At 37.9% G+C, this 106,242-nt stretch overlaps 3 protein-coding genes and 5 non-coding genes across 8 annotated transcripts; 4 read left to right on the top strand and 4 right to left on the bottom strand.

Annotated features, from left to right (window-relative positions):
* Positions 1 to 3,160: 3,160 nt before the first annotated feature.
* On the top strand, positions 3,161 to 5,284 carry LOC119776405 (DNA damage-inducible transcript 4-like protein). Its single transcript, XM_038274798.1, has 3 exons — positions 3,161 to 3,280; positions 3,409 to 3,536; positions 3,872 to 5,284. Exons 2-3 carry the CDS (start codon positions 3,431 to 3,433, stop codon positions 4,360 to 4,362), a joined length of 597 nt encoding a protein of 198 aa, XP_038130726.1. The 5' UTR covers positions 3,161 to 3,280; positions 3,409 to 3,430; the 3' UTR covers positions 4,363 to 5,284.
* Positions 5,285 to 21,617: 16,333 nt separating this feature from the next.
* trnam-cau lies at positions 21,618 to 21,689 on the bottom strand. The gene has a single exon. It is a non-coding gene; the product is annotated as a tRNA-Met (tRNA).
* Positions 21,690 to 23,779: 2,090 nt separating this feature from the next.
* Positions 23,780 to 23,850, top strand: trnag-gcc. The gene has a single exon. It is a non-coding gene; the product is annotated as a tRNA-Gly (tRNA).
* Positions 23,851 to 25,127: 1,277 nt separating this feature from the next.
* trnag-gcc lies at positions 25,128 to 25,198 on the top strand. The gene has a single exon. It is a non-coding gene; the product is annotated as a tRNA-Gly (tRNA).
* Positions 25,199 to 38,918: 13,720 nt separating this feature from the next.
* LOC119776376 (transmembrane protein 151A) lies at positions 38,919 to 63,836 on the bottom strand. The gene is made up of 6 exons (XM_038274760.1): positions 63,349 to 63,836; positions 44,030 to 44,371; positions 43,555 to 43,689; positions 41,383 to 41,522; positions 41,219 to 41,258; positions 38,919 to 40,219 (listed from the first exon to the last, which is right to left on the bottom strand). Exons 1-6 carry the CDS (start codon positions 63,415 to 63,417, stop codon positions 39,014 to 39,016), a joined length of 1,932 nt encoding a protein of 643 aa, XP_038130688.1. The 5' UTR covers positions 63,418 to 63,836; the 3' UTR covers positions 38,919 to 39,013.
* A 2,566-nt stretch (positions 63,837 to 66,402) lies between these two features.
* Positions 66,403 to 105,983, bottom strand: spag17 (sperm associated antigen 17). Its single transcript, XM_038274765.1, has 48 exons — positions 105,845 to 105,983; positions 102,042 to 102,185; positions 99,928 to 99,987; positions 99,675 to 99,803; positions 97,590 to 97,752; positions 96,851 to 97,047; positions 96,612 to 96,773; positions 96,335 to 96,481; positions 93,792 to 93,843; positions 93,580 to 93,698; positions 93,247 to 93,447; positions 92,046 to 92,150; positions 91,752 to 91,902; positions 91,431 to 91,628; positions 91,319 to 91,356; positions 91,071 to 91,187; positions 89,674 to 89,828; positions 89,279 to 89,388; positions 88,112 to 88,182; positions 87,347 to 87,604; positions 87,137 to 87,251; positions 86,841 to 86,981; positions 86,101 to 86,205; positions 85,858 to 85,949; positions 85,661 to 85,763; positions 83,420 to 83,580; positions 82,913 to 83,000; positions 82,665 to 82,813; positions 81,576 to 81,687; positions 81,144 to 81,469; positions 80,811 to 80,984; positions 79,456 to 79,583; positions 79,148 to 79,278; positions 76,603 to 76,736; positions 76,336 to 76,524; positions 76,099 to 76,185; positions 75,894 to 75,945; positions 75,674 to 75,761; positions 71,543 to 71,636; positions 71,366 to 71,453; positions 71,226 to 71,265; positions 71,082 to 71,143; positions 70,635 to 70,777; positions 69,608 to 69,786; positions 69,445 to 69,505; positions 69,151 to 69,286; positions 68,702 to 68,802; positions 66,403 to 68,617 (listed from the first exon to the last, which is right to left on the bottom strand). Exons 1-47 carry the CDS (start codon positions 105,929 to 105,931, stop codon positions 68,723 to 68,725), a joined length of 5,922 nt encoding a protein of 1,973 aa, XP_038130693.1. The 5' UTR covers positions 105,932 to 105,983; the 3' UTR covers positions 66,403 to 68,617; positions 68,702 to 68,722.
* On the bottom strand, positions 93,095 to 93,165 carry trnag-gcc. The gene has a single exon. It is a non-coding gene; the product is annotated as a tRNA-Gly (tRNA).
* On the top strand, positions 95,440 to 95,511 carry trnam-cau. Its single transcript has one exon. It is a non-coding gene; the product is annotated as a tRNA-Met (tRNA).
* Positions 105,984 to 106,242: the final 259 nt, after the last annotated feature.

The following is a 106,242-nucleotide window of genomic DNA, read 5'->3' as shown; positions in this document are numbered from 1 at the left end:
GTGCAAAAGAAAAAAATGTATTTACAACAAACATTAACCCCCTTTCTGTAGGGACATTATAGTGTATTTGGAGACGAAGAAACAACACATGAACAGAATATCATTCATGTAGATCCAGATGTTCCTCTCTGCCTGCCAACATAGTTTCATCTACATCAGGACTCCCAAAATTAGGGGTCTGGTCCTACCAGCAGGGGGGCACAAATACCAATTGGGGTTTTCCATTCATTGTTTTGGTCTCCCCCAGGTATATGAAGGGCCAAAATATATCATAAAATACTTAAATGTACAATAAAATAAGTAGATGTCACATTTATTTATTTATCTTATATGTGATTAAAATATCAAGCATACCATTAAATGGTGATATGCACCATTAGATCAATAATATAAATTTAAAATTGTGAAATGAATAGATAAGTGTCATTTAAAAACTATTTGTGTTCCAACTGTTTCATTATCATGTTTCAATCTTAATTTACCTTTTACTCTGCTTTTACATCTCTTCTATTTTACTGTTTAATAAAATTGTCCTTGTATTGAATTGTGCTATGCAAATAAACTTGCCTTGCAATTTGAAATTTGGTGGAAGAAGCAGAAGTGATAACTGGTTACATTTACTCCATTAAATTTATTTATGTACATTTTTTTTTTTTTTTATTCACTCTCAGGAGTGGTTTTCCTGCATTTTATTTTTACTTGAGCAGATATATGATGAGCTATTGCTACTCTTATTTGTGTAAAATGTCTGGCCTATTTTATACAAATATGCATGAGAGAAACACACCTTCAGTTAATGTCTGAGACCTTTTTTTGGCTCCAGTTTCTTTATTTTAATGTTATTTTCTATTTGCTGATCCTGTCTTGTCATTTGAAGGTCAAGAGGGAAAATATAAGTTATGTAACCCTTTTCTAACCTATATACACTCACCGGCCACTTTATTAGGTACCCCATGCTAGTAACGGGTTGGACCCCCTTTTGCCTTCAGAACTGCCTCAATTCTTCGTGGCATACATTCAACAAGGTGCTGGAAGCATTCCTCAGGGAGTTTAGTCCATATTGACATGATGGCATCACACAGTTGCCGCAGATTTGTCGGCTGCACATCCATGATGCAAATCTCCCGTTCCACCACATCCCAAAGATGCTCTATTGGATTGAGATCTGGTGACTGTGGAGGCCATTTAAGTACAGTGAACTCATTGTCATGTTCAAGAAACCAGTCTGAGATGATTCCAGCTTTATGACATGGCGCATTATCCTGCTGAAAGTAGCCATCAGAAGTTGGGTACATTGTGGTCATAAAGGGATGGACATGGTCAGCAACAATACTCAGGTAGGCTGTGGTGTTGCAACGATGCTCAATTGGTACCAAGGGGCCCAAAGAGTGCCAAGAAAATATTCCCCACACCATGACACCACCACCACCAGCCTGAACCGTTGATACAAGGCAGGATGGATCCATGCTTTCATGTTGTAGACGCCAAATTCTGACCCTACCATCCGAATGTCGCAGCAGAAATCGAGACTCATCAGACCAGGCAACGTTTTTCCAATCTTCTATTGTCCAATTTCGATGAGCTTGTGCAAATTGTAGCCTCAGTTTCCTGTTCTTAGCTGAAAGGAGTGGCACCCGGTGTGGTCTTCTGCTGCTGTAGCCCATCTGCCTCAAAGTTCGACGTACTGTGCGTTCTGAGATGCTCTTCTGCCCACCTTGGTTGTAACGGGTGGTTATTTGAGTCACTGTTGCTCCTCTGACCTCTAGCATCAACAAGGCATTTCCGCCCACAGAACTGCCGCTCACTGGATGTTTTTTCTTTTTCGGACCATTCTCTGTAAACCCTAGAGATGGTTGTGCGTGAAAATCCCAGTAGATCAGCAGTTTCTGAAATACTCAGACCAGCCCTTCTGGCATCAACAATCATGCATCGTTAAAGTCACTCGAATCACCTTTCTTCCCCATGCTGGTGCTCGGTTTGAACTGCAGGAGATTGTCTTGACCATGTCTACATGCCTAAATGCACTGAGTTGCCGCCATGTGATTGGCTGCTTAGAAATTAAGTGTTAACGAGCAGTTGGACAGATGTACCTAATAAAGTGGCCGGTGAGTGTATACAATACTATCAGTAATGAATTCAGATTTTATAGCAAAAGTTGTTAGAATTTTTTTTCTAACAATTTCTTCCACCCAAAATAGTTGTCTAATTACTAAATGTTATTTACATTTATTTTTTTTATCTGATTAAAAAAATGCAGATAACTGTATGTAGTTTGTAAATTCACATAATCTTTGAAACATTAAATTAGATGTTATGATCAGTTACTTAATCACCTTTTCACCAAAATTAACTTTTATTTCAGTCATTATTTAGATTAATACTTTTTATTTTTACTTGAGTAAAAATATGAGAAAGTAGTTGTGCTGCTTTTACTTGAGTATAACTTTGGGAATTATCTCCCCAACCTCTGGGAAGGGGTGAGAATCTGTCACTATCATGCGCAACTGACTGAAAGCTGCGCAAAATTATTAAAAAGAATAATAAAAAAAAAAAAATGAAAAAACTGTAAATAAACAGTATTATAATACAAAGCAACACATAGCAACAATATGTTTTGTTTTGTAGAGTTTGTCTACGATTTCTTCTTCTTTTTCTTTCATAAGGTTTTAAAAACATTTCATGTACTGTGTCAGATGATGGAGAACTTTGTAATGATTTTAACTGACACTTGTTTTATGTCAATTGTTTATATGTTTGAATTGTGTAAATAAAGTGCTGTTAAAAGTCGAAAAGTCTTCTTCTTCTTCTTCTGAGGTTTTATAGCGGTTAGCAAACTACATGTAGTTAAAGGTGCATTACCGCCACCAACTAATAAGGACTAAAACAGGAAACAAGACACCCCCAGAAAAAAAATAAAATAAAATAATTATAATAATAATTTCCGAACTGTTTAACTTAACCACAAATAATAAATACTTAATAACATTTGCCCTCATAATTTCTAAGTTATCTTTAAGTCATCGTTACTCTGCCAGTTTCTGATGGCGCTTGGGAGATGATGTTTTTAGCCAATCAGGAATGATTTAGGATTGGATTTGTAAGCCGCGTCGTGATTGGTTAAACCCTCTGAGCAGCTGACTTGATGAAGGTATAAATAAGACTGCGAACCGGTGCTGGTTTAACGTGTTTGAATGGGAGGGTACGTATGCTGAATGAAAGAGAGCGTGGGGTGTGATTATTTATGAAACTTAACTTATTTTTCGCACTATACGTGTCTAAGGTGAGTAGTTTATTATTACTACTAATTTTGTCAAAGCAGTAATACGTTTTAATGTAATAATTTCGTCAGTTTGAAACGTTTTACCTCTTTATAAAGCGGCTAATTGAAATATTTTTACATTTTTGTAGGTTTATTAACACCACTGGATGAATGAAAACTGTCACAATGGTCGCTACCAGTAAATTAAAGGCAAAAAACGGTGAGTGTATTTCGGAGCTGGTTGAAAGGCGCTACGACCACGTGTGCATCGAGAAAGGTAAACCTGCAGGGGGGGGGTCTCTGTGTGCTTATTGCTGGAGAAGGGGTTGATTATTTCCAACTGCTTGTTTGTCTCTGTGTGGTGCATGGATGCAGCAGTGGAGGAGGGGGGATGAAGTCATCCCCTTTCTGCAAAACAAGCTGCAGCTGATGCTTCAAGTGAACATTTCTGTAATCTGTTTTCTTGATTATTCTATGCCTTTTTTATTTATTTGACACATCTTTGAGATGCAGCATGCAATGTTATGTTACACAGCTGCATGCATATGTTTTAACTGGCTAACTGTGATGCATTAAATATGATTTAATTTTTACAATATTTGGGTTTTGCAGAGCTGGATTTCTGGGATCGCTGCATGGCTGAGCCCCAAGTGTCTGCTGATGTCACAGAGGACAGAAGCTGCCATCAGTTGGCTAAGATGTTTGAAAACTGCCTGTCCCGAGCCAAAAAAACGACATTGCACTGCTCCTCTGTGCTGGTCCCAGAGACGCTGACTAGGAAGATAGCTCGTGAGGTCCTTTGGCTGGCGTCCTCTGAGCCCTGTGGCCTGAGAGGCTGCATCCTGTACATCTACCTGGAGCTGGAGAAGGGCTGCAAACAGCTGGAGCGCATTGCCTATGACGCCTCTGTAGTGCCCACATTCGAGCTGACTCTAGTGTTCAAGCAGGATGGTTCGGTGTGGCCCAGCCTGCGGGACTTTCTCTTTATGGGTTCTTGCTTTGGCCCAACCTTCAGGCACGTCCTTAAACTGAGTCCAGGCTTCCGACTGGTGAAGAAAAAACTGTACTCTTCCTCGGCTGGCACCGTGATAGAGGGGTGTTGAACTATGTTGGAAGTGAGGAAAAGGGAAATGCACTTGAACTCTTTTTGTTCAGCAGTTTGTCGCTCCCAACTTTCAGCCAGTCAGCTTGGGATGTAATAAGATTTTAAACTCAAAACAAGCCAGACATTTTCTGACTCTGGTTTCAGAGTCCGGAAAAGTTTTTTTTCTTTTTCTTTTTTTTTTCTTGGAGCAGTTCTTTGCTCATGCACAGTTTTAAAACTTGCCTGTCCAAATGAATGTAAAAGTGTTCGCACAAACATGTTTGCAAGGATCATACTGTTCTGTTCAAGGCACTAGCCACTTTGTAGATGCATCTGGGTTTTCAGATGCAATAAATGTAAGCTACAGTAACATGGTGGGATATTTTTTTTGTCTTAAAAGAATGCAATGCAAGCATAAGTTTGGGGTTAAGAAGCAAGTGTGTTCTTTTCATGCTCTATAGCAGTTTTCTCGCTTTAAACTCTGCGCTTATGACCCGTTAGGCTTGCATCCATACATGTATGTTTTGCTTGCTTTGCTCTGTAGTGTGTTTTTAAAGGCTTAAATTAATATTTCTTGCACATTGAGCTTAAATCTTCGATCTAAAGTCCTTTACTCTGCTCACGAGTCTATAGAACGATGGTAATTCTGCCTGATTCTAACCTGAAATATTACATTTGTAAATGAGACATTAAAACGCTGTTTAGGGCATTCTTGTTGCTCCTTGACTCAAAATGACCAGGCAGAGCCGACGGAGCTGAGAGTTCAGGTTTGAACTTGTCATAGACCGCTTGAACTGGAATAGAAATGTATGTTCTGCACTTTGATCACAGCATCAGACTGTTCTGTGTAAATGTTTTAATACATTTTTATTTTTATACTGAGAGATTCACCTTTTCAAAGCAAGAGCCTTTATATACCATTAAACGTTTGGTTAACCTGGTGTTCATGTGGCTTTTTTTTTTTTGTGGACTTCCAAAAAACATTTTCCATTTATTTTCAAAAGAAAAAAACTAAATTTTGTTTTTGATCGGCTAGCTTAATGAGTGTCTAATATACTCTTTGACAGACATTAAAATTAAAATACAAGACAATAATTGGACTTTGCACCAAGTTTGACCTTGTTAAATTGAGCTTCGTCATATTTTCCATTAGAGCTGGGCGATATGGCGATATATATCGTGAGGACGAGAGAAACATGTCTATCGTGACCTTTCTCCTCTATTTTTTCTATCGTGATAAACTTCTTTATTATTATTACTGCTAATATACATTTTAATATAATCTGTTAATATAACATTTTGCGTTTTTGCTATGCAAACTCTAAGTGTATATAACGAAAAAAAAAAGAGAATAAAAAGATAATGTGTAGAGAACGTGGTTTTGCGACACTACACCGCTTTACGTCACGCGGCTTTGCACCATACGTTTGCGACATTACTGATGGAGAGAGCCCGTGAAATTTCTTTCTGGCTTGAAAAAAAATTAATGATGGACACCCAAGAAGATTTTACCGTTAAAGCGGAGCTGCCTGGCTTATATGCTAGTTGTCGGGCTGAAGTGGAGAGAGAGGTACGCAGTGGTGCGACGCATTATGCGTTGACTACGGACATGTGGATGAGTAGAGCAACACAGCCTTATATGAGTCTCACCATCCTTATCACGGACTGGACCCTCCGCGCTCGGTGTCTACAGACCGTGTACTTTCCTGAGGACCACACCGGAGTGATGCTCGCCCAAGGTATGAGCCTGACATTGCTATGCACTTTTGTACGTTCGCTAGTTTTACTATTATTGGTTTTACTAATATGCTTACACCAATGAACTGTGTGCTTTTACAGCATACGCATCCATTACTGGACCTCACTGATATAATTTATTCTGAAGGGGGGAAAAGTGAAGGCTACTGCACCTGTGAGTGTTGTGTTTACACACAAAGGTGCTGTAGCCTTCACTTTTTCCCCTTTAGAGTAAATCATACTGTGTGTATTAGTGTGTACTGTTTGTTATAGTTTGTTGTATAGTACTGTTGTGTTCCATGTTTTTAAACTGTGCAGCACGTTTCTCTTGTGACTGCTGAAAAATAAAGAGAACAACTGAAACACCCATAATTGTGGTACAGGTCGTATGATGGATCACATTTTTAACTACACTGACACTCCTATCCAGTAGAACATGTGGGCATTTTAATTAATGTATTACCAGTGCAGACACATTTCTTCTTAAATAGGCGAGGCGCCTCCTAGTGGAAAACAAGGTAAGTGAAAGACAAGAGAAAAAACTGGCCTTGGAATTTTATAAAATGTCAATAACAAATGAATATTAAATGATTAATTACTGCAGCGCAATAGCCAAGATTCTATACTGTTCACTGTCATGGCCGCAAATTGCATAACTGGTGTTCTTGGTTTGGGGTTGGGATTCTCATATTAGGAAACAAGATGATGGGTAAAAAATAGGCGATGAAAGATTTTTTTCAACCCTGTCCATCTGACGGACTATGAAAACATAAAATGCAACATCAGTTGTGGTATATCGTGATATATATCGTTATCGTGATATAAAATAATCCATATCGTGATATAGTATTTTTTCCATATCGCCCAGCCCTATTTTCCATAAATGACAAGGTGAACAATTTTTGGTATAAAATCCTAATATTTTTCTAAAATGCTTTTCTTAAACTATACATTTTTATTGATACATTGGTGTTAGTGGGTCAAGGGTAGTATGAAATTTCAAATGTGCTGCCTAAGAAAAGGCCATTTTTGATGCAGATTTAACTCTAACGGTTTTGTTTAGATGATTCACTGTTAATTTTACAGATTCAACGTTTAGTTCTGTGTATAAAAAAAAAATTTTGGGTTCAAAACACTTGAAGTTGAAGCATTTTTCTATGCAAGAGAAAGTGTGGCCAGGTTAGATTGTTTTGCAGTTAAATTTGGTTCCAGGTTTGCATGTTTTTTTTTTTTTTATTAACGTTCAACTTGCAGAAACACTCAAACTTTCTACAAAATGCATATTGCCAAGTTAATAGGTAATGGATGCTGTTTTTCTAAGGCAGTCTACTTGTACAAAATGGTGTTTTAGAGGCAGAAATTGGTTCATTTTTGGGGTGACTTATTTTCAAACCATCCTTTAGTAAAAGCATTTTAGGCTGAAGAAGGGCTACCCTGGTCCTATAGTTTGGCCCCTGTGTAAAACCTCACCAATAAAGCAGTGATGTAACTGATGCACAAGCCCCTGAACAGACTGACACTGTTATTGCAGTTAATGAAAAGCTCACATGATGTGATGTAAGCAGCACTGTCATCTCGAGGCACACAGCAGCCTCTGATCCCATTGCCCCGCTGCATTAATGTGGGTCAGCAGCACAACTGTGTATTTATTGTGTGAATGTCTGAGGCAGCAGATTCCATCAAACGTATGATGTAAACTTAAAATAAACATGCAGTGTTAAACCTTTATTTAAAATAAAATGTTCATTGTAAAGTGATGTTTTTCCATTATAACCAACTTCAAAGGTGTTAGGCTAACTATTTCTGTCTCTATGTCAAGATGAGCCAGCTGTTACCTGGCTAGGCTCTCATGTTTTAGTTCACATTTCTGAAATGTATAAATTTCTACATATGAGACCAAAAAGGAAAAAATGCTTGAAGATTTCTTGCCTCCTTGCTGTAATGACTAAGCTTTATGTCTTGCCCGATCACTGTGCCTTTTTGTCTGCCTTCTAATTTGAGAGAGTTTCCCTTTAGCATCAAAATGTAAATGTGATCAAAATATATTGAGTTATATATTATATTAAAATACTGGATAAATAAACAAATAGTAAGATAAAACGTGGGTTATAAAAGTTTTGTCCAAGCCAGGCTGTTGGCTTAATTCGCTCTGATAAGATTTCTTTTCTTTTTTTGCTCTTTGTAAAGTTGCTATCCTTTATTTTCAGATGTGATGTCTACCCTCATATTGTAAAGATTTAAATTATCTTTTGAATTTCTGAATTAAAGACTTTGTGTAGGTAAGTTATTTTTCATATACCTTATCTGATAATTGTTGGAATCAGTGGCTGGAATGAAAAGTTCTCTGTTTAACAATGTTTGGTTAATTAGATTTTTTTCTGTATTTTTAATAATAGTTTAACTTTATTGATCTAACATCAATGGGTCAAAATGTACCTCTGCATTTAACCCATCCCCTTGGGGAGCAGTGGGATGCCATTGTGCGGCCCCCGGGGAGCAGTGTGGGGTGAAGGGTCTTGCTCAGGAACCCAGAGTGGAGGCTGTGGGGATCAAACCCGATACTTGCAATCTTCTCAGAGCACAAGCGCACTGCTCTAATCACTAGACCAACACTCCCCTAGTGATGGAAACGATTAGAAATGAATGGGAACTGTGTTTTTCAATGTTTGACACTTTAGGCTAATAAGTTATCAGTTTATCTTCCTATGTTAAGTTGAGCCTTAAGGTTAATCTTCTTGGCTCCAGTTTCACATTTTAAGTTGAATATTAAAAGTGTTATATTAGCCTTCTCATTTAACATCTTTCTCTTATGGTTGGAGGAACAGCTAAGTCACACTGTTTCCCTGCATCTTCCTGCTTTGTAATATTTTTGACTTTTTTCTGTACTTTTAGCAGCAAAGCTTGGCTTGGCGAGGGTAACTAAAGATTTTTCTGTCTGCAGTTTGATCGATTTTGCTTTTCTCTGATCTTTTTATTTTTATTTTACAAACATTTTTAGAGAGGTAAATTAGGCCAATCCTCTGATTTATATTAATCTCTAAAAATAATATAGAAAATGAATAAGCCTATCATTAAAGCAAGTGAGTTTTATGTTTTTTTATGTTGTTTTGCAAGTGCAGGGTGATGTTTTTATGTTTTCCTTTGTTAAGCTGAAGTGTTTTTAATCTATAATTTCATACTTCAACCAATAACTATGGTAACATGAATAAGTGAGTTTAAATTAGAAATCGACTGATACACTCTTCTTTAACAATGATACCAATTTATTCAATATCAGTCCAACCGATCCCTGGTATGTGCTGCTGATTTTTGAGGGTGAGTCTTTAGGCTGATATTGGTTTCATCTTCTTGATTTACATGATAAAAATGACAATGATAAGAAATGATTAGACAACCTATTCACAAGTCTTAATTTGAACAAAGTAAACATTAACAAATCAAACAAAACATTAACGATGGATAGCAAACAAACGGAGCAGCAATGCAGGCACTTCATGTGATCTTAGAGCTTGGCTGCTGAATGCACTAATGAATCAGTCGAAGCGTGCAGGTATCGGCCGATATCCTTAGCAAAAAATGGTTATATATATGCCATAAATATCAGCCAGCCGTTTGTCATGTGCAGAGTTTGTTCCTTGTAGGATAACTGGTGTTTGCTTCTCTATGCTAAAAACTTTCCTTGGTTCCATTTGGATGTTTTTTCTACTTGATTTAAAAGATTTATAATAAAGTGAAATGTAATAAGTTAGGTCTTATTGTATATCTTTGCCCTGGCTAGAAAAAAGTTTTTTCAGTGTCTCCTGTCTGCATTTTAGGTTAAGCATCCTTTCTGTTAAGACTTATATTCTTTGTATAAGAAAAAGGAAATCTAACTTAATACTAACGACCTCCCTTTCAGAGGCATAGACCAGTATCAGGTATTGCAGGCCAACAAGGAACCCAAAACGACACCCCATTCCTAAAGGTTCCATTTGCATGTCTTCTCCGGCAAAACAAGTTTTTGTGCTACTATATAAAGCTTTGAACTCTATGCTAATTTTGAAATTTTTTATTGAAAAAGCTTCCTGGATGGGAAGCAAAACATTTTCAAACTTGTAAACAAAGTCCAGTGGATCGTTTTTTAACAATTTTGGAATGACTATGACCTGGATGGCTGAGAATCTTCACCAGCAACTTAATACTTTCATCTAAACTGGCAAATGTAATGAACTTGAGGAACAAAGAGTATATGTATAAAATGGAACTATTTGATTCTGTATATTAGCATGTTTTGCCATATTAGGTCAACTTTTATTCCCCCTCTCTAATGTGAGCTAACCTCACTTTCAAATGTTTTACGTTTTTGAAAGATTTGACATCTATGAAGTCTTAAGTATCTGATTTTTGTAAAGTAAACAAAACAAAGTGTTTATCTGTTTAACATCTTTATCAACTCCTTAGGAAAAGAAACTCTTAGTAGTTAAATTTAATTTTCCTTTGGGATCAATAAAGTATTTTTGAATTGAATCAAATCCTGTCTGGGTGATGATCTCTTCTCATTCTTCACTTCCTTTACTCTTCAACATTTTATTACCTTTATGAGTTTGGAAGTGATAAATCTAGTTCTCATCTAATATCTGCAGAAAACTGTATCAACATTTTTGCATAATGAGTTTAATTCATTGTCTACTGCATTCTGCATGTGCGTTTTACTGTTCTCTTGAAGAAAAAAAGTCTAATGTATATAAGTTTAATAAGTGGTCACTCAAACATAGTAATGTAAGATGGAAAAGTACTAAAAATGTTTTCATGCAGCTGAAACTGATATCTCAGCTCCACTATGCTGGCCTGACAGCTCATTTGCCAAAGCTTGTGAATCTAATGGTGGCACTTGAGATCCTTGGTGTCAGCATGATTCATCTAAGCTTGGACAGAGAGGGACGAAGTTTTGTTGTGCTGCCAAGACCTATCAGAGTCAATCTTACAGAGGAGCTGATCTGCCTACAGATTTTTAGGCGCTTTGAGCCACCTCTCTATCCCTCAGGGGGCTGACAGGGAGGCTCAGAGTCACAGGATCAGCCTGTTTGTTGTGCAGCTCTAGGAGATATGCCAGGCGAGTGTCTCCATGTTTCCTGCTGACCTGTTTAACAACCTCTTTTTTAGAAGATGGAAATCTGATCAACTTGGCTGTAGAGCACTGTAACTGCTGGTGTGTTTATCTCCCTGCTATGTTTGTGTATATTTTATGTTAACAGTGATTTTTTTTCTTCTTTTTTGTGTTTTATCTTTTCTGTATGCTAAAGTTGACACTATTTTAGTGGGTCTTGTGTTGCATTATATCAGCAAAACGTGTCATTTTCAGCCTTCAGTATCTTGTCATCAAACTTTTATATAAAAACAGTGGTATGTTGGTTATTACAACAAAATGTAATTTATTTAAGACTAAAGTTTCCTTTTTGAGTTACTCATAGTTTGAAAATGAATTTGGATATCCAACAAATGTAAACATAAGACAATCAGTGTTAAAGATGACCTGAGTTATTTACTACTGGAGGATTAAGGGATTGGGTGAAATAAGATCTTCCCCGCATCTAAAAATCATGTCAGCCTTGTATATTGATCTTTTGCTTTGAACAAACATGTAGTGTCTCTCTAACATACTGATCCTACTCTTGTCCATTTTTCTTGTCCCAACAAATACCTCAAACTCACCTTTCACCCTCTTAATCTCCTCTGCACACTCATCTCAATCTACTCCATCTTATTTGTCCTCTCTTCTTGGTCTCTCTCCTGCTAGGCTCATGCTGACTACTGGTAAACAAACTCATCCACATTCCATCCTATACTTCTCAGATCTTTACCTGTTCGTCTTTTCCTCTCATTCCCACTTGTTTGTTCCCTCTGGCAGATTTGTACATGGGCAATATGGCACACTGCCCAGGGTGGCATGGCTAAGGGGGTGCAACTCTCACACTAAATAAATTATAGATGCACATCAGTCATATAGGTTTTCCATTGCACAAATCAAACATCCATCCATACATCCTTCTATCCACACATCCTAACAGATGGTAATACATGCTATACTAATTTACGATAACACAAAGGAAGTATTTCAATGCCTTTGAGCAGTTAGACCGACGATAAGTTAAGACAGGAGGGAAAGCAAAATAAATAGGCTGGTCAAAGCTGGACTGATTTACTGCACATTCATTACAAATTCCTTGAAACATCATTTGTAATTTCATAAAAGCAGCAAACAATTAAAGACAACACATTCTGTCTTTCTATATTCAACTTCAAAAACAGTTTTTAAAGCCACGGGTGGATAGTAACTTGTTACACTTACCCAGCATTTGCTTAGTAAATTTTAGAAAATATTTTACTTTTTGGATTAGCAGTGTTTGCAGTGCTTTACTGTACTTTTTCTGAAAAGTTTAGATAACCTGTCATTAAAGACAATCAGCTGCCAGTAAAATACATTGAAATTGACAAAAATAAATATAAAATAAATGGAAATCATGACATTGTTTACTTTATGTCATGATGGGTTCTTTGAGTTAAGCCCAAAATGCAGAACACACACGGAAACGGGGTAAAAGTTCAACAGAGTTTATTATGGTTCACAAGCGCACGATAAAGAATATGATCTGGAACAGGTTCAGGGCTGGTTCACTAAAGTCTTGACTGGGACTGGAGACTGTTGGTTAGCAGAGTTCATGGGAAGCTAAGCGTCTAGCTTCAGGCTTAGCATAGCAGACCTTGATCTGAGCTTCCAGCTCATTGCAGAGAACAACAGGGAATATCCACATAGGATTCTTCAGGGTGATTCCACATAGGAACCTTCAGGTTGGCTCACCAGGGCAGATTAGCAGGTTAAGCTCTCCTAGGGCTTCAGACCAGAGACTGGTTTCCTGTGATGCAGCTCCTCTTGAGCTTCAGACCAGAGACTGGTTTCCTGTGATGCAGCTCCTCTTGAGCTTCAGACCAGAGACTGGTTTCCAGTGAGGCAGCTCTTCCTGAGCTTCAGACCAGAGACAGGTTTCCAGTGAGGCAGCTCTTCCTGAGCTTCAGACCAGAGACAGGTTTCCAGTGAGGCACAGATAAAGGAGAGATTAGAATCAGATCTCACGCTAGAGACAACTAAGATTCAATCTGAAACAGAGGCTCTGGAAGCTAACCAACTAAGATCAACACTACGGCGTGGAAGCAAGGTCTGGCAGGGGCTTATAAAGGAGAGGTCTCCTGATGAGAGGATTAACAACAGGTGTGCAGGAAGACTCCAGCCCTAGGAGACCCACGGCGCACTCTGCTGGAGACAGAGGGTAATCTCCAGATCCCAGCAGTAACTCCAGTCCTAAAGGAAAGAAACACAGAACAGAAGAGGATCCTCGGCGCCCTCTGGTGGGCAAGCCTGAGGATCCCAACAATACACACACATATATATATATATATATATATATATATATATATATATATATATATATATATATATATATACATACATATATATATATATATATATATACATACATATATATATATACATACATATATGTGTATATATATATATGTGTATATATATATACATATATGTGTATATATACATATATATATATATATATATATATACATACATATATATATATATATATATATATATGTATGTATATATATATATATATATACATACATATATATATATATATATATATATACATACATATATATATATATATATATATATATATATACATACATATATATATATATATATATATATATATATATATATATATATATATGTATGTATATATATATATATATATATATACATACATATATATATGTATATACATATATATATGTATATATATATATATATATATATAAGTAAACAAGCCTGAGCCCTTAACCATAGTTAAATATAACATAAAATTATAACGACATTCGAGCAACACTTTGAGGCAGTCACTGAAATCATGTGTTTTCTGTAATAATTAGGAAACTTTCAATAAGATTTCAGCACCTGCCCACTGTTCAAAATCAATATTTATTTTGCCAAATTAAATGTTTAGTTATTAGTAATCAGTGAAAAAATTGTGATAACTTATTGCTATTTTTTTTCAGTTTTGTGTTATTTGAATAACCACTATGATATAAACTCCAGGTTCTGCTGGAGGTTTCTTCCTGTTAAAAGGGACTTTTTTTTCTCTCCACTGTCACTACAAGCATTCTTGGTGTGGGGGATTGCCTTTCAGTCAATGAGTCAATGCAATCAACTGGTTTTCCTTAGATAGAAAACTAGAAATCAATTTGACTGTATGATCTGGTTGAACTGTAAAGTGCCTTGAGATGACGTGTGTTGTGAATTGGTGCTATAGAAATAAACTGAATTGAACATTTTATTTAATGGGACAACTGTAGGTAATACTCCTGCGAGAGTGTCACTACTCTTACTTGAGTAAAATTTTCAAGTAGTTTATCCGCCAAGAGTCATTTGATCAGATGAATATACAGTAAACAGTATTGTGGCCGAAAGTTCTTTATCTTATACAGTGTGCATGCATAAACTACTGTTTGGATCGGTCTGTAATTACATGTTTAAAAGATTCATTTGAAAAAAAAAATTCTTCTGCCCAAATTAATTTAGGTATTGAATAGGTATTGATTGTTTATTGATTTTCTTCATTGTATGGTTTAATAATCAGAATTTAAACATAACTCTGTCCTTTTGTATCATTTTGAATATTAAATCAGATGCCAATTACTCAGTGATTGAGTAGCCATTTTACCAAGTACTATTTGACTCTTACTTTAGTAATTTGGATTACTACTTTCTACCTTTCAGTAAAAAAAAAAAAAGTTAAAGCAATGCTTTTCTCAATTGAGTCAGATTTTGGGTACTTTACCCAGCTAGCAGAATAAAACAGACTATCACCATTAGTTCATGCCATCAGTATTTCTTTATGCAGGTTGTCTTTATGCAAGGTTACTTTTTATGGACTTTGTCAAAGGAAGAGGTTTAAATTTGGTTTAGTGCTTTTTAGCAGGTAAAAATATGAGTCCAGACGATGGCGCTCATTCAGCTGTCCATTTAGGTAAGAGGAACAATCTCTTTGTTTTCTTACTTTTATCAATGTTCCTGTTCTCTCTGAAGCATATATTCATTCCTCCAAGATCCCGTTGTAATCTGTGAACATCTTACTTTTAATTCATGGTGTCTTGTCTTCTGTTTAGCTTCATCTGTGCACCTCTCCATCACCACAGCTAACAGGAAAGAGCTCAGAACTGGTCCCTGGAGGAATCCCCACTACCACCAAACATCTGGGACTCCACATATCTTCAAGAAATAATAGATTTTAATGCACATAATATCATGTTTTTTTGTTTTTTTTTTTTGTTTTTTTTTAGTGAACAGGATGTTAAAGACATAAAAAGACAATGTTTTTTTATCACTGCTGCTTAACTTATCAAGGCTGCACTTTAAGAAATTAAAGCTGTACTTAACGAAATTCCTTTTTGTTTACATTTGTCTGTACAAAATGACGTCTAAAAAAGTCTAAAAAAAAAAGTAAAATAAAATGAAAGCAACATAACAGATGCAGAAAAAGGTCCAATTTGATTATTACTTTTCATTCACATCTCCTATCTGTAATCTCTCAGACACCTTTAGTTTAACCTGACACTGCTCTCTGACCTTCCCAACCTTCAGTCTAATCAATTCTAGTGGTTCATAGAAACACTTGCTAAAGAGTTTATTTTAGTGATCTGGAAATTTCCATGTTTAGTCCAACTGAAGTCTTGACTTCAATTTGTCTTCAAGTACCTTTATGGTATATCAATCCAAAAGGAAAGCATTAAACACATTCAAAAACATCCTGTCTGACTGCTTTTATACTTTGGCATCAAAGGTTAACATAGTTCTTTGCATTAAAATGTGGTTTAGGTGAACACCTGTTGTTCTGTTCCAGCTTTGACAAAACAAAAACCCCCACAAGGGCCACAGATGCACCATGGGCAGGTAATTTATGCAAGCAAAAATAAATCGATTTTACAGCTAAACTCTTTTAGTTTGATGTATTATTTCACCTTAAGCAAGGACAAACATTGCCTCTATGTTTCTCTTGCGCTGGTAAAAAACCCATGAGCCCACCCAGATGCATGTTGGTCCTATTGACAACCTATTTATAAACCTAATTTATCCAAATTGCTCATAACTAAACTAATCATAAACAAAGAAACATAACTAAATAACCAAACAACATAATCTCAAAACACATATCAAACAATAAAGTAATATAAATAAAATTTATAAGATTATCCACAAAAAATAAAAATACTAAGTTAGTAATTAGGAAAAAATAGTTGGCTCCTACGCTTGTTATAATAGATTATTTTTCTTCATATAATGCTATCTGTGTGACACCTTCATATAACTGTTGAACTGATATTAATTTAAAGGGGAGGCTTTTTTATGGCTTTAAAAAGAGCAAGCATAAATTAGATAACTTTATGAAATTCATATAGAGATATAAAAATAATATGAAGAATAAAAGCACACAGGAAATCTGGACTTAATAACAGGTGATTTGCTCTATTACCTTAAACAAGCCATTCATGTTATAAACTGGTTATCCCAAATACTTGATAGTATTTAATAAACTCGTTAGTGGTTTTAAAGGAGACAGATTGTTTTTTTCATATTGTTAGTTTGGTTGGGGACTTTTTTTTTCCATTAGTACAAGAATTGTACTAATGGTATTTTACCTTAAGTCAGGTTAACTTAATCTGACAGTGGAAATAGTTTGAAGGGTCAGAATACTTAAAGGTATAGTGTAGGATTTTCCCTAATTTCTTGAAAAGACCCGGCCTCTACTTAAAAAAAGAGAACATGCACAACCCTGTACCCGCTCCTGAGAGGGAAAGCCTATTAAACATGTGGAAGAGCATGCATGAGCCCATTTCTCTTTGTGCACACTCTGTTTAAAAGTTGCTGTTTGCATCACTCATACAAGCTTACTTTCCTTTTTTTTTTTTACACAGTGTCCCGTCTGGCAATGTGGCAATAAGAATAATGTCTTGATGCCAAAAAGAGCCCAACAGATTTTACTATCACAAGTGGAGCAGTATGGGAATTGCCATATTGCTCCACTTGTATCATGCATATAAATTGCTTTATTATAATTATGCAGGGAGTTTTATAGTTTCTATGGACACTACAATGTAAATAGAACAGAAGAGAAAAAACAGAAGAAGAAAAAGAAAAAAAGAGAAAAGATGAAGGAAAGAGGAGATAGAAAGGAGACAATGACAAAACATTTTCAGTCTGCTTCATCATCTGCAACGAGATGCAAAAAGAACAGCACAACCGAAAGACGTGGTACGAGATATACAATAAAGTAACACCTAGATACTATCACTGAAGCAGTATTATTTAGTCTGACATGTACTCTATGTTACCTGAAGATAGATATACAAGCTTACTTTCCAACAGAAGATTTGCAATTTTTCCACTATGTCAGATTCACTACTGGTGAGTGCAAATGTACCTTTAAGTGTTGCTAAAAAGAAAAAGCAGAATAAATACGTTTTAGGTTCAATTTATGTACTTTTGGAATCTGACATATCATGTTTAAAATGGCCTGATGGTTAAACCTTGAAGTTAACAGAGACGTTACTTTCTTTTTATTGTGACTCTAAGCTGCAAAGCATGAATCATAATATGAACTTAGATTACCTTGTTGTTGTTTTAGTTTTGCGCATTGATAAAGAGCACATCTTGGTCTGATCTGGTTTTACTAACTCAAGTACGATGCAATGTTTTCGGTATCAGGTTGTTCTAGACCTTTAATAAACTATCATGAGGGCTGTAGAGTGAAATAAAATATCCCTAACAAGCACATGATGCACAGGTTTCACAGCAGTGTATCCCTAAAAGAACTTCAGATATTTTGAGATGTTGCCATGCTGCATGCATCCAGAACAGGGTTTCTCTCCAGTGTTTGTTAAGCTGCTGTTTGACCTTCGTAGGGCACCGCCCCCTGAAAGCTCTGGGAGCTGGCAGCACCTCTGTAACTATTGAGCTGCTGGCGGAGAAGGTGAATTTCTCTGGCATCTTACAGGTGGGTGTTGGCTAGCTTTTGTGGGCCTCTGTTGGTGGTGGGCTGTGAAATGAAACACCATGAGAGCAATGGCCCTTTAAAGCTGAGGAAACTGCCTGGACGGCATTGAGTGGAAACTTAAGGCACACAAGGAGTGTGGTGAAAAGAAATATTGTGATGGGCACCAATGACCAGAAAAAAGGCGACAAAGTGGAGTCTTTTAAGCCTTATTTTTAATGGTCTTCATTTTTTTTCTTTAAGGGTTTTAATAAAGGACTGTTTTTTAATCATGTGTTTGTAGAAAATTGACTAAAACACTGTTAGCAATTCTCTCTGCATTATCCTAATTTTAATCTTAGCAGTTAGTTGGATTATCATTCATAATGTTACCTCTCTTTAAAAGAAGAGGTGGAAGCAATATATTAAATTATTTTACTCTAATTAAACTATTTTCCTACATTCAGTAATTAAATGGAACAATGCCTTTTACCTTATTATTTAGATATAACTGTGTTTGTACCCTGAGTTGTTTAGTAATTGGTTATGGCACAGATATTAATAATGTTGTATTAATGCAGAAGTATTAAGGTTTTGCATACCAGATGCTGACAAAATACATGTAGCCTCCATGCACAAAATGCATGCAGGCTTATAACCTTAGGCCTGACTGAGCTGAACCTTATAAATAGAAAGTTAAGCTTACTAAAACATAATGATTGTGTTAAGCAAAAAAACAAAAAACAAAACAAAACAAAAAAACATTACTAAAACCTAGGTCTCCTACTTGGTTTTCATGACTTACTCTGGGACCCAGAGCCTAGCTGTAGAAACTATAGGCTCAGGAACAGACTGACTCCTTGTGAAAAAATCACATGCAGTCATTGCAAGATTAACTTTACTGCTACTGCCATCTAATGGACTTTTAATAAAAAAATTTTTTTAAACAAACTAAATATAGAGATAGCATTAGAATTATATATATGCGGATATAAACACATATCAGTGATTGTAAAGTTAGGCGAAAGAATGGGTAACATTTTCCCCCAAAAGTAATGTAATCATTTTTAAAGCGTATGTTTTTAAAGAACATATTTTAAGGTATATTATATTATATATATATATATATATATATATATATATATATATATATATATATATATATATATATATATATATATATATATATATATATATATATATATATATATATATATATATATATATATATATATATATATATATACATAAAAAGCATTATACACTGAATTATTATTCGAACGGTTTATTACCAATCAGTCTAATATCTTTTGTCAATTATAGAAAACTAAACAATCTACTTTGGAGAATGGAAATGGAATGTTAAGTGAAAGGAAAAAGTATAAAAAGGGTTGAGGTTCCAAAAATGTTGATTCTTTTATTTCATGCATGGAACTGTTGATTTTAGTTTAAATTTAGTTTACATTTAATTGGCCGATTCACTTTATGCACTGCACCTGTGTCAATATGTTGCACATATTAAAATTACTTTATTTCGAATCTTTCATTTTGGTGAACATTCTCAAAACCTATGAGTAATATTTTCCATTTTAAATCTGTGTTAAATTGAATTTTTTGGTTTTCTTGTTCTGTGTCACCTGTTGTAGCGGGGGGGACTTTAATTACTTGTACACAAAAACGTGATAGTGGCGTGGCTCTGTCTGCCAGGCTAAACTCTGGAAGCTTTTCACTGGTAAGGTGTCCTGCTGTGCTCTCTGACTGTTGGCTAAGCTAGCATATTTTACACTGTTTTAAACTGGATATAAACGTAACCATATCATTTCTAAAGCATTGCAGAATATATCTATGTTTGTTTTGGCTGGTAAAAATCACCGTTTTATTATTTAAGTTTGACGGGGATTTTCCCCTCATTTGCATATTTTACGATCTGCTGCAAGAGACTGAGAGAGCACCTAAAAGTTTTCTTCTGAGTTCTCTTAAGTATTTATTTTTCTTTTTACTGAAGCACTGCATAATTTATGTTAAGATAAGCCATATATTAAAAAGGGTAATATGTTTTTCTTGTCATGCACTTAGATTGTCTAATGTGGCCAAAGTACTTCAAAGATCCCCATGGTTAATGAGGCTTCATGTGAACATGTCACCACCTACTGGTGGAAAGCAGAACTACAGTTTTAAATAAAATCAGATTTTTTTTTTTCAACTGTTTTTCTTTTTTTCCCCCTTTTAAGTTCCCTTGGAATTATTAATGGTTGGTGTGTATAATAAAATCTTTTGTAAGTTTTTTAAGTGTAAACTTTCTTAAAACAATCATTTAAGGTGCACAGTTTTTCTGCCATTTTAGTGAAATAAACTAAAGCAGACAGTGAAAGTGTTTGTGCAAATTGGGCAATGATGAGCAAAATGAAAGGTGTTAGTCATTTTTATTCAAACATGATAGTTTTTCCATGTTTTTTGGTTTTAATCAGGTTGGAAGTTGTGTTCAACCAATCTTTTGGCTAAACCGACCTAATTTACCCAATCTATATTTTTACTCGGGCAAAACAATGCAAATTAGTTTCATCAGCCAAAATAATTCAATTTGATTGCAACTTTTAAAAGTCAAAGACAGGTCTTGAACTATCAACCTCTAGAGTGGGAGCCTTTCTCTTACAGATTATGCCACGTATGTAGATATCTTTTGTAAGGAGAAAATATTTGTAAATACTGACGTGTTAACACTGGCTTTGTCCAGTGGTTTGCTCAAATTTTGATCATTACATTGTTTATTCTAAACAAATTAGCTTTAAGCAACTAGATTGGTTGGAAAAAAAAAAACAATCTATTCTTAGAATCTATCCAAACTTTATCCAGCTGACAGCAACTCTCCTCCAAAGACCCACATCTTGACTGAACACTGAGGCTGTTTAGATGACTGTCAAAATTCTTGCGCTTTCTGAACCGCTTCCCGAAGCGGTCACGTGGTATCACGGTAGCGAGGCCTTGGATTTCACCAATTTTTATTTACAGAAATTTTTTGATTAGTTTTATTGTAAAAAAAGTGGTGTCTTCCATTTTAAAGCAACCAGATTAAATCTGCTACACACACCAGTATCATGAGCCGAGCATGCACCCATGGCATGATGCTGCCACCACCATGCTCGACTATTGGAGCTGTGCAGATAAATGTGGGCAGATGAAAATTGTAGTCGGGGTTGTAGGTATACAGCAGCAGCTTCTTTCTTGCCAGGGCTGTCCTGGTCCACATTGATCTTAAAATCACTTCTTTGTGGACAGACTTTGTTGTTCAGGAGAGTATCCCAGTTATTTTTGACCTGGTTGCTTTCTCTCTTTTTACTAAAAAAAACAATTGATCTAAGATAAATAAGAATGCCTCGCTGGTTCACTGTAATTTCAGTCTGATTTCTTAGAAATGTTGATTGTTTTAAGGTTTTAGGTGCATGTAGGAAAACACTGCTAGCAGAGGATGGTTTCGATCCATCGACCTCTGGGTTATGGGCCCAGCACGCTTCCGCTGCGCCACTCTGCTGCTGATGAAACAGTGGTTGATTATGCGATGAAAACATCTGTTCTGTTGACGATTTATTATTGATCTACCCCCGCGGGCCAGTTGCACATGGGTTTAATTCTCCGACAGCTATCACAAAGGTTTAAAGGTTAGAGTCCTGTTTTTTTCCCTGAGGATCCAGGTTCAACCTCCTGCCCAGTGTTACTTAATGTCGTTTGATATCAAGCTCTGATATTGTAACTTGTTTCTATTGTTGGAAATTGATTGAGGTCGCAGTGATAAGGATTGCAGAAACTTTAAATACTTTATTTTAGACCCAAACTGCTATAATGATTCTCTAATTACGAATCCATCCATCCATTTTCTGTCATGCTTTATCCCAAGCAGGGTCGTGAGCTGGTGCCTATCTCCAGCTGCTTAAGGGCGAGAGGCGGGGTACACCCTGGACAGGTCGCCAGTGTATCACATGGCAGTAATTAGGTATCACTCTGAATTATTTTGTTTACGTTTCATTATAATAGAATTTTGTAGGTGTGTCTTGAAAACAGGAGTTATTGCTATATTATGAAGCTTTACTAGAAAACATCACAATAGATTTGCTTTTACCTGAAGATTTTTTCTTCTACACCTAATAAAACCAAGCAAATTTGTTTTTTTTTTTAATTTTGTCCTTCAAAAAGAGAAACAAAACAATTAGGAGCAACAGCGCCACTTCCCGTAGTGGTCATATAGTGTATTACATCCGTAGTGGTTTAGGACTACCATAGGAAATGAATAGGAAACTGTTTAGGGAGGTTTAGCTAAACAAATCTCAGGGAAGGAGGTTCGAGTCCTGGTCTTGGCAGAAGTTTACAACATAATTTTTTTTCCCTGAGGGTCCAGGCTCAACCTCCAGCTCAGTGTTATTTAATGTCGTTCTACGGGCAGCTCTGATATTCTAACTTGTTTCTATTGTTGGAAATTGTTAGAGGTCTCAGTGATAAAAATTGCAGAAACTTTAATCACTTTATTTTATAACCAAACTGCTATAATGATTCTGTAATTAAGAATCACTCTGAAATATTTCGTTTACAATTCATTATGACGAATTTTCTTGGTGTGTCTTGAAAACAGGAGTTATTGCTATATTATGAAGGATTTGAATAAAAAACCAAGCAAATTTGTCTTTATTTTGTTCTTAAAGAGAAACAAAAGTTCAAATACACACAGATATATAAATGTTATCTGAGAATAAAATTGTAGTTATTTTTGATGGATAATTAAATATGTATATTTTAGGTATGTATGTATACTTAGGAGCTTAAACTTTTGGTTACTTTTATCAAAAAGCTTACTTTAAACTTTAAATGTATTGATCATAATCAGGGATCTAGAGCATTTACTTTTTTGTAGCATTAGCATCCAATACATTTACATTTAGCAAGGAAAAGAAAGATAAGTGACATCACATAACTAAATAACTTATAACTTAGAGGCAGGAACACAGGTTAAAAAGCAGGAACAATGTTTCCTCTTTGCTGGTAAATACAGAGCAACAGCGCCACTTCCCTTAGTGGTCATATGGTGTATTACATCCGTAGTGGTTTAGGACTACCATAGGAAATGAATGGGAAACAGTTTAGGGAGGTTTAGCTAAACTTTGCTGTGTTCATAAGATGTTGGCAGCATGTAAGAGTGAATGCTGTCAGAGGAGGATGTTTTTAAATGTATATCAAATATTTCTTTACACCATCTACTGAATCTAGTCATTAATATTTACCTTGTGTTTTTGCGGTTAAACGTTGTGTCTGCTGTTCTCCAGACCCGACTCAGGAAAAGGCGACCAGTCAGAGATCAGGACGCACCAGGCGCAGGTTAAACCTCTCTTTTACTAACAGCTCACATGTTGTTGTTTGCTTTTTCATCCAAAGCTATCGAATCTGTCTCCCTCTTCTAAAATCTTCAAGAGTCAAAGCTGGCTGCCTCTTCTGAAGACAGAAGAAAAACAACATTTGTTAAAGGAAACCCTCAACAATGCAGGAGGAAAAAGACACGGAAATAAGTAGTGATGTCAGACATGCGGCAGAGGGGCAGAGGTTTCCACGGATGGCAAAGGTTTGATAATATCTGCAGCATTGGTGGTTCAGTGGTAGAATTCTCGCCTGCCACGCGGGAGGCCCGGGTTCGATTCCCGGCCAATGCAGCAATACATTTTTATTTTGAGCAGGGTGTCTAATATTCCAGCAGGCGGGTCAGACTAGCAGTTTAAAGTCCATCAATCCAATCCATTCCTGCTGTTTTGGCACGACCATGGTCCCTCTTAAAGAAGCTTACACGCAGAGCTCTAGCTCTTACATCACCATCGGGGGAGGGTCGAGAACGCTGCTCTGTGGGCAGACTGCACACCAGGAAAGCTGTTACTTCCTTTGTTTTTATCTTTAAGCCTGAAACTGTTATAAACCTGATGAGAGGAGAGAAGTTTATGGGTTTTTTTGTTTTTAGTTGCTAGCAACAACCGTTAGACTGATTCCAGCAGATCACCAGCTAACCGTTTGCTTTAGAGCAGCTGTCTAAAAGAAAGAATGTGGGAGTTCCTCCTGAAGCTGAATCATGAGTTAGTAACAGTGGATGTCCACCAGGTGGAGCTAAAATAAAGTGAATAAGTGGAATTTGTTTACTATGTTGCTATATTTTGTTCAGATACAGTGCACAAAATATAGGTATTATTGGCCAATTTGAATTATTTAGTGATAATGAGTGGGAACTAAAATAATCAGCATTTGTCATTGATCAGGAGGTGAATGTGAAGCAATGTGATGCAGACAACCATTAGACATTTATCAACATATCTTGACATATTCATGGCTGGAAAAAGATCTTATACATATATATATATATATATATATATATATATATATATATATATATATATATATATATATATATATATATATATATATATATAGGAGCTTTTTAACCACCTCGGCGACCTCGCCCACGGAGATTGGAGAGCCCAGTCCAGAGTCCCCAGGCCCAGGTCTTCGAAGTATTCCGCCCACCGACCCACAACGTCCCGAGTCGAGGTCAGCAGCACACCATCCCCACTATAAACAGTGTTGGTGCTGCACCGCTTCCCCCTCCGCAGACATCGGATGGCGGACCAGAATCGCTTCAGAGCCGTACGGAAGTCTTTCTCCATGGCCTCTCCAAACGCCTCCCACACCCGAGTTTTTGCCTCAGCAACCACCCATGCCGCTTCGCCCACCGGTACCCATCAGCTGATTCCGGAGTCCTACAGGTCAAAAAGGCCCGATAGGCCTCCTTCTTCAACCTGAAGAAGAGAAACAACATTTGTTAAAGGAGGCTCTCAAATGTGTGCAGGAGGAAGAAGAGACAGAGGTGAGTACACAGCAGTGATGTCCAACGTTTGGCAGCGGGGCGGAGTTTTGATCGGATGGCACAAGATCACTGATATGTGCAGCATTGGTGGTTCAGTGGTAGAATTCTCGCCTGCCACGCGGGAGGCCCGGGTTCGATTCCCGGCCAATGCAGCTGCTTCTTTTTTTTTGATGGGTGGTCTTTTGAGCAGGGGGTCTCATGTTCCAGCAGACAGGACAGACAAGTTGTTAAAAATCCATCAATCCAATCTATTCCTGCTATTTTGGCATAACCATGCTGCCTCTAAAAGCAGCTTACACATAGAGCATCAGCTCTTAAGTCAGCGTCGGGGGAGGGTCGAGAACGCCGCTCTGTGGGCAGACTGCACGCCAGGGAAACTGTTACTTCCTTTGTTTTTATCTTTAAGCCTGAAACTGTTATATAACTGATGAGAGGAGAGACTTTTATGTTGTTTTAGTTGCTAGCAACAACCGTTAGACTGATTCCAGCAGATCACCAGCTAACGGTTTGCTTTAGAGCAGCTGTGCATGAGAAAGAATGTGGGAGTTTCTGCTAAAGCTGAATCATGAGTTAGTACCAGTGGATGTCCACCAGGTGGAGCTAAAATTAAGTGAATATGTGGAATTTGTTCCCTTTGTTGCTATATTTTGTTCAGATGAAGGGCACGTAATTGTTGGTCTTTTAGCTATTATTGGCTAGTTTCAATAGTTCTTTGACAATGAGTTGGAACTTAAAAATAATCAGGTTTTCCCGTTGACCATGAGGGGGATCTAAAACTTTATGGATGCAGCAGCCTACACTGTGATGCAGACAAATTCATGTGGTATTTCCTGTACTACTCATGCCAATTTATACAGTTTGGAACATGCATAAAAAAAGTGAAAGCAGATTGTTACCTACTGCTCCTCTAAGCAGCAATAGTCAAATAAGAGGAATGATGATGCATCCCTGAGTATCATGTTTTATGTATTTCCTAACAGCTCAATTGGATTTTCTTCCTGAGTCTTCTTTCAGCCAGCTGACTGGCAGTCGTTAGAAGTACTTAAAAAGTACTTAAACGTCTCTGTACTACATTAGAGGGTATTGGAGAAGTACAGACCAGGGCCTGCTCAGAAGAAGCCTAATAATCCTCTGGTCATCAGCTGCCATGATGAGAGGGTGCTGCGATTACGGGACGTTAGCGTGAGGATTTATGCTCAAAAAGTTCCAACACTTTTTTTTTTTCAACATGTATGACTGTCTGTGTCCAGAGAGAATAAGTTGATTTGAAATATTAACCTCTGCAGATTTCACTATAGTTGCTGAGTGCTCACCTACATCTGTGACCCATTCAGGTGGTTAAAGGTGATGGAGAGTTTTCCAGTCTGGCAGTGCATTCTGTCTGTAGTTAGACACTAGTTATCCCATGGGACAATCCTGTCCTATATGCCAAACAGAAGCTTCAAACTGTTCGGACTAAAGGTTTGTAAACAGGTGAATCAGTCGCAGAGAAACCCAGCTTCACCCACTTACCTCCTGATGTAAATGATCTATAGGTCCAGCATTTCTGACTGAAGACCCTGGAAACACAGAGGTATTGTTAATATTGTTTAAATTGTATTTCTTCTGCCAGCTCATTTTTAGTGTTTTATTTTAGATGAGAGAAGAACCTTTTAATTCAAAGGTTTTGCTGTGATGTAGTCATCATTGCGTTTCTTTCTCCAGCACCTGGATGGGGAAGTCATAACGCAGCTGGAATCGATTGAACTGCAGGATTGTAAACAAAGATCTCTGTTTGACTGGTACTACACAGAGCATCACAGTGCAGCTGTTCTTCCACAGGTCAATATTTTATTAATAGAACATAAATGGGATAAAATGATGCACTTTTTACAGAAACTCCAAACATTCTGCTTCCTTTAGGTTGTAGAAACCCTAACTCTGACTTGATGCATCAGCCAGTTTCTCCATTGATTTGTGTGGATTCCTGAATCTCTACTTACAAAGAAATGTTTATCAATCCGTGCACATCTAGGCTTAGAATAAATCCTCATTCAGCTCATGCTCAGTCAGATTGAATGAGTGGCACAGATACAGATTTAAGGATGGGCTTTGACTGGGATCTTCTCAGTTCATTTTATTGAAGCTTGCTGCAGCCAGTCTGGGCTCTGACACTCACCCACATTTATAACAGAGTTGTTTACCAGGTGTGCTTTCTGCTTTTCATGCTCTTCTCAATCATGAGGTAATGATGGGAGTAATCCATGATCCTGGGTATACTGTTTTCACAAATTCAGACCTACTTATCAAGTATCAATTTCATCATCTGCTTCTTTCCTGAACCCCAGTCGGCCTCAGCAGATGGCCGCTGACACTGCGCCTGGTTCTGCTGGAGGTTTCTTTCTGTTAAAAGGGACTTTTTCCTCTCCACTGTTACTACAAGCATTCTTGGTGTGGGGGATTGTTTAAGAGTCAATGAGTCGATGCAATCAACTGGTTTTCCTTAGATAGAAAACTCTGAACCAATCTGACAGTATGATCTGGTTGAATTGTCTGTAAAGTTCTTTGAGATCACATGTTGGAATTGGCGCTATATAAATAAACTGAAATGAATTAATTCATCTATCTGTTAACTGATAACAGTCACCCATCCATCTCTCATTTTCACATATATATCCTACTTAAAGGTTTCAGAACAAGTACCTCCCAGATCCATCCATTGATTTCCACAAAAGGCAAACATCTTTAGCCGTATTGTTCTTACTCTGCACTCAGATGCATTAGCCAGCTCACGGTGTCTTCATCTCTTTGTCTCAACTCCTTCCTTAGCCCATATAAGCCTATTTCTGGCTACATCCATTCCTCTGCATACAAGGCACCACCACAGCCTTAATTCATGACATCTCAGATCAAACCATTCATATTCTAGGTCGCTGGTCATCCCAAACGTACCGTTTATATGTCCGCAATAACATCTGTGATCTATACCACCAACACTTGCTTCACTTTTTAGATCAATCTTTTGGGGGTTCAGTGCAGGCTTGGAGAAATGAACAAGAACCAAATCCCCTACGGATTCATCCATTCCTCACTCATCCCTTCCATCCCTCAACACTTCATGCCCTTATCCCTACATCCCTAATTCTTTCACCCTGTCATCCTCTATTCAGTCAGTAAACCTTTAAACTCATATTCTGGGGAGTGGTGGCCTAGTCGGTTTGATCAGTGCCCTTGAGCTCTGACAAGGTTGCAAGTACCCCGGTTTTATCCCCATAGCCTGCACCCTGAGTTCCTGAGCAAAACCCTTAACCCCCACACTGCTACCCGCGTCCCGCACCCTGGCAGCCCACTGTTACCCAAGGTAGCAAAAACTGAAAACGTCTCACAGGTTTTCCTTCAATAGAGTGCATAAAATTACTAAAATCATTCAGGTTAAATATCTTCCAGACTTTTTTTTTGTACGATAATAGTGAAGTATAGCTAACACTTTTTTGCACTTAACATGCATGCAGCGAGAGAAAAAAAAACTTTTAACAGAAAGGATTTATACAACATAGACTTGTGTCTAATTACATGTAGGCTAATGGCTACCAGAATCAATTTAAAGCCATTACTGGTGTTTATAATTTGACTGCCAAGCCTTAATCTTGGTAGTTGAATGAAATTAAACACCTCTCTATCTGATTCTACCATTAGGCGGCCTCAGTTCATGTCATTTGATTTTCCTGTTTCATAACCAATTAAAGGAAATAAAATTGAATTTGGGCTGTGCTCTTGCTTAGGCCAATTTATACCTCTGACGCATAGCCTTTGCAACCGTCAAATCTGTCTCTGTGCTCTCTGTTGTCTCGCAACAAAAAAAAATCCTGCAAACCTGCACAGACCTCAAGCGGACAGTCGCAGACAAAAAGCAGCTGTGATTGGTCCTTGGTATGCCTTTCTTGCTGTCTGTGTGGTCGAAACTTCCCAGTCTCACCCCTGGTCTGATTCAAGGGGCGTACACACCACCTACGCGTCCTCCTTTGTCTTTTTGTTGACTCCATTAACAGAACCTGTTCCTCTTCGATGTCTAGCATCTCTAGATCCATCTCTGTTACCGTGATATCTTCCAGACGCACCATTGTTGTTCTGGAAAATAAACACTCCCGCCGGCGCTGCCGAAGAGGTTCTTGTGACCATCCGTCGAATTTGTTGCGAGTTCTCAATTAGGTTCCCCCTAGCACTTAGGCAGGAAACTCCTGTGTGTCCCTAGAAATTCCAGACCGACGTTGCAGAAGCATACCAGCAAAACTGGTTCGTGACCAGACACAAGCGAGATTTAATGTGTGCGGTTGCAGAAGTATAATCCGCCCTTTATCCTCAACAGACTGGGGGAGTGTCAGCATTACTACTGACTAGAACACAATCTGTCTCCTACTCATCTCTACCATCATTTGGAGACAAAACGACATCTCTAACCCTGTAGGAGTAGACCACCATTCTCTGGTTGAGAAGCAAGGCCTAAGACCTAAAGATACAGCAAACCGCTCCACTGCACACTGAGCTGTAGATGACAGATAAAAAGAGGTGCAAAAACAAACAAGAGAAGCTTAAATTCCTAAAATAGACAATCTCGAAATTGCTCCTTTTCCAGATCTTATCGATTAACACCACACACAGGATCACTCAGGAGAGGCAGGTCTAGTGGAGTCCAACCTGCACAGGAAACAACCTTAACTCTTTGGAACATGCAGAATCTGTTCTTATCAAATGTCCAGAAAGTCCCTTAGGCTTTTAAACATTTAACTAGTGGAGTAAACCTTGTATCCATTTTATGAAGCCTTACCTGTTTTACATTAGTCTTATTGGTGATTCTTAGTTATGATACTTTTGTTGATTTAACTTTTTTTCAAGTACTCAAATCATTATAATTTCTGCCAGTTAGGGGAACGTTCTTGTGAACTAACAAAGTCGTTCCTTATCTACTGGCATCTATGTGCTTCCTGTGTGATTTTGAAAGTTTCTTGAAACTTTGGCTTCTTTTTGGGCCCATTTAAAGCAGCTCTGTAACTTTTGCGTCCCAAATATTCGTTTTTTTTGTGTGTTAATTTTTAAGTTGAGCTAAAGAAACCAAAAGTAAGCAAAAACCAAGTTAGTATTAAAAGGAAGTGGGGAGAAGAGCTATGAGACAAATCGCCCCTTCACAAACTCACACCAGTATTTGCACTATTTTCCCCTGTTGATTGTGGTTCTGGAGATTTCTTGATCAACTCACATATATGTGCAACACCCAGGTTTTTCAGTTTAAAGTTGAAATATTTTTTACAAAAAAAGAAACCTGGGGTAAAAACACCAAAAATAGATATGATCAACATCTTACTTTTACTGGACTGAAAACATGTACAAAAAGCAGCCAAAGTAAAAGGGATAGCTCTTTAGAATAACTAATTGAAGCACTATAATTAAAAAAATGCTACAACAAGGCATACAACAACCCCACCTGTCTTCCACTCTATCACTTTATTTGTGTCATATAGATCAACACAGCCGGACAATGAGTGTGAACGCTGTGGGACATGGAGGCTCAGTCACAAAATGTAAACGGTCTTCATCTACCAATGCTGTCAGCTCAGTGACTGAAGCTCCCATTGCTTGTGATTATAAGTTCAGCAACATATACAAGTTCAGCAAGCAGCAGGGATATGAACTACATTGCTTTGAAAAAACATTCAGTCACAAGTGAAAAGAAAATGAGGTAGCACAACATAATGTCTGATTCCGTACTTCCCCTAACTTGATTTGTGACTTTTCAGAACCTACCTTACGAAAATACCATCTGAATAAAGTCCATGAAAGTACTTTGCAAGTTCTGAAAAATGAACTTTGGTCCTGAACTCAGAGGTTAACTAATTCATGGGAGTTCCAAGTTCTGTTTTGTAGCTTTCCAGGAGAGCATCTGCTAAATTTAAAGAGTACTTTCTACATATCAGAAACCTCTAGGCAGGTACTTGACAGAGTATGTAATTTCAAGAAATTTACAAAGTGTTTACATCAAATTGCATTTTTTGAAAATATTATGTAAGTTCCAGAAAGTAACGCTTCAAGCTCAGAAAGTAAGCTATAAATAAAAAAACATAAGTCCTCGGGAAGTGAAGTAGGTATCTGGCAAACTAGTTGAAAAACCTGATAAGTTGTGAAAAGAAAATTAATATCCAAATAAAACCTGATCAATTCAAAGAAAACCTCCAAATTCTGGAAAAATAAGAGCAGCATTATTTAGTGCTACAGAAATGATTAAGATCAGTAAAGGTTAAAATGGTAAATGCTACACAGACCACATAGTCAACCAGTGGTTTCTCAGCCACTGAACACTGATATTACTGACAGGTGAGTGTGCAGATGTTTGATATAATTTTATTCCTGGCCTGTTTTAATGTATGTGTGCTCTCTAAATACATTATAGCGTCTGTGATGACACAATATTTAAGGCTTTGCTGCCATCTCGTGGACAAAATCACAGTTTTTTTTAATTCAAGCACATTACAACGTGGTAAAAACATTCTGTTTGGATTTACATGCAAACTGCATGTTGTTCATATACACAACATAAATATTGACGATAAAACTGTTGATGTTAGAAACATTGGCTATAGTATAAGTGCTATCTGTACATAATGTATATCACAAACATGAATACCCCCCCTCACATTTATTATTACATCTTTTCATGGGCTTGGATTACTGATGAAAATTGTGCCAAATTCCCCATTTTCTCTCCAGTTTGCATGGGACTCGTGTTCCAAAGTTTCATTTGTGGTTAGTTTGATATCGCCACTCTCACAATGTTTGGGAACTAAGTTTATATAGCCACTAGTGGCAAAGAACTCTAAAGATTCTGAAATGTATTTTATTGTTGAAGTTGTTTCACCACATGATGATGACCTAGGCTATAACCGACACCCTGACACTAAGATGGAGCAAGGCAGCCCTCAAAACAGGACTTTCCATGGTAGACCAAAGACTTGAGTGCACATGATCAGTGTTATATGAAGAGGTTGTATTTTGAAAATAGACAAAAGTGCTGCCAGCATTACTGAAGAGCTTGAAAGAAATATCTTTTAAAGATGATGGCAGTGAAAGACAGCTTTTTCTTAAAGAATTAGAGTTAAAGTTGTTATTACACTGTCAGTACAAAGGAACAAAATTCACTCTCTGCATTTACAGTAACCCATTCCCTTGGGGAGCAGTGGGCTGGCAATGTGCAGCACCCAAGGAGCAGTGTGGGGTTAAGGGTCTTATTCAGAGACCAAGAGTGGCAGTCTGTGGGAGTGGCGCTTGAACTCAGAACCTCTGGGATCCAAGTGCAATGCAATGCTAACCACCACCACCGCCACTCTTCAAAGAAAGACAAGCAGTTTAAGGCACAGCCTTGTTAGAACCAAGACTTATGGTCTAAAGATGCCAGGATAAGCGTCTTTGGTTCAGATGATGTTAAGTGTATATGGTGACTACAAAATGAGGAGTGAAAATACAAGTGTCTTGCCGACAGTTAAGCCGTGTTTCACACAGCTACAGCTCACACTGTACGACAAAACCGCAGGGCTGCGTCGTACAGTGTGAGTTCACACCTTACAATGCATGTTCAGCCAGATCCTCTGATGTGATCTACCTACTCACACTGTACGTCCGTCTAAAATACACGTCGGATTCACCTCCGCTGTGAGATACAGCTAGTCTGACTTGACTATTTGGAAACCAAACAAGTAGAAGAGGAATATCAAGCTCACTATAGTGAACCACGCTGCCTTGGCAATTTTGTTCTGAAAGCCCTAAAAAGAAAAGGCGACGACGTATTTGGACAAAGACATGGCTTAGCAAACGTGGCTACTACGGTCTGTCAATTTTTCAGAAAGAACTCCATTTCACTCGCACCCCCGCCTTGCTTCTGTGTTTACATCTGAGAGGAAGAGGAAAAAGAAGAACCCTTGTTTGCGCATGCCCACTGAGCGATTTGCCCACGGCGGTCAGGAGCGACCTCACGATTCCTGATCGGGAGGTGGTCATGGGAGGCTGATCACCCCCCGTTACCCCCTGTACACTACACGACTCACGATCAGGCTGAAAGTCGGCCCGATCGAAAAAAATTCTCACATGACCGGAAAATCGCAAAAGGGCAAAAAAAATCGCAGTGTAAGCCCGGCTTTAGGCATGGTACTAGGAGCAGAATGGTTTGAGGACATCGATGTTCACAGTTCATTGATGTAATCATGAATGCCAACATTTACTATGACATTCTGAAGCATTATCTCCTGCTGTTAGAAACTGTCCAGTAACATATGGACTCCAAATACCCCTTCACTGCTTTGCGTTAGGAGCTGAGGGTAAAGATTCTGAACTAAGAATGTTCAAACCTTCAGCCATGACATCATTTGAAACAAATCCATTTATCTTGGTCTCATCTGACAACAGGACATGGGTCCAGCTATCCATGGACCCAGACTGCTCGTCTTAAAGAAGACAGCTGGCTTTCTTGTAAATCATCTTTAAAAGACGCTTCCCCATCTCTCCAGCAATGCTGGACATTTTTACTTTCTTTTTACTTCCAGCTGTTAAGACAATAATGGTTGTATGTTTTTATTGTCAGGTAAATTTACTCTTAAACAAGCTGTACACTGACTGCAGCATTATGTCAATGTCCTGTCTTTAGTATTGTCCCATGAAAAGATATAAATTATTCACAAAAATACAGAGGTGTACTCACCTTCGCAAGATACTAAAAATAATTTAGCTCTCTAAATGTGGTTTTATTTCTTCTTGTTAATGTTTGGACTCTGCAACGTGGGCCAGACTATTGAAAACCTGCGTATATGTGTTTGCACTTGCTGTGTAACTTTTGATTTTTTTTTTTTTCTGCTTTGGCGTGTTGATAATTTCATAGAAGAGCACGCAGAAATGCAGCATTAACTGAAAAACCTGAGCAAAACATTTTGGCAACCTAGGAAATAAAGGTAACCTCATCAGCACAATGCCATGCTTTACGGGTGTCTGTGGGGGCGATTACATGTTAAAGGCCATGAATCCATTCAATAAAAATAAAAGGCTGACACGTTAGCTATTTTACTGCAGTGATTAAGCATGCAAACAGGCAATGATGGTGCGTATGTTTCGTGTAAGACATCATGGGCTAAGAATTCTCTTGGCACATCTGGAGCAACACCACGATCAATTGTTCAGCAAGAAATGTTAGACACATGTCTAAACATACATAAATGAACAAATAATTATTAAGACATATCAGCAAGTAGAAGTGGATTGTAACAGTAATTTTTACAAAAAAAAATGTACAAAGGCATTTGTGTTTTACTTCAACGACCTGATATATCACCGAAATATGAGGATGATGCAGAGCAGCAATTTACAGATGGAAATGTTTTCCTGCATTAAGAGTACATTACATTTATAGGTTTCAGCTGCATGTGAACAAAAGCAGTGAAAGCAACATGATTGCCCAAACAAATTAATGCAGGAGGGTTGAGTGCTTTCATAGGGGTTCTTTCTCTTTATTATAGACTCAAAAGTCCAAAAAATGAAGTAGTGAATAATGTAAAAAATAACTTCCTTTAATGTCACATTTTCAGTCTTCTCCAGCTCTTTAGAGGCTTAGAAAAGTCTTGTCCTTGTTGCCATTAGATTTCAGTCACTCTCCTCAAGTTCAACATCCCTTCATTCGCTCACTTCAGTTTTTTTTTTTTTTTTTTTCAAAAAAGCTACAGAAGATCCATGAACCAGATTCAGCGGATGAGAAAGTGTGTCAGGATGTGTCCCCTACATCTAACCAGGCCAGTGGTCTCCGCTCCACTTTTCCAGAAAGTTGCACTAAGAGATAATTTCTCTCTAACTTTAGAGGTTAGATTTTATAATATCCTCCATTGTTTGTCCTCCTCACATGAAAGCACAGCTTGTTTTCAATGTGCTTTCCAGGAATGTGTAAAAAGTAAGCAGAGGCAGCAGGAATGGTGAGGAAAAGCTTACCTAACTAATTGTTGCTACTTTAGCAGGTTTAGTGTGCTTTATAAAATAAATACAAATAAAGCACAGATGGCAGAGGGGTATGTGCTGACGGCCTTTCCTAGGTTCATATTCCACGCTGGGAAAAAAAATCGAAATCTAGATAAGCCATTTTTTCTTAAAATAGATGCATTTGTTCTTGATTAAGGAGGTAAAAGAGACATTTAACCAATGGAACAAGACAATTAACACTTAAAATAAGAAAACACAATTGCATTGTCTTATTTCAAGTGCATATTATCTAATTATCTTATTTTAAGATTCAAAAACGCTCATTCTATTGGAAAACTATCTCATTTACCTACTAAGGTAAATACACTTTATTTAAGAAATGTTTTTGTTTTTATTTCTAGATCGTTTTTCCAGTGTAGGAAACAAACTCAGAAAATAGGACATATCACCGAATCCCTCAGGATTCCTGTCTGCGTCCTTGTATTGGTGCTGAATCCCACTGGAGTACTACTGCTGGATATCTTTGCTGATTTTTGCTATAATATGCTACCTTACTGGTAGTGTGTGTTTCCATGCATTTCTATGCCTGCAAAGTCTTTCCACATTTCACTATAAGGAAATAGTCAGAAAAGATGCTTCTCCAGAAGTAGGAGGAGGTAGCAGCTTGGTTTAATCTAACCAAAGCATTTTCCTACAGAGCTGAAAATGATCAGTATAAAACTTCAGGGGTTATTCTTTATTTATTTATTTTTTATCCATGTACTGTATTCTTTTTTTAAAAATTAAGAATGCAAGTTTAACCTCGGCTTCCCATGGAGTTCAGCATGTCGTAGGTAGAGAAATTGAAAGGCTAAATATACAACAAGCTAACAAGAGGGAAATTTCTCTGGATGTTTTTAGCATAATCACTTACTTTCATTTTTTTTAAACAATCCATAATTATTATTTTGTTAAATGTACAAAAGTAAAAAAAGGAGGAAATGTGAATTTCATTTAATATGAACATTTGGGAAATTGAACATGTGGAATAAGTGGAGATGACATCTAATCTCAGCAGCTCTGATCTATTTTTAAAAATATAAAAAAGGAGAAAAATAAAAGAAGGTATAACAACAGAGAGACCGAAAATATGTTTTTCTGCTTGAAGCACAAAGAGCCTTAAAAGCTGCATTTAATTAGTTTATGTGGAAATGGCTAATAATAAAATAAAGAAATTACAATCAGGTTTTCTATTGGTTTTTAAGGCAGGTGGGTGACTAAAACATACATTTCTGATAAAAATCAGCCCACTTTTTTTAAAAACAGTTATGTCGTGTTCATATCTGGGATATTAATATGCTGTCAGGAGCAAAAATAATGTGGCTGTCCACCGTGATACAGAGAGCAGACTGTTTGGATGGAATAAAAACCTTACTTTATGTAAGGAAGCGGATAATGAGAACCACACTGTTTGTCTTTGCTATAACAGATAGCTGTAAGGAAGTCAGCAGTCTGATCACCCAAGGTGATTGTGTGATAGCAGCATCAAGCAAGAAAACTCTATATAGTGTTCTTTTAAATTATTATTCATGTATCTTCTTTCAATATATGCAAACCAGGCTATGAAGATTAAACATCCCTCCTGCCTTACAATTTGATAATTACTGCAATTACTTGTTCTCTCCTCAGTGCCAAAAGGGTTAAAGACTGTTTTACAATTTACCCTCTTACTAAAACCTATGCAACGTTAGTTTAAAGTGGTATTTTATGGCAAGAACTACAAATTGTATTAATACAAACAGTAAAATAAGTCATGGCTTTTGAATGGTGCCAATGCAGTTTTGACTGATAGTGAAGTGCAACAATCACAGGTTTAAAGATTACAGATTCTTCCATTTACTGCCCCATATTTTAAACTGGGCAGAACTGGAGTAACACTTTTCAATAAGCTGATGAAGATTCTCGGTAATCCAGGTCATACCCATTAAAAGAAAAGTTTAAAAACAAACCAATAGACTTTGTTTCCCAAGTTTGACCGCACCGTAGTCAAAAGGGCGGTGTGAGAGGGGGTGTGCGGGAGTTGCGGTCTCCGTGGGCTCGGTAACTGCACCGGAGCCAGTGTGAGCAAGGGGTAAAACCCGATACAGGCCTATGCCTCTGAAAAGAGAGTCGTTAGGGTCTTTGTTTGTGATATTGGAGAAACCGAACCTCTCCACAGACGCATGGCTTAACACAGACAGGATACCTTCTCCGGACAGGACTCGGCTGTCCATCTACACCTTATGGACAAAGGACACTTTTGAGGAGCAGACTGTTCAAATTTTGGACAGAGAAAACGGGTGCTTTGAAAGGGGTGTGAAGAATGCCATTTATGTTAAGAAAGAAAAAAACATCCTTAAACAGAGGGGGTGGACTCAGCTGTTAAAAGGTTTCAGCTCTTAAAAGCCGCCAACGCAGCGATAGAGTTGATTTCTTTGTGCTATCATCTCAATCCTCATCGCCATGCAGGGGACCAAAACATCTCGCCTGGCAGCCATGCAAACCCTAACTAAGCCCTTTTCAAAGGCATAGGCCAGTATCGGGTTTTGCAGGCTAACAAAGACATCAACGACTCCCCATTACTAAAGGGTGGACCTGTCCGTTTGGTTAATTTTGCATGTTTTCTAAGCCATAACAAGGCTTTGTTGGGCTGCTCTATAAAGCTTGGAATTCTATGCTACTTCAGACCATTAGCTTCCTGGATGGAAAGCGAAACGTCTTCAAACTTGGAAACAAAGTCCAGTGGTTTGTTTTTTTTGACTTTTTTAACTTTTTGGGAACACTTTCCAATCTACCCGAATACTGCCAGAACAAAATAAAAACACAAACAATATATGGCCCATCTTTTCCATTATATAATTACAGTGATAAATGACGAGTAATTAGTGAGGCTGGAGTTTACCAGAAAGGGCTTTTAATTCCCTGGGTAGGGTTCCATTCTGCTAGGTATCCTAACGTGACATTATACGTGTTCAGAAACTTCCAGCTGCATTTAGCTACTAGCTTGAACACAACATAAAAATGGTGTAAAATTAGAAATGTAAATTTTGACATATTCCTTTTAAGTAAACTAAACTTATCTCTTAGCAGTTTTTGTTTTTTAGGGGTGAATGAGAGAGTAAAAGCATCACAGAAGTGTAAAAGGTGGCTAGAGGAAATAGGGGGTTGATTCAAATAGGCAACGACTGCTCCGCATTTTATGGATCTTTAAACCGCCCTCCTCCAAAGCAGTAATGCACTGAGTGGTCAGGAAGCTAATGGTCAAGTAAGACAGCATGCCGAGACATGAGGAAATTAATGTATATTGTCTTTCATTGGCATTCATTACTGTAAGAGGAGCTGGTCAGGTGCTGCTCATAGTCATAAAAAGGGATTTGACTGAACATTTGAACTGGAATATGCTGGTTTATAGCTTTAAAATAGTAAGAATTTATTAATTTGCCATGCATTTTTCTATCTACTCATTTTCCCAATGCATTTTGCTATCTAATTGTATCTAAATGATTGTTTAACCAATAGTTTCAGCCCCTCAGAGATACATTCCCAATTCTTCTAACAAAATCTTTCAAAAGAGATTATACTCTATTGTGTTTTAACTGCTCTTAAAGTGGCTATCTTTAGAGCGTTTAGCCCTCCCACTCCAGCTGCTGCATAGATATATCTGGAAACACACATTTCTAAGCTCTCTGTCACTATTACCTTCTTTCACTAAAGCATGCTATTTCAAGGATTTAGTTGCACTTGATTTTATCATGTGTCTGCACTCTGCATCGACTCTAATCCGAACTTATGGGTTTACTGATGGCTGACAGAATGCACTGTGTGTGTCCATTCCCCCTCTAATTTTTCGCCCTATCTTGTCTTTTTAACCTCACTCTTATTCTCAGTATCTGTCTTTGTTGTTGGATAATACTCCTTCCTGTGTGCTCAGTGTCTTCTTTCAGCTCCTGCTCGAACCGCTCATTTTCTTCTCAGTCTCGCATGTCATCTCCGGCGTGGCAGCTCTCCTCTCCATGTATTATAAGGACAGGAAAGAAGAAAGCGTCCTGGTAGGAAGGAGGTCGATCCCTGTCACCCTCCCTGCCCTCTCCTCCACCCCCTCCTCCCTGCTCTGCCTCCTCGTCTCTCTCTCTTCCCCCGCTTTCCCTTCTTCTCACCTCTTCTTCTTCCTCCTCCTCCTCTCCTTCGAGGACCCCCCTGGTCTCTTCATTGTTCTGTCTAGAGCCTATTCCTAAAAATCCCCCAGACCCTCCACCTCCAGCCCCACTGCCTCCTCCACCCCCACTCCCTCCTCCGTCTTCCCTGCTGCCTGCCAGTCCTCCTCCAATGCTTCTTGAGTGAAACAAGCTGTTCTGTCGCCCACCTCCCAGTCTGCCCAAAGAGAATCCGCTGCGGCTGAGCACCAGTCTTCCTCCTACCCCTCCACTTCCCGGCCCTGCTGCACGGATCCCAGCCACAGTAGCGTTCAGGAGGGCCGTGGTTCCCATTGGAGCCCTTAACCGGGAGGGAAGACTGGAGCTCGATGTGGTTCTCCTGCATCTGGGGCAGCTCTGCAGCAGGTAAGCAGAGTTGAACAGCACAGGCAGAGCCAGAGGTGGCTGATGAGGCCCCTGGGTGGGAGTGATCCCCGGAGGTCCAGAGATGGGCGTTGAGGCTGTGGGATTTGTGCTTCCACTGGAGTCCAAATCCATAAGAAGAGCCTCAGAGTAGCTTGGAACCATTTGTTGGTTACAACGGATGTGCCACTCCAGCTCTGTCATGTCCACTGTGTTGACACGAGAGATAGCTCGGTAGCTTGTCCCATTCAGTCCAATCCCAAGTCCTCCTGGATGGATTCCATTCTCAGTCGCTCCTTCCACTGTGTCCCCTCTTCCTCCTCCACCCTGCCCTCCACCAACAACTCCCCCACCTCCACCGCTGTCCTCATCCTCACCGAACAGTTTCTCCACATGGTAGTGCACATATGCTGTGCGGTATTCCGAAACGACGCGAAGTGGCCATGAGAGGAGGAAAGCTGAAGCCAGCCAGAACACCCGGTGCCTTGAAAACCAAGGCTGATGAGCAGGATCTGGGAAAGCTAGGATGTGCTCTCTGAAATCCACGTTTTTTAGATGCATCCCCTCCCGGGCCTCCATATAGTCATCGAGCCCCTCATTTTCACCGAAGAACCGTGCTCGCTTGGAATCAAAGGGAAATGAAAAAAAAAATAATGTTGGTTAGAAAATCTGAGTTTTTAATCACATAAATATCCTACACTGCTTTATGAATTACGATGACAGTCTCCAAAGTTTCATATAGTAACATAAAGTAGTTATAAGTTATCCTACTAAATTAAAAAACAAACTAAATCTTACAGTAATGGAGCAATATTTATAAACTCACATTTGTGATCCATATATGCACAGCACAATCAACACATGCATAAGGATTAAAACAAGCACATAACATTTACATATTCACAAGATTCACGAAAGTATTTGTGATGCATAGAAAATTATATCTTAATTTATAAACTACTATGTCTGGATCTAGTCCTGTGCATAAGTGGAGGTAGTCCTGTGCATGTGTGGATCTAGTCCTGTGCATAAGTGGACTTAGTCCTGTGCATGTGTGGATCTAGTCCTGTGCATGTGTGGATCCAGTCCTGTGCAAGTGTGGATCTAGTCCTGTGCATGTGTGGATCTAGTCCTGTGCATGTGTGGATCTAATCCTGTGCATGTGTGGATCCAGTCCTGTGCAAGTGTGGATCTCGTCATGTGCATGTGTGGATCTTGTCCTGTGAATGTGTGGATCTGGTCATGTGTATGTGTGGATTTTGTCCTGTGCATGTGTGGATCTAGTCATGTGCATTGTATGGATTTTGTCCTGTGTATGTGTGGATCTAGTCCTGTGCATGTGGGTATTTTGTCCTGTGCATGTGTGGATGTGCATGTGCATGTGTGGATCTTGTCCTGTGCATGTGTGGATGTGCATCTGTGGATCTTGTCCTGTGCATTTGTGGGTCACATATGTGATATCCAGTTGCGTAAGAAATAAATGCAGCGAGTTACAAGCGTTCAACGTTAACATGAATTTAAAAGCACAAAATATTTTAGGTTGAGATGTTATAGACCAACATAACTAAGTCAAAAGGAGAGTATTTTTTTTAACATGCATGCCAGTCTGGTTCTGCTTACCTGAGTGAGGTAAGCAGCTTCAGCGCGAGCACTGGAAAAGCTAAAGAACAGAAAGTTTATGCATTACAACAAAAATCAAGAGAAGCGCAGTTTAATTAAAGAACTAATTTCAAATTTGAACAACAACGGAGCTGATTTGTTAGTATCTAAAAATTCTGTGGTACCTGAAACATTTAGTGAAGCGGAGGCGAACCGCAGGGTGCTGCTCCAGGTCCAACAGCTCTTTTGACACATCTTTGACGCCATAGCGGGCGTAGTCAAACTCTGAACTGGAGGCGTGAGTGTTAACTCGCTCATGATAGACCTAAAAATGAGAGGTAAAAGTCAAAGTTAAGAAAGAACTGCTTTTCCATTGTGTTTTTCTTTATTCATTTTATCATTTAAAATTCAAAAAAAGAAAAAAAGGGGATCCCCTATTTGCTTCCTCAACTTCTTTCAGTAAAAGCAAATTGTATTTGAGCAGAATGAGCTAGAATTTTGTGCTAAATAGTGATTTCTATTAACCTTTTTATTTTTTTTAAAAGCAACACTATGTTAGCCTTGTTAACCAGACTAAATGGGAGATTAAATGTGTAATTTAGTTTGGCACCGATGAATTCATCGGAAGATTGTTGATGAGAACAACCCGTTGTTCTTCAAACCATGTTTGTGCCTATTGGCCAACGCTTTGACCAACAAGCGCAACTGACTGTGACATAGGAAGCACGACAGAAAGCTAATGGAGGAGTGTAAACAAACAGCCTGTCGGTAAAAAGGCAAATACGTCATTCTCAAAAATGAATGAGCGTAAAGCCTCTTCCTGCTCACGTTTCAACGAAAACCCTAAGTCTAATCCTTCCAAAACTGATTCCAAAGCTGAGTGAAAAATCCCCATTATAGCCAGCTGCGGTAAGCCCTGGCTGCCGTTAGCTTTGGAGCTCCACTGCTTGCCACGGTCCTCTCAACTTCGGAAATAGTTTCTTCTCTTTACGCATTAAATCGGTAAATGGACCATATAGTGACACCATCAAGTATAATATTCTGGCCTCAAATTATCTTAAAACTTACTTTTATTGAACAACAGCAACAGAAAAGAGAACTTTTAACTTTCAATGGAGTGCTCCATTGAAAGCTGCTGCTGCTGCTGTAGTGCATGCTACTGTGTTGTGCAGCTTTGTCGTCACAGCCTAAAAACCCCGCGCGCTTTGCATCCAGACATTCAAAACACAGCTCTGTGTTGTGATTGGCCCGCCAAATTTAGGGCCTGGGGCATTGATCGAGGCTAAACCAACTCGCAGGCAGAAAGGATTTTGAACGCTGGCGAATGGGGCTAGTTTACTAGGCTAACACTATGTCCGTTTTGACCAAAGCTTTATTTAAGATGCGTTAAATTATTTTTTAGGTCAATATACAGCACCTGGTGCTTATTGATGCTCTGATCGGCTAGGAGATTCTGCTAATAGAGCATCAGTGGTGGTAGCTGACCTGTAAGTCCTGTGTCCTAGATCTGTTCTTCACAACACTCAAAACCTTCTTTATTAGCTATTGACCTGTACAGAAAGTGGTTACCATGGAGACAGTAGAACCTGGCGAAGGGAGAAACACTACTTATCCGCCAAACACCAGACGTCATTTAGACATTGGTTTTTAGGCTAAATCTTGTCGGTCTGTCATAGTCTTGAAGTCCAGAAATAGCTGTTGAAAATATGGCCGTGTTAGGTCGGTCTGAATTTGTCCCACTTTAGTCCAACAACAATTTCTGGACCAGATTTAACCAAAAACCAACATCTAAATGACGACTGGTGTTTGGGGGTAGGATTTACGCAGATTGCCAGAGCAACTCTAGTGGCTGATTGTGCTTAATTAATGTGCCAAATGACAAATCTGTATGCTTTTTTTCTAATTAATCTGTCAGTAATCGGGTTGCAGAATCTGCTTTATAAACTTTTTAAAAGTTTGAGCCAAGTGAAACTAAAATCAATCTACTTTAGTTCTGGACAGAGCACATTTACAGGCATCTTCATTATCTTCATTAATGTTTCATTTTAATTACTGCTGATGACAGGTTTTAGAGTCTTTATACCCCAGTTAACGATGTTTTGCTAAATTAGTTGGAGATTACTTCAATAATCAATTAATCACTATTTATCAGATAAGTCATTTCAGCCCTAATGAGATGTGGCAGATACTGCTTCTCCCACTAAATGCTGTCTCACCTCCTGACAGCTGAGTGACACTATTTCATTGAAACATAATCAGAGGAGAAATGCAATTTAGATTTTTTGTGTGTGCATATTTTCAGATTTAAATTTGTCTTTTAGACAGAAGAGCAACGAGGAAAGAGAGAGTGCCCTCACCTGTGTGGTTGTGTATGCATCTCCATTGCGGTATCTGGTCACCTGTCTGGTCCTCCTGACGTAGTGATAGCTGATGGCCTTCCACCAGATGCATGGAGTGGCCTGCTGGAGTCTCTGCACCCGCTCGTACACTTCCTGACAGACCAAATCAGTTAATGCCATTGTTTAACAAAGGAAATCTAGTTTACAGTACTATCAGCAACAGGCATGGTAAAACTATGACAACTGCCTGAAAGAAATAAACAGACAAGCAGTAACAATAACTCTTTGAGGAAGTTTTTTTTGTTATGCCTTTAATTAATTGCCACTTTTGTTCACAATGATGCAGAAAAAAAAAAAAAAAAAATCAAATATTTTCCTGGGTATCGATAATGAGTTTGGAATATTAGTATCATGAAAACCCTTCCTTACCGAAACCCATAGAGTACTGACCAAGGGCAGAGCCATGAACAACACAGCAGAATATGAAAAATACCTGGAATTCAGCATGAGCCAACATGGCCGTCTTAGAGAAGCAGTGCCAGCACTCCACCAGATAAACCACATAAAGCATTGCCAGAAAGGCCAGGGGGATGTAGACATATCCGCTCGAGCATGGACTCTCCCAGTGAACCATATCATTGTAGTAGGCTGCAGATGTGGCGTCATCATCGGCACCGAGAGGTATGGAGGGGGCGGAGCCGAGGACGGGCACCCGACAGATAGCGCACCAGGCCAGCGTGGCGAAGCAACCATACATGAGGAGGGTCAGGAGGAGGCACTTCCAGTGGGACTCTCTGCACAGGGAGGAGGCCAGGGATTGCTGGGTGGGCTTTTGCTGTAAGAGCAAACAAACTTTTAAGATGCTGCAAAACTGTATGTTTCTTTAAGCAATAGTGCAAGCTTTTCTAGCAAACATGCCTACACACCGACATTCAAAATGGTAATAAATAATGCAATATGCCTCACTGTTAATATTTGATCATGTGAAAAATATTTCTTTTTTTTTTTTTTTTTTTAAGTCGAGGAAGGAACAAAGATGTGCCTAAGGCCTCTGGTTGGTAAAGTATTAATAACCTTCCTGTTTGGTAAACAGTGTCAGATTTCCAACCAAATGTGCAGGCTGAAGCCTCAGCCGAAGGAACACATTAATGCTCCATACCCATCGGAGGATAAGTGCTGCACATTAGACACATAGACAGTGTTTACTGCGCTCTCTAAGTGCACATAGTGAAGACATCACATTACAGTGCCCTCAATCACACGCACACACAGATACACAGTCATAACTGGCTGCTGTAACACGCTTCCCTCCTTCCTGCTCAATCCACATGCACCATCCCTGCATTGTAATGCAGCCAGAGGAGAATATGTGAATAATTTAGATGAGAACGATGCTTCCAGAAAGTTCCTCAGCCAACTGACTCGACTCCAACATCAGCAGCAAGTCGGTGCTGATGCGGTTTGTAAGTGTGCATGAATGGAGGAAGGAAAGGGGGGGGGGCTCATGTGTGTCACATAGACCAACAGTGAATATATTTGATTTTATACCAGACACAGACTGAGGCGTGTTTGTTACCTCTGTGGGGAATAATATCAGACAAAATAAATGGAGATGACGCATAGGAAAAGAAAAACAGATGGGATGACACCAGTGTCCTTCTCTCCTCTACGTAGAGTCTGCCAGTTCTGTCATCTATCTCCATCCATCTACCACATGAGCCCTCATTCCCTCAATCATTACCACTCAATCCTTCTCCTAGACACACATTTACTTTCAGCTAAGTTGAGTCACGTTGGGATATTGGCTTGAAAACAGAACACGTTTTTTTTTTTTTTCATCCTGTATCTCCTGATTGTCAAGGGCACAGAAGCTGTGAGGCAGAATCAATGGGATCTCTCAACCAGAATGAGCCCCCAGGATCACCTAATAACAGGAGCCACTAAAGTAAAGTATTTTTTCATCTATTCTCTCTCCGATGTAAAGTTAAAACATGTTATCGAGTCACAAACGTTTTTGTATTGTTTGGTTTTATGAGACAGACAAACACTAATTAGTGCTTCAATAATGAAACAGATTATAGTCTGAAACTTGGTGCTGGGATTTGATCTAAACACTTCAACTCTATGTTTCAGGTTGCGGTCCTGCTGGAAAATAAACCTCTGCTTTTGTTACAAGAGCTTTGCAGCCTCAAACAGTTGAGGACTACACTGCATGTAGCTTCATCTGTTTCCATAAAATCTGTCCGGATTCCTTTAAGCAAAGCCCCACAGCATGATGCCGGCGACCATGTTTTACCATAGGGTCGGTGTGTTTAGATAAAGTGCAGTGTCAGCATGTAAACCAAAATGTTTAGCCTAACATAAGGATGGCATGTTCTCCTACATATTTGTTTTGATCCCTAGATGGGTTGTGAAAAATTGCCAAGATAACTAATAATTTAATGTTCTGTTTTATGGTTTTCATTAACAGTTTCTCTGGGTAATCTTCATTTTGTGAAATGGCTTTGCCAAAAAAATAAATGGTCTTTTATTTTTGAACAAAAATTGCAATTGAGAATTTAGATTTTCCTCTGCTAACAACAATCATGTAAATATTTCCTTCCAGGGTTTCATGTTACCATTGCTGGAAAAGTGTTTGCTTTTGCTTACATGCATGGATCTGCATGGTAGCTGTGTAGTGGTGAACATAATTTAGGCTTATTAACTCCACCTAAAGGGCTAAAATGAGAAATTTTGTGTCTTACTCTCAGTGCCTCTATGATTTGAAAATTGTATTTTGTTATATTGTGATGATAGTCTTACTTTGTAAAGTACAGAATTAGTTGTTTCCTAATTCCTTGGAACAGAAGCTCCCACCTTAGTGTGGTCCTCCAGAGTTATCATAACGGCTTTTCTTGATGCTCTTTGCTCCTGAAGGTTTAGCTGGAGGACCAAATCTTGACAGGTTAAAATCTGTCCCTTCCTTTTTCCATTTTTAGGTAATGAATTGAACCCACCTGGGACATTGTTTAGTAACCTAACCCTGCTTTGAACTTGTCCCTGAACCTGTCTGCTGTGTTCCTTGGTCTTCCTGAAGTCTTCTCTCTCTTAATGTTCTTAAAAAACCTCTGACTTGTCATTTAACAGCTGCATGCTATTAAGAAAATTGGAAATACAGGAGGCACTACATTTATAAAGAATAAAAAAGTAAATGAGTGCTTTTGCATGACACTATATAACCTCTCTGACTCTCACTCCTCCTTTGTCTTATAACCCATAGATCTTTTCTCTCATTTCCTCTCTAAGGCAAGTCTCCAAGTGGATTGATCGGGGTGAAACTGCATTGCAGAGAGTGAGGTGGTAAGGATCATGTGAGAGATAGAGATAACCCAGAACTACATGAGTGAAGGACAGAAGAAAGGAAACCTCACATAAAAAACTCAAAGAGAAATTAAAGCCTATTAAAATATCCTGAAGTCTTCCTTCTCTGCATTATCCCTAACAGAATATCTTTTAAACACAAAAGTGCAAGAGAGAGAGAATATTTTGGCAATAACAAATAACCCCCGTTAGGGTCAAGCTATCCAACAATTTCATCTGAAGTCTGCAACAACGTCGCCAGCGCGGCAAAAATCGTCCCCAAGACAGGAGTCAAATTATTTGTGTTAGCAGCAGTTCCATTAATAAACCATTGATAAATAAAAAATATGATGTATATATACAGGTGCTGGTCATAAAATTAGAATATCATGAAAAAGTAGATTGATTTCAGTAATTCCATTTAAAAAGTGAAACTTGTATATTATATTCATACATTACATACAAACTCATATATTTCAGATGTTTATTTTGTTTAATTTTGATGATTACAAATGACAACAAATGAAAATCTCAAATTCATCATATCAGAAAATTAGAATATTGTGAAAAGGTTCAAAATTGATGGCCCCTGGTGCCACACTCTAATCAGCTAATTAACTCAAACCACCTGCAAAAGCCTTTAAATGGTCTTTCAGTCTAGTTCTATAGGCTACACAATCATGGGGAAGACTGCTGACTTGACAGTTGTCCAAAAGACGACCATCGACACCTTGCACAAGGAGGGCAAGACACAAAAGGTCATCGCTAAAGAGGCTGGCTGTTCACAGAGCTCAGTGTCCAAGCACATTAATAGAGAGGCGAAGGGAAGGAAAAGATGTGGTCGAAAAAAGTGTACAAGCAAGAGAGATAACCGCACCCTGGAGAGGATTGTGAAACAAAACCCATTCAAAAATGTGGGGGAGATTCACAAAGAGTGGACTGCAGCTGGAGTGAGTGCTTCAAGAACCACCACACACAGACGTATGAAAGACATGGGTTTCTGCTGTCGCATTCCTTGTGTCAAGCCACTCTTGAACCACAGACAGCGTCAGAAGCGTCTTGCCTGGGCTAAAGAGAAACAGGACTGGACTGCTGGTGAGTGGTCCAAAGTCATGTTCTCTGATGAAAGTAAATTTTGCATTTCCTTTGGAAATCAAGGTCCCAGAGTCTGGAGGAAAAGAAGAGAGGCACTTCATCCACGTTGCTTGAAGTCCAGTGTAAAGTTTCCACAGTCAGTGATGGTTTGGGGTGCCATGTCATCTGCTGGTGTTGGTCCATTGTGTTTTCTGAGGTCCAGGGTCAACGCAGCCACATACCAGGAAGTTTTAGAGCACTTCATGCTTCCTGCAGCTGACCAACTTTTTGGAGATGCAGATTTCATTTTCCAACAGGACTTGGCACCTGCACACAGTGCCAAACCTACCAGTACCTGGTTGAAGGACCATGGTATCCCTGTTCTTAATTGGCCAGCAAACTCTCCTGACCTTAACCCCATAGAAAATCTATGGGGTATTGTGAAGAAGAAGATGCAATACACCAGACCCAACAATTCAGAAGAGCTAAAAGCCACTATTAGAGCAACCTGGGCTATCATAACACCTGAGCAGTGCCACAGACTGATCGACTCCATGCCACGCCGCATTGCTGCAGTAATACAGGCCAAAGGAGGCCCAACTAAATACTGAGTGCTGTACATGCTCATACTTTTCATGTTCATACTTTTCAGTTGGCCAACATTTCTATAAATCCTTTGTTTTTATTGGTGTTCAGTAATATTCTAATTTTCTGATATGATGAATTTGAGATTTTCATTTGTTGTCATTTGTAATCATCAAAATTAAACAAAATAAACATCTGAAATATATGAGTTTGTATGTAATGTATGAATATAATATACAAGTTTCACTTTTTAAACGGAATTACTGAAATCAATCTACTTTTTTATGATATTCTAATTTTATGACCAGCACCTGTATGCTAATATAAACTCATGCTTCAGCATCAATCTGATGAGAAACAAAGCTAGCTATAACAAATTGTCATTCAGCTGTTATGTATGCTAATGAACGTGTAAAATCAAGAATAAATATGTTATTTCATTTATACCTTCAGGAATATAAGAGATAATGTCTGCAATGTTTAGTATAAAATGTTGCAGATATTTAGTAAAAGATTTATAGCTACTAGCTAGACAGACTTACTGGTCTGATACTAGGGCTGTAAATCACAATACAGTATGGTATTGATTTGTTTGAATGATGATACAATTTTCCTGATATCACAAAGATTTAAATTCAGTTAAAGGTTGGCGATCGATATGATGGATTATCATATGCCCATCTAACCTTAACAATGTGCATCTATATCAAAACTCAAATTGGATTCTTTTCAGTAAGAAGAAAATAGAAATACATCACCCGTTAGGGTTCTGTCACGGTAACACCAGAGTTAGCTTATCCTAGAAATGATGATTTGGATCGATTATTTATTTTGGCGCATCAATCATTTATGGTATATCAGTATGAATCGATTAATGGTCATGTCCACATCTAATACGCAAATTTGTTTAAGTCTCCATGATTCCAATTTTCTCTTGGAATAATCTGTTTATAAATTTCTGTTATTCTGTCAGAGTCACCTCAGTCAAGCTTTAAAGGAATCAATCGGCAAATAGTGTTTCTTGGTTTAAAGTTGTAGGGAAACGCCTGTTCCAAACATTACATTTCCGAATTCTCCCAAGTGGTGCCTGACTTTACAGTGAATAAAGTGAATGTGATTGGTCGTTTGTCAATAGGGCGGGGTTGTTGTGGCAGAAGCTTCGCAAGCATGTTTGATTGTGGCCGGTTTGTCGGAAGCATCTTGGTAACCAGTTAGCAACTTAGCGCTAGTAGGCAATGGCATAACGACACAACAATAGGACCGTAAGCAACATTATCTGGGTGGGCCCCATGTAAAGTACAACACTTATTGACAGATGACTGTTGATATATGATTGGCCGAATTTAGGTGTATAAGCTGACGTATATCTAACTGGCCTGCATAAAATAACGAGAAAAAAAACACAGATTTTAAAAGAGGATTTTTTTTTTTTTAATAGAAATTTTCTAAATTTTGGGAGAATATCGTCTGATAAAGAGTATATTTATATACATGTTTAAGTCAGCATGATTTCACATTTAAATATGGACTTCCCTACGACTTTAATGTAGGAGTGGGCATTTAACGTTATACATTTCTAGACAAGATTACAATTTTGATTTATCCTCTAAACAATAAATCAGAATAAGTGATAATAAAAAAAACTGGTGAATAGTCATTTTTATTTTTTAATTGTTTTCTTCTTTCATTTTTTTTTCCATTGGGGCATTGGTAAATTTGAAGAATATGATTGAAATAAATCACGGTTCTTTATGTAACTGGTTTCCTGAAGAAGCATATTTTCAATGTGTATATATTTTTTAAAGTTTAGTGTTAGCGATTGCTGGGCGGCTGTGTCATACATTGACAACTATGCAGTTACAGAAAAATTAATGATTATGTTTTTTTTTGTCGATTTTATCTTTATCACAATAGGAAATATTGTGAAAAGATCTTAAGGCCAGCAGGCCCAGCCCTAAGTTGAGTTGGTTCTTAATATCATTCTAAATTGCACCACAAGCAGCCACTATAGAACTATTAAAATTATTAACCCCGAATTTAGGAGAAAAAAAAATACAATACACAATGGACCTTTAAGCTCATTCTTCTTTTTTAAAGCTCTGGTAGTTTTTAACACATGCAGTGCAAACAGTAGATCAATCCTGTACTGCAAACAACAGGCTATTTTACCTACTAATTAAATTTACTTTATACTAATGAGCTTGCAGTGTTACTTTGTTCATTTTGAATTGAAAAAACTTCCAGGATGGGAAGCAAAACATCTTCAAACTTGGAAAACAAAGTCCAATGGTTTGTTTTTTAACTTTTTTGGAATACTAAGAGGACAGGAAATGTTCAATTAGCTTGCTGCTTCATAAATGACCACCAACTACAGATTAACTGTTATTCGGTAGCAGGCCTGGCAAGGTGTACTTAAAATCCTCTCTTTGCATATAGGTCTCCATCTGTGCACTGCACAGCCTATGTTCACACACCTTTTTCTTTATAAAGTGCTTAATAGAATGGCTCTCTCCCACATTGATTCAGTGCCCGCACTGATTCAGCTCGTTAGGTGTGACTAGAGCGGCTATAATTAGCTGCCCCAGTATGTGGGTGGCGAATGAGGGGAGGAAGAGAGGAAAATGTGCTTTTGATGCCTGCGGAGCTGAATTTAAATGTATTTCCTTTTATTGAGACTGTATTGAGCCGTTCTGGAGTGTCAGGCTGCAAACGGCAACAGATAAACAGCACTTACTGAAGTAGCCATGATAACAATCCAACATTGATACAAACATCCTTCTATTAACAGTATTCAATCAAAGCAATTTATTTGAGTTATTTCTGGTTATGAACAATCCATAAATGTAGTACACCCCTTGATTCCGATCTAAAGGTCTATATTTGTCCCTCTTTTCTCTATGGTTTGCTTTCAGGAGATAATAATTTTCCAGGTTTTAATAAATATAAATAATATAAATAAAAAGCGTGTCACAACTTATAAGTATTCCTTTATACTTAAGGCTAAGCTGTCAGAAATAAACTGTTAAGGATAAGATTTTTAGCTTTAATATAAATATTAACTGCAAATGTCTTCAGAAATTCACTAATGAGACAATCTTTATGTCCTCCAACATCTTGTTTGAAATCAAAAGAGAAGATTTTGGAACCAAATGTTTTACCTTTTACTTTTAAAATGTATATCTTGAGTTGTGTGACCTACTACAGTATAGATGGGTGTATTTTATCATATGTTTTCTCAGTCATAATCCCTTAAATCAATTAGAAAGCTGTTTAGTGTTGGTCAACCTTTTAGATTTCTTTTATTTTGTAAAAAAATATGACAAATTTAATAATTTAATAAATATGGAAATTATTTATGAAAATAGAACCGGTGTGAGGATATAAAGCAGGTTTAAAACATCACAAAAAGTAATACATCATGCATGGATCTAAACTAAAAAACAGGAGGGAAACAAAATAATTGACATACGTAAGCTGGAGAGGGTTACTAAAGCATTTCTGAGGCTTTGTTTCTCCAGTGAACCAAAATAAGAACCACTATCCAAACGTGGAGAAAACAGAGTAGTGCAAAAAGCTGCCTATTTATTTTAAGAGCACATTGCAGAATCATTTAAGAAGTCCCAAAGGAACCCTAACCTACAACTAAATCACTATTTTAGTCAAGATCAGTGTTTAAGATTCAGCACCAGTTTTACTTTGATCTTCACCTTCAACCATCAGTGATGGATCCCACCATCTCAGAAAAAAATATAATACTGTTTTGCAAATTATGAATGTGAAATATTACTGTGAGATGTTTACCACACCGTGCCAATTGATTCTTGATTATTACTGCGGTCACTGAGAACACTCCTGCTGTCTCACCACCAAACATGTTCATTATTGAAAATTAATACATTTGCATTTCAAAAGCATGAAGAGTTTGAAGAAAAGGCAAGAACAAAAATATTAGGGAATATGTAAATCCTGTCTTTCTCCAGGAGTAAAATGTGTGAAATAAGCAGGATGACCTCTAGTTTTATTAGACATTTACAGCAGAACTGTAAATAGATCCTATATTTGAAAAAAACAACACACGAATGACAGTGGAACACTTTAGCTAGCAACTTTTCAAATTAAAACTCAAAATCTTCATTTTCAATGGAATCAGAACTGGTTTCAGATATTGCATCAGAAACTGACGCTGTTTCTGATTCGTGGGCAGGAGCCCAAGGCGGCTCGTTGTCTAGGGTGGCATAAGATCCCTGGTGCTTGATTTATACCTAATATTCTGGCTGAGTCTAGGAGGACGTGTGCAATAAAGACCAGGCTTAACAGTATCACTGCTCAACATGCAAAACTCACTGACGCAGCAGGGAAAGAAGAAGAATGAGGCTCATTTCATGAAGCCTAAAACATAAATTCAGTCTTACCTTCGCTGTTTTAAGGTAATCTAATGTCCAATTATCATAGCTACCAGTGTGACTGTTTTTTTTTTTGGCTTCTTCCGTGTCCTATTGGCTATGTGATTTTTAGAAATTGGTTTGACAGACGTGTAAATCATTTATAGATGTTTTGAGAAAACAAACAAAAACAAACATCTCATTTGATCTAATTGGCAAATCTCATTAATAAATATCAATTTTAAAAAGTATTGATATGCAGTTTTAGGAGTAGTAACCTTTGGGTTTAATTATGAGAACAAAAAAAATACATAAGGTGGTAAAAATATTCCTTAATGTACTTTTTAAGATTTCTTGAACATTAAAAATCCCTCTATGGGCAGAAAAAAATTAGGATAAACAAGTAAGCACTTTTATAGCGGGCTCCAGGTCAGATATCATTTATCAGCAATAACTAGTTGTTTTACAGTTTTTGATCATGTAAAAAAATATAACTACTACTTCTTGCTTTTAAACTTTTATTTTTAAATAGATTTATTCCTCTTGCTGTTTTATAAAATTCATAATATAGCTATTGTACAAGGTAAACCGCTAAATGAAGTTTAGAGAATGTCTTTCTATATGTATCTATGACAATTATGAGTTTAATAGTGATACTGTAGTAATAGTGAGAAGTAATTTTGGTAGATTAATCAACAATTGTTCAATTTATTTTTGCATTTTGTGGTCTACAAAAAAATAATTTTAAATTTTCTTGGCCTCGGAAGAACAGGTCTTTACTCTGCCCTTGCTTTGGACCAAAATAAATCTCTAATATCTAAAATGAAAGCAATCTAGGTCCCAGTTTGGGAATACTTCCTTTTTTTCAGGAGCTCGGCGTATAACACTGCTATAAGAGCAAATTCCAGTTGTAGAGTAGTTTTTAATCAAGACAGTAAAATTAAGAAGTTTAAACAAAAATAAAATGTTAAATTATTGTTGGAAACTGACTGTCTTCCCAGTTTAAATAGGTGAATACACACTATATTATCTTTCAATGAATCCATAAATCTTTCCAACTCATTCTTAGAACACTGCTCTTTCAATATCCCCAAGTTTTGTTCTTAACTGCTCTGGATTTAGGTGGAAAAGCCCGACTAGTTACTCCTGTCAAGTTGTAGAAGCACCAAAAGGACCTTTTATGAGGTAGGATGCATAAATATGGATTAGTTCTACAGTTAATAGTTTATTATTGGCTTGAATGCTCTGCAGGTTTGCATAGATAATGTATCTGAGATCTGCTTATTATTCTAGAAAATCTACCTCTTTTGGATTCTACAAAACCCTGCTGTGAAAACAAGGTTCAGTGATGATGCAAACAGCTAGAAATGAGAGAAACTTCTCTAAGCATACATCAGTCTGCAGATCATTGCACATGAAAGAAGAGAAATATAGCTGCATCAGCCAAGATCGTCTGTTTCACAGAATGTCTTGAAGAGTCACAAACACCCAGGTTGCTGAGGGAGATCTAAATTAACTAGAATGGCAGAATATTTGTCGTGTCCGTAATGTAATTTTGCAAGCTTTGGACAAAAACACCCTGAACCAACTGGGTTGTTTAACTTTTTGTGGAGAAGGAAAAAGATAAAGCTTTGACAATCGAGCAGCATAACATAAGGAAAATGACATTATCAATGCTTTTGCTTATTGCAATGGCAATATTAATTTCATAAAGCAACTCATTCGGACCCTTTTCTGACTTTAAATCAAAATGTCCCACCACTCTGTAGATTTTAGGACCTAGGACTATAAATAAACCAGAAAAAAACTACTTCAAATAAACCTCCCATATGAGGCCAAAACTACAAATTACAGTTTGTTCCTGCATATGCACACTTGAAATATAATATCCTATCAAGCAATGCATCTACAATAAGCAGGCTTATGTTACTACGATATTGCACACACATTGTGATACTGTTGATTGTATAATTTGCAGTCTCACAATCCCTAAAATATTATACATTTTCTGCTTGCTTTGAAGACATTTCTGGTAAAGGTTTTCATTACTGCTGAAACCCAATCAATCCAGCTGATGCACAATTTCAAATTCAGTCAAACGCAGTCCAATAGTATGTGATTAAGCTTTCACACTAAATTACAACTGGCTGGTTTATTACAGCAGACCTTTTCTAAAAAGGAATCCTTTACATTACTTGGTTCAATGCAGGAATGCGCGACCCAAAAATTGCCGTTTTAATATCATTCATGCAGCTCTGCTTCATTGATATTTATGCCTATGTGAACTCGCATGCATAACCTCATGTCGATGTGAGAGCAAATAAAGCTAATGGAGATAACAGTGTGCAGAAAGCTTGAGAGCAAGAGAGACGGACAAGGCAGAATGACTCCACAAGGCGCATCTAAAACAGGAAGAAGATGAGAAGGGCAAGATGAGAGTAATGGAGGCAGAAAACAGATGGAGGCTGCATCATTGGATTATATCGCACACTGTCTGCAGAGAAGGCATGGATGCAGACAGAAGAAGTGGTGAAATAAAGTGAAAGGTAGCAATTACCACCATCTGAATGTTAACTCTTTACAATAAAGAGCTCTTCTCTTGAGCCCTAGTTCTTAGATTACAGAAAACAGGGTGCTAAAAATAACATCTAAGCTATAAAACTCTCATGATCTTTAGATCTGAATCAGACTGCTTAAAGTTAATTGGAGCTAAAACAAAAACTATCAATAAAACTATTTTTACTCAAATATAAATTAGGTACCAATAAAGGTTAGAAACATTCTAACATCTACTTGGGCTTTTTAACTACTTGTAAAAAAATTTTTTTTGCAGTTATCTTGTCAGACAAAGATTTCTCCTTTCGCCTTCTAAACAAACACACACACTCATCTTACTGTTCAGCTTTACTTTGCTCTTATTATTACACTGTCATATTAGTTTATAAGTCCAAGTCTGTTAATTTGGGTACAAAATTGACATCAATAAATATAAGTTCAGACTTAAGGGACAGTCTTAATGCTATATATTCAATTCAATTTAGTTTAATAATATAGCCCCAAATTCACATCATGTCAAAGCACTTTACAAAATATATATATATATATATATATAATAAATAACATATAATAGATAGTATTTCTTTCAATTTGTCCTCTTAAAGACAACAGTTTTTCTAAATGTAAGTCTGTACTGATTAAAAAACAAATAAACTTTGATAACAGGCAACAATAAATAATGGGTATAATTGAGTCAGCCACTCTGACACAAGCTGAACTTTATGTAAATAAATGCAACATTACATGTACATAATTTTCTCTGAAAGGTGCTACTATCTTCTACAAATATCAATTTTCATTGAAGAGTTACATGGTTAATTATTATCTAGTTTAATCTCCTGAGGCTTGATTAAACTGAATATTTATCTTATTTAGTCACCTTAACACAAAGCCTGGGGCCTAGTGCTCATAGTTAAACCTCTGCCTAACTTTTACATACAATGCTTACAAATAAAGCTAATCTATCCTTTATTGGAGCAGCTACGGACAAACACTGAATTATTAGTGCATAGTACATTGCCCCTTTTTAAAAGTAGACATCATCATTACTGTAAGAATATTACTAAGAAATGAATGAATGATAGAAAATTTTTTTGGAAAGTCTGTTGCTTAAAGCATCCAAGCCTGACCTATGATTCGTTTAGGCCCTAAAAAGGCATTATAAACAACCTGCTTACTATACAGTATATTGTCAGCATAAAGATATTGCAGCTCTAAGGTTCTGTTTGGATCTTCAACAGATTTTTATAAACTTTTGTTGATAATTTACCATCGAAAAAATAATAGGAAAAGGCCAATAACAATAAAATCATCAAAAACCAACAGTAGGGTTGTCTAAACTTGTTTCTTATTGTTGCATCAGTCAACATCAATAAAAGCTTAATCTGTTTCTAAATATGATTAGACTATTATTAATGTTGATTGTTTCTGTTTTACTGTCCAGAACTTATCTTGATAAAAGATAAGTTCTATATTTACTACAATCTTTATGTTTGTAAGAACATCTATCCTTAGTTTTTAAGGAGCAAAGTCTGTCTAATAAGCAGTGTACAGCCAGCTTATTGGCAGTGTACAGCAAAAAGTCATATACAGCAAAAGATAATTAAAGTGTATTCCTGCCACACATTAAATCAACTTTAAACTTTAGGAAAGGTATGAGATATTGCGATGGCATTTCAAGACCATCTTGCAAAGTATATAAAAAATGAAATTAGAGAGCTGTCAAATGTTTTGCCCTGAAGGTTTCAATCTAACACACATCTAACTGTGTGACTATAGTTCAGTGGGATTCTTGGCAGTTGGGTTCTTTTAATTCAGTTAAAAGGTTTTAAGGATTTTTTTTTTACTTATTTCTAGATCTTTTTTCCGGTGTACATTTTACATTTGTTCAACATTTGGCACACACTGCAAAAAACTATCTAGAAATGGGCAAAAATTTGTTAAATAAAGTGTATCTACCATTAATTTGAGGAGGTAAATTAGATGATCTGCCAATGGAATTAGTAGTTTTACTCTTAAAATAAGATAATTTGATAATACGCACTTGAAATAAGACAAGGCAATTGTGTTTTCTTATTTTAAATGTAAATTGGCAACATGTCTCACTCACCTCCTCAATTCAAGAAAAAAATGCAGAAAAAAAAGACTTAAGATATACATTTTTTGCAATGCAATTGTGCCAAATGAACCTTTTTACATACAGATTCATCCTTTCACAATGCTTGTCCACAAGATGAAGAACAAGTGTAGTAAGTGGGAGAGGTCCACTATAAATTATACAAAAGATATAACATAATAAAAATAGCTTTTTTTTATTTATTGGAGGGGTAAAAAAGTTTTTTTGGGACATCTTTGAAGCCACACAGCTCTGGTGGTGGAAAACCTACACAACCTGTACACATATTTCTAGAATCTAGAAGGTCTTACCTTTCAAATGAGATATATCTCAGGCATGTGGGATTTATAATATCATTTTATTGGTCAGTGGCATTTTTCATATGAAATACATTTGTGCACACAAGCTATAAAAGTGTGGGTGTTGAGGGGTTAAAAAAATCTACTGCCATTTACATCCATTTCCATATAGAGCTAAACCTCAACCAGGCATCATAAATGTCTGACCTGTAAAATCAGGGAAACATAAGTAGAACCTGTCCGACAGCTTCAAGCAGACTAAAGAATTTCAATAACAGGACAATACGCCGTGGTTAGAGCGCACGGCCAATGAACGGAGATCTTAGTCCTCGATGCGTCTCTACCCCTCTCTTCTGTCAGCCCACTGTACAAAAAAATGAGCCACTAGTGCCATAAAAACCTCAAAAAAAAAAAAAAAAGGTCTGAGTAGGTTTGACTACCGAGGAGTATCTTTATTTTTTAAGAAGCTTGCAATGGTTATTTCTTTTTGGGTGAAAAATTTTTCCAAGCATGCAGACGGTTTTGCGGTTTATATAACATCCGCAAAATCATAGAAAAGGAAGAACCACAAACTAAGCCTGGCTTAGAAACATCTACTGCTATAAACCATTGAAAATAGCAACTCATCTTCTCCAATCTCTTATATTCCAGTAAAAACATCAACCCTTTTGCTAAAGCTATGACAGACATGTACATCGATGTTATTTAATTTAATTGTTTGAATTATTGAATTGAACAGTTTTGCCATCCTTTTACAAAGATGTTAAGACACTGATTATTTGAGTCCATTGACTCTGTGAAGCTCCTCCATTGTGTAAGGGCTCTTCACTAAGTCATTTAGTGATTTATAGAAGGATAACAGAGGGAGTTTGCCTGCCGAAGTGTTCTGCTTATATGCTATATAAGTGTTGATCCCAACAGTAGCGATCTTCTGGATGTATCATTCTCTTACATCCTGGTCAAGAGTATCAATATACTTTTTTGTTTGTTTTACTTTTTGTTGAGCAAGAAAAACTTTAAAAATAGAAACTGGCTCCTCTTTTTAACGCAGAGCTGTGCACTTTGAAGCAAAATGCTAGGAAATTGGAGAGAATGCTACAGGAGTCCTACCTAGTCTGGAAAAGCAGTTTACTGCTGCATAAAATGACCCTTCGTAAAGCAAGAGCAGCATATTAGAGGAGAATAAGAATAATCGTAGATATCTTTTTCATCCAGTTTCCAAACTCACCCAGAGCCATAGCTCTGTTGAACCGCCCATCCCACCTGCTTTTAGCAGCAATGATTTTATGTGATTCTTTAAAAATAAGATTGATTCTACTAAAAATAACATCATCAGCACTCCTCTACCTGTGATTGGTTTATCTCTGGGAGGTGAGGCAGCATCTGAGGTAGCCCTAGAATCGAAACAGGGTTGAGACTGTTCTCATCCAGTTGAGCTTTCAGAGTTAGCAAAACTATTGTCTACATCTTAGCCTTCAATTTATGTTACCGGTAGATCCATTTCCATCCAGGTTATTTAAGGTTCAAAGTATTTCCTTTGATCTTGTCCTCCATTTTAGATGTGACTAATCTATCCCAGAATATGCATCTCAGTCTTTTAAGGTTGCTGTAATTAAACCTTTACTTAAACCATCTCTTGGCCCTGATGACTTGGTCAATTATAGACCTATATCTAGTCTTCTTTTCTTATGTAAAATTCTTGAGCAAATAGTTGCTAAACAAGTGTTTCACAATTTACATGATAATGAACCTTTCAAAGAGTTTCCGTCTGGCTTTAGAGCTCACTATAGCACTGAAACAGCTCTCTATGGGGTACACCCTGGACAGGTCGCCAGTCTGTCGCAGGGCAACACAGTGACACACAAAGAGAGAACATGCTAACTCCATGCAGAAAGACCTCAGGCCAGGAATCGAGCCCAGAACCTTCTTGCTGCAAGGCAACTCGTTAACAAAGTAATGTTGTGAAAGGAATATTTTGTAGGAAACTAAAATTAGAATATTGCAAAAATTAGAAATATCCTGACCAAGGATGATGCTGAGAAACTAGTCCATGCATTTGTTACTTCAAGGCTGGACTATTGTAATTCTTTACTATCAGGAAGTCCACAAGCTGTAGTTAAAAGCCTTCAGCTGATCCAAAATGCTGCAGCCACCATTTCACCTATCCTCGCTTCCCTTCATTGGTTTCCTGTTAAATCCAGAATAGGATTTAAAATCCTCCTTCTCACATATAAAGCCTTAAATGGCCAAGCTCCATGTTATATCAGAGGTCTGATTGTTCCTTATGTTCCTAACAGAGCACTTCACTCTCAATCTGCAGGTTTACTAGTGGTTCCTAGAATTTTTAAAAGTAGAATGGGAGGCAGATCTTTTAGTTATCAGGCTCCTCTCCTGTGGAACCAACTACCAGTTTTAGTCCATGAGGCAGACACCCTGTCTACTTTTAAGACTAGGCTTAAAATTTTCTTTTTTGATAAATCTTATAGTTAGAGTGGCTCAGGTTATCCTGAGCTATCTCTATAGTTATGCTGCCATAGGTTTAGACTGCAGGAGGACATAGGGGCCGCTTTTCATCATTCTGCTTCATTCTATCTCTATTCTCCCAGTCTGCAGAATCTGTTAGTTCAATCTCTAAGAAGACAGTAGCTTCACCTCCTATATTTGTGTTTGGCTGTGACTCCATCCTGGAGAGAAATATCACCTGTGCTGCTGCCATCAACACCTTTGTTTATAGATGCTGGAGATTTTTCAGTGTAGTCCTGTTTCTCTGACTGTGACTAACTTTGTGCTCTCTTTCATCCTCTTACATGAGAGCTGGCTCGGAGCTCGTCTGCCTGGCTGTGTTTTTCACTGGACGGGGCCGCCTGTGGAGTGGGTTGACAGTTGCCTTTTGTATCTCTACTTCTTTCTGTATGTCTGCTTCTGTCCCCCTCCACCCCAGTCAGCCTCTGCTGTAGGCCGCTAACACTGAGCTTGGTTCTGCTGGAGGTTTTTTCCTTTTATAAGGGAGTTTTCCTCTCCACTTTCGCTACATGCATGCTCAATGTGAGGGATTGACTTGATGCACACAAATATCTTGCAATCAACCGCTTCTCCTGATTAGAAACTTGAACCAGTATGACTGTTTTATGAGTTGGTGTTACATTGCTAAACTGAAAAATTCAACTGGATCCCAGATACTTTGTGGAAAACAATCTTTTGACTGATAAGACGAAAGCCAAATTTCTGAGAGGATTTATCCCCTTTACATGCTGACTAACATGGTGACGGTAGGGTGATTGCTTCACGTGTGACAAGATCCTCAATTAAAATAATTCTGAGTGTTGGTCAAATTCGTCCCCCTCGAAGACTCACTAGCCACTTGTGCAAACAAGGGTAGCACAACCAGATCATAGGTGAAGATTTAATTTTCACATACAGTCAGGTTAGTTTGGACTACTAGTTTAGGGATGCCACATATGTGACACACAGCAATATTGACAAATGCTGCAATATCAATAAAACCAGAAAATAAACAAATCTTTTTTTTTTTTTTTTAAATGGATGTGTTGAAAAGGCTGCTTCTAGTGAGCATCTGAGGTTTTAGCAGGGAAAACGTTTGTAATTTATCAACAACCACCTTTGCAAAACCTTTTCCTCTGCATCAAACAACAGCTGTTATCAAATGTTGCAGACTTGTAAAGGATTTTAAGTATTAAAAATATGATTTTAAGTTCACTAAATAGCTGTTTCTGAGGGGTGTTGTGATTATAAAACCATAGATACACTTTGTACTGATATTTGTAGAAAATTTTAAATGGGGTGGCCAGGCAAAAACCAATGTACACTGAGGGGTGGCCCAATGCAGATAGGCGCCAGATCCTCAGGGTCAGACCACAATTCAATTCTGTTCAGTTTATTTCTATGGTGCCAATTCACAACACATGTCATCTCAAGGCACTTTATAATTCACCACATCATACAGTCAGAGTGATTCAAAGTTTTCTATCAAAGGAAAACCAGTTGATTGCATTGAATCATTGACTCGAAAAGTAATCCCTCATACTAAGAATGCTTGTAGCGACAAGCATGAGAAGAAGGAACCTCCAGTAGAACCAGGCTCAGTGTGAGCGGCCATCTGCCGAGGCCGACTGGGGCGAAAGCAGATAGGCGCCAGAATCTCAGGGTCAGTCTTCACTGTTCCAACAGGAAGGAACACAACATCCATATTTTCTAAATAAAGACAAACTATGCTGTCCTACAGCCTTTGCTAACAAATGGACAATGGTATTTAAACATCCATGCTGTCTAAATAAAGTGGACAAAATTTCGAGGGTGAACATCTTGTCCATTGTCATTACTTACCTACTTTTATCAAAAATTGTTGTCCATAAAATTAATATTTACATGTACTAATATCTAGATTAAAAGGATTTTTAAGTTATTATTTAAGTAGTTATTTATCTATGATTTTATTGAAGACAGTGATGACTTGCAGAGACACAGAATTTTCTCTTTACTACATATTAATACAAAATCTAGTTCTGCAATGAGCATAAATTCCGTATTAATCAACTTTAATGTTAGTATTATGATGTGCATAATTAACCATGGCACTGTCAAGTAATTGTTAATATATGAAAAATTTAAATGTTTAATAAGTTTGAACATTCCCCTTGGGAGTATTACTGCTCCCACCATCTGTATTTGAGGGCGAAAAAAATGGTAGGGGTGGCCAACGATTGGCTAAGGAAGGCCATGGCCACCTCTGGCCCCCAATATAGCTCCACCCCTGTTTGTAGTCCCATTCCCCCCCTTAATTACCATTTAAAAACAGATTTTTTTTTTGCATATACTCATGTTTCTTTTTTTAACTTTTATGATTTCAAACACCTAAATGTGAAGAAAAAAGAAGAAAAGAAACAAGGGTGCAAATACATTTAGCAGTTGGAAGTGTGAGGTGGTGTTTAACACAAAACAACACTCAGTGGTGGGGCTCTGTCCTGAAATGCATTGCAAGGTGTCGTGTGATTACGCTCACATTACGTCTGATTGTGTAATTTACTGATATGATGTGGGTGTGTGGCTTCACTGTGATGTAATCCTCGTGTAGTTTGGAGCTGACACCTCATTTATTATATGTTTAAAGCATAAAGAATGCAATTTATGTTACACTGTACGTGATTTTAATGATCTAATCTATATAATTCAGTTTTCATTCCTCTATGTTAAAGTCAAGGTCCTCCTGTGTCCTTGTTTGTTTACATCGCAAAGAAAGGATGAAAAGAGAGCAGCAAAAATACATGTTTAGTCAGAGAGAATATGCTTATAATACAGAATGAGGAGGGTGTAGAAATGAGGGAACCACCGCGAATGACACAATGTTTTTATAGGAGGAGGAGGAGGGGAAATAATCGCCCTACTGTGTAAACAAACGTAACTCGAGAATAAAAGCGAAAAAACAGCGGATGTCCTTCCTCACCTGCTCTCGTCCTGACCCTTCCTCCAAAATGGGCTCTTCTGCGGCGGCCGTCTCCTCCTCCGTCTGCATTTTCCTCACCTTTCCCTGTCTCCGTCCTCCACCTTACAACCGGCCGCTGGCAGCAGCTCCCAGGCAGGTAACGTCCGCAGTCATGGGGCCTCCCCGGCGGAGAAGCAGCGAGCTCGGTCACCCCATCCGCCGCAGGTCGGTGTCCGATTTCACGACGGCAGGGGCCTGCGGCAAATCAATCCCCATCTGTCTCCGGTGCTGCTGGTGTCCTTCGCGCGTCTCTTCCTCCTCCTGCCCGCCGCTGTGACCCGCTCACGGTCGGTGCTGTACCCGCAGCATCCTCTGCTTTAAAGGATGAGAGAGGAACGAGAGCTGCAGTCCGACCTGCCACTGGGAACGGTTTAACCGCCGCGGCTCGTGCTCACACCGAGCTCCGTAACGACTTAGTGACACGTGATGGCGCGTGACCGACCGAAGAGACTGAACGGAAAATTTTGCCCGCCTGAACTGTCCGCCGTTAGATCCTAAAACTGGAGATACATTACGGACACCTCTAAGAAAATAAGACACAAAAAATTCATCCCAACCATGGTCGCCTTTAACCCCAGGTTCCTACAGTCCCACCAAAAATGTTATTAAGAGAAATTCTTCATTCTATTCGGTGCAACATAATTAGGATAATGATCAGACAACTTTAATTGTAAACCAACTTTAATAGCATACATCGCATGATTTGAAGTGATTTTTATGAAAACTAAGATTTAGAGAAACAAAATCCCCAAAATATACACCATAAAAACTGATTGGACAGTACAACCCCAAAAATGTTTTTTTTGTTAAAACAACCTATCTAATTTGGTAATGTTTTAACTGATCTACATTGGTAGAAGGGAAACCAAAACAAGTTATTCACTTTGACCGAAATATTAAATTCAGTTCAGTTTATTTATATAGCACAAATTCACAACACATGTCATCTCAAGGCACTTTACAATTAAATCCAGATCATACAGTCAAATTGATTCAAAGTTTTCTATCTAAGGAAAACCAGTTGATTGCATCGACTCATTGACTGGGATGCAGTCCCTCACACTAAGCATGCTTGTAGCGACAGTGGAGAGGAAAAACTCCCTTTTAACAGGAAGAAACCTCCAGCAGAACTAGAGATGTCCCGATCCAGGTTTTTGCACTTCCGATCCGATACCGATATTGTTTTTGGACTTCCGATCCGAAACCGATACTGGCCGATACCAGCCTATCCGAGCATGTATTTAAGTTTAAGTTAAAGTATTTAGCCTTAGTTGTAAGACTCATGTTGAAAAGGGTTTTAGTACTCTTGATAACATCTAGCCAGCTAAATTAGGTGAGATTGAATAAAACACAATGCTTGGTAACAACAAACATACCTGTTTATTAAGAGATAAACACAAACTGGACAAAATTATGAATAGCAATCTGAAATTGCACAGTGAACAGTAAAACCGTAAACAGTTAAAGGTGCAAGTATTACTGTAAGTTTTAATAAAAATGCAAAACAGGGAAACACTGGCGCAAAATAGTGGAATGGATCGTTTCAATCGGCGAAACTGGAAAATACGGACCGGATTTTTTTTTAAAAACTGGATCGGCAGTCTGGATCGGCATTTTACATGCTTTGCCGATACGCATTTTTTTTTGCCAATATCGGCGTCCCGATCCGATACGTGGATCGGATCGGGACAAGCCTAAGCAGAACCAGGCTGAGTGTGAGCGGCCATCTGCCGAGGCCGACTGGGGTTAAAGGAGACAGAAGCAAAGATACAAAAAGCAGCTGTAAAAGGCGGCCCCGTCCAGGAAACCCAGCCAGGCAGACGAGCTCCGAGCCAGCTACCATGTCAGAGGATGAAGAGAGCACATTCAGCGAGTCACGATCAGAGAAACAAGACTACACTGGAAAAACAGGCAGATCTCCAACATCTATAAACAAAGGTGTTGATGGTTTCTCTCCAGGATGGAGTCACAGCCAAACAGGACCAGATGAGGGAAAGCTACTATGATAAAAGGCAGAGAAAGCAGAACGTTAGAGATTAAACTAACAGATTCTGCAGAGTGGAAGAATAGAGATAGAATGAAGCAAAATGATGAAATAGTGGTCCCTATGTCCTCCAGCAGTCTAAACCTATAGCAGCCTAACTATAGCGAAAGCTCTAGATAATCTGAGCCACTCTAACTATAAACTTTATCAAAAAGGAAAGTTTTAAGCCTACCCTTAAAAGTAGACAGGGTGTCTGCCTCATGGACTAAAACTGGTAGTTGGTTCCACAAGAGAGGAGCCTGATAACTAAAAGATCTGCCTCCAATTCTACTTTTAGAAAAAAAAAAGGTTAATTAGTGTAACTACTTTAAAAACCAGGACCAGAGCTTGGTTTCAATCTCGTACATCCAATGCCACAGTCCCCACTAATGCATAATACTAATGTTACAACCAAGGTTAAAGCCAACATTTGCATGCTGTACATGTACACATGTCGTTAATTGTTCTCCATGAGTCCATAACTATTACACACTACACTTGACTACAGCCAAAAAGTCAGATTAGAAAACAATCAGTTCTTATTTTTATTTGTTGTCTGGTAAATCAATTAAATTGGTTGATCAGAAACCAATAGCTTGGTCAATTTCTGACTAATATATTGGTTAATCTAATCAGCACTGGTTTCACTAACTAGAAGGGGGGGCCAGTGGTGGTCATGGCCACCCTTAGGCAATCACTGGCCACCCCTACCATTTTTCTCCCTCTAATACAGGTGGTGGCAACAGTAATACTCTCAAGTGGAATATTAAAAACATTTTATTTTTGTGGTTAATTAAACACATCAATATACTAACATCAAAGATGATAAATACAGAATTCATGCTCTTTTCAGAGCTAGATTTTGTGTTATATGGGGTAAAGAGAAAATTATGTGTCTCTGCAAGTCATTTAAGAGTCTTCAGTGAAATCAAAAATAACAATCTAAATAAAAAAAAAATCAAATAATCAATTTATGTAGATATTAGTGCTTGTAAATATCAATTTTATGCATAATGTTTATTGATACAAATAAGTAATGACAATGATGATTGATTTATGCCCCAGAACTAAAAAACTGATTTTTATCCACTATACCTTTTATCTAGAAATTAAGGATGTTTAAATATATGCGTTTATTTGTTAGCAAAGGCTGTAGGACATGTAGTTAGTCTTTATTTTAAAAAAATATGGATGTTTTGCTCGTTAATTTTCCTGTTGGAACAGTGTAGATTGACCGTGAGGTTCTGGTGCCTATCCGCTTTCGGCGACCCCTCAGTGTATATTAGTTATTGCCCTTATAGAAAATTTCTGGCTACCCGTCTGCAACTAGATTTGTTGTCTTTCCAACAAATCCATTCTTAGAGTGTACCTTCATAGTGATGCCATAAGCTCAATTATAGTTTTCCTTGTAACAGCTCGTGTCAATTTCTCAATTTTTTGAAAAATATGTTTAAAAAAGAAGGTGGGGCTGAAGACGCATGTTAGAGTAGCATGATTACCTATTTAGTTTTCTCAATCTGACCCCATGAACCTATTTGGACCTTTAATTCTGGAAAGACAGTTATAACGTTTTCCTCCAGTAAAGCATGTTTTTCACAGCAGAATGATTGACATCAAACTGTTTTATATCCAGGCACTCAGCTGGGTGGGTCCCTATGCCACCGGTTCAAATACTGGAGGGGGTGGGTGTCTCATTTTGGCATGACCTTAACAGTGACTCTGCAATGCTGCTATTTTCTGTGGAGTCATCTCTGTGATGCACCAGCCAACCAGTCGAAGATGTATCCTTCATCTCCCTCTGGGAAAAGGCCCAATCCTAACCGCTGCAGCTATAAACAAACTGAAGCAGGTGTGCAAAGTAAATAATGATCACAGCATTTGCTATATTTCTTTATTTCATTTCAGTTTCCTTCTTAACATTGGTCTAAAGGCAACAGATACGGAAAAAATCACCTGTTATTACTGGTTCTCAGGTGACAAACTTATAAATAAATGTTTGTGAAAGCTTCCCATTTGGCTTTCTGAAGTGATAAAGATTTAATATAGGGTTCCTAAATTTGATTCTACCCTCTTGCTCAACAGGATTGTTTGAACTTATGGATGAAAAAATAAAATAAGGCATTAAGAACCAAACTACAGCCTGTTCAGCTCCACAGTTTGACCATTTTTCTTTCCATATTTGGAAGAAAACATGAAAGGATGATTCTTATTGGGGCACCTACTGAGTTCTATAGATTATATTTCAAAATAGATTTTAGTGTTGGCAAAGATAGCTGAAAGGATTTAGGACATTTACTGATTACAGTTCTAGAAACTTCATATTTTTGCCCTCTGCAACATGTCTTAACGTGGATTTAACATCCAAAGCAGCAGGATTATTTACTGTGTACCACATATAAGCCACAAATCCTACCAGTGAGTATTTTAAAACTGTAATTTTTCTGCAGCCGACTCTGATCTGCTCTTACTTTAAATCTCTAAGGTCCTTAAATCAAATCTTCCAGTTATGATTTGGGTGTGTTTAAAAAAAACCTGAAATGAACAGCTAAGACATGAGGAAACATTCACCCAAAAATGCAGAAATTAACTGTATTCGTTTTAAAAACATCTGGAAAACATGTTAGAAATGTGTCTCTGCAAATTTCAACGACATGAGGCGTTGTAAATCGGTGCTATATAAACCAACTGAATTGAATTGTAAATTAACTGGTTCTAAATGACTACAATACCTCAGCAGGTCTTGGGTAAAATAATGTTGAAGCTAAATCTAAATATAAATGTTTTGTATTTATCTCTGTCTGTAACACTGATGATATACAGTAATAGTAATTTTGGCATCCCTGGCTAATATGTTTATAAAAATAATAATAATAACCTTTGACCTTGAAGTTTTAATCATTGTCGACTAAACCTCTGTGCTTAAGAATTTCCATTTTAGAGATGTTTTATTTTTACTTTTCATTTCAAAGCTGGTCTCAGTGCTCTTTTCAGGTTATCTGCATGTATTAGATAAATGATGATGAACTGAAAAGAGCTAAATCTGACTTTACTGACCATTGAATAAACTGAGATAAATGGGAAAACCAAAGCCACCAGAGTTATTTGTTGAACAGTATAATATGTTCCGAACTCAATCCAGACTTAAATCAGCCGCAGAATTACTTGAACAGTAGTAGAGGACAGAAGAACGGGTCCTCCTGGTGTGGCCTGCAATACACAAACAAAGAGTTAAAGGCGTCTTCTTCTATGTTAGCCCATCCAAGAAATACAATCTGATGCTGTGACCTTCACCTGTTTATAAGTAAGAAGCGATCAGAGTGCTGGAGGCTCATCCGTGTGGTCTGCCTGCCGGCTGTGAGAACCTCCCTTTCTGAATCTCTCAGGTAGGATGGGTGAAAGTATGTAAGGAAATCTGTCGCTATCAAGTCTTCTCCACAAAACTTTGATCTGTGGCACTTTCTATGAAACTAAGTAACAAATTTCCGGCGATGAGAAAATCTGGCCAGCTGTTCTCTTTCCTTTTATAAATGAGTAGAATTTTTATCCTGTTCTAAAATTCTTTCTTACTTACTGACAACAAAAACTGCTAATGAATTTGAAATACTAAAGGATTATTCTGTTCTTTCATTAATGCTGAAAAACTGCTGAAAAAGCTTGCTTTTGTCTTTCATTTGTTTCACTTTAACATAAACAGTTCCTGACTTGAATAGCTTATATTTACAGAGCGATCCAAAGGATATTAGCAGTGACAGGCAGATAAAGAATTTCAGCTTCAGTGTGAATGGCTATATCTTGAGAGATGTCCTTCTTCTGCTCTGTTTCGTCACAAATGGCAAACAGCTGAACTTTAAGTTCGACCTGGAGACCTGCAGCCACCTATAAAGACAATAATCTGATTCATTTTAAAAGGGACCTTTTCCAAATTCAACGTTAACACATATAACAGCACCCAATATGAAATTAAATGACTAAAATAAGACAAAAAAGTTGAATTGTGACTTTAAACACATGATATATTTAGCTGGAAAACCTACAGGTCCACGGTTGTAGAGGACTCTGAGGCCTGTGGTTGGATGCGGCTGTTTGACATAGAACCTGACAGCAGCAGAGTGGAAAATATAAATACATTGGATATAAAGCTGTAGAAAAAGCTACATCTACCCACATGGATTCGTAATTCCCTTTCTAATGGTGTACCTCAACGCATCGAAACCCACATTCCTCATTAGCACGGTAATGGTTGAGCAGGTGTTTTTCTGCTTTGTGCCAAAATCAACACTCGATGGGAGAAACTGGAAGCCCCATAAGGCATTACTGGGATTGGCTAGGGAAGCTGTCCGACACATCCTCCTAATAGGTTTCTCCACTGCCAGGAACTGGAAAAGAAATAGAAAGTAGTAAATATAAAAAAAAGGTTGTCCAAAACAGCTGGGTCCTGAGAATTCATCCCTAACCCCCCACTTTAATATGATTAGATGGACAGCTGAGGTAAATTTAATTTAAGCCTGATTACTGACCAGCAGAATCAGGAAACACAAGTAAAACATGGAAAAGAATCAAGTAGACAATCCTATAAAGTAAACCTCCATGGAGGGTGCATGCATCAAACATGATGGAGTGTTAAAGTCAGTTTTAGCGAAAAAAGCCATTATGAATGGATATGAATGGACCAGTTGAAAACCTTTTCAGTTATGGCAATCAGAATTACTCCAGGTGTGCATTACAGACTAATGCAGGAGGTAACAAAGGATCCCAGAACATCTAGATCATGGCAGGCCTCACTTCGCCCTGGATGACTGGAAAAAGCTACATCCAGGACCAAAGCACTAATGAAGATTTTTGAGAAACAAATTTGTAGCTGATTAATTAGCACTACTGCTTACAAAAACAACATAAACCCTGAAGTCGCTCCCTTGATAAATAAATCTCAAAGCTGCCCATTGTAACTTCTCAGGTTTTCCTTTTCTTTCAAATTTGTGTGACCAACATGTAAATAAAAAAAAAGAAAAAACAAACAAAGGATAAGCTGTTTTACATCAGATATATGTGGGAAAGTATATATACATAGGTTTTTATGGATATAACATATTGTCTTATGCAGTGATGTAGCACATCACGCAATAACAACCGTAACCCTAATAAACTAATTTGATCTGACAAAATAGTCAAATACAGTTTAATAAAGAAAGCAGCAAAGCAGAGGGGACATGGTGTTCATTTTTACATGTTGGTTTGGCACGCTGGGAGGTTTGGAGCTGAGGAGGTAGCCTGGCAGTCTGACCTTCGTCCTTCTGGGTTTTCCCATCACATCCAAATGGGCAGACTTACACTGCGCTGATGAGCTCATCAAGCTGCTTTCACCTGGATCTGAATCAAACACAATGAAATCTGATTAAAGCTGTAACACATAAAAGCTGGACTTCTCACCACATGCATCTCAATGTTAGAGGGAAAAAAGAATTGTATGCATCCTCTATATCGAGATTGTCTAGAGGAAAAACTGAGTTTTTCACATAAATGTCTCTGTAGCATTTAGTTAGTCTTTGGTGTTTATAGTACTTTATTATCCATTTTTCTTTGTTCTAATGAAGGCAGTACCCTGAGGGAGTATATTAGAGACAAGGGGACTAAATAGGGGTTCATTAGAATAGAAAACAAGAAGGAAACAAACCAGCTGACTGTGAGATGGGGCTTGTGTGTCTCCTTTCAGGCGTCTCCGTTTCTGCTGCTTGACTAAAAACAAATAGCTTTTATTATTATTATTATGCTGCATTCTGTGTGAACTGAAGCAGGTAAAACATAAACTGTGTTTTACCTTTCTGACTCCAGTGGCGTTGGGTTTAAAGACCGAGGGGCTGCGGTAACAAAATTTATTTCAAGATAGTATACAACAAATATTTTGTGCAGATCAGTTAAAAACACAGATTCTTGTTAAGCCTGTGATGAATAACTTACTGCTCTCCTGGGGAGCATCTTTAAGGATAGCCTCAGCTCTGCTCTGTGATGGACTCCTCATAGCAGGTATTTGGCTCCTTAGCAGACCCTAAATGAACAGGCAGCTATTCACTAACAGAAATCTTTAACAGGTGAGTATAAATGTATTGTGTAATAAACAGATATACTGTATAATACTTGGTAAATTGATAGGTTTTCTGGATGGAAATAAGCAACAATGGTCTTCTTTCTCAAAGCCTCCCTGCAAGCTTTCTCCTCGCTGATCTCCTGTCTGAAACACATAACATATTACCCATAAATCATCTGCACTGTCAGTTGCATACGTTTTTAATAATGCCCGTGGAATAATTTCCTGCTTTCACTCATATAGATATGAGACTGAAATAGGACTCTCTGAATAAAAAAATAAAACATACAAGAAATTAAACATTAAATATTTTTGTTGTCAGAAAAATTTCCTTAGAGTGTAACGGAGTGTGAGTCAATAAACATTTATGGATGATGGCTTAGCAATGGTGACATGAGGTAGCCTGATAAACCAGACTAAATGTGAGATTAAGTGTGTAATTTAGTCTGGCCCCGATCAATGAGACATCGGAAGAACTCATTGTTTTTCAAACCATGTCTGTGCCTATTGGCAAACGCTCTGACCAATGAGCGCAACTGACTGATGTAGGAAGCGCAATAGAAAGCTGGTGGGGAAGTGTAAACACACAGTCTGTCGGTAAAACGGCGAATATGTCCTTAAAAATGAAAGAGCATAGAGACACTTCCTGCTCATGTTTCAACGAAAACCCCAAGTCTAATCCGTCCAAAACTGATTCCAAAGCTGAGTCAAACGAGGACTGTTCAATAGTTGTTACCATCTACCTAGAACCAGAACTAAACATAGAGAAGCAGCATTTAGTTCCTATGCTCCACTTATCTGGAAACTTCCAGAAAACTGTAAAAGTGCGGAAAGCCTGAGTTCCTTTAAATCAAAACTAAAAACACATTTGTTTAGGATTGCCTTCGACTGTTCTAGTTAAACAGTTCAACTAAAACATCATTAGTTCAACTTTTTTATTCTCTTTAGTCCAACTGTTTGTAATATTCTTTTTTGTTTCTGCATTTTTAATTTTTTTTTATTTCTTTTTTCCTACTTGCTTTGATTCTGTTTTATTTCCCTATATTTTAATTATGTTAAGCACTTTGCATTGTCTTTGTACTGAATTGTGCTATACAAATAAATTTGCCTTGCCTTGCCTTGCCTTGTTGGGCTTTCTTCAGCGACGCGCAGCTTCGTCGTCCCACCCTCAAAACCCTGCCCGCTTTGCATCCAGAAATTCAAAACACATCTCTACATTGTGATTGGCCCGCCAGTTCCAGGGCCTGGGGCATTGATCGAGGCTAGACCACTTGCAAGAAACAATGATTTTGGCTACTGGCGGGTGTTTCTAGTTTACTAGGCTAGAGCATGATTTTTAATAACAAACAAAACCAGATGGCAACTGAGGCACATCTTTGCTTTCTATCAGGGTTAAATAAATACGCATACAGCCAGATCCAGAGCTTTAACTGAGCCGGTAAGCAATGGTACGCAGAGTTTTAACCATTTACCCATCAGCATAGCAGCATGCAGGATGTACCAGGATCTACCCGCATGGATTAGGATAAGGATACTAAATCATAGCCCTACATTTAATTTCTTGGTGATGGTTTTGCACAAGCTGATTCCTGGTGATGATTCTTAACGCACAAAGCAATGCGCAATGAGATCCACCATTTGCATATGATTCAGCGCTTTCTCTCTAGCCAATTTTTTGTAAAGGCTGAACAAGGGATAATTTCTCATGTGTTTATAGCTTTTGTGCTTATCATTTTTCATTTATTAAAAATAAGCTTAATGTTGCTCTGGTAGTGAATAACTGTTTGTGAAACCATGTTGAAGTTTTTTGTCAACAACAGTAACAACAACAGTCTCCGCTCTAAAGTCGGGCATACACTGTACGAACATCACCCTTTTGGGGCCCATTCTCCAGTGGTGCGAGAATTTTTTAGATCGGGGCGAGTTTCAGCCTTATCGTGTGTCTTGCGTCATGTAGTATACAGGGCAATTAGCCTCTAACGACCACCTCGCAATCAGGAATCATCAGGTTCCAATCAAAAATGTTTGACATTCAAACGGCCGCCGTTGGGGTGTTCGAGGCCAAATCCTTCTGCTGAAGCAGAGCTATGAGCTGATTTACCAGAACCTCACGCACGGCTCATGCACAAACAAGGGAGTCATTTTCCTCTTCTTCTGCCACATTAAACAGTCCATCCAGTGGCATCTCTCAGCACTGAGTCCGACATGTGGTTTTTGGACTTGCACTGTGAGCAGATAGATCGCATCAGAGCATCGCCCCGTACAGTGTAAGAACATACATCGTGAGCTGTGAACTTTTAAACCCTGCGGTTTCATCGTACAGTTTGAGCTGTAGCTGTGTTTGACGATTGAAAATATCGTACAGCGTGTGCTCCGGCAAGCAGAGACAGCAGTTGCTTACGGGCCCACAACCTCTTAGGGGCCCCATCACTGACACCTGGTAGGTCCCCTACGCAATTGTGGACTAGGATGTCTCTTTGCAGATGTATGGAGCAAAACATTCCTCTTAAACCCACCTGATACTACGTTGACTGAGTGGACCGTATTTATACCCCAACACATGCCAGATTTCAACATGATGGTGAGCCGTTTAAACACGACACCAATAGCAAAGCAGACAGTGGTACTTTTAATTACTATGTTAATAACTGTGTATAGTTCATTAGACGGTTGGTAAAAAATACACTTATATAATATGTTTTAAACCGCAATAAAGATCTTAAAAGAACAATGTATTTCGAAAAGCATCTCCCTGAAGTGAGTTTTTGTAAGTTGGGATGTCTGTAACATGGCGTGGTGCGCTGTCACCAATGGTTCCATTCAAGGTGCACAGTCACTATTTTTCCGTGTGTGATGTGTGATGATATACTACTGAGATTTGCATAATCGTATCATCTTGACCGTTTTATGGAACTGCTGCCATATCCTGAAACTTTATCACATGTTGTACTTCATATGGGGCCCACCCAGATAATGTTGCCTATTGTTGTGTCGCTACGCCACTGTGCCCCACCCTAAGAGAGGTGAGCAGTAGGTGGGACAGGGTGGAGCTGTCTAGCAAATTTTAAGAAACAATAGAAACAACTGAAACAGAAAACTACAAATAACCACAGTCGAGGCTGGAGAGAAGCCCATCTTTTTCCTGAGGATATATTTTTTAGTAGTATAATTTTGTGATTTTTTTACAAGTCTAATTTTTGTATTGGGTTAAATACAGGGTAAAATAACTGCTAAAGTTGCATTGTTTTTTTGGCCAAATACTAAGAAGAAATATATTTTACAAACGTAATAAGCTTACTGAAATCCTAAGAGGGAGTTATTGTCTCTTTATGTTTTCAAAGAGTTTATATTTTATGTATCTTTTTAAAAAAATGTAATTTCTAATTTCCATGTTGACATCATGAGGCCTGAAGTTAATAAAAAGGCTTCATGACACAAAGATTTGATTTAGAACTGTATTTATTTGAATTTCTGTACAACAAAACAGGATCTATGGTTGGATAAATAGATCTGTATAAAATATTATCTATGTTTCTGTTGTATATTTGTATAGCAATAAGGAGGGCATCAGAACTTAGTTTTTTCCGTTTTAAAGCATTTGCCAGATCCCTGATGGACTGGTGTAGATCAAAACACACTTTGTTCATGTGGTCCAGTCAAAGTTCACAACATAATCTAACTGACAGTCTATAGAACCTGAAAATAGACGCTCCACATATTTTCAGGTTCTTTAGACTCACCAGAATAGGAAAACAGAATAGAATTCCACAATGGAACTGATTAAGGTCCCAGTATTTACTGCAAGAAACAAAAGAAGGTTTAAAGAAAGCAAACAATCACAACAACAGCTCCGTTTCTAGGTTTATTTAAGATCTCTCTAGGAATTCCTGAACTTTATAGAAATTGGCCATTTTTTATTCTGGAATGAGATATGAAAGGTCAAGGAAAGGAAGCACTGATTTAGCTGCTTTATCTTCTTAAAGAACATATATTAAGATTTAACCAGTTACTAAAAGCTGCTTTATACAAACTAATGTAACCATGGATTCTATTAACTTGTGCTGCTCAAGTCTTCTGGGCCAGTTTGAATCTTTCCTATCAGCAGAACTGGAAAATAAAGAGGTGGTTGAAATGATACTGGTTTAATGAAAGATTTAATCACTTTTTATTAGGATACATACTCCAGTAATCTCTCCAAGCCGGTGCCTTCTGGAACATCTGACTGCTCAATTGATGCTGCCATTTTTTGACTGGCATGGCCGTCTGGAGCTGGACAGAGGAAAGTATAACATCCTCACCACAGTCGGAAGGCCATGTGTATTATCTTAACACACCAAGAAACTCTGGCATCTTTACATCACTTCAGTAAGGAAAGATTTTGTGCTAATTAAATTTTCTTACCTGGGGTCCTGGTTTCAGCACTTTCACTCCCATCCACCTCCTCTTTCAAAGACTACAACATAAATTACTTTTTTTATATATTACACTATGAGGTATAAATATTACATGTAGCCATGGTTAGAAGTCAACAAGTGCTTCAAATTACAGCTGTATTTCTACAGGTGTCTGTTTTTCTTTCCAGAATGTAATTAAGGAGATCCCTTGCCTCAGAAATCTCCTCCTCGCTGCAAGGATCTTTCGGTTTCCTTTCTTCTGACTGGAGATCTCTCTTCATCAAATCCTGCATGTATACCTGCATTCACATTTCAGCATTTGTCATCTAATTAATAAGGTTCTTTTTCAGGAAGCTTGCAGAAAGAAATAAAAACAATCACTACATGCTAACCTATAAATGTATCAACACATCTGATCGACAGAGAGGAGGATGATGGGAAAATGCTACCTTCAGCCGTGAGTCTATAGTATCTCTGAGTGGTTGGGTGAAAGCTCGGTGCTGGTAGAGTTGCCTTATCTCCAGGACCTTAGGGGAGCACTGGAAAAGTTGCTGCTTTCCTGCAGAATCACAACCTCTCTCCTTCAGAGTGAGACCGACCCCCACGTCAGCACCAAGAGGAGGACCTGGTTTCTTTTTCTGGAACAGAAAGAAACTCAGAAGGGTTATATATTTAATGCTAACCATGTAAATGTGCAACATTTTTTATGTATGTACTTCTACATGAGGGAGGTTATTCCAGCTGCGGTTCCTGAGATTGGGAGGGGTGATGTCAGGTTCCTGTTTCTTTAGCAGCCATTGGGACCACACACTCTCATGGCTGGGCTTTAGGATACTGATGCAAAACTCATCTGCAACATTAAATGAAACGCATAGATGACCAATAATCTACTCAAAACTATCAGCAAATACATTTACAGAAGAATATGTCTTGTTTTTAGAAATGTCCAACCAATCAAGCAATCCCCCACCCAGCCAACCAGTCATCAAAATAAAGCAAATAAAAGGAAATAAAATAAATCAAGATAAAAACAAGACAGACTTTACCAAAGTTCAATCATAAGTTCTTGGAAGTAAAGAAATTAAAAGATGCAGCACTGAAAACAGGATTAAAACAGGTTTAACAAGATGCCATCACATCTTTAGAAGTCTTGTGGAAATTAGCATTTTGCTACAGCAAGATATCGTGCATCTTTATTTTAAAAAGGTCAATGACGTGCAAAATAAAAAGGTCATCATTAATCCACCATCCATCCATCTAGATCAACCAAATAGCTATCGATCTATTTTTATCCTGCTCATGTAACACTGGTGGATGATCCAGGATGAAAAAGCAGACAACTCACTCTCCATAGACACGCTCAAGCTCGGCAAAGGAAACCAAGTTCTTTGAAGGCCAGAAGGGAATTCCTCCTATCAGCAAGTTGTGAATCAACATTGCAGTCTACATCCAGCAAAAAGGTACAGAAAACCTAAGGTATGCCAGGGTTCTCACCAGCGAATTTCAGTGAAGTAGGCCTTAACACACAAAAAACTCCCAGTTGTCATCAAATCAGGCCGATGCACCCGGATTTCAGCCCTTTAAATTTGACATTTGGGCTTCCTTCCTTAAACTTTTAGAATTACAGTGGAATTATGTCGATACCCTGACTCTTAATATGCATAAGGACTGTGTAAAACTGTGTTTTTAAACACATTTGCACACATCAGGGAAGTGCTGTGAAAATGTCAAAATGACCACCATCGTCTAAACAATGTAGGTGGACACATTGTTGCCAACTTAGCTACTTTGAAGCTATATTTAGTGATTTTCCAGACTCCTCTATTAATTTTCTTTTTCTTCAAAAAAGCAACTAGCGACATATTTATCGACCATTTCCTGCCTTGTTGAAGACTTCGATGACAACATGAAAGCATGATCACTCCTAGTTTACTGTAGCCTGGGTGCTATTCCGAACTTAGTCCCGCCCACAATGTTTGAGGTCGGGAAGTTTGGTCTGGCATTGCTCAACAGTAGCGCGAGTATGCTAGCACAATATCTGGCGGGCCAATCAAATTGTCAGGGCGGGCTTTACACGATGATGGACAGATGATCAACAGTAACATAATCAACCACGTGACCAAAGCGCGCTTGGGTGACAACAATAATGGCTGCCGCTGGAGAGTTGAGGTGAGTAGATTCTGCTATTAGGTCTGTTCTAGAAGATATCGACAGCAAATTAATTTTAAAAGAGGAACAGAGAAACGCGATCAAGGCTAATCTTCTTATTCTAGGCGTGCAACTACACGCTTTGATTTTTGTTGACACCAACTATGCGTCGCTTAACATACATCACACACTCCGTTGCTCTTATTGGTTGTAGGTCTATCCAATTGAGTGCAGAGGCATTTTTTTTCCTGGTTCGTTCAAAACACGCCCCATAATCACAGCTCTATGGAGAAGTATCAGACTCATATTCTGACTAGAATTGAGTAGGACTACGTCAGGCTAAGTTTACTGTTCAACGAGCAGCGATTATGCAAACCCTTCCTTCCTACAAAACATTGACGGGGAGTCAGGCGCAGCAGCTGCAGCCCGTGTCTTCGATCAGTGAGCGACGAGAGAGCTTCCTCTATTTCCTCATTAATAAGTAGTCACGCAAGCACAAAGCTTCCACTGTTCCCCTTGAATTAAATAGCAGGATGTAGATATAATATTCTGCGTATTTTGCACTAAAATAGATCCTCACTACAAGTCATAGACAGCCCCGTTCACTGTGTTCCTCATTTAACTTTCTTTAAGTTGGATTTGATAACATAAGATTGATTAACGTAGTTTTAGTTCAGGTTAAAATAACCTCACTGATCACGAGAAATTATTTGTTAAGGTTCGTCTTAAGTTTTAAAGGTAGTTGCAGTATTTTTAATCTTTCCAATGTTGATTTACCTATAATATACCAATGATGTGATGATGTCATTTAGCAAACCCCCTCTGCTATGCAGGGGAGAGCCTTCTTTGCTCCTGGGGGACACCCAATTCAGATGTTCTCACCACCTCAGTTGAAAACTTGTGATGTGGAGGAGTAGACACTGTGATAATCAAGTACATCAACCTGTCATTATCTCTAAGGCTGAGCCCAGCCACCCTATGAATGAGGCTGATTTCAGCAGCTTATAAGCAGTTTTATTCCTAATCAATATCCTATAGGAAAGGATTGGAATACAGACTGGTTAGTTAACAATTGTAATGAACAGTATGAGTGTTATATTTATAAATGGGTACCTTGTTTGTCTGGTAAAGGCTCCTTCAGCACCTCAATAGTAGGGTCAGAGTGTGCCTCATGGAGCAGTTCCTCTACAGTATGAGAGTTTAGCAGTTCAGTGCCTGACCCATCTTCATGCACCAGAAAAAGCCTATAAAAACATAATATATCTATATTATTTTCTTTTTAGAAATTTGGAATTTAAAAAATCCTTTTTACACAATCATGCTACAACTTAGCATATATTATACCTTCAGTGTTAGTTTATAATCTACAAATTTGTTACATAAAAGATGCTAAAATGAGCAGAATGTGTGTGAAAGGACACCTGGGACAAAGATCTTTGTGTTTTGCATTCGGCGTATTTGTTGCTCCGTTTGATTCTTCTTTCTCTTGTGTAGGCGTGCCCGGTGGGGGACTAGAGCTTAGCACTACAGTCTGTCCATCTTCCATCACCTGCACCACAGATTCACATCTTCAGAACACTTGTCATAATGAGACATACGGTAGATGTGTTATGTGTTTTTTTTTTTGCTTCGTTTGGTTTTTTAAGTCTTAAGAAACAGAAAACCTAAAATGGTCAAAGCATAAAACTTAAACAACTCACTATCAATCTTTCCATTGTATTTTAAAGCACCTACTTTATATGTTTTCCAACACAATTAGTGTTGCTTAGTGACCTATTAACAACAGACAAGTATTTAGGCAGCATTCTCTCTTGGCCCATAGATTCTATTCCTATTAAAAACCATTTGCCTCAGGGTTTAAGGAAAGAAAAAACCTCTACAACCTATATTTGGGTTGAATAAGCTGCTCTTGACACTCAAGATTTTTTTGCAGGTGAAATACATGACAGAGGTGTTGGACGTAGGACTCACACTGAGCTTTCCTCCATGTCTGGGTTTGCATTGTCTCACTCGAGTCATTTCTGTCCAATATTAGCATCAATCATGACACACGGGGGGTTTTAGGAATTAAAGTGCCCCTTAAACAACTTAAATGTAAAAGCTGCCCTCACCAAATGACAAAAAGGTCAACTTTTGGTCTAGAGGACTTTCATATTGTTAACAAACCCAGGCTGAATAAAAATGACTCCAGCACAGGCTGACACTTCAAGTTTCTTAAACAAGAAAAACTTTTTATTCTTAATGAGTTTTATTTTAAATTTTATTTTTTGTTTATTTACATTTCTTTTTATTACAGTGTTTGTCATGATGTCTTTCTGCACTGAGGAAGATGATAGCTGAGCATGGGCTCTATAGAGTTAATTTACAACTATAGATATGATACAGGTTTGTTAGATTTCCAGGCTTTAACACAAACAACATTTCTTCAAACTCATCGCTGTAAAAATCACCATTAATCTTGACATTATGTAACTCTGAGTTAAAGCTGTTAATATCACTTCTTCTATCTTATCTTTTCATGTAATGAGGACTAACTTTGACATTTCAGACCTAATGTCAGCTGATTTTGTTCTTTTTTTTTCCCAGGCTTCTTTGTATATTTATTGTTTATGGACATAGTGGTGAACTGTACGTAAAAACAATCATTTATGCTATTTTAATGTGTTTAAATATATATTTTTCTAGATGAAGGGTTTTATCTGAATTTAAACACCAGGAGATTCAGGGTGGGGCATGTATTCAACAACCATGAACCCCTAAATCATAAAAGGACAACCTTGAAGTGGTTTCCGTTTTTGTCGGTGACATCACAGGCTATGTTGTCGGTGTGACTCATGGTGTAAACTCCTGGTTGGTTAGTTGGAGAGAAACCTTTTGGCTGGAGGTCAGAGGAGTACACACATTTCCCATCACTTTGCATGCGCAGATATCCTGCACCAGATGGGAACACCTACCAAACAAGAGCATATGATTGGGAACGATTATACATTTGGGCGGGTAATTAAAACAAGCCATTTAGAATTCAATAAAAGAACACATTATGAGTTAGATGCTATCTGATGGTTAAATCAGTGATTTCTGTGGCTGATAGAACAGTATTGAGTCACACCTCATACTCAGCCTGGCTGTTCCCAGTTATGATGGTTCTGTCGGCTAAAACGACACGAACTGCTTGACGTTCGGGGTACATCTCTATTGTTGCAAACCCCTCCTTCTCCACCAGCATCATCCTCTCCTTGACAGATTCTCCTCCTTCTTCCCTCTTACCGCTCTCACTTACATATTCCTGAGGAAACACACTCTCATCCTCTCCATTTATAATCTTTTGATGTAATGTGTGGCCTCCTGAGTTTCTGCTCATCTCTATTCTTTCGTCACAAGCGTCTCTAAAGTCTCTATTCTCCTTCGATTTGTTCACGCAAACAGGCTCCTCCTCTGGAAAAGAAACAGAGAGCTCCGTGTTTCTGACAAAGTTTCACAGTTTTGTTGCTGGTGGATGAATGTGATTAGGAAGTGTCAGGTTGTTCAGCGTACACATTACCATTACGTGCTAGAAGGAAGCTGCTGATCCTAGTTCCATCTCTGTGGTCAACAATAAGTGATCCATCTGGGTTCTGGACTATCACAACCTGATCTTCCCGGGTCGATATAACCTTACAACAGCAAAGCATTAAACAGTTTAACCAATAAAAAGCTCTGTTTATGCACCAATGGTTATATACATGAAGCACCTGATGTACAGTACTATGACTTCTTATGAAACTGTCCAAATTATACTTTTAGTCACTCTAAGGATCTTTAAGTCCTTTTACGCATTTGGCTGTTTATTCCAGAAAAGGGTTGCAAAGTGACAAGACCACATGATGGCAACATTGCATTTACATTTCTAGACAAGGTGAAAATTACTGGATTTCAAATGGGGCCTCAAAATAAGGACAAAAGTGATTTAAGGGACTTAAAAGTGTTACAGACATGGAGTACTTTAGAAGCTGTAGGTCTACTGGCAGTTTCACATGCAGCCATTTCTTAGGTTTATAATGTAGTCTGAACAATTTTAAATTTTATTTTAGTAACAGAACAAAACACCTTGTTAGAATCACGGTATGCAGAACATCATTTCTGAAAATGTAACATCTTGAAGCTTGGACACTACAAATAGAGCACTACACCTGGTGTTAGTCCTGCCTGCTCTAACAGGAAGCCAGCAGCATCTGGATGTTTGACAAAGATGCTTCTTTGAGAGACAGATGCCCCTGATGTAGTCATTGGACAGAAATAAATATATCATCCTTTACCTGCAGGCTTTAATCACTACTTGCTTTTTATCTTTGTTAATGCAGGAACCCTACTTTTTAGAGGTATATGGATGTAAACAGAATTTGTTGCACTTTTTTTGAAGAGGTGGGGGATAAATGTTTGGATTTACTTTTCTACCTTTTCTTTTTCGTAATGTCAATCCCCCCTTACAGGACAGCAGAGCTCTTTAGGCTCTACACAGTTGGAAACCCATGTAACCACCCTTGACCCATCCACTCCCATCCCAAATGAACATATTTTGCACATAAAAAAATATAATAGCTGCCATGGCCACTCTGGGCTTTGGTTTAAAACTTGATCTGCAGTGCGTCACCTGTTTGGTCCCAGGGTCTGTAGCCTTAAAGGTGAGAATAGAGGGTAGATCTCTGTGTATACTTCCATTGATGCTGAAGCTAACTCCAGATGAAGTGGTCATTTGCCACACCCTTCTCTTAGTCTCAGCTTCACCCTCCGATGTCTGATCTGCACACAAATAAAACACAGAAGTGTTTGACAAAAGCCGCATTCAATGTGATGCCTACGCTTCTACTGGTGAGATCAGATCTCTTTAAGGAACCGAACCTTTCATCTGGCCATCGGCTGTGTCATCAGGCTCCAACACTGGGTCTGAATCTGAGCTGAAACCAACTGATCCGTCTGGGAACAGAACCTACGACGTTAACATTACAAGGTTACTCAATATCTGTCTGTATAAATTCATACAGCTGCAGCTCAGACTTCACCTCCTATTATTCATATTTCAGATCTGTTCATGGTTTTGAAATGAAGATAATAATGTTAGAATTGTCCAAACATAATTGTTTCATGTTGGAATTTCCTTAGCAGAAATTAATAAAGTATCTGGTTGTTGTCATGCTGTGGGGGATGTTTTCTTGTTGGGCTAAAAGACAGGAAAGTTTTATCACTAGGAACAGGAGATTTAAACATTATGTGATCTAAAACACCTTATTGGATGAGCAGCAGTAAAACATCTAACAGCTGTGAACCTCCCATCAGGGGAAAGCTACAACTCTCTGTGGTGAACACACAGGTTGAAGACGTGGCAGCATCAGTGTACAGTATGTATACCTCTGTGGATCCATCTCTCAGGTAACGGATCACAGCTCCCTGGCTCGTAACAATGCGATATAGTTCCTGAGTAAGGGATGCGTCCTGAAGATGCTGCTTACATCCTTTACCACGGAAAGTAAAGCTCTGCTTCACCAAGATGCCCTCCTTTGGAGACACTCCTGCTCACGGAGGAAATATCAGGGTAAGTACTTTTATTTACATAAAATAGAAACTTTCATAACATTGAAGCTTAAGCACAGTCATTCTGGATTGAGAGGATCTATGGACAACATTTCAGGTTTGCTTGAGAGGCTGAGTTGGAATTAGACCATATACTGTGATCTAAACCCTTCCTTTGTGTCCACCGGTCCCATATAAAGATAATTTTATGTTTCCTTCTAGGACTGCACTGAATTTACCTTCATCCATTTTCCCATCAGAAAATACCTACAAATTCAACTCCTCATAAAAGGGAAAATAGGGTGAAAATATTGTTTAATAATCATGACTTGTGCTTTCTCTTGAATATCATTGCAATAGGACCACAAGTATCCAGGGAAATTCAGTTAAAACCTGGCTGCAACTGCAATGTATGTATTAAGCCAGGTTTTATGTCGAAAATATTTTTAGAGATCCAAATTATCTATAAAAAAGGTTAACCTACAAAATCCTGATCATGTTTTACTGTAGATCTACAGTGAACAACAGAAGATTTGCTCACAAAAATGATTCGCTTTACTTGATTGTTTAGTTTCTTCTTGAGCAGATAAAAATGATTTTGTAAATATTCTACAGGTCTTGAATAAATAAAAACAAGGCATTTCTTTAGGCCTGCATTGCTTTATAATCTGCTAATTTTAACATCTCAGCTGCTTTATCCCTGATTTTCTTTATTCTTCATAATGCTGTTTGTATCCTAAAAAAATCTCACGCCTGCAAGAAACATCTTTATTTATACTGCCAACAAATTAGATGCAGATAGACTCTTTATCTACGAACTTTTAAAAGCTCTTGTTTGCACTGGATTGTATTATATGATGGTGTATTAGGGCCAGGCTAGAGATTTTTTATTTTTTTATTTCAAGAATAAAGTCGTAACATTACGAGAATAAAGTCGTAACATTGCGAAAATAAAGTCGTAACATTACAAGAATATAGTCGTAACATTACGAGAATAAACTCATAACATTACGAGAATAAAGTCGTAATATTACTACAATAAAGACGTAACATTACAAGAATAAAGTCGTAACATTATGAAAATAAAGTCGTAACATTATGAGAATAAAGTCATAACATTACGAGAATAAGTCGTAACATTACGACAATAAAATCGTAACATTACGACAATAAAGTCGTAACATTATGAGAATAAAGTCATAACATTATGAGAATAAGTCGTAACATTACGACAATAAAATTGTAACATTACGACAATAAAGTCATAACATTATGAGAATAAAGTCATAACATTATGAGAATAAGTCGTAACATTACGACAATAAAGTCGTAACATTATGAGAATAAGCCGTAATGTTACGAGAATAAAGTCGTAATATTACAAAAATAAAGTCATGATATTACGTGAATGAAGTTGTAATAATATGAGAATTAAGTTGAAAAATAACGAGAATTAAGTCATCATATCGCAACCTGTTTCAGAAAGAAAGCTTCGAGCTCCGACAATCATATGACGGCCGAGCAGCTCCACCAAACAGCAGCCATAGTCCACTTTGACATACTGCTCTTTGATGCTGGTGCGCTAAAAGATTTCCTTATTTGTCAAACCAATGCCAAAGTATAACTTCACATGATGCTTGACATTCCTCATTTTAGGGAAGAAAGTGATTCTTGTAAGAGTTGTCATAAAAAACAACTTTATTCTTGTAATATCTGGACTTTATTCTCATAATATTACGCCTTTATTCCCGTAATTTTAAGACTTTATTCTTATAATATTACGACCTTATTCTTAAAAAATAAAAAATCTCTAGTCTGGCACTCCTTCATATTATTAAATGGTGTCAGGGTTAAGAGGGGCATAAACAAAATGTTTTTTTCTTCTTTTCAAACAAATAATCTCTGATATAGCAATGAAACACCCCAATTGTGTTGTAAAGTGAGCAAATGGGTGTGAATACTTTAGCAGGGTACAGCATAAAACTCAACAAAGAGGTGAGAAATACGACGCATTCACACATTGAATGAGCTGATGGGGCAGACTGCAAGCTGCTGTGGTTTCATCCAGCTCCCACTGACCTTGTGTGTCCTCATGCAGAAACTGCAGCAGTAATCCGTTAGGAACAGAAAGGCTGAGACCGTTGAGAGAATGCGACTGTTGAGCTGACTGAACGATGCACTCCTTAAAATACATCAGAATGTGGTTAAAGCAACAAAACAAATATTTTCTTTTTGTTTGTTTAGATGTGCGCTTAATCCAGGAGAGAAAGCCTGACCTCAATGGCCTGGATTTGTCTCTTGGAGCTGAAATCAGAGGAGGAGAAAGGAACTGGTTCCTGGCTGGAAACATGTGTCTTCTGAAAACACACTTAAAAAAATAAAAATAAATAAATAATAATGAATCTCTGTCCTCTAAAATAAAAACACAGTTCAAACATAATAAATACTCAGAGCTGCAACAGGAGCAGTCTACCTGTTTGAAATTCAAACATTTATAGTGATATGATATTTTCCTTTACCTTCTGCTGTTGGGCCGTAGAAACTGTAGGAGAGTCTGATTTGATTACGAAGGACTGCTGAGAAGGAGCCCTGCTTTACGACCTTCATCAACCTTGCCTCTGGCTCTACAGGACAGGCAGACACATCAATACAGAGTTTCTAATCAGTGGAAAGCACGGCAAAGAACCAAAGACATTCAAATCTAAAACATTCCTGCACACTTCTGGTCACAGCAGTGTACAGTAGCTTGCTACAATCAGGGTGTGAACGGGTGAATGAGTGGATGCAGTTTTAAGGTGCTGTGGAGTCCTCTGGCTTGAAGAGGCACTATATTACTACAGTTAATTTAAAATGCAGTTGGCTCGTCTTGTTTATACAAGAGGCCTCTGGCACACGGAAGCAGCAAATTAAATTTATCTTTGTATGTTACTGAACAGGGGCTTTATCATTGGGACCTTCATAATACATGGTGATATAAAGCTGGCTCCACTGTGAACTGGTGCTCAAAATATTTTACACCGCAGATTGTTAAAGTCGTAGGGAAGCAGCTGTTTCAACGGTTGCATTTCTGAATTATCCCGAGTGGTGCCAGACTTTACACGAGTGAATAAAGTGAATATGATTGGTCGATAATCAAGGGGGTGGGATTGTTGTGGAGGAAGGTTTGCAAGCTATTTTGGTTATGGCCAGTGTGTCAGAAGCATCTCCCTAACCAGTTAGCACTAAGTTGCTAACTGGTTATGTGAAGCTTTTTTTTCACCTTTCCATTCCCCCTGTGGATCCATATTTTTCTTATCCTCTGGCTTACTCGGGGGGTTAGGGTGAAAATGAACAATGTGGTTGATGTGCGTGTGGAAGAGGTGTCCATCCTTCTTTACTGCTACTTTCATCATGGTAGGACCTGAGTAGGAAAATCAGTGTTTTAATGAGGACAGAGGAAAGAAAACCACAGATTAACCACCTGTTACTGTTAGACGGGTTAGCTCTAAAAGGAATCTGCATAGAAATGCAAAGACACATGCAGATTTTAAGGTTGTTGGTTTTAATTGTCTATACCTTCAACAAAGCTCACATGCTCCACAGTAATCCGTCCTCCATCTGAGGGGTAGATTTCCTCAATGTGTCCTGATGCATGGATCAACTGTCCGTCCGTGATGTAGCCGATGAATCTCTATGGCAACAAAAAAATAATCTAAAATCAACACCTAATGAGCAGTTGGAGGACAGAACACTATATTTCATTTCTGGATTTCTGTGTTCCTTCACATTGTCAGGTTCTTCTTCTAGACCGAGGTCCCTCTGTTCATCCTCAGCGGCTGCTGTGGTAGCGTGCGGAGCTGTGAGGGTCATGGTTGAAACAATTCCTTCATTTCCTTTATGTTCTCTCCTCTTCTCGTCACCAAGCAGAGCTTTGTTTTTCTTGTCAGATGCCTTAACCTCTTTCTGCTGTTTGCCTTTGGCCTTATTCTTTGATTTTTTGATGGCCTCCTCTTTCTTCATCCGCTCCTGCTCCATTTCCATGGCCTTTAAAAATAACATAATAGAAAGATCAAAGAAGGAACTAATGTGAGAGGGCTACCACTGTTTCACGTTTTATTTAAATGGCTTGAAGACTGACATGCCAATGAAAGAAATGAGAGTGAGTATATAAAATTCTTACATTATTACTAAAAAATAGATATTTTTCATGATGTAATCCGGTATGTATCATTGATGAATCAGAATGCATATTAAAACATAATTTTTTTTTTTCTTAACAAGCCACCTTGTTAAACTACAGATACCCATTGAAATAATGCAAACAATCATCATTTTCAATCTCACTGTATTTAAAGTCACAGATCTGACATCTATGATATAATTATTAAAGCTAATGAATGCTTCTGCGATGCTAAGTGAGTCATTACATCCACCTAATGAAAAGAGATCCTGGTGATGACAAAGTGGCCTCTGGTTAATCATATTCTACTGTAATTGAATACTGGTGTGGCCCATGTGAGTGCTCAGTGGTGTGAGTTTCAGGTGACTGACTTTCAGGGAATCTTCTCTGATGACTGGTTCCAGAGCTTCTTCCTCCACTACGGAGCAGGCAGAAGTTTCATCTAAACATGAAAAACAAATAACATTCTTACACAGTACTGAAACTGAAAGAAAGGAGAGCTGCCCTGGATCAAGACTTTAAAGATAGATGGCGTCTTTATTCATCTGTTCTAGTTTGTTTGGTAAGGAAAGGGCATAGGGCCGTAAGAGTTGGTTTGTCAGCTCAAGCGCCTAGACAAGGTGCAGATTTCACTAATGGGAGCCCTTCACAAAACAATTCAATTCAGTTTATTTAGATAGCGCCAATTCACAACACGTCTAATCTCAAGCCACTTTACAGAGATAATACTGTCTGATCATACAGCCAGAATCAGTATTAAGTGGTTAGACAAAAAAAAAGCAAATAAATTTGTTTTTGCCATTTTAAGAACTCATTTTGGCCAAAATTGCAAAACATTTAGACACCAAAGTGTTGGAAGCTACATAAGAAAAGTAAGATCATGAAAAAAGATATTCTACCTGTTAACATTTCTGGCTGCTTTGTTTTATATTCAGGCAAAGGTCACATTCTAATAGCTCTTTAACTGCAATATTCTTACAAACATATTTTCTTGGCCCATTTAACTCAGGATAAAATCCTGCAAATATGTAATAACACAAATTAGCTATATCAAAATATTATGAATCAAGTATAAACATAAAAAAAAGAAATATAAAAAAAAAGGAAAATGATATGAATGCATCACATTAAAACTTAATCTGATATCCAGGCTTTAAAATGATTACAGTCTTTGCTTTGTGAGCTTCACTTTGATAAAACAAGGTATGCAGAAATATGAGGCAAACTGGTCCGATTTTATTCAGAGAGTTCTTTGATATCGAAAAAAAATAGTCTGTGAATGTTTTCAGCCAAGGGGAGGATATAGGAGATATAGAAGAGTAAATCTATTAAAGTATTTTTACAGCTGAAATATGATTCTTGTATTTATTTTATGTTCAGCTAAGCTTCTATCCTCAGTTAATCTTTACATGACAACTGTAACCAGGCCCTGAGGAGAGACAAGGCATCAAGATAGTGAATTAAAAACCAGCAGCTGGTTCACATGTTTCTGATGGGGGTTGTTCATTTGACAGTCTGTTCTAAAACCAAAGCAGCACCTTTCAGAGCCTCAGCAGGACTCTGGTTCATGATCAGCCTTTTCTCCCTTTTCAACTCTTCTTCTTTTGTCCAGCTTGAAATTTTATCAGCCACATGCTCCAGATATTTTCTATGGGGAGATCAGAGGAGACAAAGTTATCTGCTGATCGTTTATATTCAAGTTCCACTATTTTCTAGGCTCAAAAGTATATTTTTCTGCTGGTAATCCTAATTAAAATTGGTATATCTGAATAAAATATATTTATCTATACTTCCACAAACTGTGCAACAATAGAAGGACATTTGATGTTTTTTATGGACCTAGTATAACATCCAAGCGTTCAGTTAAAGCCCCAGATCTAACATGGATCTGGAGCTAATAGAAAGGATGAAAGATGAGGGAAGAAATACTGACCTGAACCTGACATCTGTGTGGAGGGCCACATCCCAGAACTCTTTACGCAGGCGCTGAGACTTCACAGGGTTGTGGCAAAAAACATACACAATGTTTTCAATGTTTCCTCTAAAGATGTCCAGGCAACTATATTCTTCTGAGGCAACTTGGAGAACCTAAACAGAAATTTTACAGAAATAAGTATGAGAGAGGTAAGATTTTTTTTATGTCTACACAATATTTAATTTCATATCAATTAAACAAACAATCGTCATAGAGCAGACATGGTGTAACATGGGTTAACTGAAACCAGTGGCAGTCCTTGCAGTTCCCAGTGCTTGTTGGATATGAAACCTGACGGTTCTCCTCGGTTCATTTCCAAATGGGAAATGCTGTCGTGATGCATGGATGATTAACTCTGTTGACAGGGCTGTCTAATTGCAATGAATGACCTCGATGTGAACATCTCCACTAGGGAGGAACGCCTGAATGTTGTTACGTGAAATATTTACTCAACTGTCAGGTGCTTCTCTTCCTGTAAACTTTGCTAAATGGATGGGCTACCATTACCTGCCAGGGTAGGCAGGTAGGCCAAGGATGGGAATGGAGGAGAAGTTTAGGGTGTCAGACTTGGATCCCAAAGGTTACCGGTTCGACTCCCGACCCGCCAGGTTGGTGGGGGGAGTAATTAAGATGGGGGGCCATTGAGGGCTGCCCCCTTGCATGGGTGAGGCATAAATGCAATTTCATGGTGTGCAGTGTTCACTTGTGTGTGCTGTGTCACAATGACAATGGGAGTTGGAGGAGTTTCCCAAAGGGCTTTCACTTTCACAAACCACATAGAAGTGGATAACTATGGTACTTAAACAGATTTATTTTGTCATTTTGTACACACAAGTGTAAACAAAAAGAAATTTGGTTAAGAACGGCTCTCTTGACTATTTCATTTTTTTAAAGTGCAGCCTTGAAAACAGTAAAAAAAAAATACATACACATCAGTTTTCTTTTAATAACAAAATATTTACTTAATATCATTAATATATATATACTTGCACCAACATGCTGTGGCTTTGCTCAATTCAGCTAAATACAGGCATACATTGGAAAAAGTGATAGAGGCTGCAGAAGAATTTAGAATGGGGCTGAGGTTAAACTTCCAGCACGACAAAAAGAAATAAACATACAGCTAGAGGTTCATTCAAATGGTTTAAAAGCATGTTGTTGTGGAAAACTACATTTTTGTACTGCCTGGGTTGTCTAAAATAATCAGCCAAACTGTTCTCACAAATCCACACAAATCAATGGAGAAATGATGCATCAAGTCAGAGTTAGGGTTTCTACAACCTAAAGGAAGCAGAATGTGTGGAGTTTCTGTAAAAAGTGCCTCATTTTATCCCATTTATGAATAAAATATTGACCTGTGGAAGAACAGCTGAACTGTGATGCTCTGTGTAGTACCAGTCAAACAGAGATCTTTGTTTACAATCCTGCAGTTCAACTGAATCCAGCTGCGTTATGACTTCCCCATCCAGGTGCTGGAGAAAGAAACGCAACGATGACTACATCACAGCAAAACCTTTGAATTAAAGGGTTCTTCTCTCATCTAAAATAAAACACTAAAAATGAGCTGGCAGAAGAAATACAATTTAAACAATATTAACAATACCTCTGTGTTTCCAGGGTCTTCAGTCAGAAATGCTGGACCTATAGATCATTTACATCAGGAGGTAAGTGGGTGAAGCTGGGTTTCTCTGCGACTGATTCACCTGTTTACAAACCTTTAGTCTGAACGGTTTGAAGCTTCTGTTTGGCAAATAGAACAGGATTGTCCCATGGGATAACTAGTGTCTGCTGCTGCACTGGCTGTGGTTCAGGAGCATTCAGCAAAACGCTGTTCTGATCCACCATGGTCAGTATCATAGCCTCAAACACACTCTGATGAAACAGGCGCTCCACCTCAGGCCAGGAAACACTCTCTATTTTATTTACATAAAAGAATAATTTAGTATCACTTAGAATTTGGACAAAAACAGCAAATGTGTAGAAAAAAAAACAAAGAGCAGATGGATAGAAGCAGGGATGTGAGCTGATTTTCTGACCATCTGTGCAGTAGTGCTTCAGCTGTTGTTTCACTGCCTCCCAGCAGATGTTGCTGTTTCTATATTTGACTACAGACAGAATGCGCTGCCAGGCTGGAAAACTCTCCATCATGGATGACTCTACCTCAGCTGGATTGATACCTTTAACCACCTGAATGGGTCACAGATGTAGGTGACTCAGCAACTTTAGTGAAACTGCAGAGGTTAATGTTTCAAATCAACTTATTCTGTCTGGACACAGACAGTCATACATATTTTAAAAAGTGTTGGAAGTTTTTGAGCATAAATTCTCACGTTAATGTCCCGTAATCGTAGCGCCCTCTCATCATGGCAGCTGATGACCAGAGGATAATCAGGCTTCTTCTGAGCAGGCCCTGGTCCAAACTTTTCCAATAGCCTCTAATGTAGGACAGAAAACAGAGACGTTTAAGTACTTTTTAAGTACTTCTAAAGACTGCCAGTCAGCTGGCTGAAAGACGACTCAGAAAGAAAATCCAATTGAGCTGTTAGGAAATACATAAAACATGATACTCAGGGATGCATCATTATTCCTCCTATTTTACTATTGCTGCTTAGAGGAGCAACTGTATAAGTTTGCATGAGTAGTACAAGAAATACCAAATTAATTTTTGTGAATTTGATCTTTTCTCAACCCTATATGTGTCCAGATATGTTGGTAAATGTCTAATGGTTTTCTGCATCACAGTGCAGGCTGCTGCATCTTTAGATCCCCCTCCTGGTAAACGAGAAATGCTGATTATTTTTAAGTTCCAAGTCATTATCACAAACTATTCAAATTGGCCAATAATTGCAAAAAGACCAACAATTACGTGCCCTTCATTTGCAAAATATAGCAACAAAGGGAACAAATTCCACATATTCACTTTATTTTAGCTCCACCTGGTGGACATCCACTGGTACTAACTCATGATTCAGCTCCAGGAGAAACTCCCACATTCTTTCTCATGCACAGCTGCTCTAAAGCAAACCGTTAGCTGGTGATCTGCTGGAATCAGTCTAACGGTTGTTGCTAGCAACTAAAAAAACATAAACTTCTCTCCTCTCATCAGGTTTATAACAGTTTCAGGCTTAAAGATAAAAACAAAGGAAGTAACAGTTTCCCTGGCGTGCAGTCTGCCCACAGAGCAGCGTTCCCGACCCTCCCCCGACGCTGACTTAAGAGCTGATGCTCTATGTGTAAGCTGCTTTTAGAGGCAGTATGGTTATGCCAAAATAGCAGGAATGGATTGGATTGATGTATTTTAAACTACTTGTCTGTCCTCTCTGCTGGAACATGAGACCCCCTGCTCAAAAGACCACCCATCAAAAGAAAAAGAAGCTGCTGCATTGGCCGGGAATCGAACCCGGGCCTCCCGCGTGGCAGGCGAGAATTCTACCACTGAACCACCAATGCTGCACATATGGGCAACCCTCCGCCATTCGAACAAGATCCGCCCCCCTCACTAGATTTCACACATCACTGCTGTGTACTCACTTCTGTCTCCTCTTCCTCCTGCACATAGTTCAGAGCTTCCTTTAACAAATGTTGTTTCTCTTCTTCTGTCTTCAGGAGAGGCAGCCAGCTCTGGAGCATATAGCTAACCTGATCACAGTCTAACCAAGGACCACTGTTAGCTTGCTGCTCCTCAGGCCCCTGCAAAGGGCCCGGAGAAGGCGGCTTTGTGGAAATCTCCACCTGAAGAGAAATTTAGATGAGAAACTATTAATGACACAAATGGAAGACTGTAACAGAGGATTGTTAAGTGACAATAACTGAAGCTTCATCTAAAAATATAAAGGGACACACACTAATGCACTGCACACCTACCTGCTCCAGAATACAGTGCAGGATTAGCGGCACAGAACAGGCTTCATAGGGAACAGGCTCCAACAGACTGTTATAGTCACACATCTCCACATCCACATATAAAGGAGGCAGCTTTGACTCTGGAAGGTTTTAGAGGAAGGAGACAGATTTTATAGCTTTGGGTAAAAAAGCAAACAACAACATGTGAGCTGTTAGTAAAAGAGAGGTTTAACCTGCGCCTGGTGCGCCCTGATCTCTGACTGGTCGCCTTTTCCTGAGTCGGGTCTGGAGAACAGCAGACACAATGTTTAACCACAAAAACCCATGAAATAAATAAATATTAATGACTAGCTTTAGTAGATGGTGTAAAGAAATATTTGATATACATTTAAAAACATCCTCCTCTGACAGCATTCACTCTTACATGCTGCCAACATCCTATGAACACAGCAATGTTTAGCTCCCTAAACTGTTTCCCATTCATTTCCTATGGTAGTCCTAAACCACTACGGATGTAATACACAATATGACCACTAAGGGAAGTGGCGCTGTTGCTCTGTATTTACCAGCAAAGAGGAAACACTGTTCCTGCTTTTTAACTTGTGTTCCTGCATCTAACTATACCAACATCCTGGAATAAAATAATTTATTTAGTTATGTGATGTCACAGATTTTTCTACTCCTTGCTAAATTTAAAGAAGTGTATGCTAATGATGAAAGACTGTGATCCCTGTTGCAGAATTGAGTCTACTCTAGACTATGAGATTATTATCAATAAATAAGTATAGAGTGAGCTTTATTATGGTAATCAATTTTCTTGAGCTCTGATAAAATCTGCTGGAGTGTTTATGTCTGATAAGAATTTAAGTGAAACTTTTTGTTGTAAATGGTCTCAAATAGGTCAATCTGATCACAGAATAAATAAATATTAAACCCTTATCTTCTTCTATGGAAAATGTATAAAAAAATGTTCCCTCTACTGTTATATGGTGGTTGAATCTGTAATTAATAATCATAAGTTTTATTATTAGTTTTCATGTACTTCTTTTAAAAATGATCCAATATATCTTTGCCCATTAACAGGCAAAAATGAAGAAGAAAATCATATTTTCTCTAGGGATGATGTGTTGTTTTTCACAAAGGGAAAACGTAGCTTTATTCTGCAATAACGTAGCCCTCTTCTGAGGTCAAGCTATAAGAGACAATCTCATTATTTTCAGGGAATACCTAAATGACCTCATGTTTTTTAAAGACAAAATCAGTAATTAATTCAAGCATTTGTCAAATCGCTGCCTATATCAGTTTGAAATGACATGTTTTGTCTTTGTAGTCTTTTATTTTGTAGGGCTGCAACCAAACTCATTCGAGGTGCTATTCTAACATGCTGTGCCTTTTGCTCATATTGTTCTTTTATCAAGCTGTACCTTACTGTCAGAGTTGCTGCATTATTCCATTATTTTTTGTTTCTACCAGATAAACTTGGTTGTTAAAACTCAAAATTACATGGCTGGGGATCTAAACAGCTCTACTGGAAGCCGTTTTGCCATTTTTATAACAAACATCTATTTTCTGCATTGATCTAAAATCTAGACTATAGGTTCATGTTTTCTAGATATATATATCATTTTATTTGTTAAAAAATAATACTTTATTTATGATATACCTATTATGTACATATTCTATTATCCATTCATATAAACTATTATGATCCTGTCCAAAGTGTACAACAATTTACACCTCAACAGATATAGTTGATGAAGAAATTAGAATAGAACTGGTACACAGTACGCCAATTGTTGTAGCCCCGAGCAGGAATCGAACCTGCACCCTCAGGGTTGTTGAGTTCTTTTTTTTTTTTTTTTTTGATACACATATTAGCACAGCAGAGTGGCGCAGCGGAAGCGTGCTGGGCCCATAACCCAGAGGTCGATGGATCGAAACCATCCTCTGCTAACACCATTTTATGACATGTAGCCAAAACCTCAAAGCAATTAATCAACATTTCCAAAGAAATATGACTCAAATTAGAGTGAAACAGTGAGACATTTCTTTATATTAGATCAATAGTTTCATCGAGTAAAAAGAGAGAAAGCAACCAGGTCCACAATCACTGGAATACTCTCCTGAACATCAAAGTCTGTCCACAAAGAAGTGATTTTAAGATCAATGTGGACCAGGACAGCACTGGCAAGAAAGAAGCTGCTGCTGTACACCTACAACCCCAACTACAATTGTCATCTGCCCACATTTATCTGCACTGCTCCAATAGTCGAGCATGGTGGTGGCAGCATCATGCCATGGGTGCATGCTCGGCTCATGATACTGGTGCAGTGCATAAAGTGAGTCGGCTAATTAAATTCAATTTCAACTTAAATCAACAGTTCATCAAAATTTATGAAACCTCAACCCTATTGGAAATGTGTGGACTATGATTTAAAGAGATCCATGCCCAAAACATCAGAAAACAACCTAGTTGAGTGAAGTTTTTAATTAATTTTAATGGTCAAATGTTACTTCATAATCATGCTAGAGGCTTGTTAATGGAAACAAACGATGTAGTTTTAATAAAGTTTTGTAGGCTTTGTGTAAAACGTTGAATCTCTTATTTAGAGAAAAACAGCAACTTATGCAGCTTTTGATTTCAAATTTAAATCAGTTTTTGTTTAATAATATATTTATAGTCCACTAATAAAAAAAGGACCAGCTGAAATAAACAATTCAAACACCCTTTAAAGCAGTTTTCCTTGTAAACCTCTGAGCAGTGCTGTAAATGTACCTCTGCAGGCTGTGAATCCATTGTGACAACAGTGGGTATACTGATGAGCTGGACATGGTCTCTGTAGTGCTGATACTGCCGGCGCATCTCCACAGAGTCATAGATGAGGTTTGCGACGCCATCAAATATCTGCCTTCCCAGCTGCAGCTGAACACAGACAAGAAAAACACAAACCAGGAAATAAAATGACAAATATTGAGCTTCTATTTTCAGGTTATGAGACTTAAATTCTGTAAAAGCCTTAATAAAGACAACAGAGAGATCAGACTCTGCTCACCGCAGTCTGAGGATCCTGTGTTTGGAAGGGGGGTGTGAGATCTGGGACAGGGTAGTTCAGCAGGATCACATCAGGGAGTTTAGAGTCTGCTGTTCCACTGTCTAAAACTGACCTCAGGTGAGACCAGAACAGGTCGAGCTGTCTGGCTTCTACAGGATCCTCGAAACACCAGAGAGAACATCAGAGAAACAGTCACACAGCTACATATATATTCTAGTTTGTAGAGAAGACTCTGAACCTGCAGTCAGAACTGGAGAGGCCTGCAGTTCCTCGGCCTCCTGGCTCTTCTCTTCTTCCAAGCTTTCTTTGTGCTCAAAGCTTAGCTTGATAACGTTTGCAACATGAACACCAATGGCATCCAGCGCTCCTATCAGGCGAGGCTGATGGAATCCCACTAGCAGAATATAATGTTGGGGACCACAGTCCGGCTCGTCATCTGAAGAAATATAAACAAGGAGAAGTAAGGACCTTAACCCTGACCTAAGAGGAAGAAGGAAAGGACACTGAAAAGGAAGGAAGGGAAAGACATTAGGAAGAGAATGAAGAACTTAAGGATGTTCGGGACCAAAAAGTTCAAACTGTCTTACAAAATGATTAAATTCCTGTGGGAGGAAAATGAAGCTGGGTGGGGAGAATGAAGGCTCAACAGTCCCTCAGTGAGCACCCTCTCAATTTGTAGTCGTTACATCTTCTGGTGTCAAATTAACAGTTTATTTCCACAGAATAAAAATAAGCTCTCTTGTAATTTTTTTTTTTTTTTTGTGGGCAAGAGAAGTTTGCAGGGCCAGCACACTTGTCTCATGAAAAAAAAGAAAATAAATCTAAACCTGGTCAAAGGTTTCATTTCCATTCAAATAATGAAAATACTGGTGTTTTGGCTTTTTACATTTTTGGTTTCAAACGAAAAAACAAACTGCCTGAATAGACACAGACCAAGGATAAACATTCATAGACCATTGGCTGTTTTTGTGTTTTTACCTAGATACACGGGAGGCTCAATCTCACCCCGACGTTTGAGCTTGGTTTTGTTCTCCTTGAAGGAATCCAGAGCAGAGGAGGGATCCTTTTCCTTTTGTTTGGAGAGCTTGGCCTTGCTGTTAGAATGAATAAGAACCTTTTCCTTTTCCCCCTCGCTTTCAAGCTGGAATGAAAAAAAAAAAAAAAAAAAATGACTCCTAGTAGGCATCTAGTGACCTTTAAAGAAAATCCTACATAGTCCGGCCACACCTTTTTTTTTTTCAAATATGCTTTTATTGAGTTTTAAATATTTCTCCCTTGTACAACGAGACAACAATCAAAACAATAACATCCATAAAATGACCATTCACAACTTCCACAATATATTTCACTTACTTCACACACAAATTTAATAAATAAACTAAATAATTTAGATTCCCTGCAGTCTCAAACTGTGCCAGCCTTTCCACTGTAATGCAAGATGCCATCTCCTTTATACACATCTGTATCGAGGGCACTTCCATTTGTCTCCAGTACAGAGCTACCATCCTCGTCGCCTTCAGGAGTCCAAAATCAATTAAAGTTCACTCATTAGGATTTAGAAAGTTTTTGGATATTTATTTCAAGCACAGACGTAACTTTCTGAAGGACTGGTGGGATCATGTACCCACCAATAATTTCTGCTTTTTTTCCCCCTTTCCGCTTATTTACTTTAGCCAAAGGTAACAGAGTTTGGGTGCAGCTAACTGTGTTCACAGCGTTTTGATTCCGTGTTTTTTTTCCTCCTCTCTACCGCTTTAACATCATCGGATCTGTCGCTTTGAGACATCAGATTTGCGGTCGCATTTCACTGCGTTCAGAGTAGCTACATGGAGGAGAGACAGAGAGCAGCAATCAGTGAATAGTAACCGGAAGCTGCTTTGATGTTTAAGTAAAAGTTAGGAGACGGGTTGGTTAAAAAAAATCAGAGATCATGCCACTGAAAAATCTGTTTGTTTGACATCCAGAGCTTTTTCAGCTAAAAATGGCAACAAATTATAAGTTTATACAAGTTAGTATTATTATGCAAGAAGCTTAAGAAAACATAGTTTGTTCTTCTTTACTAGTTAAATAAATCTTGGCTTCTCAGAGGGCCATGACTCACAGTTACAGGTTAAAATTAACATGTTTTCTTATTGTACAGATAGAATCAGACTGCAGAGCTTCTACATATCTTGATTTTTTTTCTGGCATTATTATATTAGTAAATAGGTTCATGAATCTTTTTGAAACAGAGCACAGAAAGAAGCAGGGAGAGCTGCAGGTTTAAAGGGGAAACAGATTTACTGGGATATGCAACATACAATAAAATATATCTCCAAGTTCACAAGAAATTTTACAAGAAAGAAATATGATATTCTATATTTAAAATGAAGCATATAGATATTTTTCTGGATGGTATTGAAATTGTACTTCTAGGGATGCATGATATATTGATTTTGGCCTCGGAATCGGCTATAATTCGTTATTTTTTTAATACATTAATGTTCTTGGGCCCTATATATGTAATGCGCTAAAATACATCTCTCAAACTATCTATAAATATAAATATTAGTGTTTTATAGTTATCTTGTGTTCTCAAAAATAGGAAAGCATTCAATAAATATATTTTTGAATATAAAACCTAATGAAAGTGTGCGGGTTGAGTAAGACACCCTTAGAGTGTCTTTCGTCACAAACTTACACCCTCGATACCAAGTATGCATATTTCTATCAGGTGAGGTATCATCACTCCAATGATCAGAGATAAAGTCAAAACAATTTCTTTTCAATATTTTGATTTATTTTTTGGCCAATCCCACACGTAGTGATATAAAGTACCTTTTCCTTCCAAACACTTAATCATCAGGAGACCACCGATTTAACTAAACCAGGGTAATGTATGTTCTTATCAACCATTTTTATTGCATTGTATCAAAATACCCATATTTTGTAATGTTGCAAAGGTAAGAAGGTCTTGTCCTGGATTCCAATAAAACTATTGGCTTGAAATTTTTATTTTTAGAGTATTTCACTGACTGCCCTATAAAGGGTTTAAGAATTACCAGAGAAAATGATTTCCTTTACCTGCTCATCTTCTCTTCTCTGCTGATCACAGCTTTTGACCTGCAGCAACTGGAATTTCAGTAGCTTTGCCAGCAAGTCACAGGGTAGCTCCTGTCTGGCATCCAGCAGCTCCTTAGCAGACACTGCGACCTTCACAAACCAACAGAGAATATACTGACTGCGCAAAATATTAAAAACAATCAACTGCCATGTTATTCATTGTAAAATGTAATACTATTTGAAGAACAAATGCTATCAAGCATCCGAAGCCTACCTCATAAAACATGGGAAGATCATCTTGCTTTTTTCTCTTTGGATTCCCCAGCTCGTGGATCTGTGAGGAAGACGATCGATTAGAGAGGAATATTTACATTTAATAACAATGATGGTTTGTTCTGCAAAATACAATAAGAGCTAAAAAAAAAAAAAAGAAAGGATCTAGAGGAGTTTCTAAAGGATTATGTTCTAATATTTACAACAGGACAGTTTATGTAAAACCTTAGCTTGTCTTAAATAGTTTAATTTTGAGTCATATGCTTTCTGAAAGTTATTCAGCTCATCAGCTTTTTAAATGTGAACAATTAAAGCATAGCAGCTTCACCGTTTTAAAGCTTTATTATATCATTACACCTTTTCCAAATAAAAACTGATAAAAAAAAAAATCAATAGTGTAATTTACTTTATCACAGGCAGATATTCCTATATGAAAGTTACCTTTTACCGCAAAACGTGTCAGCCATTTATTACCACCTTTGATTAAGATTAATCTGAAAAGTACAATTCATCCAGAATCATCATAGCGCAGGATAAAACTGGGGGTTTTTAATAGCTGTTACCAACAGAGTATCAAACAGACAGAAATGGTTACAGGATGTTGCTGCAGTCTCTCGTTGCAAATAAACAGTTTGTGAATGTGTGTTTTTGAATGGGTAACCACATGTAATGGGACAAAGAATAGAACAAAACTACCTTTATATTTCCACACAGGGGGAAATTTGGGTGCAACGGTGCTGCAAACATTAACAGAAGCTTACAGGGACACAGAAGACTTAACAAAAACAATACGCTTTGAGGGTGTTTTTCTGCACATGGGAAAGGGCGGCTGAACTGTATGAAGGAGAGGATAATCGGGGCCATGTATTGTGAGATTTTGGGGAAAAATCTCCTTGCCTCAGTAAGAGCATTGAAGATGAGACGAAGATGGGTCTCCCCACATGACCCGAAAGACACAGCCAGGATAACCAAGGAGAGACTCTATAAGAAGCATATCAAGGTTCTGGTGTGGCCTAGCCAGTCTCCAGACCTAAACCCAATAGAGAATCTTTGGAGGGAGCTCAAACTCTGCTTCTCAGCGACAGCCTGATCTAGCCTGATCCCTCCTGCAGATTGTGCAAACCTGGTTGAAAACTACAAGAAACATTTGACCTCTGTAAATAACAAATGCTTCTGCACCAAATACTAATAATGATTTTCTCAGGTGTTTAAATACTTATTTACAGCTGTATCATGCAAATAAATTGTTTAAAAGAATCATATATTGTGATTTCTATTTTTTAAGATTATATACATTGGACATGCGCCTACGATAACAATTTCAGACCCCTCCATGATTTCTAAATGGGAGAACTTGCAAAATAGGGTGTTCAAATACTTATTCTCCTCACTGCATTTCACTTGTGCAAAGACACTATAATCAAAACAAAAACATCCATAAAATGAACATTAACAATTTCCATAAAACATCTCACATATTTCACACATTTAATTAAACAAAACACAAACACTCAACAACATACATCAATGCAGCCGTTTTAGGTTAATTGTGCATTTTGACATTTAAGAAACTCTATTAAAGGATTCTATAGAGTCTCAAACTCTGCAGCCGTTCCCCTGGTTATACAAGTCAGCCTTTCCAGCATAATGCAAGATGCCATCTGCTTTATACACATCTGTATCGAGGGCACATCCATTTTTCTCCAGTACAGAGCTACCATCCTCCTCGCCTTCAGGAGTCCAAATCAATTAAAGTTGACTCGTTAGGATTCAGAACGTTTTTTGGGATATTTACCAAGTATACATATTTCTTCCAGGTGAGGTATCTTTACTCCAATGATCTCAGATGAAGTCAGAACAATTTCTTTCCAACCTTTTTTGTGCAACAAACATTATTGACAAAAGCTTACAGGTAAACAGAAGACACAACAATTTGAAAAATAATTCACTTCTTATTTTAACTATCCAGTAAAGGAGAACAATGTTATGTTATATTAGAGAATAATTAATGAGAATGCAAATATTCAAACTGGTTACACAAAGATGAAAAAACTGTTGCTCTGTACAGATATTTGTGTGTGTCGGGTACATTTAACCTTTAGCAATAAAAGATACCTTAGCAAGTGTGCTGTCCCAAGTTATGAGGGTGAAGAGTTTTCGCTGTGGTTGCTGAAGAGCCGACACCAGAGGCTGAATGAGTTCCTCTTCTTCCTTGGGACTGCCTCCAACCACAGCAGAGACACAGGCCTGCCATGAGTCCTGAGGAGGTAGTGACACCAGAACAAACAGCTTAAATTGAACAACGCCACATCCGTCTTTCCTGTTAATTGTCATAACTATTTCTTTTTCTTTAGTTTTAGGTAACTTAACACTTAAGTGGGAAAATCTAAAACAAAAGCAGGAATTTAAAATCGGTCCTGAGTGTTCTGCTGTACAAATTTACTAACGATAGCGAGGGTGCGTGAAATCTGGCATTTACACACACCTTTCAAAATAAAACCCCTAAAGAATGCTGTAACCTGTGTTAAAAAACTCTCTTAAATGGGCTTTAATACAAGTGAAACTCATTAACATTGGGTTTAATACATCAGAACAATGAAGTCAGTTTAGAAACTTAAAGATGGTAATCTTTAACTTATGGATAGGAGCGCTTGCATTTATCCATTTTCATGATTATGTCTTACAACTATAAAACACTCTTAAATGTTGCTTTTTCTGTAAATTACAACATTAATTAGGAATAATTAAAAATCATTGTTAAAATAGAAATTATAGCCTACAAAAAAGTCCACATACAGTCCAATAATCCACTATGGTTGGAGGTTTATCCTGCACACAAAAGAAAAATGACTGTGTAAAAGCATTTCCATTAAAAGAAAAAATAAGGGTTCTGCTTTAATTTACTTTACTCAAATTTCCTGTTTGAATTACATATACTGTAGCTACAGCATGACACAAAGACAGCACGTGGTTTTTTTCCCAGGTAGAGGAAGAGCTGATCGGTTTATTAACCAAGTCCATTTAGGTTATTGTGTCTGATGTGTCTCATCTTCCTCTTGAATAAACTCCTTAGATTCTGTAAGGTTTAGGTCAGATCAGTTAGGGAAAGTAATTTCAGCTGCTATTATCAGGAATTGTACCTTTGGTACAGTGGTCAGGTGCCAAGTCCTCCTGAAATAAAATCAGCAATTCTATAAAGCTTGCCAGCAGATGTACTGTGTGCATTAAGCGCTCTAAACTTCTCCTGGTAGATGGCTGCACTGACTCAATGGTTTGGAAAACCTCACATCAGGACCTCATACAACCTTAAAAATGGATGTTGTTTTCAAAACAATCTCAAACAATTAATATTCATTAACTCACAATTATTCTTGTAGCTCTTGCATCTTTTTCATCTATACTTTTTCCTTCAACTTAACTTTCCATTTACATTATTCAATACAGAACTTTGTAACTATCTTAAGCAATTACCTTTTGTGGCTTATCCTCCCTTTTCTGGAGGACCAATCCTGCCATAATTAAAAATGAATACATAAATAAATAAATGCTCCAGAAATAAATAAGCATACAATTATTAAGTAATAAATAAATAAAGTTTAAGATTATAAAGGAAATTAAATAAGGTAATTATTACAAAGACGAAAAACAAAGAAGCTAATTAAAAGAGATATTTACATTTATGTCTCACTGTATAATTTAATTTCTATCTACATTTATTTGATTATTGTGTTTTTAGTGGGGAATTAATTGTATGCTTAGTTATTTTTGGAGCATTTAGTTATTTATTTATTTTTTTTCTATTTATGGCAGGATTGGTCCTCCATACCTTTCGGATAGTTGTTTTAGATTTACTGCATTATTTAATATTTCTGGGGGAAAATTTCATCTTTTTTTGTTTGTTTTGTTTTCAGTAGCTGACCAAACTCATTAGAGTGATTGGTAATAAACCGTTAGAATTATAGTTCAATGTATAATGCCTTTTTACAGAAGAGGATTAGGGCCACTGGAAAAAAAAAAGTTAACTGATTTTTACATTTGATCTCAGTATAATATTTTTTTTAATTCTGAGAAAAATGAATCTCAGCATTCTGACTTTAATCTCACAATTTTGACTTTTTTTCCCCTCAGAATTCTGACTTTAAAGGAATAGTACACCCAAAACATGATTAGCCTTCATTTTCTACTCACCCCCATGCTAAACAACACTCTGGAGTACTTTTTTGATATTTCAAATGCATCTGGAGATCTGGGAGGCTTCTTGCTGTCTGCTGACATTCAAATAATGGAGGTCTATGGTGACCGAGACAGAAAGGTCCATAAAAGTCCACAAAAAAACGTGTCAATATTCCTCTATACTGCTCGTCCAATGTAATCCAAGTGTCCTGAGTGGGTAGCATCCAGAATTTACTCGAAACAAAGTCATTTAGAATGTTTTTAGAGCATAAACAGTAGTGTATAGGATTTCCTGAAAGCGCGCTCATGACGCTACGGAAGCCGGCAGACCAAACCAGCGCATTCAGCTCGGCAAAGAACTCATGCTCTTCCTCAACACTGAAGTCCTCAGACATTTTTCTTTCGTTGTTTCTTTCTTTGCACAGGTAAACAGCACATTTCTTCTTCTACGCTTGCATTATTGGCAGAGCAGACGCTGAATGCGCACTTTCATCTGGTTTGGTCTGCCGGCTTCCGTAGCGTCGTGAGCGCGCATGTGCTTGTTGTTCAGCATGGGGGTGAGTAGAAAATGAAGGCTAATCATGTTTTGGGTGTACTATTCCTTTAATCTCAGCATTGTGGCTTTAATCTCAGAATTTTGACTTTTTTTTTCCCTCAGAATTCTGGCTTTAATCTCAGAATTTTGACTTTTTTTCCCCTCAGAATTCTGGCTTTAATCTCAGAATTTTGGATCTTAATGTAGATGGGCATCATGAAGGAAGAGATGTGGGAGCACTCAGCTTCACTGACAAAGATATGAGGTGTTTGGGAGGGCCAGTAACACATTGGTGGAAAATTACAGAATTAGGCAACTTTTTACGTGATGATATTTAACCCAAAGATGCTATTTACGGTAAATAATGAAAGGGCAGAAGGTGATTAAAACAAGAGAGCTAGTTTAGTCTTTAAAACAGACATGGCAACAGCTTGAAGTCTGTCAGAATTCAGTCAGAATTCTGAGAAAAAAATAAGAATTCTGAGATTAAAGTCAGAATTTTGAGAATAAAATCAAAACTGTGAGAACAAAGTCAAAATTGTGAGAATAAAGTCAAAATTGTGAGAAAAAAGTCAGAAAAAGTCAGAATTCTGAGAATAAAGTCAGAAATCTTAGAATAAAGTCAGAATTCTGAGATTTAAGTTGGAATTGTGAGAAAAAAGTCAGAATTCTGAGCGTAAAGTCAGAATTCTGGCTAAAAAAAAGTCAGAATTTTGAGGAAAAAAAGGTCAGAATTCTGAGTAAAAAAAGTCTGAATTCTGAGAATAAAGTCAGAATTCTGAGTTAAAAAAAAAGTCCGAATTCTGAGAATAAAGTCAGAATTCTGAGAGTAAAATTGGAATTGTGAGGAAAAAAAGTCAGAATTCTGAGATTAGAGTAGGAATCGTGAGAAAAGTCACAATTCTGACTGTTCTCTCCTATTATAGGATACTTAAAACATAATGTAAAAATCAGTTAACTATTTTTTATTTTTTCAGTGGCCCTAATCCTCTTTTGTGCCTTTTAGTTAAGCATTTTGCATAACTTTAATATGTCCATTTTACTACTTCGTTCAGATTAACGCCGATGAAAACACAGCGGTTAGCCGAACAGAAAGACTTGCTTTTAGTTCGTTAATAATTATATATTCACCCACACATTATACCAAGCTAATGATAAATAACAAACTCATATATTACATTTCAAACAAGAACAAATAACACCAAATTACCTCATTAAACTGCGCTTCGACAAGTGCTGTCTCCCATTTATTACAGCGTTTCTTAGCAGGGCGGTTTTTAGCAACTGCCTTCGCCATTCCTGAAAATGTAAGAGGCTAAAGGTAAACCGCGGCCCACTTTAAATGTTGTGGTCTGGAGCCTCTTGTTGCCCTTGGCAACCACTGTAAACGTTAAAGCAAAGTTCTTAAAGGAGCCGTACTTGTAGACTTGAAATTACTTAATAAAAGAATTTAAAATGACAAATATCAGTTATACCACCATGGATTCTTCCAGAAGCAATAGTAAATATGTCACTAATGGAAGAGAAACAAGATAAATCGTACACGATAAATTAATTTATCACAGTTACATTTAGACAGTTATTATCAACATATTCACATTTATACAG

This window comes from Cyprinodon tularosa, unplaced genomic scaffold (genome assembly GCF_016077235.1).
Source record: "Cyprinodon tularosa strain WSP-4 unplaced genomic scaffold, ASM1607723v1 ctg93, whole genome shotgun sequence".
In the NCBI taxonomy this organism is placed as follows: domain Eukaryota; kingdom Metazoa; phylum Chordata; class Actinopteri; order Cyprinodontiformes; family Cyprinodontidae; genus Cyprinodon; species Cyprinodon tularosa.
Note: the sequence above shows the minus strand (reverse complement) of the source record. Positions and strands in the feature narration are given on the sequence as shown.

Bases quoted from the DNA above. Each gene is read 5' to 3' on its own strand.
- LOC119776405 (XM_038274798.1), top strand. From the start codon at position 3,431: ATGAAAACTGTCACAATGGTCGCTACCAGTAAATTAAAGGCAAAAAAC. The intron at 3,537-3,871 runs GTAAACCTGCAG...TGGGTTTTGCAG, and splicing joins CCACGTGTGCATCGAGAAAG to AGCTGGATTTCTGGGATCGC.
- LOC119776376 (XM_038274760.1), bottom strand. From the start codon at position 63,417: ATGCAGACGGAGGAGGAGACGGCCGCCGCAGAAGAGCCCATTTTGGAG. The intron at 41,523-43,554 runs GTGAGGGCACTC...TCTCATTTTTAG, and splicing joins ATGCATACACAACCACACAG to GTCTATCATGAGCGAGTTAA. The intron at 40,220-41,218 runs GTAAGCAGAACC...TTTGATTCCAAG, and splicing joins AAGCTGCTTACCTCACTCAG to CGAGCACGGTTCTTCGGTGA.
- spag17 (XM_038274765.1), bottom strand. From the start codon at position 105,931: ATGGCGAAGGCAGTTGCTAAAAACCGCCCTGCTAAGAAACGCTGTAAT. The intron at 97,753-99,674 runs GTAAAGGAAATC...TTTTCATTCCAG, and splicing joins AGAGAAGAGAAGATGAGCAG to CTTGAAAGCGAGGGGGAAAA. The intron at 93,844-96,334 runs GTACATTTACAG...GCTGTTCTCCAG, and splicing joins TGGATTCACAGCCTGCAGAG to ACCCGACTCAGGAAAAGGCG.